This window comes from Dipodomys merriami, unplaced genomic scaffold (genome assembly GCF_024711535.1).
Source record: "Dipodomys merriami isolate MVZ:Mamm:240054 unplaced genomic scaffold, mDipMer1.0.p SCAF_106, whole genome shotgun sequence".
Lineage (NCBI taxonomy): Eukaryota > Metazoa > Chordata > Mammalia > Rodentia > Heteromyidae > Dipodomys > Dipodomys merriami.
The window spans coordinates 4,520,796-4,627,389 of NW_027202338.1; the positions used below are offsets into that span (position 1 = coordinate 4,520,796).

General features: G+C 44.9%; 5 protein-coding genes and 1 long non-coding RNA gene across 6 annotated transcripts; 1 reads left to right on the forward strand and 5 right to left on the reverse strand.

Moving 5' to 3' along the window:
* Positions 1-2,641: 2,641 nt before the first annotated feature.
* Positions 2,642-10,992, reverse strand: LOC138814583 (sulfotransferase 2A1-like). The gene is made up of 6 exons (XM_070003599.1): positions 10,810-10,992; positions 8,677-8,888; positions 7,120-7,246; positions 6,533-6,627; positions 5,280-5,457; positions 2,642-3,431 (listed from the first exon to the last, which is right to left on the reverse strand). The coding sequence occupies exons 1-6, from the start codon at positions 10,940-10,942 to the stop codon at positions 3,319-3,321; spliced, it is 858 nt and encodes a 285-aa protein (XP_069859700.1). The 5' UTR covers positions 10,943-10,992; the 3' UTR covers positions 2,642-3,318.
* An 8,485-nt stretch (positions 10,993-19,477) lies between these two features.
* LOC138814589 (sulfotransferase 2A1-like) lies at positions 19,478-27,585 on the reverse strand. Its single transcript, XM_070003613.1, has 6 exons — positions 27,400-27,585; positions 25,365-25,576; positions 23,799-23,925; positions 23,210-23,304; positions 21,959-22,136; positions 19,478-20,272 (listed from the first exon to the last, which is right to left on the reverse strand). Exons 1-6 carry the CDS (start codon positions 27,530-27,532, stop codon positions 20,160-20,162), a joined length of 858 nt encoding a protein of 285 aa, XP_069859714.1. The 5' UTR covers positions 27,533-27,585; the 3' UTR covers positions 19,478-20,159.
* Positions 27,586-39,254: 11,669 nt separating this feature from the next.
* On the reverse strand, positions 39,255-46,287 carry LOC138812119 (uncharacterized). Its single transcript, XR_011367552.1, has 4 exons — positions 46,214-46,287; positions 45,271-45,379; positions 40,950-41,086; positions 39,255-39,679 (listed from the first exon to the last, which is right to left on the reverse strand). It is a non-coding gene; the product is annotated as an uncharacterized lncRNA (long non-coding RNA).
* Positions 46,288-46,804: 517 nt separating this feature from the next.
* LOC138814594 (sulfotransferase 2A1-like) lies at positions 46,805-55,371 on the forward strand. The gene is made up of 6 exons (XM_070003627.1): positions 46,805-46,994; positions 48,849-49,060; positions 50,497-50,623; positions 51,131-51,225; positions 52,308-52,485; positions 54,585-55,371. Exons 1-6 carry the CDS (start codon positions 46,859-46,861, stop codon positions 54,695-54,697), a joined length of 861 nt encoding a protein of 286 aa, XP_069859728.1. The 5' UTR covers positions 46,805-46,858; the 3' UTR covers positions 54,698-55,371.
* Positions 55,372-60,678: 5,307 nt separating this feature from the next.
* LOC138814604 (3-beta-hydroxysteroid sulfotransferase-like) lies at positions 60,679-65,004 on the reverse strand. The gene is made up of 4 exons (XM_070003653.1): positions 64,264-65,004; positions 63,382-63,559; positions 61,689-61,802; positions 60,679-61,052 (listed from the first exon to the last, which is right to left on the reverse strand). Exons 1-3 carry the CDS (start codon positions 64,318-64,320, stop codon positions 61,690-61,692), a joined length of 348 nt encoding a protein of 115 aa, XP_069859754.1. The 5' UTR covers positions 64,321-65,004; the 3' UTR covers positions 60,679-61,052; position 61,689.
* Positions 65,005-78,806: 13,802 nt separating this feature from the next.
* Positions 78,807-97,304, reverse strand: LOC138814619 (sulfotransferase 2A1-like). The gene is made up of 8 exons (XM_070003686.1): positions 97,198-97,304; positions 96,935-97,040; positions 96,428-96,641; positions 95,821-96,032; positions 90,161-90,284; positions 89,581-89,675; positions 80,823-81,000; positions 78,807-79,424 (listed from the first exon to the last, which is right to left on the reverse strand). The coding sequence occupies exons 2-8, from the start codon at positions 97,028-97,030 to the stop codon at positions 79,312-79,314; spliced, it is 1,032 nt and encodes a 343-aa protein (XP_069859787.1). The 5' UTR covers positions 97,031-97,040; positions 97,198-97,304; the 3' UTR covers positions 78,807-79,311.
* Between the last annotated feature and the right edge of the window lie 9,290 nt (positions 97,305-106,594).

Sequence of the window (106,594 nt, forward strand, 5' to 3'; positions counted from 1 at the left end):
ATCAGGCCTTAAGAAAACTCAGATGTCCCCTGTTCTATGGAGTCTCCCATTGTCTGGTAACAAGTATCGCCGAGGCCATTTGCCAGTGGCTTCAAGGAACCCAGCTACCACCATTGGCACTGGGATCTCGTTGGGAACTCCAAATATTATACAGGAATATGATCACGAAATAACAGAAAAACCACATTTTGAGAGGTCAGATTAGGAGTCTATTATACAGCCAGCCATTGTGAGCAGACACATGTTCCCCCAAAACTTGCAGGCTCAAAACAGAGTTAAGAAACTCAGTTAGGAAACTGAGACCTGAGGGTAGTAAAAAGAGAGCAGAAAATCTATCTTAACAAGCCAGATCATATCTAATGGAGAGCTGAAGAAGAACGCCATGGTGAACTGAAGAGAGTCAAGAGACATGAGACATTGTACAAAATGGCAGCTGAACTGATTTGGGCAGAACAGGGTGATGGTTAACATCACTGGGAGCTCAAGAGTTCAAGAGTCTTGCAAGTTCATGGCTCTCTGGTGGACAAAAAGACTCCTGAGAGCAGATTCTCCCATTAGGGATGTAGACATACCACTTCCGTAGAGAAATCTATTACTTTATTCATTGTGCAAGTTCTGGGGCTTGGAATCAGGGCCTGGGGGCTGATCCTGAGCTTCTATTGCTCAAGATTAGTGCCCTATGGGGCTGGAGAGGTGGCTCCGTGATAGAGTGCTTGCCTTACATGCATGAGGCCCTGGGTTCGATTCCTCAGCACCACCTAAGCAAAAAGAAAAAAGCCAGAAGTGGCGCTGTGGCTCAAGTGGTAGAGTATTGGCCTTGAGCTGAAGATCTGAGGCACAGCGCCCAGTCCCAAAGTTCAGGCCCCATGACCGGAACCACCCCCCCCCCAAAAAAAAAGTCTAGTGCCCTAAACCCTTGAGTCACAGCCCCATTTCCAGAATCTACTTCTTTTGTCTTTACCCAAGCTGGAAGTGAACAGCTAGCCTGTCCTTGGCTGACCTCTGGTCAGCAGCCAGGCATGGGAACACCAGATTTCCCTTCCCTCGCCTCCAGCACTTCCTTCCCCAGAGCCCTTCCTTGCATGTCTTTCCTGGTGATTTTGACAGTGGCAGGAACAAGCTCCTCAGGCATGTGGCTGAGATTGGACTTCTTGTTCTCCTTCATCATCTGGAAGGAACTGCTCTCAAGGACCAAGCCCAGCTCTCTGGCTCCAGCACCTTCCCCAGGAACCCACAGATCTTCTATCATGCTCTTCGGGTCCTAATGAGAGGCAAACAGGGGCCAGCGGTATGAGAGGGGACAACACGGAGCAGGTCTGAGGAGGAAAAAGCAGAAGAAGAGAGAAACAGCAGAAGGCACTGGCAGGAGAAAGGGTGACTGGAATGCAGGGTTGGAGGTGTTGCTCAGTGGGTAAAGCGCCAGCCAGAGAACAAAGCATCAGGTACTGAGTTCAAGACTCCATCTCAGAACAAAAATAAAGAAAAGGAGGCTGAGAGGAATGCAGGAAGGAATAACACACAACAGCATGTAGAAAGTTGACATAGAAGGTGGGATGGAGACTGGGAGCAGGGAGATATTGGGGAAGAAGATACTGGAGAAACAGGGGAGATGGGAGAAGAGGTGAAGAGGGCTGTGGTGGGGTGGGGAGCAGGTAAAATCAATCGTTACCTTTTTCATCTGCTCATAACTGAGGATCAGCACGTTCTCCTTTTCCCTCATGGACATCCAACCCCAGATATGATCAAACCATGACCCACATGGCACTGCAGAGGGGACAGTGGGGCAGTGTGAAAAGTCTCCACCATTCCCGATCTGCATGGTGGTCTCAGCACCGATTGCTCTGGTCCCTGTGACCTTCACCAGGGTGCAACTGAGAAATAAGTCCTGTCTCTTTATAGCCTCAAAGAGAGAGCACTGTGGAGCCAGGACATGGCTTTCCAAATAATTTTCTTGTCTGGTGGAGCTACCTTTGCCCATGTGAGGCAGGTCACCAAGGGCATCACCAATGCCTCTGACCAGACAAAGAGCTCCACAGACCCTCACAGAACCCAAGCTGATGGGGAAACAGCGAGGAAGCAACAATGCTTGATAACAAATGTACTTGTGATCTTGACCATGTAATTGTAACCCCTCTGTACAGTATTCTCACAATTAAAAAAAAAAAACCAAGCTGAGTGCCTTCTACACCAAGTTGGCTCAAATCCATCATTTGCACAACAGAGCAGAAGTCCAAGCACAAGGTCTGAGGTGTGACACACACACACACACACACACACACACACACACACACACACACACACACACATACACACGAGGTGCCTTCCATCCCTGCCCACGGCTCCCAAGCAGGTCAGTCTGCTGAGACTCCATGGCAGAGCCCTGCGTGCCTGGATCTGTTCCCAGGCCACTGCCATTGTGGAGGGAATGGCAGAGTTGGGTTGTCAAACTGGGTGGTGACCAATCATTAACTTGTTCCATTTGGTTATGAAATGCGTGTAATGATTAAGAAAAGCGCAATGTGCTTTATATTGGGCCACTGTGACCTGATTCAAGGGCAATCTGTGCTCATCTGATCTTCAGTTCATGGCAGGGAACCTGAACTGCACGAGGAAATAGAAGGAAGCAGGCTTGGGAGCAGCATTTTTAAAATGGTTTTAATTTTACAATTTTTTGATGTTAAGAATTGGCATGGACATCACGATTGCAAAGGGGGAGACTGGACTTCTGACTCAAGGCCCTAAGACCAATCTGCTAATATCACCCAGAACTCATTGCCCAGAGCACGCAATGCGTTTTTCTTCCAATTTCCTCCGTTGACCCCAGGATCTCTCTCCACTCTAGGATCTCATCTATGACACTGGTATCATGGATCTCCATAGCTGCTCAGGCTCCTGGGAGCAGAGAGAGTTTCTCACACTTCCTTTCTTTGTCCTCGCCTGGCCAAGTTTGTGAAGCAACAAACACTTAAAGTAACATCAGTGGAATGATGTGTGTGTGTATACGAGCGTGTGTGCGTGCATGCTAATTCATTGAAGATAACAGGCTCACAGACTTTCCTCATTGGTTGGCTTTGACCCTGGGTCCTCATTTCTCAGACTTCTGAGAAACGTAGGTAACCATTGGTGTCTGGCTTTGAAAGATTTCTGAATAGCTGCGGTGCTATAAAGGCAAGGGTGACACCATGGAGGTTTGTATCGAGCAAAGAATCAAATGTACAGCGTGAACATTCTAACCATCAGAATCAAGTGACAGCTCTATGCCCTGACCCCAAGGAGACACAAATCTTCGTCTCCACAGACACAGGCAGCAGTCTGGACTTAGTCCCATAGGAACAGCTCCACAGGAAGTCCTGCCATCTTCTCTTGGAATATTTTCTCAAAGGCTTCAGCCTGGGCTACGGTGAAGTGGTTCTTCCAGTCCCCTGTTATGCCTGGAAGCCAGGGAGAAATGCTGCAATCAGAGGGGGCCAGCACAGAGAGGGCCCAGCCTACAGCTCCCTCCCTGTCCCATCCCTGCTGAGCAACTGTGGAGGACCCTGGAGCTCAGAGGGGAGAATTGTAAAGACCTGTATGGTGTGTGTGTGTGTGTGTGTGTGTGTGTGTGTGTGTGTGTGTGTGTGTGTGTGTGTACATTCATGCATGTGTGCCTGTGCCTGCATGAGTGCACATGTGTACACATCTGGGTGTGTAAGGGTGTGTGCCTACCCATGTGTGGCGTGCACATGAGTGTCAGTGTGTGGCATTGGTGTGGTGTTCCCTTACATTTGTGTGTGTGTGTGTGTGTGTGTGTATGTGTACACTCATGCATGTGTGCCTGTGCCTGCATGAGTGCACATGTGTGTACACATGTGGGTGTGTAAGGGTGTGTGCCTACCCATGTGTGGCGTGCACATGAGTGTCAGTGTGGCGTAGGTGTGGTGTTCCCTTACATTTGTGTGTGTGCATGCATGTGCACATGCCCATGTGTGTAGGTGCAGGAGGGTGTGCCATTACTGGGCCTGGGGGCTATCTCTGAGCTGTTTTCCTCAAGGCTGGTACTCTGCCATTTGTGACACAGCTCCACTTCTGGCTTTTTGCTGGTGAATTGCAGATAAGAGTCTCATAGAATTTTCCTGCCTGTGGGGCTTTGGACCATGATCCTCAGATTCCAACTCCCTGAGTAGCTGGGATTACAGACATGAGCCATCGGCAGCAGGCCAAGCAAGAACTTCACCAGAATATCAGTGAATTCAATGATGGATTTGGTGTTGTCCAGCCCTAAAAACAATGAGGAAAATGCCTCCATAGAGAGAACCAAGCAAGACAGAACACGGAGGGGGAGGGCTGGGGACACGCTGGGAATGTGACTTAGTGGTAGAATGCTTGCCAAGCATGCATAAAGCCCAGGGTTTGATTCCTCAGTACCACATACATGGAAAAAGCCAGAAGTGGTTGTGGGTCAAGTGGCAGAGTGCTAGGCTTGAGCAAAAAAAAAAAAAACGTGGAGAAAAAGAAGCTGAGGGACAGTGGTCAGTCCCTGAATTCAAGCCCCAGGACTGGCAAAAAAGAAAAAAGAAAGAAAGAAAGAAAAAAATCAAGAAAGCAAGCAAGCAAGCAAGAAGAAAAGAAAGAAAGAAAGAAAGAAAGAAAGAAAGAAAGAAAGGAAGGAAGGAAGAAAGAAAGAAAGAAAGAAAGAAAGAAAGAAAGAAAGAAAGAAAGAAAGAAAGAAAGAAAAAGAAAAGAACAGCGGGATTCCGAGATCAGGGAGATGCATTAGAACAGGCAAGGATGAAACAGGAAAACAGAAGCGCAAATCGAGCCCAATAAAGCTAAACAAAAAAAAGGCAACAGTGAAGACACCAAAGTTAAGAAACACAGGCCTAGCAGAAACAGAGGATTTCAATGTAGTAATGAAATAAAAAAAAGCTATTCTGATATGAAGAAAGAAAAATGACTAATAAATACATAGAACCCACTGGGTCCTGGTGGCTTACACCTGTTATCCTGGCTTGTCAAAAGGTTGAGATTGGAGGGTCAGGTTTGAAGGGAAGAATGTGAGACTCTATCTCCAAGGAACCATGCAAAAGCCAGAAATGGAGTATGGCTCAAGTCTGGAGCACCAACCTTCAAAATTAAAAAAAAAAAATTAAACACTACCCAAGCCCTGAGTTCAAGCCCTAGGACTAACAAACCTTAAAAAAAAAAAAACAAAGATAAAGCCATACTCATGAAACAATAATCTGTCAAGAATTCCCTTCCTGGTCTCTGAGGTGTATAAACCACAGTGAGTGATTCCACACCTTTCCTGGTTATTAAGAATTCAGGAGAAAAGTAATCCCCTCTCAGCAGGCTGAAATTGGACATTGTGTTTTTCTTCATGGCCTGGAAGGAGCTGTTCTCCAAGACCAACTCCAGTTCTTCGGGGTTCAACTTCTTCCCCAGGAACTGACAGATCTTCTCCACAGTGCTCCTCGTGTCCTGCAAGAAGGAAAAGCAGGACAAGGAGAACACAGAACGACTCTCAGGAGAAGGGAGCTTTGGAGGGAGGACAAGAAGAGACAGACAGCCAAGCTCCAAGACAGACTCATGTGTCAGAGGCTGAGCTGGGAGCAGGGATGTAGGGAGCCGATGGTACAGCTCAACAGTAAAGGTCATCTGAACCCTTGTGCTTGCTCTAAGGCACAGACAAAGAACTGGCTTACTTAAAAAACACTAGATGCCCGGGATTGTTTTACGATGTCTGTAGATTCTGTTTTATATTTAACCAGTTGGCCTTGTCATGTTTTTATTGCACTCTGTTTTTACTAAGCCTAAGATTCCTTGTTTTTCTGGACTATACTAACCTTATGCAACTACTTGACTTCTTCTAACAGTATATATAGGAGGAAACTAAAAATCAACGGTGCTGCAGTCTTGAGCTGCAAACCTCCCCACCCCATCCTTTGTCTTCTGTCTTTTTTTTCTCATCCTTGTCCCCTAAATCAGGATTCCCTTTCGATGCCGGCAGGCTCTGGCACAGGGAGGGAGGAAGAGAGAAAACAGGATAGGAAGGAGGACTGGAAGGATTTGATCCAAGCACAACCAGAGAACAGAGGCTGGAGATGTCCCAGACCTAGAGCAAGGCATTTGGTCAATGATCAAGTGATAATTTGACAGTTAACCACAGGAAGATCAATGCACCAGGTACTACAGTGAACCACAGCTGGTTTCTGAACAACACAGATTTTGTTAATGGCTGTGTGTGAGAGAGAGTTGTGTGTGTCTGTTGTATGGATGAACTCAGTGTGTGCATACTATCTTGAGCCTTTGTGCTCAAGGCTAGCTCTACCACTTGAGCCACAGCTCCACTCTGGCACTTTGATGGTTCATTGGAAATAAGAGTCACATGGACTTTCTTGCCCAGGCTGGCTTTGAACTGTAATCCACAGATGCCATCTTCCTGAGTAGCTGGTATTGTGTAGTCTGACCAGTGGAATGGGGTCTATGAAGAAGGAGAGATGTGTGTCAGTGTGAGGGGGCAGTGGGGTGGGGTGCAGGGAAAATGGATCGTTACCTTCTTCAGCTCCTCGTAACTGAGCACCAGCACGTTCTCCCTCTCCCTCATGGACATCCAGCCCTGGACATGTGCAAACCATGACCCGAACTGCACTGCAGGGTGGGAAATGAGGGATACATAATCAACTCCTGGACGTCCAGATGTGGTCTATATTCTCCACACGTTTCCCCTGGTCTCTGTCCACTTCTCACAGGTATAATTGGCAAAAATCTTGTGCATATTTACCAATTAAAATAGATTTAGCTGGGCACTGGTAGCTTACACCTGTCATCCTAGCTACTCAGGAGGCTGAGATCTGAAGCTTTCTTTGAAGGCAGTCAAGGAAAGCAAGTCCTTGAGAAGCTTATACCCAATTAACCACTAAAAAGATGGAAGTGGAGCTGAGGGTCATCAGAAATAGAGCCCTAGCCTTGAGTGAAAAAACAAGCGAAAATGCCTGGGGCCAGAGTTCATGACCCAGGACCAGCACGCAGGTGCGGGTACACACACACACACACACACACACACACACACACACACACACACACACACACACACACACACACACACACTGTTTAGATCCCTTCACTTCACAAGCCACTCACCGCTGCCTTCAATGAACCAGTCATAATACTGCTGCAGAGACTGTGGATTCTTCATGTACGTTGCTCCAGCCAAGTAATAATAGCCAGACACAAGGACATCCTTTGGATTTCTGATGACGTAGATCACCTTATAGTGAGAAAGGCAAAAACTAAAAAATCGTTACCATCTTTCTGACATTCAAGGCCTTGATCTCTCCATATCCATGTTCTATATGATAGGATCCATATCAAAGGATAAGCCATCTATCTGCTCATTGTCCTAATTAGAACTCTAATAGCTTTTGTTGTTCATGCCAGTCCTGAGGCTTGAACTCATGGACTGGTAACTGTCTCTGGGCTTGTTCTCTCAAAGCTGGCACTCTACTACTTGGAATCATAGCTCCATTGCCAAGTTGGTGGTGGTTCCTTGGAGATAACAGTTTTTTGGACTTTTCTGCCCAGGTTGGATTTGAACTCTAATCCTCAGACATCCTCCTCCTGAGTAACTAGGGTGACCGCTATTAGCCATTGGTGTCTGCCTCATTTATTCACATTTTCCTTTTTTCTTGGTTGATCATGGGGATTTAACTCTGGTCCTGGGCGCTGTCCCTGAGCTTCTTTTGCTCACTCTACCACAGCCCCACTTCTGGTTTTCTTGTGGTTAATTGGAGTCTCATAGAATATCACACCTGAGCTGACTTCGAACTACAACCCTCAGATCTCAGCCTCCTGAGCAGCTAGCCAGCATTATAGATGTGAGCCGTGGTACACAGGTAATGTATTTGCTTTATTTTTTCTGGTTGTGGGGTTTGAACTCTGGGCCTGGGTGTTGTCCTTCAGCTCTTCATCTCAAGGCTAGTGCTCTAAGACATGAGCCATAGTGCCATTTCTGGATTTCTGGTGGTTTATTGGAGATAAGAGTTTTATGGACTTTCCTGCCCAGGCTGGCTTTGAACCCTGATCCTCAGATCTCAGCCTCCTGAGTAGCTAGGATGACAGGCATGAGCCATTGGTGCCTAGCATGTATTCACTTTTCATGAAATGAAGCTGAAAGAACAGATAGGCAAGCATTGTTTATAAAGGAGAATTGTGAGTTCTAGTTGAGCTTAAATGGTGGTTTTGAAGATTCTGGCACCCAGGTCATCTGTGAGGGCCCATCTGCACTGGTCCGTATCTTGGGTCTGACGTATCTCAGCAGATGAGCACAACTTCAGGGCCATGGAAAACTGCTAAAGGCCAACACAGCTTGGCCTCATCTCCAGGTCTATGTGTTTGAGAATTCAAGACTCAAAAGCATCAGTTGAGCCTGGAAACGTGGCTCATACCTGACATGCTAGCTACTCAGGAGGCCGAGATCTGAGTATTTCAGTTCAAAGCTAAGCCAAGCAGGAGATTCTGCGAGACAGTTAGTCTCCAAATAACCAACAAAAACCAAGGAGCTGAGCTCAAGTGGCAGAGCTCTAACATTGAGAAGAAAAGCTCAGGAACAGGGCCCAGGTCCTGAGTTCAAGCCCCAGCACAGGCACACACACAAAAAAAGGAGCATTGATGTAGTAGTTATTGAGCACTGAGCCTGACCTTGGCCTTGGAAGTGAAGAAAGACTTGGGGAAGAGTTGGATGGGGAGGTGGGAGGAGATGAGGGGGGGAGCCTCCTTCCTGTCTTTTATGGTTTGGAATCCCACTTCAGTCTCGATCCATGGGGAGCGATCCCAGATAGGCACAGAGCGGATCCACTCAGGATCCCCCTTGCTGTGAATGAGACACAGGATCTCAATCACCCAGTTGGTTCCTGGAGACAGAAGGAAAATACAGGTCACTCATTTCTATCTGAATTGTATAAATTCCGTGACGGTAAAATATACATAACACAAACCTTACCGAAATAATCTTTGTCTGTCATACGATCTTTGATCATGTAATGTCCATATTCGTGTATGTGTATGTGTGTGTGTGTGTGTGTGCACATGTACATGCATATGTGCCACTCCTAGGGCTTGAACTCCTGCCCTGGCACTGCTCCTGGCTCCTGATTCTCAGCCCATTTTCCTTGCACTGAGTGCTCTGAGCTGGCTGTGCCCCATCCTAGTACTTGGTGTTCCTCCCCTGGAAACCTCCTCCCCCATTACAACCTGTTCTGCCAGTTCCCAACTACTGCCCACAATGAATATTCTTTTTATTGAACTCAGGGCCTGGATACGTGCTCAAAAGCCAAATGTACTCTGTACCTGACCTATGAAACGGAAACGTTCTGTACAACACCTTTTTAGTAACAATGAACATAAAAGAACAAGAAGAGGTGCTGGAGATATGGCTCAAGTAGTAGAGTGCCAGCTGAATGAGCAAGGTGAGCAAGTACAAGGCCCTGAGGTCAAATCCCAGTACTGCATCCACCACAAACATAAAAAATTGAAAAGTGTTTGGCATATACTAAATGAAAAATGTTGCTATATATCTAAAAGATGTCCATGAGATTGTGGCTCAAGTTTTAGAGTTTTAGCCTTGAGCAAAAGAAGTTTAGGGACAATGTTCAGGCCCTGAGCTCAAGCCCCAGAACTGGGGAGGCGGAGGGGAAAGATGTCAACGAGTGCTTGATGTAGATTTTTTTTAAATATTGAAAAAACAAAAAACAAAAGCTTTTCCCCGTATGCATGGACTGAGAAAGCCAACATATCTCATATGTCAGCCTCCAATTTAGCTCAATTATTAAATACCACCCCAATTAACAACACCTGGGCTGTAGTTGGCACGTGCACACATGCTGATAGTGTGAAACACTTGTCCCAAAATGTATGTGGAGGAGATGGTATTGATCAAGACACCTCATCTTGCTAAATATGCAGCATGGCACTGAAATCCGTTGGTACACCTGCTGAAACGTCTTTTAGGCTTTTTTTTTGTTTCTTTGTCCATCATGGGGCTTGAACTTGGGGCCTGAGCACTGTCCCTGAGCTCTTTGCTCAAGGCTAGTGCTCTACCACTTTGAACCACAGCTCCATTTGTTAATTGGAGAGAAGAGTCTCAGGGCCTTTCTTGCCCAAGATGGCTTTGAACCAAGATCCTCAGTCTTCTGAGTAGGATTACAGACAGGAATCACCATCAGACTGTTTGAAAAGTAATTTTTATAAACCTAAATAAATTAATTACATTAAAACAAAGGATAAGGGGCTGGGAAGGTGGCTCTGTGGTAGAGCGCTTGCCTTGCATGCATGAGGCCCTGGGTTCAATTCCTCAGCACCACATAAGCAAAAAGAAAAAAAGCCAGAAGTGGCACTGTGGCTCAAGTGGTAGAGCGCTAGGCTTGAGATAAAGAACTCAGGGACAGCGCCCAGGCCCAGAGTTCAGGCCCCACGACCGGACCCAAAATAAATAAATAAATAAATAAAAATAAAACAAAGGATAATATTTAAAAGGGAAAAAACTGGATATGATTCTTCTATGAGCTCTGCAGAGTTCACCCTCCATCATTCACCCCTGGCCCCACAGACAGTCACAAATGCCTGATTCTGCCATAGGCTCAACTCTACCACATTGCTCCAATACTTTCACCAGCCCACCTTGCACATGGCAATCCCTGTGAAATGGGCTGGCGAGATACTCGTCCATGAAGGGAAAGAAACAAATGAGCTACCACACCGTCCCCATGCAGGAGGCTGGAAGGAGGGAGGCCCAGGCCTGGCCTTTCCCACAGAGCCGCAGCCCCATCTGCTCACCTGATTTGGGGTAGGTCACTGTGATGATGTCCTCATCCTTCAGCACCAGCTCCTGGGCTGCTTTTATGGATTCAGGGGTGTACACCTTGGAAGGAAAAGGAATGCCCTGGTACCACATGTAGTCCTGAGCCATGGTGGAGCCCTGTGTGCCTCGTTATAGATCACAAACCACTTGTACTTGGACAGGTGGTGGCAGCCTCTGGGTTGTCATTCTGGGTGATAAAATTAATCATTAACTTGTTGTTTCATTGCAAAACTAAGTTGTTGGTAAAGGCAAACACAGTGTGATGGTCACCAGGGGATTTTGAACTCTAAAATCATTCAGGGGGGAGATTTTCAGTTCACGGCAGGGAACCTGAACTAGATGAGGAAGAAGAAGGAAGCAAGCTTGGGGGAAAATTATTGTTTTTGTCTTAAATTGACAAATCTTTTCTTTTGGGAATAAGTATAGATATCACAACAATTGCACAGAGGGAGGCTGGACTTCTGGCCCAACATCCTAAGTCCAATTCACTAACATCACCCAAAACTCATTGCTAAGAACACTAAGTGCATTTTTCTTGTGACTTTCTGTTTCCCCCAGGATCTCTCTCGGCTGTGGGATCTCAACCACGATCTCTGGTGTCATGGATCTCTGTGACTCCTCAGGCTCCTGAGAACAGAGAGAGTTTCTCAGACTTCCTTTCTTTGTGCTGACCTTGCAGGTTTGAGCAACACCAAATACTTCTGTAACATCACTGGGATGGTGTGTGCTGTGTGCATGTACCAAAATGCACAGGTGAGTTTGTACATGCATATGTGTGTGTGTGTGTGTGTGTGTGTGTGTGTGTGTGTGTGTGTGTTCATACCACAGGAGTCCATTCCTGTGAGGTTCAGAAGCCAACAAATCTAGGTAGCATTACCCCCAGGCAACTGTGTGCATTGTGCCTGGTGTGGGCAGGCAGGGCAGTAGGGACTTCTGTCTGGAGGACAAAAGCTCCTGGTCTGACTGAGCCATGTGCACCAGGTGTTTATTCACTGCACAGCATTCAGTCAGTTCACAGACACCAGGTCATATGACTCTGAAGCCACACAATCTCATTCTTGTGTATATATATATTTCCCCCCTGTTTTGGAGCTTGAACTCAGGACTATGTCTTTGCACTCAAGGCTGGTGCTCTACTACTTTAGCCACTCTACTGCTTTAGCTCCACTTCTGACAGTTGTCTTGGTTCATTTGAGATACCAGTCTTCTGGCTTTTATTCCCTGGGTTGTCTTCAAACCTTGATTCCCCAGACCTCCAGCCTCCTGAGTAGCTAGGGTTACAGACATGAGCCACTGGTGCCTGGCTCCAAATACAGTTCTTAGTCTTAAACTCTAAAAACAAAAACAAAAAACCAAAAAGAGCCCTCAAGGCTATTTCCTTGTATTTCCTCTGGTAGTTGAGATTCCCTACCATGAACTAAAGTCAGAAGATCACAGATCTTCTTGAATAATTTCACAGTTGCCTTTTGTGTTTTTTTTTAATCAGAAAATCACTTTCATAACAAAATGAAACAAGTTAATGATTGGCTTCAGTCAGTGGTGTCACCACCTCCCCAGTGCCAGTGGCCTGGGCCCAAGAGCCAGGCACACAGGGCTCATTCATGGCTCAGGACTACGTGTGGTACCAGGGCATTCCTTTCCCTGCCCTGGGTTTCAACTCTCAAGTTATAAAAGCAGCCCATGAGGAGCTGATGCTGAAGGACAAGGACATCATCATGGTGACCTACCCCAAATCAGGTGAGCAGATGGGACTGAGGCTACATGAGAAAGACCAGGCCTGTGCCCCCTCCAGCCTCTTGCCTGGGGACACTGTAGTAGTTCATTATTGAAGACCCAGTGGTAGAGCTGGGTCAGTGCTAGAGCTCCAGCCTTCAGTGGAAAAGCTCAAGAGAGCACACAGTACTGGCGCACGGGCGCGCCCGCACACACACACACACACACACAATGGTTTTTTTGTGGAGCTCTATGGTATCTTAAAATGAAAGGATGACTTTGGTGTTACATGGAGGCATGATTTCAAGGAGAAGAATGGTCATGGAACATGGCTGGGAACCAAAAACCTTCTGGTGAATAGAAGGAACTGGCAGACCAGGGGGTCATGTGTCAAGGAGAACACTGGGAATGCAGAGCATGCATGTGTGCGTGTGTGTGTGTGCACGGGCATGTGCTCATACGTGCAGCTAAGAAGCACCTCCACCTTCCACAGGCATCAAGCCCTGCATCTTCCCCTTCGGGCACTGGCATGTGATCTACCAGGAGTTCACTGAGGGCGACCAGGTGTTCAGGAGGAAGTGGGGCCTCCTGACCCCTGGTTGCAGCCAGGACCTGGTGTAGAAGTATTGCTGAGTGGCAAGGTGGGGCAGGGGCCACTCAGAGTGAATGAATGAATGCTTGCATACATGCATGCATGCTTGCATGAATGTCTACATGCATCACCTCTGGTCCTTTCTTTGTTCTTTCCTGGCAGGGTAGAGGGGACCACAACTGCCACCACCAAGGATCAGTGCTGGCTGCAGGGGTTGGGTGTGTACCCACCTGCCAGCTGGAAAATGTGCATGGGGACATGGGGTCACAGCGGCTGCCACCTCAGAACTATCACTCCCCAGGGACTGTAATCCAGGGACAGTCATGCCAGCGTTGTGTCCCTGCTTCTCCTTGCTGGTTGCCATCTCCCAGCACTCTCTAGGCTGAGTAGCCCCTCAGGAGACTGAGGGGAAGGGAGGCTTGTACAGCTGATCTCTCAAAGGCATGTGAAGCCGGGCAATGAGCTCACACCTGTCATCCCAACTACCCGGGAGGCTGAGATCTGAGCATTGAGGTTGGAAGCCAGCCCAGGCAGGAAAGTCTGTGGGCCTCTGATCTCCAAGGAACCACCAAAAAGCCACTGTGGTTCAAAATGGTAGAGTGTTAACCTTGAGCAAAAGAGCTTAGCACAGTGCCCAGGACCTAAGACCAAGCCCCAGCCCTGGCACACACACACACACACACACACACACACACACACACACACCATCCCATTGATGTTACACAAGTATTTGATAGTCCTCAAAAATGCATGGTCAGAACAAAGAAAAGAAGGCTGAGAAACTCTCCATGTGCCTGAGCCTGAGGGAAGCAGATGTTCGCCTTGACCCCAGCTACCTTCCATATGCGTGGAGTTCTTTGCTGAAGCCCCGCTTCCTCTGCCAGAATTAACTCTCAGCTCCTCACAGGCACCAGGCAAGGAAGCCAGCCAGCTTGGTGGCTGGTTACTGGTGGCCAGGAATCCAGCCATGGTGAGCAAGCGGGTTACTTTCACAGAGAGATAAAGACAGTTAATGACCACTTTCAGCACCCGGATGAAACCCAGACTCTGCAACCCCCTCCTGGGTGGTTGTGGCTGTGGCCTGGGACTAAGAGCCAGGCAGGCAGGGTCAACTTTTTTGTTGTTGTTGTTGTTGTTGTTGTTGTTAGTCATGGGGCTTGAACTCTGGGCCTGGGCGCTGTCCCTCAGCTCTTCATCTCAAGACAAGTGCTCTATCAGTTGATCCCCAGTGCCACTTCTGGTTTTCTGAGTGGTTTATTGGAGATAAAGACTCTCATGGACTTTCCTGCCCAGGCTGGCTTTGAGCCATGATCCTTACATCTCAGCCTCTGAGTAGTGAGGATGACAGGCGTGAGCCACCAGTGCCTGGCTTTTCTCACTATTTTTAAAGTTCCCTATAGAGAACTTGTGGACACCTTTCAAATTCTAACACTTTTTATTTAGTCCAGGCTAAACACTTAAGGATGTAACTTTTTTATTCTTTTGTTTCTTTTTTATTCGTTTGTTTCAAATTCTTTATTGTGATTGAGTGGTTACATAATTCCCCAAATTTCACAGTATTGTGGGATAGTGATGCTTAAAGTCACAATCACATTCTGACTTTCATGGGGCAAATTGTCTATTGTACTCTATAATATTTATGACTTCTATGAGCTTTGCGATACAGTTATTTCTTCCACATTGGGTGATATGTACATTTCTTTTGTTTTGCATAGCATCAACTATTCCCTCTTTCCTGCTTGCTCCCTCCCTCCCATCACTGCCATTGTGTTGCTTAGTTTGTTTTGGTCAATGACCAGTGCAGCTGATGGGTCCCACTGCTGTATGTTTTTCCCTGATTTCTTCTAGTTCTATGATGTCCTCCTGGTTTCCCTCCAGTGTGCACATATATACCATATATGTGATCAGCAGCATGGGGTTATTTAGTAGTGATTCGATCAGATGAGTGGAAGTCCTTTGTTTCTTAAGTCTTATTAATTTTGTCATATCGCCTAACATTTTGGATTTAACATCCACTTATCAGGGAGACCATGTACCGTTTGTCTCTTCACTCTTGGCTTACCTCATTCAACATGATTTCTTCTAGCTCCATCCATTTCCTTGTAAATGCCATTATTTTGTCATTTCTAATGGCTGCATAATATTCCATTGTGCATAGATATCACAATTTGCGTCCATTCATCTGTGGTGGGACATCTGGGTTGTTTCCATATCCTATCTATTATAAACAGTGCTGCAATAAACATGGAGGGACATATGTCCTCATATACTGGTCATGTTTTTCAGGATAGATGCCTAGAAGTGGTATGACTGGGTCATAAGGGAGGTCAAAGCTTTCTGAGGACCCTCCAGACTGCTTTCCAAAGTGGTTGTATAAGTGTACATTCCTACCAGCAGTGTAATAGGGTCCCTCTATATCCGTATACCCCCCAGTATTTGTTGTTGGCTGACTTGAGGATGTGGGAAATTCTGACTGGGGGAAGGTAGTATCTCAAGTTTGTCTGTATTTGTATTTCCTTCACAACCAGGGATGGTGAACATTTCCTCATGTGTTTCTTTGCCATTTTTATTTCTTCACCTGAGAATTCTCTCTTTAGTTCCCTTGCCCATTTAGTAATTGGTTTGTTAGGTTTGGAGGGATTAGTTTCTTGAGTTCCTTGTTTATCCTGGATATTAACCCCTTGTCTGATATATTGCTGGTAAATATTTTTTCACAGGCAAGTCAGTCAGACCTTGGCTTAGCTGGAATTTCCCTCACCCCAGGTGGAGCATTCCATTGTCAGTCTGGTCAAGGAGGGAGAAGTGGGGACTCCCTTGGCCCCTAAGAGACCATAGCCTGTTTTTTTAATATTATTATTTTCTGCTTCTTTGTTAAGATCCATATAAGCCCAACCCCAAATCCACCCTCTCACACAACCTCCAGTTCCATGGGCAGGTGGGCACAAAAAGCTTAAAGTACACTTACATTTTAAAATGAATATCAGCTATCAGTGTCTTGTAATTACAGTGGTGACAGATACTTCTGCCATAGCATTCTAGAATCATGTGATCAGCATTTCTCAAAACTTAAACATAAAAATGAATACTTTTGCTAAAAAAACAATCACTTAGAGATAACTAAGACCTAGACCTTTAGACCAACTTTGATAGCAAAGCACATTAACATACAAATGGACCTTCCAATATTTCTTAGATGGACCTCAGTCTCCAGTGCCTGCTGAAGAGACAACTTTTGCTAGCAAGGCACATTAGCATATGAATGATCTTTGAATACTTTCTAGATGACTGGAAGAGGAGTAAGCTTGGTGGAAGGGTGGGGATTACATGAACCTAAACTCTTAACCTACCATATGGCCTTACTTTGTCACCCATTTTAAGACTAGAGCACTTTACATCCCAAATTCCAAACTACCAGGGCTAACCTGGGGTCAAAGGAGACTTGGTTTAGCCAGCCAACTCCAAATATGAGCCAATCTACTGTACAAATTTGTTTTTAGTTTAGATTTAGAGAGTTTACCCCATAGTCGTCTGAAAATCCCAATTTAAAATTATCCAATATACACTGGAGGGAGATACAAGTGGAACTTTGGCTTCTACCCCCAAATAGATGTCTAAAGAACAAAGACATTGACACAGAAAACAAGGACCCATATTACAAACTGGAACCAATTCTTAAGAAAACAGAATGAGACAAGACAAAGACAGAAACAAAGAAAAACACAAAATCCTCTACTGTCATCACAGCCTTTAAGGGCCCATCGGTGGGGCCTAGTCCCATCTGACCTCCTCCCACTTTACATTCAAATGGATAGATCTTTGCCAGAAACACAGACAAACAGAAAACAAGAACAGAGAAAAACAGAAACTTACTCACCTCCAGATGATTCCTTAGTGACTCCAAAAAGCTGGACCCCCAAAAAGATTTAGTGGAATGTCAGACATCCATGGCACTTGGAGTAGTAGAAGAGCCATCAGGCACTAAGAAAACTCAGATGTCCCCTGTTCTATGGGGTCGCCCATCCTCTGGCAACCAGTATCACCGAGGCCATATGCCAGCGGCTTCAAGGAACCCAGCTACCACCATTGGTGCTGGGATCTCGCTGGGAACTCCAAATGATATACAGGAATATGATCACCAGGTAACAGAAAAGCCACATTTTGAGAGGTCAGATTAGGAGTCTATTATACAGCCAGCCCTTGTGAGCAGACACATGTTCCCCCAAAACTTGCAGGCTCAAAACTGAGTTAAGAAACTTTGTTAGGAAACTGAGACCTGAGGGTAGTAAAAAGAGAGCAGAAAAGCTATCTCAACAAACCAGATCATATCTAATGGAGAGCTGAAGAAGAACGCCATGGTGAACTGAAGAGAGTCAAGAGACATGAGACATGGTACAAAATGGCAGCTTTGGGCAGAACAGGGTGATGGTTAACATCACTGGGAGCTCAAGAGTTCAAGAGTCTTGCAAGTTCATGGCCCTCTTGTGGACAAAAGACTCCTGACAGCAGATTCTCCCTTTAGGGATGTAGACATACTACTTCCATAGAGAAATATATTTCTTTATTCATTGTGAAAGTTCTGGGGCTTGGAATCTGGGCCTGGGGGCTGATCCTTCTCTTGCTCAAGACTAGGGTTCTAAGGCTTAAGTCACAGACTCATTTCCGGAATCTACTTCTTTTATTTTTACCCAAGCTGCAAGTGAACAGCTAGCCTGTCCTTGCCTGACCTCTGGTCAGCAGCCAGGCATGGGAACACCAGATTTCCCTTCCCTCGCCTCCAGCACTTCCTTCCCCAGAGCCCTTCCTTGCATGCCTTCCTTGGTGATTTTGACAGTGGCCGGAACAAGCTCCTCAGACATGTGGCTGAGATTGGACATCTTGTTCTCCTTCAATGTCCGGAAGAAACTGTTCTCCAGGAGCAAGTCCAGCTCTCTGGCTCCAGCACCTTCCCTAGGAACCCGCAGATCTTCTTTCATGCTCCTCGGGTTCTAAGGAGAGGCAAACAGGGACCACGGGTCTGAGAGGGGACAACACGGAGCAGGTCTGAGGAGGAAAAAGCAGAAGAAGAGAGAAACAGCAGAAGGCACTGGCAGGAGAAAGGGTGACTGGAATGCAGGGTTGGAGGTGTTGCTCAGTGGGTAAAGCGCCAGCCAGAGAACAAAGAATCAGGTACTGAGTTCAAGACTCCATCTCAGAACAAAAATAAAGAAAAGGAGGCTGAGAGGAATGCAGGAAGGAATAACACACAAGATGTAGAAAGTTGACACAGAAGGTGGGATGGAGACTGGGGGGAGGACACTGGGAAGAAGATACTGGAGAAACAGGGGAGATGGGAGAAGGGGTGAAGAGGGCCGTGGTGGGGTGCATGTAAAATCAATTATTACTTTTTTCATCTGCTCATAACAGGATCAGCACGTTCTCCTTTTCCCTTGTGGACATCCAGCCCTGGCTGTGATCAAACCATGACCCACATGGCACTGCAGGGATAGTGGGGCAGCGTGAAAAGTCACCACCATTCCCGATCTGCATGATGGTCTCAGCACCGATTGCTCTGGTCCCTGTCACCTTCACCAGGGTGCAACTGAGAAATAAGTCCTGTCTCTTTATAGCCTCAAAGAGAGAGCACTGTGGAGCCAGGACATGGCTTTCCAAATAATTTTCTTTTCTGGTGGAGCTACCATTGCCCATGTGAGGCAGGTCACCAAGGGCAGCACCAATGCCTAGGACTGGAACAAATAGCTCCGTGGTCCTCACAGAACCCACGCTGATGGGGAAACAGAGAGGAGGCAACAATGTTTAATAAGAAATCTACTCGTTATCTTGCCCGTGTAATTGTAACCCCTCTGCACAGTATTCTCACAATAAAAAAAAAAATGCTGAGTGCCTTCCACGCCAATTTGGCCCAAATCCATCATTTGCACAACAGGGCAGAAGTCCAAACGCAAGGTCTGAGCCGAGACACACACACACACACACACACACACACACACACACACACACACACACACACACACACACATGAGGTGCCTTCCATCCCTGCCCACGGCTCCCAAGCAGGTCAGTCTGCTGAGACTCCATGGCAGAGCCCTGCGTGCCTGGCTCTGTTCCCAGGCCACTGCCATTGTGAAGGGAATGGCAGAGTTGGGTTGTCAAACTGGGTGGTGACCAATCATTGACTTGTTCCATTTGGTTATGAAACGCAAATAATGATAAAGAAAAGCACAATGTGGTATATATTCGGCCACTGTGAACTGATTCAAGGGCAATCAGTGCTCCTGATTTTCAGTTTGTGGCCGGAAACCTGAACTGCGCGAGGGAATAGAAGGTAGCAGGCTTGGGAGCAGCATTTTAAAAATGGTTTTAATTTTACAATTTTTTTTATTTTGAGAATTGGCGTGGACATCACAATTGCAAAGGGGGAGACTGGACTTCTGACTCAAGGCCCTAAGACCAATCTGCTAATATCACCCAGGACTCATTGCCCAGAGCACGCAATGCATTTTTCTTCCAATTTCCTCTGTTGACCCCAGGATCTCTCTCCACTCTAGGATCTCATCTATGACCCTGGTATCATGGATCTCCATAGCTGCTCAGGCTCCTGAGGGCAGGGAGAGTTTCTCAGACTTCCTATCTTTGTCCTAGCCTGGCCAAGTTTGTAAAGCAACAAACACTTAAAGTAACATCAGTGGAATGATGTGTGTGTGTGTATGAGCACGTGTGCATGCACGCTGAATCATTCAATATAACAGTCTCATAGACTTTCCTGACTGGTTGGCTTTGACCCTGGGTCCTAATTTTCAGCCTTCTGAGAAACGTAGATAATCATTGGTGCCTGGCTTTGAAAGATTTCTGAATAGCTGTGGTGCTATAAATGCAAGGGTGACAGCAAGGAGGTTTGTATCGAGCAAGGAATCAAATGTACAGCGTGAACATTCTAACCATCAGAATCAAGTGACAGCTCTATGCCCTGACCCCAAGGAGACACAAATCTTCGTCTCCACAGACACAGGGAGAAGTCTGGACTTAGTCCCATAGGAACAGCTCTGCAGGAAGTCCCACCATCTTCTCCTGGAATATTTTCTCAAAGGCTTCAGCCTGGGCTACGGTGAAGTGGTTCTTCCAGTCCCCTGTTATGCCTGGAAGCCAGGGAGAAATGCTGCAATCAGAGGGGGCCAGCACAGAGAGGGCCCAGCCTATAGCTCCCTCCCTGTCCCATCCCTGCTGAGCAACTGTGGAGGACCCTGGAGCTCAGAGGGGAGAATTGTCAAGAACTCTGTGTGTGTGTGTGTGTGTTTGTGTGTGTACACTCATGCATGTGTGCCTGTGCCTGCATGAGTGCACATGTGTGTACACATGAGGGTGTGTAAGGGTGTGTGCCTACCCATGTGTGGCGTGCACATGAGTGTCAGTGTGTGGCTTTGGTGTGGTGTTCCCTTACATTTGTGTGTGTGTGTGTGTGTGTGTGTGTGTGTGTGTGTGTGTGCATGCATGCGCGCATGCCCATATGTGCAGATGCAGGTAGGTGTGCCATTACTGGGCCTGGGGGCTATCTCTGAGCTGTTTTCCTCAAGGCTGGTACTCTGCCATTTGTGACACAGCTCCACTTCTTGCTTTTTGCTGGTGAATTGCAGATAAGAGTCTCATAGAATTTTCCTGCCTGTGGGGCTTTGGACCATGATCCTCAGATTCCAACTCCCTGAGTAGCTGGGATTACAGACATGAGCCATCGGCACCAGGCCAAGCAAGAACTTCTCCAGAATATCAGTGAATTCAATGATGGATTTGGTGTTGTCCAGCCCTAAAAACAATGAGGAAAATGCTCCCATACACAGAACCAAACAAGACAGAACACGGAGTGGGGGGGGCCCGGGGACACGCTGGGAATGTGACTTAGTGGTAGAATGCTTGCCTAGCATGCATAAAGCCCAGGGTTTGATTCCTCAGTACCACCTACATGGAAAAAGCCGGAAGTGGCTGTGGGTCAAGTGGCAGAGTGCTAGGCTTGAGCAAAAAAAAAAAAAAAAACATGGAGAAAAAGAAGCTGAGGGACAGTGGTCAGTCCCTGAATTCAAGCCCCAGGACTGGCAAAAAAGAAAAAAGAAAGAAAGAAAACAAGAATTAAAGAAAGCAAGAACGGAAGCAAGCAAGCAAGCAAGCAAGAAGAAAAGAAAGAAAGAAAGAAAGAAAGAAAGAAAGAAAGAAAGAAAGAAAGAAAGAAAGAAAGAAAGAAGGAAAGAAAGAAGGAAAGAAAAGAAAGAAAAAGAAAAGAACATCGGGATTCCGAGATCAGGGAGATACATTAGAACAGGCAATGACCAAACAGGAAAACAGAAGTGCAAATGGAGCCCAATAAAGCTGAACAAAAAAAAAGGCAACAGTGAAGACACCAAAGTTAAGAAACACAGGCCTAGCAGAAACAGAGGATTTCAATGTAGTAATGGAGTAAAAAAAGTTATTCTGATATGAAGAAAGAAAAATGACTAATAAATACATAAAACCCACTGTGTCCCGGTGGCTTACACCTGTTATCCTGGCTTGTCAAAAGGTTGAGATGGGAGGGTCAGGTTTGAAGGGAAGACTGTGAGACTCTATCTCCAAGGAACCATGCAAAAGCCAGAAGTGGAGTATGGCTCAAGTCTGGAGCACCAGCCTTCAAAATTAAAAAAAAAAAAATTAAACACTACCCAAGCCCTGAGATCAAGCCCTAGGACTAACAAACCTTAAAAAAAAACTATAAAGCCATACTCATGAAACAATAATCTGTCACGAATTCCCTTCCTGATCTCTGACAGATGTTTAAACCACAGTGAGTGACTCCACACCTTTCCTGGTAATTAAGAATTCAGGAGAAAAGTAATCCCCTCTCAGCAGGCTGAAATTGGACATTGTGTTTTTCTTCATGGCCTGGAAGGAGCTGTTCTCCAAGACCAACTCCAGCTCTTCGGGGTTCAACTTCTTCCCCAGGAACTGACAGATCTTCTCCACAGTGCTTTTCGTGTCCTGCAAGAAGGAAAAGCAGGACAAGAACACAGAGCGACTCTCAGGAGGAGGGTGCTTTGGAGGGAGGACAAGAAGAGACAGACAGCCAAGCTCCAAGACAGACTTATGTGTCAGAGGCTGAGCTGGGAGCAGGGATGTAGGGAGCCCATGGTACAGCTCAACAGTAAAGGTCATCTGAACCCTTGTGCTTGCTCTAAGGCACAGACAAAGAACTGGCTTACTTAAAAAACACTAGGTGCCCGGGATTGTTTTACGATGTCTGTAGATTCTGTTTTATATTTAACCAGTTGGCCTTGTCATGTTTTTATTGCACTCTGTTTTTAAAAAGCCTAAAGATTCCTTGTTTTTCTGGACTATACTAACCTTATGCAACTTCTTGACTTCTTCTAACAGTATATATAGGAGGAAACTAAAAATCAACGGTGCTGCAGTCTTGAGCTGCAAACCTCCCCACCCCATCCTTTGTCTTCTGTCTTTTTTTTCTCATCCTTGTCCCCTAAATCAGGATTCCCTTTCGATGCTGGCAGGCTCTGGCACAGGGAAGAGGGAGGGATGAAAGCAGGATAGGAAGGAGGACTGGAAGGATTTGATCCAAGCACAACCAGAGAACAGAGGCTGGAGATGTCCCAGACCTAGAGCAAGGCATTTGGACAATGATCAAGTGATAATTTGACAGTTATCCACAGGAAGATCAATGCACCAGGTACTATAGTGAACCACAGCTGGTTTCTGAACAACACAGATTTTGTTAATGGCTGTGTGTGAGAGAGAGTTGTGTGTGTCTGTTGTATGGTTGAACTCAGTGTGTGCATACTATCTTGAGCCTTTGTGCTCAAGGCTAGCTCTACCACTTGAGCCACAGCTCCACTCTGGCTCTTTGGTGGTTCATTGGAAATAAGAGTCTCATGGACTTTCCTGCCCAGGCTGGCTTTGAACTGTAATCCACAGATGCCATCTTCCTGAGTAGCTGGTATTGTGTAGTCTGACCAGTGGAATGGGGTCTATGAAGAAGGAGAGATGTGTGTCAGTGTGAGGGGGCAGTGGGGTGGGGTGCAGGGAAAATGGATCGTTACCTTCTTCAGCTCCTCGTAACTGAGCACCAGCACGTTCTCCCTCTCCCTCATGGACATCCAGCCCTGGACATGTGCAAACCATGACCCAAACTGCACTGCAGGGTGGGAAATGAGGGATACATAATCAACTCCTAGAAGTCCAGATGTGGTCTATATTCTCCACACGTTTCCCCTTGTCTCTGTCCACTTCTCACAGGTATAATTGGCAAAAATCTTGTGCATATTTACCAATTAAAATAGATTTAGCTGGGCACTGGTAGCTTACACCTGTCATCCTAGCTACTCAGGAGGCTGAGATCTGAAGCTTTCTTTGAAGGCAGTCAAGGAAAGCAAGTCCTTGAGAAGCTTATACCCAATTAATCACTAAAAAGATTGAAGTGGAGCTGAGGGTCATCAGAAATAGAGCCCTAGCCTTGAGTGAAAAAACAAGCGAAAATGCCTGGGGCCAGAGTTCATGACCCAGGACCAGCACGCAGGTGCGGGTACACACACACACACACACACACACACACACACACACACACACACACACACACACACACACACACACACACACTGTTTAGATCCCTTCACTTCACAAGCCACTCACCGCTGCCTTCAATGAACCACTCATAGTACTGCTGCAGAGACTGCGGTTTCTTCAGGAAGGTTGCTCGAGCAGAGAAATAATAGCCAGACACAAGGACATCCTTCGGATTTCTGATGACGTAGATCACCTTAAAGGGAGAAAGGCAAAAACTAAAAAATCGTTACCATCTTTCTGACATTCAAAGCCTTGATCTCTCCATATCCAAGTTCTATATGATAGGATCCATATCAAAGGATAAGCCATCTATCTGCTCATTGTCTTACTTAGAACTCCAACTGATTTTGTTGTTCATGCCAGTCCTGAGGCTTGAACTCATGGACTGGGCACTCTCTCTGGGCTTGTTCTCTCAAAGCTGGCACTCTACCACTTGGAATCATAGCTCCATTGCCAAGTTGGTGGTGGTTCCTTGGAGATAACAGTTTTTTGGACTTTTCTGCCCAGGTTGGATTTGAACTCCAATCCTCAGACATCCTCCTCCTGAGTAACTAGGGTGGCTGCTATTAGCCATTGGTGTCTGGCTTATTTATTCACATTTTCTTTTTTTCTTGGTTGATCATGGGGATTTAACTCTGGTCCTGGGCGCTGTCCCTGAGCTTCTTTTGCTCACTCTACCACTTGGAGCCACAGCACCATTTCTGGTATTCTTGTCGTTAATTGGAATCTCATACATTCCATACCTGAGCTGACTTCGAACTACAACCCTCAGATCTCAGCCTCCTGAGCAGCTAGCCAGCATTATAGATGTGAGCCGTGGTACACAGGTAATGTATTTGCTTTATTTTTTCTGGTTGTGGGGTTTGAACTCTGGGCCTGGGTGTTGTCCTTCAGCTCTTCATCTCAAGGCTAGTGCTCTAAGACATGAGCCATAGTGCCATTTCTGGATTTCTGGTGGTTTATTGGAGATAAGAGTTTTATGGACTTTCCTGCCCAGGCTGGTTTAGAACCATGATCCTCGGATCTCAGCCTCTTGAGTAGCTAGGGTGACAGGCATGATCCACTGGTGCCTAGCACATATTCACTTTTCATGAAATGAAGCTGAAAGAACAGATAGGCAAGCATTGTTTATAAAGGAGAATTGTGAGTTCTAGTTGAGCTTAAATGGTGGTTTTGAAGATTCTGGCACCCAGGTCATCTGTGAGGGCCCATCTGCACTGGTCCGTATCTTGGGTCTGACGTATCTCAGCAGATGAGCACAACTTCAGGGCCATGGAAAACTGCTAAAGGCCAACACAGCTTGGCCTCATCTCCAGGTCTATGTGTTTGAGAATTCAAGACTCAAAAGCATCAGTTGAGCCTGGAAACGTGGCTCATACCTGACATGCTAGCTACTCAGGAGGCTGAGATCTGAGTATTTCAGTTCAAAGCTAAGCCAAGCAGGAGATTCTGCGAGACAGTTAGTCTCCAAATAACCAACAAAAACCAAGAAGCTGAGCTCAAGTAACAGAGCTCTAACATTGAGGAGAAAAGCTCAGGAACAGGGCCCAGGTCCTGAGTTCAAGCCCCAGCACAGGCACACACACAAAAAAAGGAGCATTGATGTAGCAGTTATTGAGCACTGAGCCTGACCTTGGCCTTGGAAGTGAAGAAAGACTTGGGGAAGAGTTGGATGGGGAGGTGGGAGGAGATGAGTGGGGGAGCCTCCTTCCTGTCTTTTATGGTTTGGAATCCACCTTCAGTCTCGATCCATGGGGAGCGAGTCCAGATAGGCACAGAGCGGATCCACTCGGGATCCCCCTTTTTGTGAATGAGACACAGGATCTCAATCACCCAGTTGGTTCCTGGAAACAGAAGAAAAATGAAGGTCACTCATTTCTATCTGAGTTGCATAAAGACCGTGATAGTAACATATACATAACACAAACCTTACCAATATAGACTTGTCTGGCATACAATCTTTGACCATGTAATGTCCATATTCGTGTGTGTGTGTGTGTGTGTGTGTGTGTGTGTGTGTGTGTGTGTGTGTGTATGTATGTATGTGCGCGCGCGCACATGTACATGCATATGTTCCACTCCTAGGGCTTGAACTCCTGCCTTGGCACTGCTCCTGGCTCCTGATTCTCAGCCCATTTTCCTTGCACTGAGTGCTCCTTGCTGGCTCCTCCCTATCCCAGTGCCTGGTGCTCCTCCCCTTGAAACTCCCTCCCCCATTACAGCCTGTTCTGCCAGTTCTCAACTACTGCCCACAATAAATATTCTTCTTATTGAACTCAGGGCCTGGACTCGTGCTCAAAAACCAAATGTACTCTGTACCTGACCTATGAAATGGAAGCCTTCTGTACAACACCTTTTTAGTAACAATGAACATATAAGAACAAGAAGAGGTGCTGGAGATATCGCTCAAGTAGTAGAGTGCCAGCTGAATAAGCAAGCTGAGCAAGTACAAGGCCATGAGTTCAAATCCCAGTACTGCATCCACCACAAAAATAAAAAAAATGAAAACTGTTTGGTATATACTAAATGAAAAATGTTACAATTTATCTAAAAGATATCCATGACATTATGGTTCAAGTTTAGAGTGTTAGCCTTGAGCAAAAGAAACTTATGACAGTGTCCAGACCCTGCCTCCAATTTAGCTCCATTATTAAATACCACCCCAATTAAAAACACCTGGGCTGTAGTTGGCACGTGCACACATGCTGATAGTGTGAAACACTTGTCCCAAAATGTATGTGGAGGAGATGGTATTGATCAAGATGCCTCATCTTGCTAAATATGCAGCATGGCACTGAAATCCGTTGGTACACCTGCTGAAACGTCTTTTAGGCTTTTTTTTTGTGTGTGTGTCCATCATGGGGCTTGAACTTGGGGCCTGAGCACTGTCCCTGAGCTCTTTGCTCAAGGCTAGTGCTCTACCACTTTGAACCACAGCTCCACTTGGTAATTGGAGAGAAGAGTCTCATGGCCTGTCTTGCCCAAGATGGCTTTGAATCAAGATCCTCAGTCTTCTGAGTAGGATTACAGACAGGAACCACCATCAGACTGTGTGAAAAATCATTTTTATAAACCTAAATAAATTAATTACATTAAAACAAAGGATAAGGGGTTGGGAAGGTGGCTCTGTGGTAGAGTGCTTACCTTGTATGCATGAGGCCCTGGGTTCAATACCTCAGCACCACACAAGCAAAAAAAAAAAAAAAATGCCAGAAGTGGCGCTGTGGCTCAAGTGGTAGAACGCTAGCCTTGAGCTGAAGAGCTGCAGACAGCGCCCAGGCCCAGAGTTCAGGCCCCACGACCGGACCCAAAATAAATAAAAAATAAATAAATAAAAATAAAACAAAGGATAATATTTAAAAGGGGAAAAAAAAACTGGATGTGACTCTTCTATGAGCTCTGCAGAGTTCACCCTCCATCATTCACCCCTGGCCCCACAGACAGTCACAAATGCCTGATTCTGCCATAGGCTCAACTCTACCACATTGCTCCAATATATTCACCAGCCCACCATGCACATGGCAATCCCTGTGAAATGGGCTGGCGAGATCCTCGTCCATGAAGGGAAAGAAACAAATGAGCTACCACACCGTCCCCAAGCAGGAGGCTGGAAGGAGGGAGGCCCAGGCCTGGCCTTTCCCACAGAGCCGCAGCCCCATCTGCTCACCTGATTTGGGGTAGGTCACTGTGATGATGTCCTCATCCTTCAGCACCAGCTCCTGGGCTGCTTTTATGGATTCAGGGGTGTACAACTTGGAAGGAAAAGGAATGCCCTGGTACCACAAGTAGTCCTGAACCATGGTGGAGCCCTGTGTGCCTGGTTATAGATCACAGACCACTTCTACTTGGACAGGTGGTGGTAACCTCTGGGTTGTCATTCTGGGTGATAAAATTAATCATTAACTTGTTGTTTCATTGCAAAACTAAGTTGTTGGTAAAGACAAACACAGTGTGATTGTCACCAGGGGATTTTGTACTCTAAAATCATTCGGTGGCTTGATTTTCAGTTCACGGCAGGGAACCTGAACTAGATGAGGAAGAAGAAGGAAGCAAGCTTGGGGGCAAATTAGTGTTTATGTCTTAAATTGACAAATCTTTTCTTTTGTGAATAGGTATAGACATCACAACAATTGCACAGAGGGAGGTTAGACTTCTGGCCCAATGTCCTAAGTCCAATTCACTAACATCACCCAAAAGTCATTGGTAAGGACACTCGGTGCATTTTTCTTGTGACTTGCTGTTTCCCTCAGGATCTCTCTCGGCTGTGGGATCTCAATCATGATCTCTGGTGTCATGGATCTCCATGACTCCTCAGGCTCCTGAGGACAGAGAGAGTTTCTCAGACTTCCTTTCTTTGTGCTGACCTGGCAGGTTTGAGCAACACCAAATACTTCTGTAACATCACTGGGATGGTGTGTGCTGTGTGCATGTACCAAAATGCACGTGTGAGTTTGTACCTGCATATGTGTGTGTGTTCATACCACAGGAGTCCATTCCTGTGAGGTTCAGGAGCAAACAAATCTAGGTAGCATTACCCCCAGGCAATTGTGTGCATTGTGCCTGGTGTGGCCAGGCAGGGCAGTAGGGACCTCTGTCTGGAGGACAAAGGCTCCTGGTCTGACTGAGCCATGAGCACCAGGTGTTTATTCACTGCACAGCATTCAGTCAGGCCACAGACATCAGGTCACATGACTCTGAAGCCAAACAATCTCACTCTGCTCTATTTCCCCCCAGTTTTGGAGCTTGAACTCAGGACTATGTCTTTGCACTCAAGGCTGGTGCTCTACTACTTTAGCCACTCTACTACTTTAGCTCCATTTCTGACAGTTGTCTTGGTTCATTTGAGATACCAGTCTTCTGGCTTTTATTCCCTGGGTTGTCTTCAAACCTTGATTCCCCAGACCTCCAGCCTCCTGAGTAGCTAGGGTTACAGACATGAGCCACTGGTGCCTGGCTCCAAATACAGTTCTTAGTCTTAAACTCTAAAAACAAAAACAAAAAACCAAAAAGAGCCCTCAAGGCTATTTCCTTGTATTTCCTCTGGTAGTTGAGATTCCCCTACCATGAACTAAAGTCAGAAGATCACAGATCTCCTTGAGTAATTTCACAGTTGCCCTTTGTGTTTTTTTTTTTAATCATCAAATCACTTTCATAACAAAATGAAACAAGTTAATGATTGACTTCAGTCAGTGGTGTCACTACCTCTCCAGTGCCAGTGGCCTGGGCCCAAGAGCCAGGCACACAGGGCTCATTCATGGCTCAGGACTACGTGTTGTACCAGGGCATTCCTTTCCCTGCCAGGGGTTTCAACTCTGAAGTCATAAAAGAAGCCCATGAGGAGCTGATGCTGAAGGATGAGGACATCATCACGGTGACCTACCCCAAATCAGGGGAGCAGATGTGGCCATAGCTACATGAGAAAGACCAGGCATGTGCCCCCTCCAACCTCTTGTGTGGGAACCGTGTATTAGCTCATTATTGAAGACCCAGTGGTAGAGCTTGGTCAGTGGTAGAGCTCAACCTTGAGCGCAACAGCTAGGGACAGCACCCAAGACTGGCACACACACACACACACACACACACACACACATACACACACACTAGTTTTTTTGGGGAGCTCTATGGTATATTAAAATGAAAAGGATGACTTTGATGTTGCTTGGAGGCATGATTTCAAGGAGAAGAATTGTCATGGAACATGGCTGGGAATCGAAAAGCTTCTGGTGAATACAAGGAACTGGCAGACCAGGGGGTCATGTGTCAAGGAGAACACTGGGAATGCAGAGCATGCATGTGTGCTGCCGCGGACCGGGTTCTGTCGGGACGACGGAGGATACCTAGGGGAGGAACCTGGAATAGGTGGGGAGATGGCAAACAGACAACTCACATACAAGAGGAGTGGATGCTGAGTGTGATTTAATGCAGAGGATAGCAAACTTTTATAACAGAAGTCTTCATGAGAAAGGGCAAAAGGTTACACAACCTTGCTGCATGGCTTCATTCTTGGGTGGTCACCAGCTGGGCACCAGATAGGCATTTGTCTCCGGCTTATCTCTAAGGAATACAATGGGTTTGGGTTTCGATGTTTGTCACCAATTAACCATTACCAATTTTTATAGAGGCCTTAACTTTCCCATAAGATCTTTCCTGTCTCTTCTTTAATAGTAAACTTTAAGGAGACCTAGCAATTCTCTTAGTAAATATCAGGAAATTCTTTCTCCTAAATAATTATCTCAGCAATTGCCATACATTCTTTCTGTTTTAACTGAGCCTATAGCTTCTTGTAAATCCCTTACAAATAATTCCTTCTGCTGAAGTGACTTTGTGAAACCCCCAATACTTTTATATTTACTTATAACTTGTCTCCTAGCCTCCATAAGAGGGGTTTCAGGTTAGCACTTAACTCTGGTGAGTTAGTCATATTTTTAAGACACTCATCAGATATTGGAGTTGTCAACACTCTTAAGAAAGACCTTTGAATAAGGGAACGTTGACAATGAGCACGTACATAAAGCAGTAGAAGCAGTAAAAGATTAACAGGCACTCTTATGAGGGAAAGAAAGACAGAAACACATCTTTCCCAGGGGCTTGCCAGCCTTTTTCCAGGAGTAGGCCTCTTAGAAGCCCTATTCTCTGAGGTTCGGTGAAGTCCCAAAACTTGGAGATAGGTTTCTGTAAAACCTCATTCTCTTAGGTAGACTTCGGTGAAGTCCCAAAACTCAGAGATAGTTCTCTGAAGCCCCTATCATGGTCTGATAGATGTTTTCCCATGCTAAGGAGACTCTACTGGAGTCAGCATGGCAGTGTGCGTGTGTGTGTGCGCGGGCATGTGCTCGAATGTGCAGCTAAGATGCACCCCCACACTCCATGGGCATCAGGCCCTGCATCTTCCCCTTCCGGCACCGGCATGTGATCTGCCAGGAGTTCACTGAGGGCGACCAGGTGTTCAGGAGGAAGTGGTGCTTCCCAACCCCTGGCTACAGCCAGGACCTGGTGTAGAAGTACTGCTGAGTGACAAGGTAGGGCAGGGGCCACTCAGAGTGAATGAATGAATGCATGCATACATGCATGCATGCTTGCAAGAATGTGTGCATGCATCACCTCTGGTCCTTTCTTTGTTCTTTCCTGGCAGGGTAGAGGGGGACACAGCTGCCACCACCAGGGATCAGTGCTGGCTGCAGGGGTTGGGTGTGTACCCACCTGCCAGCTGGAAAATGTGCATGGGGACATGGGGTCACAGCGGCTGCCACCTCAGACTTGTCACTCCCCAGGGACAGTCACGCCAGCGTTGTGTCCCTGCTTCTCCTTGCTGGTTGTCATCTCCCAGCACTCTCTAGGCTGAGTAGCCCCTCAGGAGACTAGGGGAAAGAGGGACTTGTACAGCTGAGCTCTCAAAAGCATGTAAAGCCGGGCAATGAGCTCACACCTGTCAGCCCAACAACCCGGGAGGCTGAGATCTGAGCATTGAGGTTGGAAGCCAGCCCAGGCAGGAAAGTCTGTGGGCCTCTGATCTCCAAGGAACCACCAAAAAGCGACTGTGGTTCAAAATGGTAGAGTGTTAACCTTGAGCAAAAGAGCTTAGCACAGTGCTCAGGACCTGAGATCAAGCCCCAGCCCTGGCACACACACACACACACACACACACACACACACACACACACACACACACACACACACACACACACACACACACACCATCCCATTGATGTTACACAAGTATTTGATGGTCCTCAAATCTGCAAGGTCAGGACAAACAAAAGAAGGCTGAGAAACTCTCCATGCCCCTGAGCCTGAGGGAAGCAGATGTTGGCCTTGACCCCCGCTACCCTCCATATGCGTGGAGTTCTTTGCTGAAGCCCCGCTTCCTCTGCCAGAATTAACTCTCAGCTCCTCACAGGCACCTGGCAAGGAAGCCAGCCAGCTTGGTGGCTGGTTACTGGTGGCCAGGAAGCCAGCCACAGTGAGCAAGCGGATTACTTTCACTATGAGAAGAAGACAGTTAATGACCACCTTCAGCACCCGGATGAAACCCAGACTCTGCCACCCCCTCCCGGGTGGTTGTGGCTGTGGCCTGAGACTAAGAGCCAGACAGGCAGGGTCATCTTTTTTTTGTTTTTTGTTTTTGTTGTTGTTGTTGTTGTTATTCATGGGGCTTGAACTCTGGGCCTGGGCACTGTCCCTCAGCTCTTCAGTTCATTGCAAGTGCTCTATCACCTGAGCCACAGCACCACTTCTGGTTTTCTGAGTGGTTTATTGGAGATAAAGACTCTCATGAACTTTCCTGCCTGGGCTGGCTTTGAGCCACGATCCTCAGATCTCAGCCTCCTGAGTAGTGAGGATGACAGGCATGAGCCACCAGTGCCTGGCTTTTCTCACTATTTTTAAAGTTCCCTATGGAGCACTTGTGGACACCTTTCAAATTCTAACACTTTATTTAGTCCAGGCTAAACACTTAAGGATGTAACTTTTTTATTCTTTTGTTTCCTTTTTGTTTGTTTGTTTCAAATTCTTTATTGTAATTAAGTGGTTACATAATTTCCCAAATTTCACAGTATGGTGGGTTAGTGATGCTTAGTTAAAGTCACAAACACATTCTGACTTTCATGGGGCAAATTGTCTACCGTACTCTATAACATTTATGAGTTCTATGAGCTTTGCGATACAGTTATTTCTTCCACATTGGATGGTATGTACATTTCTTTTGTTTTGCATAGCATCAGCTATTTCCTCTTTCCTGCTTGTTCCCTCCCTCCCATCGCTGCCATTGTGTTGCTTAGTTTATTTTGGTCAATGACCAGTGCAGCTGATGGGTCCCACTGCTGTATGTTTTTCCCTGAATCCTTCTAGTTCTATGTTGTCCTCCTGGTTTCCTTCCAGTGTGCACATATATACCATATATGTGATCAGCAGCATTGGATTATTTAGTAGTGATTCGATCAGATGAGTGGAAGTCCTTTGTTTCTTAATTCTTATTAATTATGTTATATCACCTTACATTTTGGATTTAACATCCACTTATCAGGGAGACCATGTGCCCTTTGTCTCTTTGCTCTTGGCTTACCTCACTCAACATGATTTCTTCTAGCTCCATCCATTTCCTTGTAAATGCCATTATTTTGTTCTTTCTAATGGCTGCATAATATTCCATTGTGTATAGATACCACGATTTTTGGGTCCATTCATCTATGGTGAGACATCTGGGTTGTTTCCATATCCTGGCTATTGTGAACAGTGCTTCAACAAACATGGAGGTACATATGTCCTTGTATACTGGTTCCTGTTTTTCAGGATAGATGCCTAGAAGTGGTATGACTGGGTCATAAGGGCGGTCAATATTTAGCTTTCTGAGGACCCTCCAGATTGCTTTCCAAAGTGTTTGTATAAGTGTACATTCCCACCAGCAGTGTAATAGGGTCCCTCTTTCTCCACATCTCCTCCAGTATTTGTCGTTGGCTGACTTGAGGATGTGGGACATTCTGACTGGGGTAAGGTAGTATCTCAGGGTTGTCTGTATGTGCATTTCCTTCACAACCAGGGATGGTGAACATTTCCTCATGTGTTTCTTTGCCATTTTTATTTCTTCATCTGAGAAGTCTCTCTTTAGTTCCATTGCCCATTTAGTAATTGGTTTGTTAGGTTTGGGAGAGATTAGTTTCTTGAGTTCCTTGTGTATACTGGATATTAAACCCTTGTCTGATATATTGCTGGTAAATATTTTTCCCAGTTACTTAGTTGTCTTTCTAGCTTGGTTGCTATAGCTGTAGCTGTGCAAAACCTTTTTATTTTAAGGCCGTCCCACTTGTCCAATCTCTCTCCAATTTGTTGTGACCCTGGGACTCTGTTCAGGAATTTCCTGGGTGTGCCTATAAGTTCAAGTGAGGATGTAACTTTTCAATTATTAATTTGGTAGGGTGCAGTACTGGGACTTGAACTCAGGACGTTGTACTTGCTTGGCTTGAGTATCCAGCTGGCACACGACCACTTGAACCATATCTCCACTGTTGTATGGGGAAGGGGTGGAGGGTGTTAACATTTCCTAACTATGGAATACATTTGTTTTTGGTTCTTTTTTTTAAATTAAAGTCCCCAGGCCCTGAGTTCAAGCCCCAGGACTGACACAAAAAGAAAGAAAATGTGGGCAGTCATTGGCAACTGGAAAACTTACAATAAACACTAGAACCTGGCAGAACAGGCCATAATCCAGGGGATTGTGTGTGACTCAGGCCTGGGATAGGAGCAGGCGGTGAGCACCCAGCACACACACCGAGCACTGAGTAAAGGAAATGTGCTGAAAATCAAGAGACAGGAGGATGAACTGAAGGGATTTCAGGAACAGCCAAGAGGCAGAGTAACCCCCAAAATCCACAGAGAAACAGCTGCATAGTCAGAATATGTTGTAGGGAATAAATGGGATATTATGCTGATTACAACTGAGGAAAACACAAAATTGGTACACACACACACACACACACACACACACACACACACACACACACACACACACACACACACACACACACACACACACACATACACACACACTAAAGTTGAGTGACCAAAGATTGCATGCCAGCCACAGAGTCTATTGGTTAGGTTTATGTTGTGTATATTTTACCATCATGGTTTTTACATAATTCAGATATAAATGAGTGACCTTCACTTTCCGTCTGTCTCCAGGAACCAACTGGATGAGTGAGATCCTGTGTCTCATTCACAGCAAGGGGGAGCCAGAGTGGATCCGGTCTGTGCCCATCTGGAATCGAACCCTGTGGATCGAGACTAATCATGGATCTAAAATAATATAAGACATGAAGGTGGGGCCCAGCCTCCTCTCCTCCCACCTCACCATCCAACTCTTCCCCAAGTCTTTCTTCACTTCCAAGGCCAAGATCAGTGCTCAGTGCCCAGTAACTGTTCAGACAATGCTGACGTTTTGAAGCTTGAACTCAGGGCCTGGGCACTGTGCCTGAGCTTTTTGTTCAAGGCTGAATCTCTACCACTTAAGCCACAGCTCACCTTCCAGCTTCTTGGTGGTTAATTGGAGATAAAAGGCTCACAGAATCCCTGCTCAGACTGGCTTTCAACCCCAATCCTCAGATCCCAGCCTCCTGAATAGCTAGTATGACAAGTGAGAGACCTGTTGCTAGGCTCAATCAATGATTTTTATCTGTAATTCTCGAAATTGTAGTCCTCAAGCTGAGGCCACGCTGCAATTGCCTTCAGCAATTCAACTTGGCCTGAGGTTTGTGTTCGATAGGTAAGAGTCTTCAGACCCAAGATGTGGACCCGTACAGATGGGCCCTCAAAGAGGAACTGGATGCCAGAGTTTCAAAAACCACCGTTAAACTCATCTAGAACGTACAAACGTGCTTTACACAGAACAACTTGTCCACCCGTTCTTTGAACTTTAGTCCATCCAAAGTAAATAAATGAGCCAGGCTCCCATCTGTCATCCTAGCTACTCAGGAGGCTGAGATCTAAGATTGTGGTTCAAAGCCAGCTGAGCTGGGCAAGTCCCCCTGATGTTTATCTCCAATAAACCAACAGAAAAAATATAAGTGGAACTGTGGCTCAAGTGGTAGCGTTACCAGCCTGGATCCAAACAACATAGGGATGAACAATGCCCAGCTATACCACCAGCACCAAGAAAAATGAATGAATGAATAAATGAATAAAAGGAAAGAGAAGTTCCCAAGTAATGCCCCAAAACACAGAATCAGACTCTGGCGTCTGCGAAATCATCTTGCTGTGACCACCAGCTCAAGGACAGTTCAAGGTCATTGCATCTCACATCTAGAGCGCTGGCTTGGAAGGCAGGTTTAGTGAATACACAGCTATGGGCTCCCCATGCCTGGCAAGGAGTGGATGAGTCCGGGAGTTTGTTCTCAGAAGAGAGGTCCTGTTTTGTGTCCAGCAATCACTTTCTGGGTGCAACTCCAGCTTGGATTCAATGCTTCTTGGCTCCAGAGGTGAGCACTTTTTCCTGAGCCATGGTCACTCAGGGCCAAGACCCTGCAGCTCCTCTACATTGTTTGCCACACATGTGGCTCTACCCAGATGTATTTTTCCAATCACCTGTTGATGCTTTCTACAGAAAGGCTTAGAAACCTCTCCGTGGTCCATAAATATTCCATAGACATCATGTGATGCATTTTCTTTCCTTTCCTTTATTTGAATTCAAGTGATTGTTTCATGGGAACTTTTGTTTTTTTAGGTAGGTTGTGGGGCTTGAACTCTGGGCCTGGGCACTGTCCCTCAGCTCTTCAGCTGAAGGCTAGTGGTCTACCACTTGAACTACAGCACCACTTCCGGTTTTCTGGTGGTTCCTTGAAGATAAGAATCTCACAAAATTTCCTGTCCGGGCTGGCTTTGAACCACAATCCTCAGATCTCAACCTCCTGAGAAGCTAGGATGAAAGTTGTGAGCCACCAGAGCCTGGCTATTTCATGGGAACTTTAAAATACACTTAAAAATAAGTGTCCTGCCCAGTGTTAAAGACTCACACCTGTCATCCCAGCTACTCCAGAGGAGATTTGAGGATCATGGTTTCAAGACTCCACCCTGAACTCAGGGCCTGGGTGGTGTCCCTAAACTCATATTTTACTTTTTCCTCAAGGCTGGTATTTTACCACTTGAGCCACAACTCCACATTGAGCCTTTTGTTGCTTTATTGGAGAGTAGAGTCTCATGGACTTTCCTGCCAAGAACTGACTTCAAACCTCCATCCTTCAATGTTATCCATTTAGTTAGCTTGGAGGGTAAGTACAAGACACCAGCACCCAGCTGTCTTTCTTTCTGTATTAGATATTTTTATTTTTTCATCTCAGAATGGCTTTTTGATTCCATTGACCATCGAATAATTGTCTGTACAACGTTAAGCTCTTAGTCCATTCTGGATGATTGCCTTGCATCCCCTGAACAGCTGCAGATATGATTAGAAAAGAGGTGATGGAGATATGGCTGAACAGGCAAGCCAAGAATGTAGAAGGCCCTGAGTTCAAATCCCAGCACTGCCTCCCACAGAAATAAATAATTAAACAGTTACTCCTTCAATGTTTAGCATGCACTAAATCAAAAAGTATTAGACTTTATCTGAAAGGTGTCCATGAGTGCTAGATATAGAACTTTAAAATTATTGAGAAAACTAAAATACCAGAATAAAATACTTTTCCACATATGTAGGGACAGAGAAACCAGCATGTCTTCATATGCCAGCTTCCAATGTAGCTACATGATTAAACACAGCCTCAATGAAAACCACCTCGACCAAGTTGGCATGTGCACACATGCCGATAGTATGAAACGTTTGTTCTAAAATGTATGTGAAGGGGTGACATCGACCAAGATGCCTCCTGGGAAATAGGCAGCTTGGCATTGAATCCTTTGGTACAGCTGCTGTGGGGTGTGAACTCAGGGTCAAGGTGCCATCCCTGAGCTCTTCTGCTCAAGGCTAGCTCTCTACCACTTTGAGCCCCAACACCGCCTCCAGTTTTTTGGGGGTTAATGGGAGATTGGAGTCCCACAGCCTTTCTTGCCTAGGCTGGTTTGGAACTGTGATCTTCAGATCTTAACCATTTGCCGCTGTGAGCCACCTCATCCAATATGAAAGATCATTTATTAAAAAAAAAAACTAAAAAAATTAATCACTTGGAAATCAAATTTTAAATTTAAAAGGGAAAAACTGACATGAAAATAAGTCATTTCTGCCCAATTAAGGATATAGTTACTAAACTAGAAAGACAGTCAACCAACTGGGAAAAGATCTTTTCCAGGAATACATCAGGCAATGGCCTAATAGCCAATAACATAGAAGGAGCTCAAGGCAATTAAGAAGAGACTACTCAGAAGAAGAGGTAAGAAGAGTAAAGAAGCACATGTGGAAATGCTCAGCATCCCTGTCCTACAAGGACATGCGAATCAAAACGATCCTGAGATGCCATCTCACGCCAGTTAGATTGGCCAACATTTTGAATTCTAACAACAACTAATGTTGGCAGGGATATGGGGGAAAGAAACACTCCGGCACCACCAGTGGGAATATAAACTAGTACAACCACTCTGGAGAGCAGTCCGGAGATTCCTCAAAAACTAAACATAGATCTTCCTTATGACCCAGCCATACCACACCCAGGCAGGTACCCTGAGCATCATAAGCCAGGATATGACAAGGACACCTGCACATCCATGGTCATCACCGCACTATTCACAATAGCCAAGAGAGGGAAACAGCCCAGATGCCCCACATAGATGTGTAGCTATGTGCAATGCAATTTTACATAGCCGTTAGAAAGAATAAAATTATGTAACTTGCAGGGAAATGGATGGGACCACAACAAATCATGTTGAGTGAGGGAAGCCAAGATCAGAAAGACAAACAACACATGATCTCCTTGGTATGCAGAAGTTAGATCGAAAACACTCTGGAATATGTCAGTTTGCACAACATTCTAGATACTCCTGTACAGTGAGATCAGAAGAGCTGTAGGAGAGAATCACAAAGCCCCTCTTCATACTTGATGGCTCTGTATTCTTTACCTTATGTATTCACACCCACATCTATTGGATGGTAGGGAAAGGGTAGAGAGAACCAGAGCACAAATGATGAAAAAGTACAGTGGTGGAGTGCACTGGACACTATGAAAGTGAGCTGTGCAACTCACGGGTGGACAGGGGAGGGAGGGAATGGGAGAGAACGAGGGAACAGAAGATGCTGTGTGAAAGGAAATGTACTTATTACCAGATGTAGGTAAGTGTAACCCGGCTGTATATCACCTCTCTAACAATAAAGTAAATTAGAAAAAAAATAAAGGGGAAAAACTGGATGTGATTCTTCTAGGAGATCAGCAGCTTTCCTCCTCTGTCACTCACCCCCCAGCCCCAGACAGTCACAGATACCTAATTCTGCCATAGGCCCAACTCTACTGCATTTCTCCAACACCTTCACTGACCCACCACGCACACAGGAATCCCTGTGAAGTGGGCTGGTGAGAGATCCTCTTCTCAGAAGGGAAAGAAACAAATGAGCTACTATACCGTCCCCACACTGGAGGCTGGGGGGAGTAGGGCATGTAGCTGCGGCCCTGTCTGCTCACCTGATTTGGGGTAGCTCACCGTGATGATGTCCTCGTCCTTCAGCACCAGCTTCTCGTGGGCTGCTTTTATGATTTCAGGGTTGTAACTCAAGGCAGGGAAACGAATGCCCTGATACCACAAGTAGTTGTGAGCCATGGCAGAGCCCTGTGTGCCTGGCTCTTGGTCGCAGGTCACTGGCATTGCCAACAGGGAGGAGGTAGCAGAGTCTGGGTTTTTCATTCTGGGTGGTGAAGGCCATCATTAACGTTTTTCATTTCATTTTGAAACAAATTTGATGATAAAGAAAAATGCAATGCGAATGTCACACGGAATTTTTAGTGGGCAACTGTGAACTCATTCAAGGGCGATCTGTGTTCATCAGATTGTCAGTTCTTGGCAGGGAACCTGAACTACAAGAGGAAATAGAAGGAAGCAGGCTTGAGAGCAAGGTTATTTTTAATTTGGAAATTTACAAATACTGAATTTTGGAGATAGGTGTAGATATCACAAAAATGGTCAAGAGTGAGGTCTGGACTTCTGGCTTAAGGTCCTAGGATCATTCTACTCATATCACACAAAAGCTATTGGAAAGAACACTCAAGGCATTTTTCTTTTTTCTTTTTGTCGGTCATGGGGCCTGAACTCTGGGCCTAGACACTGTCTCTCAGCTCTTCATCTCAAGGCTCACCTCTACCACTTGAGCCACAGCGCCACTTCCGGTTTTCTGGTGGTTTATTGGAGAAAAGAGTCTGGACTTAGCTCCATGGGAACATCTCCGGAGGAATTCCTGCCACCTTCTCCCAGGGTATTTGCTCCAAGGCTTTGTTCTGGGCTGCGGTGAAGTGGTTCTTCCATTTCCTGGCGATGCCTGGTGGCTGGAGAGAAATGCTGAGATCAGATGAGGCCAGCACACTCAAAGGACTCAGCCCTACCTGACTTGCCATCTTGGTGCTTCAACAGCCACTGGGTCTCAGAGGGAAGAATTGCTGAGAAATGTGTGTGTGTGTGTGTGTGTGTGTATGTGTGGGTGCGCGCGCATGCGTGCATGCACCAGTACTGAGCCTGAACATTGGGACTGAGCTTTTATGCTGAAGACTACCATTGAATTATAGTAAGAGGCTCACATATTTTCCTTCCTGTCCTGGCTTTGAAGTTGATCCTTTAGATCTCAGTTTCCTGAGTAGCTGGAATTACAGGGGTGAGTTCTTAGCCAGCCAAGAACTTTATCAGAATCTCAGTGAATTCAATGGTGGATTTGGTATTGTTCAGGCCTCAAATCACTGAGGACTATCCTTTGAGAGAGGAGACAAAACTGAAGACAGAACACCAAAGCTCTGGGATCAGGGAAATGCATTAGGACAGGCAATGAAGAAACAAGAAAATGCAAAGAAGTAAAAGTGGATCACACACACACACACACACACACACACACACACACACACACACACATACACACACACACACACACACACCCCACCTGGCCACTATGAAAATACCAAACCTAAGAAACACAGGCCTAGCAGAAAGAGGATTTCAGTGTATCCTTGAATCCTAAAATTTCATGAAGGGAAATCTCTGGATAATAGAGACATAGGTAATACTTTTCTGCCTTTGGCTATCAAGCCTCTGCCAATGAGAAATGGAACCAATGAATGAATGTGCCTGCATAAAATTGAAAAAAAGTTTCTGCCCTCCAAAAACCAAAAGCAAACAACAAGAAGAAAGCAAAACCAGTTTGAGGATGAGAGAGAATCTTCAGCTGTTCAGGAGATGCACATTTCTAGAATTACAGAGAAAAAGCATTGATTGAGCCTGGCAACAGGTCTCTCACCTGTCATACTAGCTATTCAGGAGGTTGCAATCCGAGGATTGGGGTTCAAAGCCAGTCTGAGCAGGGATTCTGTGAGACTCTTATCTCCAATTAACTACCAAGAAGCTGGAAGCTGAGCTGTGGCTCAAGTGGTAGAGATTCAGCTTTGAACAAAAAGCTCAGGCACAGTGCCCACGCCCTGAGTTCAAGCTTCAAAACATCAGCATTGCCTGAACAGTTATTGGGCACTGAGCACTGATCTTGGCCTTGGAAGTGAAGAAAGACTTGGGGAAGAGTTGGATGGTGAGGTGGGAGGAGAGGAGGCTGGGCCCCACCTTCATGTCTTGTATTATTTTAGATCTATGATTAGTCTCGATTCACAGGGTTCGATTCCAGATGGGCACAGACCGGATCCACTCTGGCTCCCCCTTGCTGTGAATGAGACACAGGATCTCACTCATCCAGTTGGTTCCTGGAGACAGACGGAAAGTGAAGGTCACTCATTTCTATCTGAATTATGTAAAAACCATGATGGTAAAATAAACACAACATAAACCTTACCCATAGACTGTCTGGCTGGCATGCAAGCTTTGGTCACTCAACTTTAGTGTGTGTGTGTGTGTGTGTGTGTGTGTGTATGTGTGTGTTTACCAATTTTGTGTTTTCTTCACTGGCAATCAGCATAATATCCTATTTATTTCCTACGCCTATTCTGACTATGCAGCTGTTTATCTGAATATATTGATTATTACTACTCCACCACTTGGCTGTTCCTGAAATCCCTTCAGTTCATCCTCCTGTCTCTTGATTTTCAGCACATTTCCTTTATTCGGTGCTCTGTGTGTGTGCTGGTTGCTCGCCTCCTGCTCCCATCCCAGGCCTGAGTCACACACAATCCCCTGGATTATGGCCTGTTCTGCCAGGTTCTAGTGTTTATTGTAAGCTTTCCAGTTGCCAATGACTGCCCACATTTTTTTTTTCTTTTTGGGCCAGTCCTGGGGCTTGAACTCAGGGCCTGGGGACTTTAATTAAAAAAAAAAAAGAACCAAAAACAAATGTATTCCATAGTTAGGAAATGTTAACACCCTCCACCCCTTCCCCATACAACAGTGGAGATATGGTTCAAGTGGTCATGTGCCAGCTGGATATTCAAGCTTAGCAATTACAAGGCCCTGAGTTCAAATCCCAGTAGTTCCCCTTACCAAATTAATAATTGAAAAGTTACATCCTCACTTGAATTTATAGGCACACGCAGGAAATTCCTGAACAGAGTCCCAGGGTCACAACAAATTGGAGAGAGATTGGACAAGTGGGACGGCCTTAAAATAAAAAGGTTTTGCACAGCTACAGCTATAGCAACCAAGCTAGAAAGACAACTAAGTAACTAGGAAAAATATTTACCAGCAATATATCAGAAAAGGGTTTAATATCCAGTATACAAAAGGAACTCAAGAAACTAATCTCTCCTAAACCTAACAAACCAATTACTAAATGGGCAAGGGAACTAAAGAGAGACTTCTCAGATAAAGAAATAAAAATGACAAAGAAACACATGAGGAAATGTTCACCATCCCTGGTTGTGAAGGAAATGCAAATAAAGACAACCCTGAGATACCACCTTACCCCAGTCAGAATGTCCCATATCCACAAGTCTGCCAACAACAAATGCTGGAGGGGATGAGGAGAAACAGCAACCCTATTATACTGCTGGTGGGAATGTACACTTATACAAACACTTTGGAAAGCAATCTGGAGGGTCCTCAGAAAGCTAAATATTGACCTCCTTTATGACCTAGTCATACCACTTCTAGGCATCTATCTTGAACAATAGGAACCAGTATACAAGAACATATGTACCTCCACATTTATTGCAGCACTGATCACAATAGCTAGGATATGGAAACAATGCAGATGTCTCACCACAGATGAATGGACCCAAAAATCGTGGTATCTATACACAATGGAATATTATGCATCCATTAGAAAGGACAAAATAATGGCATTTACAAGGAAATGGATGAAGCTAGAAGAAATCATGTTGAGTGAGGTAAGCCAATAGCAAAGAGACAAAGGGCACATGGTCTCCCTGATAAGTGGATGTTAAATACAAAGCGTAGGTGATATGACAATATTAATAAGATGTAAGAAAGAAAGGACTTCTACTCATCTGATAGAATCATTACTAAATAACCCCATGCTGCTGATCACATATATGGTATATATGTGCACACTGGAGGGAAACCAGGAGGACAACACAGAATTAGAAGAAATCAGGGAAAAACATACAACAGCCAGACCCATCAGCTACACTGGACATTGACCAAAATAAACTAAGCAACACAATGGCAGTGATGGGAGGGAGGGAACAAGCAGGAAAGAGGGAATAGCTGATGCTATGCAAAACAGAAGAAATATACATATAACCCAATGTGGTAGAAATAACTGTATCGCAAAGCTCATAGAACTCATAAATGTTATAGAGTACGGTAGACAATTTGCCCCATGAAAGTCAGAATGTGCTTGTGACTTTAACTAAGCACCACTATCCTACAATACTGTGAAATTTGGGAAATTATGTAGCCACTTAAACACAATAAAGAATTTGAAACAAACAAACAAAAAAGAAACAAAAGAATAAAAAAGAAAAGTTACATCCTTAAGCGTTTAGCCTGGACTCAATAAAAAGTGTTAGAATTTGAAAGGTGTCCACAAGTGCTCCATAGGGAAATTTAAAAATATTGAGAAAAGCCAGGCACTGGTGGCTCAAGCCTGTAATCCTAGCTACTCAAGAGGTTGAGATCTGAGGATCGTGGCTCAAAGCCAGCCCAGGCAGGAAAGTCCATGAGAGTCTTTATCTCAAATAAACCACTCAGAAAACCAGAAGTGGTGCTGTGGCTCAAGCGGTAGAGCAGAGGGACAGCGCTCAGATCCAGAGTTCAAGCCCAATGACTGACAAAAAAAAAGATGACCCTGCCTGCCTGGCTCTTAGTCCCAGGCCATAGCCACAACCACCCGGGAGGGGGTGGCAGAGTCTGGGTTTCATCCGGGTGCTGAAGGTGGTCATTAACTGTCTTCTTCTCATAGTGAAAGTAAACCGCTTGCTCACTGTGGTTGGATTGCTGGCCACCAGTAACCAGCCACCAAGCTGGCTGGCTTCCTTGCCAGGTGCCTGTGAGGAGCTGAAAGTTAATTCTGGCAGAGGAAGCTGGGGTTCAGCAAAGAACTCCACGCATATGGAGGTTAGCGGTGGTCAAGGCCAACATCTGCTTCCCTCAGGCTCCTGCACATGGAGAGTTTCTCAGCCTTCTTTTGTTTGTCCTGACCTTGCAGATTTGAGGACCATCAAATACTTGTGTAACATCAATGGGATGGTGTGTGTGTGTGTGTGTGTGTGTGTGTGTGTGTGTGTGTGTGTGTGTGTGTGTGTGTGTGTGCCTGGGCTGGGGCTTGGTCTTAGGTCCTGGGCACTGTGCTAAGCTCTTTTGCTCAAGGTTAACACTCTACCATTTTGAACCACAGTGGCTTTTTGGTGGTTCCTTGGAGATCAGAGGCCCACAGACTTTCCTGCCTGGGCTGGCTTCCAACCTCAATGCTCAGATCTCAGCCTCCCGGGTAGTTGGGATGACAGGTGTGAGCTCATTGCCTGGCTTCAAGTGCCTTTGAAAGCTGAGATCTACAAGGGCTCCCCACCTCCTCTGGTCTCCTGAGGGGCTACTCAGCTTAGAGAGTGCTGGGAGATGACAACCAGCAAGGAGAAGCAGTGACAAACCGCTGGCGTGACAGTCCCTGGGGAGTGACAGTTCTGAGGTGGCAGCCTCTGTGAACTATGTCCCCATTCACATTTTCCAGCTGGCAGGTGGGTACACACCCAATCCCTGCAGCTAGCACTGATCCTGGGGGTGGCATCTGTGTCCCCCTCTACCCTGCCAGGAAAGAACAAAGAAAGGACCAGAGGTGATGCATGCACACATTCATGCAAGCATGCAAGCATTCATTCATTCACTGTGAGTGGCCCCTGCCCCACCTTGCCACTCAGCAGTACTTCTACACCAGGTCCTGGCTGCAGCCAGGGGTTGGGAAGCACCACTTCCTCCTGAATACCTGGTCGCCCTCAGTGAACTCCTGTAGATCACATGCCGGTGCCAGAAGGGGAAGATGCAGGGCGTGATGCCCATGGAGGTTGGCAGTGCTTCTTAGCTGTGTGTATGAGCACATGCCCGTGCACACGTACACACGCACACATGCATGCTCTGCATTCCCAGTGTTCTCCTTGACACATGACCCCCTGGTCTGCCAGTTCCTTGTATTCACCAGAAGCTTTTTGGTTCCCAGCCATGTTCCATGACAATTCTTCTCCTTGAAATCATGCCTCCAAGTAATACCAAAGTCATCCTTTTCAATTTAATATACCATAGAGATCCTCAAAAAAACCATTCTTTCTGTGTGTGTGTGTGTGTGTGTGTGTGTGTGTGTGTGTGTGTGAGCCCACCAGTCCTGTGTGCTGTCCCTAGCTGTTGCGCTCAAGGTTGAGCTCTACCACGGACCCAGCTCTACCACTGGGTCTTCAATAATGAGCTGCTACACTGTTCCCACCCAAGAGGCTGGAGGGGCCACAGGCCTGGTCTTTCCCATGTAGCCGTGGCCCCATCTGCTTACCTGATTTGGGGTAGGTCACTGTGATGATGTCTTCGTCCTTCAGCATCAGCTCCTCATGGGCTGCTTGTATGACTTCAGAGTTGCAATCCACAGCAGGGAAAGGAATGCCCTGGTACAACACGGAGTCCTGAGCCATGGCGGAGCCCTGTGTGCCTGGCTCTAGGTCCCAGGCCACTGGCACTGGGGAGGTGGTGACACCACTGACTGAAGCCAATCATTAATTGTTTCATTTTGTTATGAAAGTGATTTGATGATTAAAAAAACAACACAGGGGGCAACTGTGAAATTATTCAAGGCCATCTGTGCTCTTCTGACTTTAGTTCATGGTAGGGAATCTCAACTACCAGAGGAAATACAAGGAAATAGGCTTGAGGGCTCTTTTCGTTTTTTGTTTTTGTTTTTAGAGTTTAAGATTAACAACTGTCTTCGGAGCCAGGCACCAGTGGCTCATGTCTGTAATCCTAGCTACTCAGGAGGCTGGAGGTCTGGGGAATCAAGGTTTGAAGCCAGCCCAGGGAATAAAAGCCAAAAGACTGGTATCTCAAATGAACCAAGACAACTGTCAGAAGTGGAGCTGTGGCTAAAGTGGTAGAGCACCAGCCTTGAGTGCAAAGACATAGTCCTGAGTTTAAGCTCCAGAAAGGGGAGAAAGATATATATATATACATCAGAGTGAGATTGTGTGGCTTCAGCGTCATGTGACCTGGTGTCTGTGGTCCGATTGAATGCTGTGCAGTGAATAAACACCTGGTGCTCATGGTTCAGTCAGACCAGGAGCCTTTGTCCTCCAGACAGAGGTCCCTACTGCCCTGCCTGCCCACACCAGACACAATGCACACAGTTGCCTGGGGGTAATGCTACCTAGATTTGTTTGCTCCTGAACCTCACAGGAATGGACTCCTATGGTGCGAATACACACACACACACACAGGTACAAACTCACCTGTGCATTTTGGTACATGCACAGAGCACACACCATCCCAGTGATGTTACAGAAGTATTTGGTGTTGCTTAAACCTGCATGGTCAGCACAAAGTAAGGAAGTCTGAGAAACTCTCTCTGTCCTCAGGAGCCTGAGGAGACATGGAGATCCATGACACCAGAGATCGTGGTTGAGATCCCACAGCCGAGAGAGATCCTGGGGGAAACAGAAAGTCACAAGAAAAATTTACTGAGTGTTCTTAGCAATGAGTTTTGGGTGATGTTAGTGAATTGGACTTAGGACGTTGGGCCAGAAGTCCAGCCTACCCCTGTGCAATTGTTGTGATATCTATACCTATTCCCAAAAGAAAGGATTTGTCCATTTAAGACAAAAACAATAATTTTCCCCCAAGCTTGCTTCCTTCTTCTTCCTCATCTAGTTCAGGTTCCCTGCTGTGAACTGAAAATCACAACCCTGAATGATTTTACAGTTCAAAATCCCCTGGTGATGATCACACTGTGTTTGCCTTTACCAAGAACTTAGTTTTGCAATGAAACAACAAGTTAATGATTAACTTTATCACCCAGAATGACAACCCAGAGGCTACCACCACCTGTCCAAGTGGAAGTGGTTTGTGATCTATAACCAGGCACACAGGACTTCACCATGGCTCAGGACTACATGTGGTACCAGGGCATTCCTTTCCCTTCCAAGTTGTACACCCCTGAATCCATAAAAGCAATCCACGAGCAGTTTGTGCTGAAGGATGAGGACATCATCACAGTGACCTACCCCAAATCAGGTGAGCAGTTGGGGCTGCAGCTCTGTGGGAAAGGCCAGGCCTGTGCCTCCCTCCCTCCAGCCTCCTCCATGGGGGGGGGGGGGTTTAGTGGCTCATTTGCTTCTTTCCCTGCCTGGACGAGGATCTCCCCAGCCCATTTCACAGGGATTGCCATGTGCAAGGTGGGCTGGTGAATGTACTGGAGCAATGTGGTAGAGTTGAGCCTATGGCAGAATCAGGCATTTGTGACTGTCTGTGGGGCCAGGGGTGAATGATGGACGGTGAACACTGCAGAGCTCATAGAAGAATCACATCCAGTTTTATTTCACTTTTAAATATTATCCTTTGTTTTATTTTTATTTATTCATTTATTTATTTATTTTGGGTTGGGTTGTGGGGCTTGAACTCTAGGCCTCGGCGCTGTCCCTCAGCTCTTAAGCTCAAGGCTAGCGCTTTACCACTGAGCCACCTTCCCAGCCCCTTACCCTTTGTTTTAATGTAATTAATTTATTTAGGGTTATAAAAATGATTTTTCCAACAGTCTGATGGTGACTCCTGTCTGTAATCTTACTCAGGAGACTGAGGATCTTGGTTCAAAGCCATCTTGGCAAGAAAGGCCGTGAGACTCTTCTCTCCAATTAACAAATGGAGCTGTGGTTCAAAGTGGTAGAGCACTAGCCTTGAGCAAAGAGCTCAGGGACAGTGCTCAGGCCCCAAGGTCAAGCCCCATGATGGACAAAAAAGAAAAAACAAACCTAAAAGTCGTTTCAGCAGGTGTACCAACAGATTTCAGGGCCACACTGCCCATTTCCCAAATGAGGCATCTTGATCAATACCAACGCCTCTGCATACATTTTCAGATGAGTGTTTCACACTATCAGCATGTGTGCATGTGCCAACTACAGCCCAGGTGTTGTTAATTGGGGTGGTATTTAACAATGGAGCTAAATTGGAGGCTGTCATATGAGATATACTGGCTTTCTCAATCCGTGCATACAGGGAAAAGCTTTTTATACTGGTATTTTGTTTTTTCAATATTAAAAAAATTCTACATCAAGAACTTGTTGACATCCTTCCCCTCCATCCCCCCCAGTTCTGGGGCTTGAGCTCAGGGCCTGGACACTGTCATAAGCTTCTTTTGCTCAAGGCTAACACTCTAAAACTTGAGCCACAATGTCATGGACATCTTTTAGATAAATGGTAAAATTTTTCATTTAGTATATGCCAAACACTTTTCATTTTTTAGAAATTCTTGTGGTGGGTACAGTACTGGGATTTAAACTCAGGGCCTTGTACTTGCTCAGCTTGCTTATTTAGCTGGCACTCTACTACTTGAGCCATATCTCCAGCACCTCTTCTTGCTCTTATATTTTCATCGTTATTAATAAGGTGTTGTTCAGAAGGCTTCCCATTTCATAGGTCAGGTACACAGTATATTTGGCTTTTGAGCACGTGTCCAGGCCCTGAGTTCAATAGGAAGAATATTCATTGTGGGCAGTAGTTGGGAACTGGCAGAACAGGTTGTAATGGGGGTAGGAGGCCTCCAGGGGAGGAGCACCAGGCACTGGGATGGGGAGGAGCCAGCATGGAGCACTCACTGCAAGGAAAATGTGCTGAGAATCAGGAGCCAGGAGCAGTGCCGGGGCAGCAGTTCAAGCCCTAGGAGTGGCACATATGCATGTATAGGTTAACACACACACACACACACACACACACACACACACACACACACACGGATATGAACATTACATGATCAAAGATTGTATGACAGACAAAGTCTATATAGGTAAGGTTTGTGTTATGTATATTTTACCGTCACGGAATTTATACAATTCAGATAGAAATGAGTGACCTGTATTTTCCTTCTGTCTCCAGGAACCAACTGGATGATTGAGATCCTGTGTCTCATTCACAGCAAGGGGGATCCCGAGTGGATCCGCTCTGTGCCTATCGGGACTCGCTCCCCATGGATCGAGACTGAAGTGGGATTCCAAACCATAAAAGACAGGAAGGAGGCTCCCCCCCTCATCACCTCCCACCTCCCCATCCAACTCTTCCCCAAGTCTTTCTTCACTTCCAAGGCCAAGGTCAGGCTCAGTGCTCAATAACTGCTACATCAATGCTCCTTTTCTTTTGTGCCTGTGCTGGGGCTTGAACTCAGGGCCTGGGCCCTGTTCCTGAGCTTTTCTTCTCAAGGTTAGAGCTCTGTTACTTGAGCTCAGCTTCTTGGTTTTTGTTGGTTATTTGGAGACTAAATTTCTTGCAGAATCTCCTGCTTGGCTTAGCTTTGAACTGAAATACTCAGATCTTGGCCTCCTGAGTAGCTAGCATGTCAGGTATGAGCCACGTTTCCAGGCTCAACTGATGCTTTTGAATCTTGAATTCTTAAAGATATAGACCTGGAGATGAGGCCAAGCTGTGTTGGCCTTTAGCAGTTTTCCATGGTCCTGAAGTTGTGCTCATCTGCTGAGAGACCTCAGACCCAAGATATGGACCAGTGCAGATGGGCCCTCACAGATGACTTGGGTGCCAGAATCTTCAAAACCACCATTTAAGCTCAACCAGAACTCACAAATCCCCTTTATACACGACTGCTTGCCTGTCTGTTCTTTGAGCTTTATTCCATCAAAAATGAATACGTGCCAGGCACCAGTGGCTCATGACAGTCATCCTAGCTACTCAGGAGGCTGAGATCTGAGGATCACGTTTCAAAGCCAGCCCAGGCAGGAAAGTCTCTGAAACTCTTGTCTCCAATAAACCACCAGAAATCCGGAAATGGCATTGTAGCTCATGTCGTAGAGTGTGAGCTGAAGAGCTGAAGAGCTGAAGGACAGCACCCAGGTCCAGAGTTCAAGCTCCATGAACGGAAAAAATAAAGCAAATATGTTACCTGTGTACCATGGCTCACACCTGCAATCCTGGCTAGCTGCTCAGGAGGCTGAGAACTGAGGGTTGTAGTTCGAAGTCAGCTCAGGTGTTATATTCTATGAGACTCCAATTAACCACAAGAAAACCAGAAGTGGGGCTGTGGCTCCAAGTGGTAGAGTGAGCAAAAGAAGCTCAGGGACAGCGTCCAGGACCAGAGTTAAATCCCCATGATCGACCAAGAAAAAAGGGAAATGTGAATAAATGAGCCAGACACCAATGGCTAATAGCGGTCACCCTAGTTACTCAGGAGGAGGATGTCTGAGGATTGGAGTTCAAATCCAACCTGGGCAGAAATGTTCGAAAACTCTTATCTCCAAGAACCACTGCCAACCTGTCAATGGAGCTATGGCTCCAAGTGGTAGAGTGCCAGTTTTGAGTGAACAAGCCCAGAGACTGTGCCCAGTCCATGAATTCAAGCCTCAGGACTGGCATGAACAACAAAATCAATTAGAGTTCTAATTAAGACAATGAACAGATAGATGGCTTATCCTTTGATATGGATCCTATCATATAGAACATGGATATGGAGAGATCAAGGCCTTGAATGTCAGAAAGATGGTAACGATTTTTTAGTTTTTGCCTTTCTCCCTTTAAGGTGATCTACGTCATCAGAAATCCGAAGGATGTCCTTGTGTCTGGCTATTATTTCTCTGCTCGAGCAACCTTCCTGAAGAAACCGCAGTCTCTGCAGCAGTACTATGAGTGGTTCATTGAAGGCAGCAGTGAGTGGCTTGTGAAGTGAAGGGATATAAACAGTGTATGTGTGTGTGTGTATGTGTGTGTGTGTGTGTGTGTATGTGTGTGTGTGTGTGTGTGTGTGTGTGTGTGTGTGTGTTCACATGCATGTGTGTGCTGGTTCTGGGGCATGAACTCTGGCCCTGGGCACTTTCCCTTTTTTTTCCACTCAAGGCTAGGGCTCTATTGCTGCTGACCCTCAGCTCCATTTCCATCTTTTTAGTGATTAATTGGGTATAAGGTTCTCAAGGACTTCCTTTCCTTGACTGCCTTAAAAGAGAGTTTCAGCTCTCAGCCTCCTGAGTAGCTCGGATGACAGGTGTAAGCTACCAGTGCCCAACTAAATATGATATTTTAATTGGTAAATATGCACAAGATTTTTGCCAGTTATACCTGGAAGAAGCTGACAGAGACAAGGGGAAACGTGTGGAGAATATAGACCATATCTGGACGGCCGGGAGTTGATTATTTGTCTCTCGTTTCCCACCCTGCAGTGCAGTTTGGGTCATGGTTTGCACATGTCCAGGGCTGGATGTCCATGAGGGAGAGGGAGAACGTGCTGGTGCTCAGTTACGAGGAGCTGAAGAAGGTAACGATCCATTTTCCCTGCACCCCACCCCACTGCCCCCTCACACTGACACACATCTCTCCTTCTTCATAGACCCCATTCCACTGGTCAGACTACACAATACCAGCTACTCAGGAAGATGGCATCTGTGGATTACAGTTCAAAGCCAGCCTGGGCAGGAAAGTCCATGAGACTCTTATTTCCAATGAACCATCAAAGTGCCAGAGTGGAGCTGTGGCTCAAGTGGTAGAGCTAGCCTTGAGCACAAAGGCTCAAGATAGTATGCACACACTGAGTTCAACCATACAACAGACACACACAACTCTCTCTCACACACAGCCATTAACAAAATCTGTGTTGTTCAGAAACCAGCTGTGGTTCACTGTAGTACCTGGTGCATTGATCTTCCTGTGGTTAACTGTCAAATTATCACTTGATCATTGTCCAAATTCCTTGCTCTAGGTCTGGGACATCTCCAGCCTCTGTTCTCTGGTTGTGCTTGGATCAAATCCTTCTAGTCCTCCTTCCTATCCTGCTTTCATCCCTTCCCCCTCCCTGTGCCAGAGCCTGCTGGCATCGAAAGGGAATCCTGATTTAGGGGGCAAGGATGACAAAAAAAAAAGACAGAAGACAAAGGATGGGGTGGGGAGGTTTTCAGCTCAAGACCTCAGCATCATTGATTTTTAGTTTCCTCCTATATATACTGTTAGAAGTCAAGAAGTAACATAAGGTTGCTATAGTCCAGCAAAACAAGGAATGTTTAGGCTTAGTAAAAACAGAGTGCAATAAGAACATGAAAAGGTAAACTGGTTAAATATAAAACAGACTCTACAGACATCCTAAAACAATCCTGGGCACCTAGTGTTTTTTAAGTAAGCCAGTTGTTTTTATGTGCCTTAGAGCAAGCACAAGGGTTCAGGGTTCAGATGACCTTTCCTGTTGAGATTTACCATCGGCTACCTACATCCCTGCTCCCAGCTCAGCCTCTGACACATGAGTCTGTCTTGGAGCTTGGCTGTCTGTCTCTTCTTGTCCTCTCTCCACACCTCCTTCCTCCTGAGAGTCGCTCTGTGTTCTCCTTGTCCTGTTTTTCCTTCTTGCAGGACACGAGGAGCACTGTGGAGAAGATCTGTCAGTTCCTGGGGAAGAAGTTGAACCCCGAAGAGCTGGAGTTGGTCTTGGAGAACAGCTCCTTCCAGGCCATGAAGAAAAACACGATGTCCAATTTCACCCTGCTGAGCGGGGATCTATTTTATCCTGGATTCTTAATTACCAGGAAAGGTGTGGAATCGCTCACTGTGGTTTAAACATCTGTCAGAGATCAGGAAGGGAATTCTTGACAGATTATTGTTTCATGAGCATGGCTTTATAGTTGTTATTTTATAAATGTTTGTTAGTTTTAGGGCTTGAACTCAGGGCTTGGGTAGTGTTTAATTTTTTTTTTAATTTTGAAGGCTGGTGCTCCAGACTTGAGCCATACTCCACTTCTGGCTTTTGCATGGTTCCTTGGAGACAGAGTCTCACAGTCTTCCCTTCAAACCTGACCCTCCAATCTCAACCTTTTGAGATGCCAGGATAACAGCTCTAAGCCACCAGGACCCAGTGGGTTTTATGTATTTATTAGTCATTTTTATTTCTTCATATCAGAATGGCTGTTTTTAATTCCATTACCCATCTCATCATTGAATGATTTGTTCTTGGTACCATTTAAGCTCTTTGTACATTCAGAACAATCGTCCTGCCTCCACTGAACACTGGGGAAAATTCTCTCCCATTCTGAAATTGACTTTGTTTTCTTGTTGTTATTGCTATTGTTTTGGTGTGTGGAATCTTTTTAATTACATGCGGTCAAATTTGTTCATTTGTTCTATTGCTTCTTGGCTGAGGCTTTAGAATCCTAGGCAGAAAATGATCACTATGTCTCTATTTTTGGGAGATTTCTCTTGATACCGGCATGAAATGGAAGGTTTGGGGACTACATTGAAATCCTCTGTTTCTGCTAGGCTTGTGTTTCTTAACTTTGGTGTCTTCACTGTGGCCTGTGTTTTTGTTTAGCTTTATTGTGCTCCATTTGCACTTCTGTTTTCTGTTTGTTCATTGTCTGTGCTAATGCATCTCCCCTATCTCAGATTCCTGGTGTTATTTTCTTTTTCTTTCTTTTCTTTTCTCTCTCTTTCTTTCCTTCCTTCTTTCTTTCTTTCTTTCCTTCTTTCTTTCTTTTTTTCTTTCCTACTTTCTTTCTGTCTTTCCTACTTTCTTTCCTTCTTCTTTCCTTCCTTTCTTTCTTTTTTTTTTTTCCGGTTCTGGGGCTAGAACTCATGGCCTGAGCACTGTCCTGCAGCTGCTGCTGCTGCTGCTTCTTCTTCTTCTTCTTCTTCTTCTTCTTCTTCTTCTTCTTCTTCTTCTTCTTCTTCTTCTTCTTCTTCTTCTTCTTCTTCTTCTTCCTCTTCTTCCTCTTCTTCCTCTTCTTCCTCTTCTTCCTCTTCTTCTTCTTCTTCTTCTTCTTCTTCTTCTTTCTTCTGTGCTCAAGGGTAGCAGCACTCTACCACTTGAGCCATAGCCACTTCCGGCTTTTTCGGTTTATGTGGTACTGAGGAATCAAACCCTGGGCTTTATGCATGCTAGGCAAGCATCTAGCACTAAGTCACATTCCCAGCGTGTCCCCGGCCCCCCTCCTCCGTGTTCTGTCTTGTTTGGTTCTCTCTATGGAGGCATTTTCCTCATTGTTTTTAGGGCTGGACAACACCAAATCCATCATTGAATTCACTAATATTCTGGAGAAGTTCTTGCTTGGCCTTGTGCCAATGGCTCACACCTGTCATCCCAGCTACTCAGGGAGTTGGAATCTGAGGATCATGGTCCAAAGTCCCCCAGGCAGGAAAATTCTATGAGACTGTTATCTGCAATTCACCAGCAAAAAGCCAGAAGTAGAGCTGTCACACAAATGGCAGAGTACCAGCCTTGAGGAAAACAGCTCAGAGATAGCCCCCAGGCCCAGTAATGGCACACCCTCCTGCACCTGCACACATGGGCATGTGCGCATGCATGCACACACACAAATGTAAGGGAACACCACACCTACGCCACACTGACACTCATGTGCACGCCACACATGGGTAGGCACACACCCTTACACACCCACATGTGTACACACATGTGCACTCATGCAGGCACAGGCACACATGCATGAGTGTACACACACACACACACACACACACACACACACACACACACACACCATACAAGTCTTGACAATTCTCCCCTCTGAGCTCCAGGGTCCTCCACAGTTGCTCAGCAGGGATGGGACAGGGAGGGAGCTGTAGGCTGGGCCCTCTCTGTGCTGGCCCCCTCTGATTGCAGCATTTCTCTCTGGCTTCCAGGCATAACAGGGGACTGGAAGAACCACTTCACCGTAGCCCAGGCTGAAGCCTTTGAGAAAATATTCCAAGAGAAGATGGCGGGACTTCCTGTGGAGCTGTTCTTATGGGACTAAGTCCAAACTGCTGCCTGTGTCTGTGGAGACAAAGATTTGTGTCTCCTCGGGGTCAGGGCATAGAGCTGTCACTTGATTCTGATGGTTAGAATGTTCACGCTGTACATTTGATTCCTTGCTCGATACATATCTCCATGCTATCACCCTTGCATTTATAGCACCACAGCTATTCGGAAATCTTTCAAAGCCAGGCACCAATGGTTATCTACATTTCTCAGAAGGCTGAGAAATGAGGACCCAGAGTCAAAGCCAACCAGTCAGGAAAGTCTGTGAGCCTGTTATCGTCAATGATTCAGCGTGCATGTGCACGCACTCGAACGCACACACACATCATTCCACTGATGTTACTTTAAGTGTTTGTTGCTTCACAAACTTGGCCAGGCGAGGACAAAGAAAGGAAGTCTGAGAAACTCTGCCTGCCCCCAGGAGCCTGAGAAGCTATGGAAATCCATGATACCAGGGTCATAGCTGAGAATGGAGAGAGATCCTGGGATCAACAGAGGAAATTGGAAGAAAAACGCATTGCGTGCTCTGGGCAATGAGTTCTGGGTGATAATAGCAGATTGGTCTTAGGGCCTTGAGTCAGAAGTCCAGTCTCCCCCCTATGCAATCATGATGTCCACGCCAATTCTCAAAAATAAAAGAATTGTAAAATTAAAACCATTTTAAAAATGCTCTTCCCAAGCCTGCTTCCTTCTATTTCCTCTTGTAGTTCAGGTTCCCTGCCACGAACTGAAAATCAGACGAGCACAGATTGCCCTTGAATCAGTTCACAGTGGCCCAAAATAAACCACATTGTGTTTTTCTTTATCATTACACGTGCTTCATAACCACACGAAACAAGTCAATGATTGGTCACCACCCAGTTTGACAACCCAACTCTGCCATTCCCTCCACAATGACAGTGGCCTGGGAACAGATCCAGGCACGCAGGGCTCTGCCATGGAGTCTCAGCAGACTGACCTGCTTGGGAGCCTGGGCAGGGATGGAAGGCACCTCGTGTGTGTGTGTGTGTGTGTGTTTGTGTGTGTGTGTGTGTGTCACGGCTCAGATCTTGCGCTTGGACTTCTGCTCTGTTGTGCAAATGATGAATTTGGGCCAACGTGGTGTGGAAGGCACTCAGCTTGGGTTTTTTTTTTATTGTGAGAATACTGTGCAGAGGGGTTACAATTACACGTGCAAGATAATGAGTACATTTCTTATCAAGCATTGTTGCCTCCTCGTTGTTTCCCCATCAGCTTGGGTTCTGTGAGGGCCCGCGGAACTCCTTGTCCTGGTCAGAGTTGTTGGTGCGGCCCTTGGTGACCTGCCTCACATGGGCAAAGGTAGCTCCACCAGAAAAGAAAATTATTTGAAAAGCCATGTCCTGGCTCCACAGTGCTCTCTCTTTGAGGCTATAAAGAGACAGGACTTATTTCTCAGTTACACCCTGGTGAAGGTGACAGGGACCAGAGGGAACAGTGCTGAGATCACCATGCAGATGGGGAATGGTGGAGACTATTCACACTGCCCACACTGTTCCCCCTGCAGTGCCTTAGGGGTCATGGTTTGATCACGTCCGGGGCTGGATGTCCATGAGGGAAAAGGAGAACGTGCTGGTCCTCAGTTATGAGCAGATGAAAAAGGTAATGATTGATTTTACATGCACCCCACCACGGCCCTCTTCAATCCTTCTGCCATCTCCCCTGATTCTCCAGTATCTTCTTACCACTACTCCCCCCCCCCCGCCAGTCTCCATACCACCTTCTATGTCAACTTTCTACATCCTGTTGTGTGTTATTCCTTCCTGCATTCCTCTCAGCCTCCTTTTCTTTTTTTTTTTTTTTTTTAATTGTATTTTATTTTATTTGAGAACATACTGTACAGGGGGGCTACAATTACATGGGCAGGATAATGCATACATTTCGTACCAAGCATTGCAGCCTCCTCCTTTGTTTACCCTTCACTTACCTTCCCCGCCTCCCCCCTCCCCCTACCCAATTTTACCCCCCTCCCCCCACCCAATTATACTCCCCTCCCCCCCCCCACACCGATATTGTAAAGCTGGTTTTGACATGACATTTTGTACTTCTCATTGTTGCAACAGGTCCACCTGAATCCTTAAACGACTTGTTTGTCCCCATCTCCTCCACATGTTATACTGACATCAAATATAGTGAAAGCGGGGGTTACACTGTGGGGGAGGGACATACAAAGCAACAAAGAAATAATCTTATAAATGCGTTAGAAACACATGCATGAAAGAAACGAAAACATTAAAATACATATTTAAGGGTTCATTTTCCTAACATCACATTATCTGACCTTTTCCGCTTGACTCATACCTATACTAGATATTGCAAATAAGGGAAACCATGGGACCTATGCTTCTTTGGGCCTGGCTTACTTCACTTAATATAATTTTTTCCAAACCTTTCCATTTCCTAACAAATGGGGAAATGTCATTCTTTCTGATGGAGGCATAGAATTCCATTGTGTATATATATCACATTTTCTTGATCCATTCATCTACTGAGGGGCATCTGGGTTGGTTCCATATCTTAGCTATGGTAAATAATTCAGCCTCCTTTTCTTTATTTTTGTTCTGAGATGGAGTCTTGAACTCAGTACCTGATGCTTTGCTTTCTGGCTGGTGCTTTACCCACTGACCAACACCTCCAACCCTGCATTCCAGTCACCCTTTCTCCTGCCAGTGCCTTCTGCTGTTTCTCTCTTCTTCTGCTTTTTCCTCCTCAGACCTGCTCCGTGTTGTCCCCTCTCATACCCGTGGCCCCTGTTTTCCTCTCCTTAGTACCCGAGGAGCATGATAGAAAATCTGGGGGTTCCTGGGGAAGGTGCTGAAGCCAGAGAGCTGGACTTGGTCCTGGAGAGCAGTTCCTTCCAGACGATGAAGGAGAACTAGATGTCCAATCTCAGCCACATGTCTGAGGAGCTTGTTCCTGCCACTGTCAAAATCACCAGGGAAGGCATGCAAGGAAGGGCTCTGGGGGAGGAAGTGCTGGAGGCGAGGGAAGGGAAATCTGGTGTTCCCATGCCTGGCTGCTGACCAGAGGTCAGCCAAGGACAGGCTAGCTGTTCACTTCCAGCTTGGGTAAAAATAAAAGAAGTAGATTCCGGAAATGGGGCTGTGACTCAAGTGTTAGAGCACTAGTCTTGAGGAAGAGAAGCTCAGGATCAGCCCACAGGCCCTGATTCCAAGCCCCAGAACTTGCACAATGAATAAAGTAATAGATTTCTCTATGGAAGTGGTATGTCTACATCCCTAATGGGAGAATCTGCTGTCAGGAGTCTTTTTGTCCACCAGAGGGCCATGAACTTCAAGACTCTTCCAACTCTTGATCTCCCAGTGATGCTAACCATCACCCTGTTCTGCCCAGATCAGTTCAGCTGCCATTTTGTACCATGTCTCATGTCTCTTGACTCTCTTCAGTTCACCATGGCGTTCTTCTTCAGCTCTCCATTAGATATGATCTGGTTTGTTGAGATAGCTTTTCTGCTCTCTTTTTACTACCCTCAGGTCTCAGTTTCCTAACAGAGTTTCTTAACTCAGTTTTGAGCCTGCAAGTTTTGGGGGAACATGTGTCTGCTCACAATGGCTGGCTGTATAATAGACTCCCAATTTGACCTCTCAAAATGTGGTTTTTCTGAACTAGGAAGGTGGCTTAGTGGTAGAGTGCTTTCCTTACATGCCTGAGGCCCTGGGTTCGATTGCTCAGCACCACATATGCAATAAGGAAAAAGCCAGAATTGGCACTGTGGGTCAAGTGGTAGAGCACTATCCTTGAGCTGAAGAGCTGAGGGACAGTGCCCAGGCCCAGAGTTCAGGCCCCACAACCGGACCCGCACCCCCCAAAAAATGTTGCTCTTCTGTTATCTCGTGATCATATTCCTTTATAACATTTGGAGTTCCCACCTAGATCTCAGTGCCAATGGGGGCAGCTGGGTTCCTTGAAGCCACTGGCAAATGGCCTCAGCGATACTGGTTGCCGGACGATGGGAGACTCCATAGAACAGGGAACATCTGAAAGGTTTCTTAGTGCCTGATGGCTCTTCTGCTACTCTGAGTGCCAGGATCATGGATGTCTGACATTCCACTAAATCTTTTTGGGGGTCCAGTTTTTTGGAGTCACTCAGGAATCATCTGGAGGTGAGTGAGTTTCTGTTTTTCTCTGTTCTTGTTTTCTGTTTGTCTATGTTTCTGCTGAAGATCTATCCATTTGCATGTAAAGTGGGAGGAGGTCAGATGGGACCAGGCCTCACAGATGGGCCTTTTCAGGCTGTGATGACAGTAGAGGATTTTGTGTTTTTCTGTTTCTCTCTTTGTCTTGTCTCATTCTATTTTCTTAAGAATTGGCACCAGTTTGTAATATGGATCCTTGTTGTCTGTGGAATTGGCTTAATGCTTTATATATCTAATTGGGGGTAGGAGCCAAAGTTCCACTTGTATCCCTCCAGTGTATATTGGATAATTTTAAATTGGGATTTTCAGAGGACTATGGGGTAAACTTTCTAAATCTAAACTAAAAACAAATTTGTACAGTAGAGTGGCTCACATTTGGGGTTGGCTGGCTAAACCAAGTCTCTTTTGACCCCAAGTTAGCCCTGGTAGTTTGGAATTTGGGATGTAAAGTGCTCTAGTCTTAAAATGGGTGACAAAGTAAGGCCATATGGTAGGTTAAGAGTTTAGCTTCATGTAATCTCCACCCTTCCACCAAGCTTTCTCCTCCTCCAGCCATCTAGAAAGTATTCAAAGATCATTCATATGCTAATGTGCCTTGCTAGCAAAAGTTGTCTCTTCAGCAGGTACTGGAGACTGAGTTCCATCTAAGAAATATTGGACAGTCCATTCGTATGCTAATGTGCTTTGCTATCAAAGTTGGTCTAATTGTCTATGTCTTGGTTATCTCTAAGAGATTGTTTGTTAGCAAAAGTATTCAGTTTTAAGATTAAGTTTTGATAAATGCTGATCACATGATTCTATAGTGCTATGGGCAGAAGTATCTGTCACCACTGTAATTCCAGGACACTTTTTGTGCCCACCTGCCCATGGAATTGGAGGTTGTGTGAGAGGGGGATTTGGGGTTGGGCTTATATGGGTCTTACAAGGAAGCAGAAAATAATAATTAAAAAAACCAGGCTATGATCTCTTAGGGGCCAAGGGAGTCCCCTGTTCTCCCTCTTTGACCAGACTTACAATGGAATGCTCCACCTGGGGTGAGGGAACTTCCAGCTAAGCCAAGGTTTGACTGACTTGCCTGTGGTCAAGTGAATGATCCTTCATACAGGATCTCTGGCCTGCCAGTTCCTTGTATTTACCAGAAGCTATGCAGTTCCAAACTATGGACCAAGATGATTCTTTTAGGTGAAATCATCCCTCAAAGTAACCTCAAAGTCATATTTTTCATTTTAATATACAATGGAGGTTCCTTAAAACTTTTGTGTATGTGAGTGTGTGTGTATGTGTGTGTGGGTGTACGTGAGCATACCAATCCAGAGGCTTGACCTTGGGCCTTGGCTGCTGTCCTTGAGCTTTTGTGCTCAAACCTGACACTCTACCACCTGGGCCACAGGTCTTCAATAATGAGCTACTAGTACATAGTTCACATGGGGAAAACAGGAGGGAAAGGGGCCAAGGCCTGGCCTTTCTCACAAAGCCGCGACCTTATCGGCTCACCTAATTTGGGATAGGTCACCATAATGATGCTTTATCCTTCAGCATGAACTTCTCATGGGCTGCTTCTATGGCTTTAGGTTTGAAACCCCCAAATGAGAAAAAATGCCCTCATATCACACATAGTCCTGTGCCATGGTGCAGGTCCTGTGTGCCTAGCCCTTGGTATCAGACCACTGCCACTGTGCAGATGGTGGCAGAGTCTTCGTTGTCATCCTGTGTGGTTCAGGAAATCAGTAACTTTTTTCATTTTGCTGCAAAAAATAATTTGATAATTAACAAAAACAACAACAACAACAACAACACAGTGTGATTGTCACCAGGGATTTTTATTCGGCAAATGTGAAATCATTCAAAGTGTGATCTGTCCTCATCTAGTTTTTACTTCACAGCAAGAAACCAGAACTACAAGAAAAAATAGGCTTGAATGCAGGTTTCATTAATTAAAAAAATTACAGATACTTATTTTGAGAAGCAGTGTAGATATCACAAAAATTGCAGAGAGAGGTTGGACTTCTGGCTCAAGGGCCTATGTTTAATTCACTAATATCAACCAAAAATCATTGCAAAGAATCCTCATTGCATTTTTCTTCTGATTTCCTCTGCTTCTCCCAGGATCTCTCTCTACTCCAGGATGGCAGCCATGATCCCCCAGGTCATGGATCTCCATTGCTCCTCAAATTCCTGGGACAGGGAGAGTTTTTCAGACTTCCTTTCCTTGTCCTGACTGATATAGGTTTGAGCAACACAAATATTTCCTGTAACATCACTGCGATGGTGTGTGTGTGTGTGTGTGTGTGTGTGTGTGTGTGTATGTATGTGTTTGTGTGTGTGCATGTGTGTTTGAGAGACAGAGACAGACAGAGAGAGAGAGAGAGAGAGAGAGAGAGAGAGAGAGAGAGAGAGAGAGAGAGAGAGAGAGAATGTCCTGGGATTTGAACTCAGGAGCTAGGTACTGTACTTAAGCTTTTTTTGCTCAAAGCCAGCAGTCTGCCACTTGAGCCACAGTTCTACTCCCAGACTTTTGTTGATTCTTTGGAGATAAGAGGCCCACTAACTTTCCTGTCTTTATTGGCTTTGAACCTGGATCCTCAGATCTCAGCCCCCTGAGTAGCTACAATGTCAAAGCAGAAGCCACTGTCTCCTGGCTTTATAAGTTTTGATAATAACTGTGATGCTATAAATGAAAAGTTGTACCATAATGATTTTTAATAGGCTAGGGATCAATTGTACCACCATCAGAATCAGGTGACAGATCTCTGCCCTGACCTCACAGAGGCACAAATGTTTGTGTCCACAGACACTGGGGTAAGTCTGTACCTTAGTCCCATGGGAACAGCGCTGGAGGAAATCCTGCCATCTTCTCCCACAGTATTTTGTCAAAGTCTTCAGCCTGGGTTACAGTGAAGTGGTTCTTCCAGTCTCCCACAATGCCTGGAAGCCATGAAGAAATGCTGAGATCAGCTGGGGCAGGAATGGCCCAGCCCACCAGCTCCCCATCTGGGCCCAGCCATGCACCTGCTGTGACACTAGAACTCAGAAGGAAGAATCATCTAGAACTGTATGTGCATGTGTGTGTGCATGCGTGTGTGCGTCTGTGTCTCTGTGTGCCAATAGTGGGTCTAAGCACTATCTTTGAGCCTTTTTGCTCAATGCTGGTACTCTGCCACTTGAGTCACAGCTCCTCTTCTGGCTTTTTGCTGGTGAATTGGAGATAAAAGTCTCACAGACTTTTCCTGACTGGGCTGGCTTTGAGCCTTGATCTCCAGATCTCAAAGTCCTAAGTGACAGGGATTTCAGGTATGATCCACCAGAGGCTGATAAGCCAAGTAGTTTACCAGGATCTCACTGAATTTAACAATGGTGTTGGCTTTCCCCAGGCATAAAACCTCTGAAGAAAATCCTTCCATAGAGGAGATCAAACTGAAGACAGAACACCAGGGTTCAGGGGTCAGGGAGGTGCATTCAAACAGGCAATGAAGAAACAGGAAGGTAGAAAGAAGTAAGAATGGAACACGAGTAAGCAAGACACCAGACCTAAGAAACACAGGACTAGCAGAACCAGAGGATTTCATTGTGGTCCCCAAGCCTTCCTTTTCACAGGGAAATGTCTCGATAGTAGAGATGTACGGGATTCTAAAGCCTAAGCCAATAAAAAATACAACAAATGGATGAATATGACTGGAAAAAATCATAAAAGTTCTTAGTCACAAAAACAAGAACAAGAAAACAAATGCAATTTTCAGACTGGGAGAGAATCTTCAGCAGGTGTTCATTGGATGCAGGGTAATTATCCAGAATGGACACAGAGCTTAAAGGTATATGGACAAAGAAAAAAAATCTTTCAATTATTAGATGGGCAATGGAATTGAAAAGCTATTCTGAGATGAAGAAATAAAAATGTCTAGTAGATACATAAAGCCAGTTCAGCTCTGTTGGTTCACACCTTTCATCCTGGTGACTCAAAAGGCTGAGATTGAGGATAGAGGCTTGCAGTCAGCTCTGGGCAGAAAAGTCGGAGAGATTGTTCTCTTCAGTGAACCACTAAAAATCCGGAAGTGGAGTTGTGGCTGTAGTGGTAGAGGGCCAGCTTTGAGCAAAAATTTCTAAAGAAAAAAACGACAAAACCTCAGGGACAGTGCCTAGGCCCTGAGTTCAAGCCCTTGTTACACATTTTCAAAACCCAGCCAAGCACTGGTGGGCTGTCATCTGTCATCCTAGCTACTCAGGCTACTGAGAACTGAGGATGGTGGTTCAAAGCCAGCCCAGCCAGGAAAGTCCATGAGATTCTTTTCTCCAGTGAACCACCAGAAAACCCGAAGTGGCGCTGTGGCTCAAAGTGGCACAGTGTGAGCCTTGAGTAAAAAAGCTCGGGGACAGCGCCCTGGCTCCGATCTCAGGCTCTACAACTGACAAAAAAGAAAAGTCATAAAGCCAAATTCAGAAAGCAGCAATCTGTCAAGAATTCCCTTTTGGGTCTCTGACAGATGTTTAAACCACAGCGGTTCCACACCTTTCCTGGTCATTAGGACGCCAGCAGGAAAGTTATTCCTGTTTGCCATGCTGTAATTAGACATCGTGTTTTCCTTCATGGCCTGGTAGGAGCTGTTCTCCAGGACCAACTCCAGCTCTTCGGGGTCCAGCTTCTTCCCCAGGAACTGACAGATCTTCTCCACAGTGCTCCTTGTGTCCTGCAAGAAGGAAAAGCAGGACACCACACAGAGCGGCTCCCAGGAGTAGGGAGCTGTGGAGGGAGGAGAAGAAGGGACAGACAGCCAAGCACCATGACAGACTCCTATGACAGAGGCTGAGCTGGGAGCAGGGAGGGAGGAAGGAATGAGAGAGGAATAGAAAGGAGGACCAGAAGGATTTGATCCAAGCACCCAGCACCGGGAAGTCATTTTATGGTTTGTGGCAGCACAACCAGAGCACAGAGGCTGGAGATGTCCCAGACCTAGAGCAAGGCATTTGGACAGTGATCAAGTGATAATTTGACAGTTAACCACAGGAAGATCAATGCACCAGGTACTACAGTGAACCACAGCTGGTTTCTGAACAACACAGATTTTGTTAATGGCTGTGTGTGAGAGAGAGTTGTGTGTGTCTGTTGTATGGTTGAACTCAGTGTGTGCATACTATCTTGAGCCTTTGTGCTCAAGGCTAGCTCTACCACTTGAGCCACAGCTCCACTCTGGCTCTTTGGTGGTTCATCGGAAATAAGAGTCTCATGGACTTTCCTGGCCAGGCTGGCTTTGAACTGTAATCCACAGATGCCATCTTCCTGAGTAGCTGGTATTGTGTAGTCTGACCAGTGGAATGGGGTCTATGAAGAAGGAGAGATGTGTGTCAGTGTGAGGGGGCAGTGGGGTGGGGTGCAGGGAAAATGGATCGTTACCTTCTTCAGCTCCTCGTAACTGAGCACCAGCATGTTCTCCCTCTCCCTCATGGACATCCAGCTCTGGACATGTGCAAACCATGACCCAAACTGCACTGCAGGGTGGGTAATGAGGGATACATAATCAATTCCTGGATGTCCAGATGTGGTCTATGATTTCCACATGTTTCCTCTTGTCCCCAAAACTTCCTCCTGGTATAATTGACAAAAATCTTGTGCATATTTATTTTTTTGGTTGGTCATGGGGCTTAAACTCTGGGCCTGGGCGCTGCCCCTCAGCTCTTCAGCTCAGGGCTAGTGCTCTACCACTTGAACCACAGCAACATTTCTGGCTCTTTCTATTTATGTGATACTGAGGAATCGAACCTGGGGCCTCATGCATGCGAAGTAAGCACTCTACCACTGAACCACCTTCCCAGCCCTTCTTGTGCATATTTACAGGTTAAAATTTCCTATTTCAGCTAGGGGCCTAGCTACTCAGGAAGGTGAGATATGAGGATCTCCGTTCAAAGCAGCCTGGGCCGGAAACTCTGTGAGACTCTTATCTCCAAGTGTTAGAGTGGTCACCTTGAGTTTATGGCCATACCAAACCCAACATGTTCAATCTCCTCTGATCTCAGAAGCTAAGCTGGGTGGGGCCTGGATGGGAGAGTGGTCAACCTTGAGCAAAAGAAGATTAGAGATAGTGCCCACGCCCAGTGTTTAACCTCCTCTACCAACAATACTCATACATACATACATACATACATATACATATATGTATATATGTGTATACATATTTTATATATATATATATATATATATATATATATATATATATATATATATATATATCTCATAGTTATCTGGGCGTCGGTGGCTCATGCCTGTCATCCAGGATACTCAAGAAACTGCCACCTGAGGCTCTTGATTCTAAACCACTGCAGGAAGGAAAGTCTATGAGATCCTTATCTTCAATTAATCACAAAAAGATGGAAGTGGCGGTGTCGCACAAGTGGTAAAGCCAAAGCCTTGAGTGAAAAAGTAAGAGAAAGTGCCCAGGCCAAGGACTTAAACCCCAGGACCAGCACACACACACACACACACACACACACACACACACACACACACACAACACACACACACAACACACACACACGCTTAGATCCTCTCATTTCACAACCCACTCACCACTGCCTTGGATGAACCATTCATAATACTGCTGCAGAGACTGTGGATTCTTCATGTACCTTGATCTACTCCAGAAATGATAGCCGGACACAAGATCATCCTTTGGATTTCTGATGATGTAGATCACCTTGAAGGGAGAAAGAAGAAAACCGAAAGATCTTGACCATCTTTCCACATACAAGGTCTTCACCCCTCCTCAGCCAAGTTCTACATGATGTGACCAGTATGGAAATATCAATGATCTGCTCTGTGTGTGTGTGTGTGTGTGTGTGTGTGTGTGTGTGTGTGTGTGTGTGTGTGTGAATCCGAGAGCTTGATCTCCAAGCCTGGGGCTATCCCTGAGTTTTTCTGCTCAAGGTTGGTGTTCTACCACTTGAGTCACAACTCTACCTCCTGCTTTTTGGTTGTTGATTGCCAAGTCTGTCTTCGAACTGCAATCCTCAGATCTCAGACTCCTGAGCATGAGCCACAGATTCTGGCTCACCACAGTACCTTAACATCTTATAAGCTTATGCCATCCACATGCGCATAGTTGGCCCTATCTCCTCTCCAGGCCCCCACAGTTCTCCTGTCTCTTCTAGGTTGTGGTGGCTGTGGGCTCTGCACATGGTACAAGTCAAACAACATCTGTCTTCTCAGGAAGGCCTGCCCTTGTGTGCTTCCATTTGCATTGGTAATCAGCGTCACTCTCCATTTATTCCCAGAGCCTATTGGGGTTAAGCAGCTAGTCTCTGTGGATAGTTGGGATGGATCCACCCTGTGGCTGTTCCTGAAATTCCTGCACTGCTCCTGGCTCCTGATTCTCAGCGCATTTCCCTTGCAGTGTGTGCTCTGTGCTGGCTCTGCCCCATCCTGGTGCTCCTCGCCTGGCCGCCCCCATTAGGGCCTGTTGTGCTACTGCCTTGTATTTGCTGGAAGTTTCCAGTTCCCAACTACTGCCTAAAGAGAATATTTGTTTTCTTTTTGTGCCAGTCCTGGGGCTTGGTTTGCACACTTTCCAAAAACAAATGTGCTTATTACTTGACTTCTGTAAAACACCTTAATAAGAACAAATAAAATTATATGAACAAAAAAGAGGTGCTGGAGATATGGCTCAAGTCATAGATTGCTAGCTGAATAGGCAAGCCAAGAAAGTAGAATGCCCTGAGTTCAAATGCCAGTACTGTCTCCCACAGAAATAAATAATTGAACATTTACTCCTTAAATGTTTATCATGTACTAAATAAAAAAGCATTACACTTTATTTGAAAGGTGTCCATGAGTGCTAGATATAAAATTTTAAAAATAATGAGAAAACAAAAATATCAGAATAAAAAAATTTTCCAGATATATATATCACCCTGCACCAGAATCAACTCCAAATGGATCAAAGACCTTGAAGTCAAAGCAGACACTCTGAAAACATTACAGGATGGAATAGGAGAAACCCTAGGTCTCCTTGGCTCAGGCCGAAATTTTTTGAATAGAGACCCGGAAACACAACAAATCAAAGAAAGGTTGGACAAATGGGATTGCATAAAGTTGCAGAGCTTCTGCAGGGCAAATGACATAGCTAGCAAGATCAATAGAAAGCCCACGGATTGGGAGAAGATCTTTACTAGCCATACAACGGACAAGGGTCTCATGCCACGCCGACCCCAGTAGAGTCTGCTTAGCATGGGAAACCATCTATCAGACCATGATAGGGGCTTCGAGACCTATCTCTGAGTTTTGGGACTTCACCGAAGTCTACCTCGGAGAATAGGGCTTCTAAGAGGCCTACTCCTGGGAAAAGGCTGGAAAAACCCCTGGGAAAAGATGTGTTTCTGTCTTTCTTCTCCTCATAAGAGTGCCTATCAATCTTTTACTGTTTCTGCTGTTCATTGTACTTACTCATTGTCAATGTTCCCTTATTCAAAGCTCTTTCTTAAGAGTGTTGACGACTCCAATATCTGATGAGTGTCTTAAAAATATGACTAACTCACCAGAGTTAAGTGCTACCCTGAAACCCCTCTTATGAAGGCTAGTAGACAAGTTATAAGTAAATATAAAAGTATTGGGGGTTTCACAAAGTCACTCCAGCAGAAGGAATTGTTAGAAATTTACAAGGAGCTGTAGGCGCGGCTAGAACAGAAGGAATGTATGGCAATTGCTGAGATAACTACTTAGGAGAAAGAACTTCCTGGTACTCTCATTTACTAAGAGACTTGCTAGATCTAGGCCTCCGCGACCTTACTATTAAAGAAGGAACAGGAAAAATCTTATGGGATAATTAAGGCCTCTATAGAAATAAGGTAATGGTGAGATGGTGACAAACGTCGAAACCCATTATATTTCTTAGAGATAAGCCGGAAACAAGTGTCTTTCAGGCGACCAGCTGGTGACCACTAAGAATGAAGCCTTGCAGCAAGATTGTGTAAACTTTTGCCCTTTCAGGCAACCAGCTGGTGACCATCCAAGAACGAAGCCTTGCAGCAAGATTGTGTAACCTTTGCCCTTTGCTTATGAAGACTTCTGTTATAAAAATTTGTTATCCTCTGCATTAAATCGCACTCAGCACTCATCATCCACTCTTAATGTGTGTGAGTTGTCTGTTTGCCATCTCCCCATCCTATTCCAGGTTCCTCCCCTAGGTATCCTCCGTCGTCCCGACAGAACCCGGTCCGCGGCAGTCTCATATCTAAAATATACTTGGAACTCAAAAAATTAAACCCCCCAACAACAAATCCTCAAAGAAACAACTGCCCAATAAATAAGTGGGCGAAAGACTTAAAGAGAAACTTCTCTGAAGAAGAAAGAAGGATGGCCAATAGACACATGAAGAAATGTTCAACATCCCTAGCCATAAAAGAAATGCAAATCAAAACAACATTGAGATATCACCTCACCCCAGTTAGAACGGCAAAAATCAAGAACTCTAACAACAACAGATGCTGGAGGGGATGTGGACAGAAAGGAACCTTACTTCATTGTTGGTGGGAGTGTAAACTTGTTCAACCACTTTGGAAAGCAGTATGGAGGTTCCTCAAAAGACTTCACATAGAACTCCCCTATGACCCAGCAATCCCACTTTTGGGCATTTACCCAAATGTTTACAAACAAGACCACACTAAAGCTACCAGCACAACTATGTTTATTGCAGCATTATTTACCATAGCTAAGATATGGAACCAACCCAGATGCCCCTCAGTAGATGAATGGATCAAGAAAATGTGGTATATATACACAATGGAATTCTATGCCTCCATCAGAAAGAATGACATTGCCCCATTTGTTAGGAAATGGAAAAACTTGGAAAAAATTATATTAAGTGAAGTAAGCCAGGCCCAAAGAAGCATAGGTCCCATGGTTTCCCTTATTTGCAATATCTAGTATATGTATGAGTCAAGCGGAAAAGGTCAGATAATGTGATGTCAGGAAAATGAACCCTTAGATATGTATTTTAATGTTTTTTTCTTTCATGCATGTGTTTCTAACGCATTTATAAGATTATCTCTTTGTTGCTTTGTATGTCCCTCCCCCACAGTATAACCCCTGCTTTCACTATATTTGATGTCAGTATAACTTGAGGAGGAGATGGGGAAAAACCAGTTGTTTAAGGATACAGGTGGACTTGTTGCAACAATAAGAAGTACAAGTTGTCATGTCCAAAATGAGCTTTACAACGTCGGTGTGGGGGGGGGGAAGGGGAGGAAGGAGAAGGATTGGGATTGGGGGGAAGGGGGGAGGCTGGGAAGGGATGTGAAGGGTAAACAAAAGGAGGAGGCTGCAATGCTTGGTAAGAAATGTACGCATTATCCTGCCCATGTAATTGTAACCCCTCTGTACAGTATGTTCACAAATAAAATAAGATAAAAAAATAAAAAATGGCAAAAAAATTTTTTCCAGGTATGTAGGGGCAGAGAAAGCCAGCATGTCTTCATATGCCAGCTTCCAATGTAGCTACACGATTAAAAACAGCCTCAGTGAAAACCACTTCGACTGAGTTGGCATGTGCACACGGGCCAATAGTCTGAAATGTTTGTTCTAAAATGTATGTGGAGGGATGACATCAATCAAGATGCCTCCTGGGAAATGGGCAGCTTGGCATTGAATCCTTTGGTACAGCTGCTGTGGGGTGTGAACTCAGGGTCAAGGTGCCATCCCTGAGCTCTTCTGCTCAAGGCTAGCTCTCTACCACTTTGAGCCCCAGCACCACCTCCAGTTTTCTGGGGGTTAATGGGAGATTGGAGTCCCACAGCCTTTCTTGCCTAGGCTGGTTTGGAACTGCAATCTTCAGATCTTAACCATTTGCAGCTGTGTGCCACCTCATCCAAATTGAAAGATCATTTATAAAAAAAATACCTAAATAAATTAATCACATGGAAACCAAATTTTAAATTTAAAAAGGAAAAACTGACATGAAAGTGAGTCATTTCTGCCCAACTAAGGATATAGTTACTAAACTAGAAAGACAGCCAAACAACTGGGAAAAGATCTTTTCCAGGAATACATCAGGCAATGGCCTAATAGCCAATAACATACAAGGAGCTCAAGGCAATTAAGGAGAGACTACTCAGAAGAAGAGGTAAGAAGAGTAAAGAAGCACATGCGGAAATGCTCAGCATCCCTGTCCTGAAAAAACATGCGAATCAAAAGGATCCTGAGATGCCATCTCATGCTAGTTAGATTGGCCAACATTTTGAATTCTAACAACAACTAATGTTGGCAGGGATATGGGGGAATGAAACCCTCCGGCACCACCAGTGGGAATGTAAACTAGTACAACCACTCTGGAGATCAGTCCAGAGATTCCTCAAAAACTAAACATAGATCTTCCTTATGACCCAGCCATACTACTCCCAGGCAGGTACCCTGAGCATCATAAGCCAGGATATGACAAGGACACCTGCACATCCATGGTCATCACCGCACTATTCACAATAGCCAAGAGAGGGAAACAGCCCAGATGCCCCACATAGATGTGTAGCTATGTGCAATGCAATTTTACACAGCCTTTAGAAAGAATAAAATTATGTAACTTGCAGGGAAATGGATGGGACCACAACAAATCATGTTGAATGAGGGAAGCCAAGATCAGAGAGACAAACGACACATGATCTCCTTGGCATGCAGAAGTTAGATCAAAAACACTCTGGAATATGTCAGTTTGCACAACATTCTAGATACTCCTGTACAGTGAGATCAAAAGAGCTGTAGGAGAGAATCACAAAGCCCCTCTTCATATGAATATACAATGATATGCATACTGAAATGAACCCTAAAGATATGGGAACAAATGACTTTTTTTTTTAAACGTGGCATTTCTTTTTGTGATGGATCTGTATTCTTTACCTTATGTATTCACACCCACATCTATTGGATGGTAGGGAAAGGGTAGAAAGACCTAGAGCACAAATGATGAAAAAGTACAGTGGTGGAGTGCTCTAGACACTATGAAAGTGAGCTGTGCAACTCTCTGGTGGACAGAGGAGGGAGGGAATGGGAGAGAACGAAGGAACAGAAGATGCTGTGTGAAAGGAAATGTACTTATTACCTGATGTAGGTAAGTGTAACCCAGCTGTATATCACCTCTCTAACAATAAAGTAAATTAGAAAAAAATAAAGGGGAAAAACTGGATGTGATTCTTCGAGGAGATCAGCAGCCTTCCTCCTCTGTCACTCACCCCCTAGCCCCAGACAGGCACAGATACCTAATTCTGCCATAGGCCCAACTCTACTGCATTTCTCCAACACCTTCACTGACATATCACACACACAGAAATCCCTGTGAGAGATCCTCTACTCAGAAGGGAAAGAAACAAATGAGCTACTATACCATCCCCAAATGGAAGGCTGGAGGGAGTAGGGCACACAGCTGTGGCACCATCTGCTCACCTGATTTGGGGTAGCTCACCGTGATGATGTCCTCATCCTTCAGCACCATCTTATCATGGGCTGCTTTTATGAATTCAGGGTTGCTACCCACGGCAGGGAAAGGAATGCCCTGGTACCATAAATAGTCCTGAGCCATGGCAGAGCCCTGCGTGCCTGGCTCTTGGTCACAGGCCACTGGCACTGCCACCAGGGAGGAGGTGGCAGAGTCTGGTTTTTCATTCTGGGTGGTGAAGGCAATCATTAACATTTTTCATTTCATTTTGAAACAAATCAGATGATAAAGAAAAATTCAATGCTAAGGTCACACGGAATTTTTAGTGGGCAACTGTGAACTCATTCAAGGGCGATCTGTGCTCATCAGATTGTCAGTTCTTGGCAGGGAACCTGAACTACAAGAGGAAATAGAAGGAAGCAGGCTTGAGAGCAAGGTTAAATTTAATTTGGAAACTTACAAATGCTGAATTTTGGAGATAGGTGTAGATATCACAAAAATGGTCAAGAGTGAGGTCTGGACTTCTGGCTTAAGGTCCTAGGTTCAATCTACTCATATCACACAAAAGCTATTGGAAAGAGCACTCAAGGCATTTTTCTTTTTCCTTTTTGTCGGTCATGGGGCTTGAACTCTGGGCCTAGACACTGTCCCTCAGCTCTTCATCTCAAGGCTTGCCTCTACCACTTGAGCCACAGCGCCACTTCCGGTTTTCTGGTGGTTTATTGGAGAGAAGAATCTGGACTTAGCTCCATGGGAACGTCTCCGGAGGAAGTCCTGCCACCTTCTCCCAGAGTATTTTCTCCAAGGCTTTGTTCTAGATGAGGTGAAGTGGTTCTTCCATTTCCTGGCGATGCCTGGTGGCTGGAGAGAAATTCTGAGATCATATGAAGCCAGCACACCCCAAGGAACCAGCCCCACCTGACTCGCCATCTTGGTGCTTCCACAGCCACTGGGTCTCAGAGGGAAGAATTGCTGAGAAATGTGTGTGTGTGTGTGTGTGTGTGTGTGTGTGTGTGTGTGTGTGTGTGCGTGTGCGTGTGTGTGCGCGCGCACGTGTGCGCGCATGCACATGCACCAGTACTGACACTGAACATTGGGACTGAGCTTTTATGCTGAAGGCGACCATTGAATTAGAGTAAGAGGCTCACATATTTTCCTGCCTGTCCTGGCTTTGAAGTTGATCCTTTAGATCTCAGTTTCCTGAGTAGCTGGGATTACAGGGGTGAGTTCTTAGCCAGCCAAGAACTTTATCAGAATCTCAGTGAATTCAATGGTGGATTTGGTATTGTTCAGGCCTCAAATCACTGAGGACTATCCTTTCATAGAGGAGACAAAACTGAAGATAGAACACCACAGCTCTGGGATCAGGGATATGCATTAGTATAGGCAATGAAGAAACAGGAAAATGCAAAGAAGTAAAAGTGGATCACACACACACACACACACACAAACACACACACACACACACACACACACACACACACACACACACACACACACACACACACACACACACACACCCCACCTGGCCACTATGAAAATACCAAACCTAAGAAACACAGGCCTAGCAGAAAGAGGATTTCAGTGTATCCTTGAATCCTAAAATTTCATGAAGGGAAATCTCTGGATAATAGAGACATAGGTAATACTTTTCTGCCTTTGGCTATCAAGCCTCTGCCTATGAGAAATGGAACCAATGAATGAATGTGCCTGCATAAAATTGAAAAAAAGTTTCTGCCCTCCAAAAACCAAAAGCAAACAACAAGAAGAAAGCAAAACCAGTTTGAGGATGAGAGAGAATCTTCAGCTGTTCAGGAGATGCACATTTCTAGAATTACAGAGAAAAAGCATTGATTGAGCCTGGCAACAGGTCTCTCACCTGTCATACTAGCTATTCAGGAGGTTGCAATCCAAGGATTGGGGTTCAAAGCCAGTCTGAGCAGGGATTCTGTGAGACTCTTATCTCCAATTAACTACCAAGAAGCTGGAAGCTGAGCTGTGGCTCAAGTGGTAGAGATTCAGCTTTGAACAGAAAGCTCAGGCACAGTGCCCACGCCCTGAGTTCAAGCTTCAAAACATCAGCATTGCCTGAACAGTTATTGGGCACTGAGCACTGATCTTGGCCTTGGAAGTGAAGAAAGACTTGGAGAAGAGTTGGATGGGGAGGTGGGAGGAGAGGAGGCTGGGCCCCACCTTCATGTCTAGTATTATTTTACATCTATGATTAGTCTCGATTCACAGGGTTCGATTCCAGATGGGCACAGACCGGATCCACTCTGGCTCCCCCTTGCTGTGAATGAGACACAGGATCTCACTCATCCAGTTGGTTCCTGGAGACAGACGGAAAGTGAAGGTCACTCATTTATATCTGAATTATGTAAAAACCATGATGGTAAAATATACACAACATAAACCTTACCCATAGACTGTCTGGCTGGCATACATCTTTGGTCACTCAACTTTAGTGTGTGTGTGTGTGTGTGTGTGTGTGTTTACCAATTTTGTGTTTTCTTCACTGGCAATCAGCATAATATCCTATTTATTTCCTACGCCTATTCTGACTATGCAGCTGTTTATCTGAGGATACTGGGGAATACTACTCCACCACTTGGCTGTTCCTGAAATCCCTTCAGTTCATCCTCCTGTCTCTTGATTTTCAGCACATTTCCTTTACTCAGTGCTCTGAGTGTGTGCTGGGTGCTCACCTCCTGCTCCCATCCCAGGCCTGAGTCACACACAATCCCCTGGATTATGGCCTGTTCTGCTAGGTTCTAGTGTTTATTGTAAGGTTTCCAGTTGCCAATGACTGCCCACATTTTCTTTCTTTTTGTGTCAGTCCTGGGGCTTGAACTCAGGGCCTGGGGACTTTAATTAAACAAAAAAGAACCAAAAACAAATGTATTCCATAGTTAGGAAATGTTAACACCTTCCACCCCTTCCCCATACAACAGTGGAGATATGGTTCAAGTGGTCGTGTGCCAGCTGGATACTCAAGCCAAGCAATTACAAGGCCCTGAGTTCAAATCCCAGTAGTTCCCCCTACCAAATTAATAATTGAAAAGTTACATCCTCACTTGAACTTATAGGCACACGCAGGAAATTCCTGAACAGAGTCCCAGGGCCACAACAAATTAGAGAGAGACTGGACAAATGGGAAGGCCTTAAAATAAAAAGGTTTTGCACAGCTACAGCTATAGCAACCAAGCTAGAAAGACAACCAACTAATTGGGGAAAAAATATTTACCAGCAATATATCAGACAAGGGGTTAATATCCAGTATACACAAGGAACTCAAGAAACTAATCTCTCCCAAACCTAACAAACCAATTACTAAATGGGCAAGGGAACTAAAGAGAGACTTCTCAAATAAAGAAATAAAAATGACAAAGAAACACATGAGGAAATGTTCACCATCCCTGGTTGTGAAGGAAATGCAAATAAAGACAACCCTGAGATACCACCTTACCCCAGTCAGAATGTTCCATATCCACAAGTCTGCCAACAACAAATGCTGGAGGGGATGAGGAGAAACAGCAACCCTATTATACTGCTGGTGGGAATGTACGCTTATACAAACACTTTGGCAAGCAATCTGGAGGGTCCTCAGTAAGCTAAATATTGACCTCCCTTATGACCCAGTCATACCACTTCTAGGCATCTATCTTGAACAATAGGAACCAGTATACAAGGACATATGTACTTCCACATTTATTGCAGCACTGATCACAATAGCTAGGATATGGAAACAATGCAGATGTCTCACCACAGATGAATGGACCCAAAAATTGTGGTATCTATACACAATGGAATATTATGCATCCATTAGATGGGACAAAATAATGGCATTTGCAGGGAAAAGGATGGAGCTAGAAGAAATCATGTTGAGTGAGGTAAGCCAAGAGCAAAGAGGCAAACGGCACATGGTCTCCCTGATAAGTGGATGTTAAATACAAAGCATAGGTGATATGACAATATTAATAAGACGTAAGAAGCAAAGGACTTCTACTCATCTGATAGAATCATTACTAAATAACCCCATGCTGCTGATCACATATATGGTATATATGTGCACACTGGAGGGAAACCAGGAGGACAACACAGAATTAGAAGGAATCAGGGAAAAACATACAACAGCCAGACCCATCAGCTGCACTGGACATTGACCAAAATAAACCAAGCAACACAATGGCAGTGATGGGAGGGAGGGAATAAGCAGGAAAGTGGGAACAGCTGACCGTATGCAAAACAGAAGAAATGTACATATTACCCAATGTGGAAGAAATAACTGTATCCCAAAGCTCATAGAACTCATAAATGTTATAGAGTACGATGGACAATTTGCCCCATGAAAGTCAGAATGTGTTTGTGACTTTAACTAAGCATCACTATCCTACAATACTGTGAAATTTGGGAAATTATGTAGCCACTTAATCACAATAAATAATTTGAAACAAACAAACAATAAAGAAACAAAAGAATAAAAAAGAAAAGTTACATCCTTAAGCGTTTAGCCTGGACTCAATAAAAAGTGTTAGAATTTGAAAGGTGTCCACAAGTGCTCCATAGGGAAATTTAAAAATACTGAGAAAAGCCAGGCACTGGTGGCTCAAGCCTGTAATCCTAGCTACTCAAGAGGTTGGGATCTGAGGATTGTGGCTCAAAGCCAGCCAGGGCAGGATAGTCCATGAGAGTCTTTATCTCCAATAAACCACTCAGAAAACCAGAAGTGGTGCTGTGGCTCAAGCGGTAGAGCCCAGAGTTCAAGCCCCATGACTGACAAAAAAAAAAAAAAAAGATGACCCTGCCTGCCTGGCTCTTAGTCCCAGGTCACAGCCACAACCACCCAGGAGGGGGTGGCAGAGTCTGGGTTTCATCCAGGTGCTGAAGGTGGTCATTTACTGTCTTCTTCTCATCGTGAAAGTAACCCGCTTGCTCACCATGGCTGGCTTCCTGGCCACCAGTAACCAGCCACCAAGCTGGCTGGCTTCCTTGCCAGGTGCCTGTGAGGAGCTGAGAGTTAATTCTGGCAGAGGAAGTGGGGCTTCAGCAAAGAACTCCACGCATATGGAGGGTAGCGGAGGTCAAGACGAACATCTGCTTCCCTCAGGCTCCAGCACATGGAGAGTTTCTCAGCCTTCTTTTCTTTGTCCTGACCTTGCAGATTTGAGGACCATCAAATACTTGTGTAACATCAATGGGATGGTGTGTGTGTGTGTGTGTGTGTGTGTGTGTGTGTGTGTGTGTGTGTGTGTGTGTGTGTGTGTGTGTGTGTGCCAGGGCTGGGGCTTGATCTCAGGTCCTGAGCACTGTGCTAAGCTCTTTTTTTTTTTTTTTTTTTTTGTCGGTCGTGGGGCTTGAACTCTGGGCCTGGGCGTTGTCCCTCAGCTCTTCAGCTCCAGGCAAGCGCTCTACCACTTGAGCTACAGCACCACTTCCGGTTTTCTGGTGGTTTATTGGAGATAAGAGTCTCACGGTCTGTCTTGCCCAGGCTGGCTTTGAACCGCGATCCTCAGATCTCAGCCTCCTGAGTAGCTAGGATTATAGGCGTGAGCCACCAGCGCCCGGCTGTGCTAAGCTCTTTTGCTCAAGGTTAAAACGCTACCATTTTGAACCACAGTGGCTTTTTGGTGGTTTCTTGGAGATCAGAGGCCCACAGACTTTCCTGCCTGGGCTGGCTTCCAACCTCAATCCTCAGATCTCAGCCTCCCGGGTTGTTGTATGACAGGCGTGAGCTCATTGCCTGGCTTCAGGCACCTTTGAGAGCTGAGCTGTATAAGATCCCCCCTTTCCCCCCCCCCATCTCCTGAGGGGCTACTCAGCCTAGAGAGTGCTGGGAGTTGACAACCAGCAAGGAGAAGCAGTGACACACCGCTGGCGTGACTGTCCCTGGGGAGTGACAAGTCTGAGGTGGCAGCCGCTGTGACCCCATGTCCCCATGCACATTTTCCAGCTGGCAGGTGGGTACACACCCAATCCCTGCAGCCAGCACTGATCCTGGGGGTGGCAGCTGTGTCCCCCTCTACCCTGCCAGGAAAGAACAAAGAAAGGACCAGAGGTGATGCATGCACACATTCATGCAAGCATGCAAGCATTCATTCATTCACTGTGAGTGGTCCCTGCCCCACCTTGCCACTCAGCAGTACTTCTACACCAGGTCCTGGCTGCAGCCAGGGGTTGGGAAGCACCACTTCCTCCTGAATACCTGGTCGCCCTCAGTGAACTCCTGTAGATCACATGCCGGTGCCAGAAGGGGAAGATGCAGGGCGTGATGCCCATGGAGGTTGGCAGTGCTTCTTAGCTGTGTGTATGAGCATATGCCTGTGCACACACACACACGCACACATGCATGCTCTGCATTCCCAGTGTTCTCCTTGACACATGATCCCCTGGTCTGCCAGTTCCTTGTATTCACCAGAAGCTTTTTGGTTCCCAGCCATGTTCCATGACAATTCTTCTCTTTGAAATCATGCCTCCAAGTAACATCAAATTCATCCTTTTCATTTTAATATACCATAGAGCTCCTCAAAAACCAGTGTGTGTGTGTGTGTGTGTGTGTGTGTGTGTGTGTGTGTGTGTGTGTGTGCCAGTCTTGGATACTGTCCCTAGCTGTTACGCTCAAGGCTGGAGCTCTACCACGGACCCAGCTCTACCACTGGGTCTTCAATAATGAGCTACTACACTGTTCCCATGCAAGAGGCTGGAGGGGGCACAGGCCTGGTCTTTCCCATGTAGCCGTGGCCCCGTCTGCTTACCTGATTTGGGGTAGGTCACCGTGATGATGTCCTCATCCTTCAGCACCAGCTCCTTATGGACTGCTTTTATGACTTCAGGGTAGAAATACGCAGCAGGAAAACGAATGCCCTGGTACCACACGTAGTCCTGAGCCATGGCAGAGCCCTGCGTGTCTGGTTATTGATCACGGTCCACTACCACCCGGGAGGGCTTGGCAGAGTCTGGATTTTCATCCCAGCTGGGTGGTGAAGGCAATCATTACAATTTTTCATTTACTGTGAAGCTAATGAGGATAAAGTAAACAAAACATACACGATTGTCACCTGGGGATTTTTATTGGGCAACTGTGAAATCATTCAAGGGCGATCTATGCTTGTAGATTTTCAGCTCACAGCAGGGAACAGAACTACAAGAGGAATTAGAAGGAAATATGCTTTAGCAAAGGTTTTTCTTAATTTTTTAGAAAACTTTTGACTCTTTTATGTTGAGAATAGGTGTATATATCACAAAAACTCAAAGGAGGAGGCTGGACTTCTGCCTCAAGGCCCTAAGTTCACTTCAGTAATGTCGCCACAAAATCCTAGCCCAAAGTACACAATGTATTTTCCTTCCATGTTTTCTGTTTCCCCCAGGATCTCCATGCCCCAGAATCTCAGCCATGATCCTTGTGTCATGATCCCCATAGCTCTTCAGGCTCCTGGAGGCCGGGAGAGTTTCTCAGACTTCCTTTCTTTGTCTTGACCTTGCAGATTTGAGCAAAACCAAATACTTCTCTAACACCACTGGGATGTGGTGTGTGTGTGTGTGTGTGTGTGTGTGTGTGTGTGTGTGTGTGTGTGTGTGTGTGTGTGAGTGATTATGTGTATGTGTATGCGTGTGAGGATATGTGTGTCTCTGCCAGTCCTGGGGTTTGATTTCAGGGCCTGGGTGTTTTCTCTGAACTTTTTTGCTCAAGGCTAACACTCTGCCACTTTGATCCATATCATTACTTCTGTGTTTCTGGAAATATGGGTCTCATGGACTTTCATGCCCAGGCTGACCTTGAATCTCAATCCTCAGATCTCAGCTTCCTGTGTAGCTAGTATGACAGACATGAGTCGCCAGCTTCCAGCTTTGTAAGATTTGTTAATAGCTGGGATGCTATACATGGAAGAGTAGCACCATGGAGATTTGTATCAGACAAGTGATCAAATTTACAATGTGAACATTCTAACCACCAGAATTAAGTGACAGATCTACACCCTGACCCCAAGGAGACACAAGTCTTCATCTCCACAGACACAGGGAGAAGTCTGGACTTAGTCCCACAGGAGTATCTCTGGAAGAAATCCTTCCATCTTCTTTTGGAATATTTGGTCGAAGGCTTCGGCCTGGGCTACGGTCAAGTGGTTCTTCCAGTCCCCTACGATGCCTGGAGGCCATGGAGAAATATTGACATCAGACAGAGAATTGGGTATGCAGGGCCCAGCCCACCACCTCCCTGTCCCGGCCCTGCTTTCCATCTGTCATGGACATGGAAGCATGCAATTATGTGTGTTTGCTTGTAGGTGTGCACATTTGCATACGCACATTTGTGTGTACATATGCGTGTGTGTGTGTGTGTGTGTGTGTGCAAACACTGGGCCTGGGGGCTGTTTCTGAGCATTTTTGTGCAACACTGGTGCTCTGCCACTTGAGTCACAGCTCCACTTCTGGCTTTTTGCTAGTGAATTGGAGCTAAGAGTTCCACAGACTTTCCTTGCCTGGCCTAGCTTTGAACCTTGATCTTCAGATATTAAGTAGCTGGGGTTATAGGCATGAGCCACTAGTACCTGACCAACAAAGAAGTTTACCAAGATCTCAGTGAATTCAATGATGGATTTGGTGTTGTCCAGCCCTAAAATCTCTGAGGAAAATCCTTCCATAGAGGAGAGCAAACAGAAGATAGAACATCATGGTTTAGGGGTCGGGGAGGTGCATTCAAACAGGCAATGAAGAAACAGGAAGGTAGAAAGAAGTAAAAATGGAACATGAGTAAGCAAAAACAAAACAATGGGCCATAATGAAGACACCAAACCTAAGAAACACAGGCCTAGCAGAAACAGAGGATTTCAATGTGGTCCCCAAGCCCTTCCATTTCTCAGGGAAATCTCTGGATAATAGAGACACAGGTGGTAATTTTCTGCCAAAAACTCTAAGGCTTCAACCAAGAAGAAATAGAATAGATAAATGAATATGGCTGCATAAAATTAAAACGTTTCTGCTCAAAAAACAAAGATGAAACAATACCAACAGGAAAACAAAAGCAATTTTCAGAATGGGAGAGAATCTTCACCAGCTGTTCAGTGGATGGAGGGCAAATATCTAGAATGGACAAAGAGATTAATGTTGTACAGACAATTATTAGATGGGCAATGAAATTGAAAAGCTATTTTGAGATGAAGAAATAAAAATGTCTAATAGATACATAAAGCCAGCTGGGCGCTGGTGGCTTACACCTGTCATCCTGGTGACTCAAAGGGTTGAGATTGGAGGATGGAGGTTTGAAGCCAGCTGTGGGAAGTTCATGAGACTCTGATCTCCAATGAACAACCAAAAATCCAGAAGTGGAGTTGTGGCTCAGGTGGTAGAGGGCCAGCCTTCAGTAAATATTTTAAAAAGGGGGACAACAGCCAGGCCCTGAGTTCAAGCACCAGGATTGACATACACCTTAAAAACAAACCAAAAAGGAAGAAAAAAAAGCCCATAAATCCGTATTTACAAAGCAAGGATATACTAAAAATTTCCTTTGTGGTCTCTGACAGATCTTTAAACCCCAGCGATTCAATACCTTTCCTGGTCATTAAGACTTCAGCAGAAGAGAAATTCTTGCTCAGCAGGCTGTGATTGGACATCTTGTTTTCCTTCATGGCCTGGAAGGAGCTGTTCTCCAAGACCAAGTCTAGCTCTTCAGGGTCCAACTTCTTCCCCAGGAACTGACAGATCTTCTCCACAGTGCTCCTCGTGTCCTGCAAGAAGGAAAAGCAGGACAAGGAGAACACAGAGCGACTCTCAGGAGGAAGGAGGTGTGGAGAGAGGACAAAAAGGGACAAACAGCCAAGTGCCATGACAGACTCGTGTGTCAGAGGCTGAGCTGGGAGCAAGAAGGGAGGGAGGGATTGAGAGCAAGAAAGGAAGGAGGACTGGAAGGATTTGATCCAAGCACTGAGCACCGGGATGTCATTTTATGGTTGGTGGCATGGAGCCAAGACCTGGTGTCTACCTCCTATAATCCTAGCTACTCAGGAGGCTGAGATCTGAGTATTACAGTTCAAAGCTATTGGGGGGCAGGAGGGTCTGAGAGACTCTTATCTCCAAAAAAACACTAGGAAACAGGAAGGGGCACCGTGGTTCACCATGGTAGAGCATTAGCCTTGAGCAAAAAAATCTAAGTGAACAGGCCCAGAGTTCAAGCCCTACTATGGACAAGAAAGAAAGAGAGGTGCTGTGACGGAAGATGGCGGAGGAGAAGCTGGAATCTGAACAAGCTCTCGCATAGAAAGGAGTTTTAGAGTTCCAGTGAACAGTCCTAAGCCAGAGAATCACACCAAGTGTGTCATCACAGGACAGAGAGTTAGACAAGAGAGGGGAAGCCAAGGAAACGCACCAGCTGCCGTTCCGGCGGCGGCGGGGCCGCGGCGGCGACCGCGGAGTCATACCTGAGACACAGAGAGTCGGGGACAAAGGAGCCAGACGCAGCGGACGAGCGGATTCTACTCAACACCAACAAGAACCGACAAGGAGCGAACATCTTCATCCTGCTGTTTGCAGACCAGAGACGACCCAGTATCCAAGACTCGGCGTGAGTACAAGCCCGACATCCTCACTCCTCAGGGAGCAGAGGAGGGAAGGCCACCCCTCCCCGCCCAGCACCAGTGATCTCCATCTTGGATACCGACAAAGCTCGGAGGAGCTGCTAGCTCCAGCTCAGGCCTTGGAATAAAATGAGTCATTTAGCAGGTCACAAGAACTTAACGGCGAAGTGACCTGCCAGACTCAGCTCCATCCAGGGAAAAGTCACCCAGCTCAGGCGCCAGCCATCGGAGTGCCTTCCCTCACTGGGTAACCAGAGCCAGAGCCAGAGGCTGCCCCTCCCTCCCACAATCAATTGAAAAACAGAAACCCGGAGGCTGGGCGCTGTGAGCTTTATCACAAAATAGCCCCAGGGAAAAGCTACTGTTTGTTGAAAGGCCTCAACTCTACCCAGAACCTAGCCTCATCACCACATCCCCCTCTTTTGTGACTCTCAAAGCAGACCACCCTCCCAGAAAACTAACCTGGGAGGGGGATATCAAAATCTTGGGTAAAGCAGAGCATTTTTCTGCCTCTTCCAACCAACCGACTTAAGAAACCAATCAAGCCACAGGACCTCAAGCTGACCAGAGACTCCAACAAGAGACTGGTTGCAGACAAAAGGGAGATACAGGATTCTTCCCACTCCTCCCCCCCCCCCAAAAAAAAATCAAAAGACTTTTTTTTTTCTTTTTTTTTTTCTTTTTTTCTTCTTCTTCTTCTTTTCTTTTTTTTGCTTGTTTTTTGTTTTTTGTTACCATATATATATATATATATATATATATATATATAAATTTTTTTCCCTTCTAAAACTTTTATTAATCTTTAATTTTTGCCTCTTCTGAAAAAATAATTGTTTTCCAGTAACTTTTTTTTCTCATCTTATAATTTTTATTTTAGGAATACGTGAATGAGAGTTTTCCTTTCTTTTCTTGTCTTCTTTCTCTTTTTCTTTCTTTCTTAATTATCTTTTTGTTTTTTATCTAGCTCTACTGAACTTCTGATCTTTTCTTCTCCCGTTCCCATCCTTAAAGCTTTTCACATCTCCTCTATGTCCCTCCCCTTCTCTGAACATATTCACATTCCTCTCTAAATAGACGGTCTTTTAACCTCTATAATAACATTAATTTTTATGTTTCTATTCTTTTTCTGGTCTCTCTTTATTCCCCTTTCCGTCTCTTCTTTTTCTCTCTCTCTCAACTTGCATCCTACCCAACTCATTTCCTGCATTGTGATTAGGACATAGTTAACTCTCCCTGTGCCTCCCCACACCAATCTATTCCTATTTTTTACCCACATCTCTCCCTAATCCTAATAATTTCTGGTTTTCCAAATTCTTTTCTGCGGTTCGAAGTCCTTTAACATATAGTCGTTTGATGTTGAATAGATGTATCTGTTGAACTAGATTGTATCTGTAGACTATTGACTGTACAAATGCAAACTTTGGTTGATGGTTGCCTTAAGATAGTGTTCTAGCACAAAACTGGTGCAATCTTTATCTCAAATGGGCCGAGTAAGCCGGAAAAACACAAGAAAAATGGCAAATTCGGGTATCTCAATTCCCAACCTTGATAATCAGGGATTAGAACAGATAAAGAATAATCCAGAGGAGAGTTCCCAAATAGCTCTACAAACACTAATAGCAAACATGATAAATGAGAAGTTTGACAATGTACAAAGGACTCTGTATGAGCGTGATAGGGAGAGAGAGGAGGCATCCCAGAAGTTTATACAGGAATATCATAAGCGTGAGGAAGCTTCTCAAAAACTGATACAGGATTTGCGTGAACAACTTGAGAATACCCAAAGAGAAAGGGAGGAATGGCGTGAGCAGGCAGAGAACACTCAAAGAGAACTGCAGGAATCCCACAGAAGGGAGGAAACTAATCAAAGAGTAATTCACGAATTAAGAGACCAGGTAGAGAATACACAAAGATCACTAAAGGCATTCATGGAATCCATTAACAAAGAGCTGAAGGAAGTCAGGGAGACCACAAAGGGAATGCTGAATGGAACCCAACAGAAGGAATGGGAGTCCAAAGAAACCATAACCAATCAACTAAGTGATTTGAGAACAAACACTGAACACCAAATTAAGGAAGTAAAGAAATTCATACAAGACCTAAAACAGAGCTTCAACAAAGAACTTGAAGCCATCAAAGCTGACCAATTAGAAGGAAAAGAGATAAAAAACAAAGTAGAGAGTCTTGACAGCAGGTTAGACCATGCAGAAGATCGAATCTCAGGGATTGAAGACAGCCTAGATATTATAGAGAAAGAACATACAACCATCCAAGACAAGTCCAAGAAATATGATAGGTCTATCCAACACCTGGAAGACACCATCAGAAGGCCCAATCTAAGGATAATGGGTGTAGAGGAGCACCTAGAAACAGAAGTTAATGGTCTAGGAAATTTGTTTAACAGGATCTTAGCAGAGAACTTCCCAAACATACAAAAAGATAGGCCTATTCAGATACAAGAAGCTTTTAGAACCCCAAATAGACCAGACCAGAATAGGACATCCCACCGTCACATTATAATCCACACAGGATCAACCCAGACCAAGGAAAAGATCCTTAAAGCTGTCAAGGAGAAAAGGTTAATCACCTATAAAGGGAAACCAATTAGAATTACCTCAGATTTCTCAGCAGAGACAATCAAAGCAAGAAGAGCCTGGAATGACGTATGCCATGCCCTAAAAACAAACAACTATCAACCAAGAATACTGTACCCAGCTAAACTCTCCTTCATAACTGAAGGCCAAATAAAAACCTTCCATAGCAAAGAAAAATTGAAACAATACATCTCCACCAAACCAGCCCTGCAAAAGATTCTTAAAGATGTCCTACACATAGAAAACCAACAAGAACGCAACAAAGGCCAAGAAACTGCACCCAAACTGAGAATCCAAGAGCCTTAGGAAGAACCCAGTTTTCACAGCCCCCAAGAAGGTGGATAACATGGCAGGAACTCCCAAATATCTCTCAGTCCTATCTCTTAACATTAACGGACTGAACTCTCCAATTAAGCGACATAGACTATCTAGTTGGATTAAAAAACAAGACCCTTCTATCTGCTGCCTGCAGGAGTCACATCTTGCCCGTAAAAACAAACATATTTTCAAGGTTAAAGGCTGGAACAAAATCTACCAAGCAAACGGCCCTCATAAACAGGCGGGAGTTGCAATCCTAATATCAGATAAAATAGACTTCAAACTAAAATTCGTGAGAAGAGATAAAGAAGGTCGCTACATACTAATTAAAGGATCTCTCCTTCAGGAGGATATTACAATTCTAAATATCTATTCGCCAAAAAATGGAGCACCCAAATTTATCAAAGAAACACTACTTTCCCTCAAATCCCATATAGATCCAAAGACATTAATTGTTGGGGATTTTAACACACCACTCTCCCCACTAGATAGATCAACCCGGCAAAAACTCAACAGAGAAACCGCAGATCTAAACAGCTGCATAGATCAACTAGACTTAACAGACATTTACCGAACATTTCACCCAGCAGCAACAGAATACACGTTCTCAGCAGCACATGGAACGTTTTCTAAAATAGACCACATTTTAGGCCACAAAGCAAACTTGTCTAAATTCAGAAACATTGAAGTTATACCTTGCATTCTCTCTGACCACAAGGGAATAAAATTAGATCTCAACACCAAAAGCCACCAAAGAAAGTCCAGTATCACATGGAGGCTGAACAACACACTGCTGAATCATGAGTGGGTCATGGAAGAGATTAGAAAGGAAATTCAAATGTTCATGCTATTCAACAAAAATGAACACACAAATTACCAGCTCCTCTGGGACACAGCAAAGGCAGTACTCAGAGGCAAGTTTATAGCTCTGAGCTCCTACATCAACAAATTGGAGAGATCGGAAACTAACAATTTAATGACACATCTAAACCTCCTTGAAAAAGAGCAGCAAGATAAACCCCAATCCAGTAGACAGAAAGAAATAATCAAAATTAAATCAGAATTAAATGAATTAGAATCCAAAAAAACTATAGAAAGAATCAACAAAACAAAGAGTTGGTTCTTCGAAAAAATTAACAAAATTGACAGACCCTTAGCAAACCTTATCAGAAAAAGGAGAGAACACACCCAAATTAATAAACTCAGAGATGAGAATGGAAACATCACCACGGAAACAACCAAGATTCAGAACATTATAAGGGAATACTTCTCAAAACTTTATGCTAATAAGTTTGAGAACTTGACAGAAATGGACCTTTTCCTAGCAAATATTGACATGCCAAAACTAAACCAAGATGAGTTAAACCAGCTTAACAGGCCCATATCAAGCACTGAAATAGAAACAGCAATAAGAGACCTCCCAGCTAAGAAAAGTCCAGGACCAGATGGTTTTACAGCAGAATTTTACAAGGCCTTCAAAGCAGAGCTCACACCAATACTCCTCCAACTCTTCAATGAAATTGAAAGAGAAAGCTCACTACCGAACACATTCTATGAAGCCATCATAACCCTCATCCCAAAACCAGGCAGGGACTCATCAAAGAAAGAGAACTACAGACCCATTTCTTTGATGAACATTGATGCAAAACTTCTCAACAAAATTTTGGCCAATCGACTTCAACAATTCATCCAAAAAATCATACACCATGATCAAACAGGATTCATTTCAGGGATGCAAAGCTGGTTCAATATACGCAAATCAATTAATATTATTCATCACATCAACAGGAGCAAGAATAAGAACCACATGGTTATCTCAATAGATGCAGAAAAAGCATTTGACAAGATCCAACACCCCTTTATGATGAAGGTTCTGGAAAAATTAGGAATCCATGGAACATTCCTCAATACAATAAAGGCTGTATATGACAAACCTACAGCCAGCATTATACTCAATGGTGAAAAACTAAAGCCATTTCCTCTTAACTCAGGAACAAGACAAGGATGCCCACTCTCTCCACTTCTCTTCAATCTAGTATTAGAATGCCTAGCTACAGCAATAAGACAAGATGCAGACATAAAGGGGATCCAAATAGGGAAAGAAGAAATAAAACTCTCCCTCTTTGCAGATGACATGATCTTGTATTTAAAGAATCCCATAGACTCCACTCCCAAATTACTCAAGCTGATTCAAAACTTTGGCAAAGTAGCAGGTTATAAAATTAATCCCCAAAAATCAATGGCTTTTCTATATGCCAACAATGAGAAAAGTGTGGCTGAAATTAGGAAAGCAACTCCATTTGTAATAGCCCCACAAAAAATAAAATACCTAGGAATTAACTTAACCAAAGAAGTGAAGGACCTCTATGATGAAAACTTTAAAATCTTGAAAAAGGAAATCAACACAGAACTTAAAAAATGGCAAAGCCTCCCATGCTCCTGGATTGGCAAGATTAACATCGTGAAAATGGCAATACTTCCCAAGGCTATCTACAAATTCAACGCGATACCTATCAAAATTCCACCCTCATTCTTCAAGGAAATAGAGGAGGCAATCCAAAAATTCATATGGAACAATAAAAGACCCCGAATAGCAAAAACGTTCCTCAACGGAAAGAACACTGCTGGAGGAATATCAATACCAAATTTCAAACTCTACTATAAAGCCATAGTAATCAAAACAGCTTGGTATTGGCATAAGAACAGACCTCAGGACCAATGGAATAGAATTGAAAACCCAGAAATGAACCTACAGACCTATAGCCATCTAATCTTCGATAAGGAAGCTAAAACAATAGAATGGAAGAAAGACAGCCTCTTCAGTAAATGGTGCTGGCAAAATTGGTTAACTACATGTAGAAAACTAAAGCTAGATCCTTATATATCACCCTGTACCAGAATCAACTCCAAATGGATCAAAGACCTTGGAGTCAAGGCAGACACTCTGAAAACATTACAGGATGGAATAGGAGAAACCCTAGGTCTCCTTGGCTCAGGTCGAAATTTTCTGAATAGAGACCCGGAAGCACAACAAATCAAAGAAAGGTTGGACAAATGGGATTGCATAAGATTGCAGAGCTTCTGCAGGGCAAATGACATAGCTGGCAAGATCAATAGAAAGCCCACCGATTGGGAGAAGATCTTTACTAGCCATACAACGGACAAGGGTCTCATATCTAAAATATACTTGGAACTCAAAAAATTAAACCACCCAACAACAAATCCTCAAAGAAACAACTGCCCAATAAATAAGTGGGCGAAAGACTTAAAGAGAAGCTTCTCTGAAGAAGAAAGAAGGATGGCCAATAGACACGTGAAGAAATGTTCAACATCCCTAGCCATAAAAGAAATGCAAATCAAAACAACATTGAGATATCACCTCACTCCAGTTAGAACGGCAAAAATCAAGAACTCTAACAACAACAGATGCTGGAGGGGATGTGGACAGAAAGGAACCTTACTTCATTGTTGGTGGGAATGTAAACTTGTTCAACCACTTTGGAAAGCAGTATGGAGGTTCCTCAAAAGACTTCACATAGATCTCCCCTATGATTCAGCAATCCCACTTTTGGGCATTTACCCAAATGTTTACAAACAAGACCACACTAAAGCTACCAGCACAACTATGTTTATTGCAGCATTATTTACCATAGCTAAGATATGGAACCAACCCAGATGCCCCTCAGTAGATGAATGGATCAAGAAAATGTGGTATATATACACAATGGAATTCTATGCCTCCATCAGAAAGAATGACATTGCCCCATTTGTTAGGAAATGGAAAGGTTTGGAAAAAATTATATTAAGTGAAGTAAGCCAGGCCCAAAGAAGCATAGGTCCCATGGTTTCCCTTATTTGCAATATCTAGTATAGGTATGAGTCAAGCGGAAAAGGTCAGATAATGTGATGTTAGGAAAATGAACCCTTAAATATGTATTTTAATGTTTTCGTTTCTTTCATGCATGTGTTTCTAACGCATTTACAAGATTATTTCTTTGTTGCTTTGTATGTCCCTCCCCCACAGTGTAACCCCCGCTTTCATTATATTTGATGTCAGTATAACATGTGGAGGAGATGGGGACAAACAAGTCGTTTAAGGATTCAGGTGGACCTGTTGCAACAATGAGAAGTACAAAATGTCATGTCAAAACCAGCTTTACAATGTCGGTGTGGGGGGGGGGGAGGGGGGTATAATTGGGTGGGGGGAGGGGGGTAAAATTGGGTGGGGGGAGGGGGGAGGCGGGGAAGGGAAGTGAAGGGTAAACAAAGGAGGAGGCTGCAATGCTTGGTAAGAAAAGTATGCATTATCCTGCCCATGTAATTGTAGCCCCTCTGTACAGTATGTTCCCAAATAAAATAAAATACAGTTAAAAAAAAAAAAAGAAAGAAAGAGAGAGGGGTGGGCACATTTGTACAATTATGAAGTGATAATTTGACAATTATAAAGATCAGGTATTATAGTGTCCCAAAGCTTATGTTTGAGCAACACAGATTTCTTTACTATCTCTCTGTGTGTGTGCGCGTGTGTGCATGTGTGTGTGTGTGAGTTGTTTGAATTCAGGGTTGGGTGCTATCCCTGAGCCTTTGTGGCTCAAGGTTAGCTAGCACTCTACCACTTGAGCCATAGCTTCATTTCATTGGAGGTAATTATTTTATGGATTTGCCTGCCCAGGTTGGCTTTGAACCTTCTTCCTCAGATCTCAGCCTCCTAATAGCTAGGATGGGGAAATTTGACTGGTGGAGCGGGGTCTATGAAGAAAGGGAGATGTGTGTCAGTGTTGAGAGGGCTGTGGGGTGAGGTGCATGGAAAATGGATCTTTACCTTCTTCAGAGCCTCATAACTGACCACCAGCACATTCTCTCTCTCCCTCATGGACATCCAGCCCTGGACATGTGCAAACCATGACCCATACCGCACTGCAGGGTGGGTAATGAGGGATACATAATCAACTCCTGGACGTCCAGATGTGGTCTATGATCTATACACGTTTCCTCTGTCGCTATCAACTTCCTGCAGGTATAATTGACAAAGAAAATTCTTGTGCATGTTTACAGATTAAAATATCATATTCAGCTGGACACCAGTGGCTCATGCTTGTCATCCTAGTTACTCAGGAGGCTGACATCTGAAGATCATGATTTGAAGCCAGACCATGAGGCTCTTATTTCCCATAAACCACTAAAAAGATGGAAGTGGAGCTGTGGCTCAAGTGGCAGATTGCTAGATTTGAGTAAAAAACCTGAAGGAAAGTGTCCAGGCCCAATTCAAGCCCCAGAACTGGTGTGTGCACATGTGCATGCGTGCAGGGGCGTGTGCGCATGTGCACACACACACACACACACACACACACACACACACACACACACAATGTTTAGATCGTCTCATGTCAAAACCCACTCACAGTTGCCTTCGATGAACCATTCCAAAAACTCCTGAAGTGACCGTGGATTTTTTATGTACTTTGATCCACTACCAGAATGATATCCGGACACAAGGACATCCTTTGGATTTCTGACATAGATCACCTTGGAAGGAGAAAGCAGAAAAAAAATTTCCATCTTTCCCACGCATGAGGTCTTAATCTCTCCTCAGACAAGGTCTACACGATGGCACGAATATCAAAGGATCAACAATCTTGCTCAGTGTCTCACTTAGAACATGAATTGTTTTTCTGTTTGTATGTGCCAGTCCTGGAGCTTGAACTCATGACCTGGGCACCATCCCTGAACTTTTTGCTCAAAGCTAGTGCTCTATCACTTGAGCTACAACTCTACTTCCAACTTTGGTGGTTCATTGGAAGTGAGAGTCTCATGGATTTTCTTGTTCAGGCTGGCTTTGGATTGGGATCCTCAGAACTTTGCCTCCTATCAGCACACTGCTGAGCAACACATGAGTCACAGAAGAAATTAAAGAAGAAATTAAAAAGTTCCTACAATTCAATGAAAATGAAGACACATCACAAAGAAACCGATGGGACACAGCTAAAGCATTCCTGATGGACAAGTTTATTGCTCTCAGTGCTCACATCAAGAAAACAGAGACAGACCAAATAAACAATCTCATGATGCAACTAAAACTGTTAGAGACACAAGAAAAAGTTGCTAGATGGAGCGAGCGAGATAACCAAAATCAGAGCTGAAATTAATGAAATAGAGACTAAGAAAACTATAAATAGGTTAATAAAACAAAAAGCTGATTTTTTTAAAAAAATCAATAAAATTGATGGACCACTGGCAAGATTAACTAAAAAAAAAAGAGAGGAGACTCAAATCAATAAGATCAGAGATGCCACAGGAAAAATTACAACAAACACCCAAGACATCCAAACAATTATAAAGAACTATTGCCAGACTCTATACTCACAAAAGAAGGAAAACCTAGCAGAAATGGATGAATTCCTAGAGAAATACCAATTGCCCAAACTGAATCATGAAGAAATAAATCAATTAAATATGCCAATAACCTACATTGAGATAGAGGAAGCAATCAGAAGCCTTCCAACAAGGAAAAGCCCAGGACCAAGTGGATTCACTATGGCATTCTATAAGACCTTTAAAGAGGAACTAATACCCATATTCCTCAAGCTCTTCAGAGAAATAGAAGCAGAGGGAGTAATTCCAAACTTATTCTATGATGCCAATATCACACTCATCCCCAAACCAGGCAAAGACCTAACAAAAAAAGAAAACTACAGACTAATCTCCTTGATGAACACAGATGCAAAGCTCCTCAATGAAATTCTAGCCAACAGAATACAGAAACATATAAAAAAAATCATATATTATGACCAAGTAGGCTTCATCCCGGAGATGCAGGGATGGTTTAACATACATAAGTCAATAAGTATAAGCCATCACATCAACAGATCCAAGGTCAAGAATCACATGATTATCCCCATTGATGCAGCAAAGGTTTCTGATGAAATACAACATTCATTCATGTTAAAAGCTCTGGAAAAAATTGGAATAGAAGGAACATTCCTTAAAACAATAAAAGCCTTATATGACAGACTAATAGCCAATATCATACTTAATGGGGAAAAACTATAATCAATTCCCCTAAAATCAGGAAGAAGGCAAGGATGCCCACTGTCTCCACTCCTCTTCAATATAGTTCTGGAACACTTAGCCAGAACAATAAGTCAGGAAAAAGACATTAAAGGGATCCGCATAGGGGAGGAAGAAGTTAAACTATCTCTTTTTGCAGATGACATGATTTTATACCTTAAGGATCCCAAAGGCTCCATCCCCAAACTCTTAGCACTTATAAACCACTTTGGCAAAGTAGCAGGATACAAAATTAACCCACAAAAATAAGTCGCCTTTCTGTACACCAACAACGTACAAGCAGAAAGGGAAATCAAGGAAAACCCCATTCATAATAACCTAAAAAAAGTATCTAGGAATTAACCTTACCAAAGATGTAAAGGATCTACTTCATGAAAACCATAAAAGCTAAAAAAGGAACTATAGAGAATACCAAGAAATGGAAAGATCTCCCATGTTCCTGGATAGGCAGAATTAACATAGTGAAAATGGCTATACTGTCAAAATCGATATACACATTCAATGCAATTCCCATTAAAATCCCAATGAAGTACTTTATTGAAATAGAGAAAACAGTCCAAAAGTTCATATAGAACAACAAAAGACCTAGAATAGCCAAAGCAATTCTAGGAGGAGGGATCACAATATTGAATTTCAAGCTCTATTATAGAGCCATAATAACAAAGACAGCTTGGTACTGGTACAAAAAGAGACCCGAAGACCAACGGAACAGATTAGAGGACCCAGAAATAAAACTGCATATGTACAGTCATTTGATATTTGACAAAGGAGCCAAAGACATACAGTGGAAGAACACAGCCTCTTCAACTACTGGTGCTGGGAAAACTGGGAGGCCACATGCAGAAAACTAAAAGTGGACCCCAGCCTATCACCATGCACCAACATCAACTCAAAATGGATTAAAGACTTTAACATCAAACCTGATACTCTGAAACTACTGCAGGACAGAGTAGGAGAGAGACTTGAACTTATAGGCACAAGCAGGAACTTCCTGAACAGAGTCCCGCATCACAACAAATTGGAGAGAGACTCAACAAATGGGACTACCTTAAAATAAAAAGTTTCTGCACAGACAAAGAAATAGCAACCAAACTAGAAAGACAGTCAACTAATGGGGAAATATTTACCAGCAAAATATCAGACAAGGGTCAAATATCCATTATACACAGGGAACTCAAGAAACTAACCCCTCACAAATCTAACAAACCAATCATGAAATGGGCAAGGGAACTAAAGAGAGACTTCTCAGAAGAAGAGATAAAAATGGCAAAGAAACACATGAGGAAATGTTCATCATCCCTGGCTGTAAAAGAAATGCAAGTAAAAACAACCCTGAGATACTACCTTACCCCAGTCAGAATGGCCCACTTCCTAAAGTCAGCCAACGACAAATGTTGGAGGGGATGTGGAGAAAGAGGAACCCTACTGCATTGCTGGTGGGAATGTATACTAATACAACCACTTTGGAAAACAGTCTGGAGATACCTCAGAAAGCTAAATATAGACCTTCCCTACGACCCAGTCATACCACTTCTAGGCATCTATCCTGAACAATAGGAACTAGTGTACAAGAACACATGCACCTCCATGTTTATTGCAGCACTGTTCACAATAGCCATGATTTGGAAACAACCCAGATGTCCCGCCACTGATGAGTGGATCCCAAAATTGTGGTACCTATATACAATAGAATATTATGCAGCCACTAAAAAGGACAAAATAATGGCATTTGCAGGGAGATGGATGGAACTAGAGCAGATTATTTTGAGTGAAGTAAGCCAAGAACAAAGAGACAAATGGCACATGGTCTCCCTGATATGTGGATGCTAAAGCTAAAATACAAGAAGATATGGCAAAGTAACAGGACTAAGAAACAAAGGACAGCCACCCATTTTGTCATATCATTGCTAAATGACTCCATGTTCGAGGTAGATATATGCACGCAACAGAGGGAATCCAGGAGGAGGAACAGAATAAGTGGGAACAGCCCACACTAAGCAAAAGGAAATAAATGTCAACATCATCTGATGTAGAAAAAATAACTTGTATTATCAAAGCTCATAGAATTCACAAACTGTACAGACCATGATAATGACAATTTGCCTTGTGAAAGTTAAAAATGTGTTTGTGACTCTAAGTATCAGTATTCCACAATACTGTGAAATATGTGAAATTTATGTAATCACCTCATCTCAATTAAAGACAAAAAGTAAGAGAAGGGATGGGTTAAGAGAGATGGGTGACAATGTTGTCAGACACTTTGTACTCATATACTGTTTTGTAGAATGGGAACTTCTTTGTGCACCTACTTAAAGATAATAAATAATAATAATAATGAGGAAATTAAAAAATCTTACTTTGTTACCTAAAGAAGGGTTTCATTTTTCTTTCTTTTTTTTCTGTGCCAGTCCTGGGGTTTGAACTCAAGGCCTAGGCTTGTCCCTGAGCTTGTGTGCCCTCTACCACTTGAGCCACAGCTCCACTTCCAAAAAAAGCATTTCTTTCTTTTTTTTTTTTTAGTATATATTAAAAAAATACCTTGCCCATGTCATTGTAACCCCTTTGTACGGTATTTTCACAATAATAATAATAAAAAGAAACAAGAACTCATCCTCCTGAGTGAGTAGCTGGGATTATAGGTGTGAGCCACCAGCACCGGGCAGGACACCGATTTTTAAACGCATTTCCAAGTTCCTATGAAGGAATCGCTTGGCTTAGGATAAAGCAATGGAAGGAGAATTGCCAGAGACTGTGGAATATTTATAGACTGGCGTGCGATTTCTGAGCCTTTCTGTAGAAAGCTCAAGAGGCAAATGGAAAAACATAGTCAGGTAGAGCCACACACATGGCTGACCCATAGAAAGCCACCAGGATGTGGCCCTGATAGACAGAGGCTCAGGACTAAGAGCCAGGAAGCAGTGAATCTGAGCTGGAGTTCAACCCAGGAAGTGTTTGCTGAGCCCAAACTGGGATCTCTCTCCAGAGAACAAACTCCTGGACTTATCCTCTCATTGTCAGCCCCGGTGAGTGCTTAGCTGTGTATGCACTAAAGCTGCCTTCCAAGCCAGAGCCGAGGTGCAGTGACCCTGAACTGCCCTTAAGCTGGTAGTCACAGATAGATGTCTTGGCCTTTGGACTCCAGAGTCCGATTTTGTGTTTTGGGGAATGATTCTAGAACTTATCTTTCCTTTTATTTGTTCATTATTCGTTCATTTGGGAGGACAGTGCTGGGACTGAGCATTGTTCTCCTTTAGTTCTTCCAAGCAAGGCTGGCAACTCTTAACACTTGAGCTGCAGCACCACTGGTTTTTCTTTTTGGCTGGTTCATTGGAGATAAGGGTCTCACAGACCTTTCTGCCTGGCCTAGCTATGAATTATGATCCTCAGCTCCCAGCCTTCTGAGCAGCTACTTGAGATGACAGGCATGAGCCATGGTGCCTGGGGAACTTACTTTTGATGGAGTAAAGTTCAAAGAACAGACAGGCAAGTAGTTCTGTATAAAGGAGATTTGTGATCTCTAGTTGAACTTAAAGTAGTTTTAAAGACTTTGGCCTACAGGTCATCTGTGAGGGCTCAACTGCACTGGTCCATATCTTGGGTCTGAGGTCTCTCAGCTGGCGAATGTGACCCCAGGACCATGGTGAACAGCTGAAGGCGAATGCAGCTTGCTATCATCTCCAGGTCTATATTATGAGGATTCAAGATTCAAAAGCATTGATTGAGCCAGTAGCTCACATCTGTCATCCTAGCTACTCAGGAGGCTGAGATCTGAGGATTGTGGTTCAAAGCCAGCCCAAGCAGGAGAGTCTGTGAGACTCTTATCTGTACAAGTAACCACCAAAAAGCTAGAAGGGGAGCAGTGGTAAAGCTTTAGACTTGAGCAATAAAGCTCAGGGATAGTGCCCAGGCCTTGAGTTCAATACCCAGAACTAGCACCCCATCCCCCCCCCCAAAAAAGCATTTAATGAACAGTTATTGAGCACTGATCACTGACCTTGGCCTTGGAAGTAAAGAAAGACTTGGGGAAGATTTGGATAGGGAGGTGGGAGGAGAGGAGGGGGGGACCCTCCTTCCTGTCCTTAATGATTTTGGATCCACGTATAGTCTCGATCCATGGGGAGCGATCCCAGATAGGCACAGAGCGGATCCACTCCGGATCCCCCTTGCTGTGAATGAGACACAGGATCTCAATCATCCAGTTGGTTCCTGGAGACAGAAGGAAAGTGAAGGTCACTCATTACTATCTGAATTGTATAAAGACCGTGATGGTAAAATATACATAACACAAGCCTTACCCATAGAAACTTTGTCTAGCATATAATCTTTGTTCACACAATGTTGGTAGTGTGTGTGTGTGTATGTGTGTGTGTGTGTGTGTGTGTGTGTGTGTGTGTATGTGTGTGTTTGTGCATGCACCAATCTTGGGATTGGAACTAAGAGCCTGTGTGCTGTCTCTGAAGTTTTCTGCTCAAGATTGGCACTCTACCACTTGAGCCACAGGTCTTCAATAATAAGCTACTACACCACCCCCATGCAGGAGGCTGGAGGGAGTGGGGCACAGGCCTGGCCTTTCCCATGCAGCCACGGTCCTGTCTGCTCACCTGATTTGGGGTAGGTCACTGTGATGATGGCCTCATCCTTCACCACAAACTTCTCATGGGCTGCTTTTATGATTTCAAGGTCGTGATGCAGGAAGGGGAAAGGAATGCCCTGGTACCTCATATAGTCCTGAGCCATGGTGGAGCCCTGTGTGCCTGGCTCTTGGTCCCAGGCCACTGGCAATGGGGAGGAGGTGGCAGAGTCTGGGTTTTTATCCTGGGTGATGAAGCAATCATTAACATTTTTGCTTTCACTGTGAAACTAATTTAGGGAAAACAGAACACTGTGTGATCATCACTGGAGGATTTTTATTGGACAACTGTGAACTCATTCAAGGTAAACTGCGCTCATCAATTTTCAGCTCATGGCAGGGAACAGAACCACAAGAAGAAATAGAAGGAAATAGGCTGCCGGGGGCTCAAGCCTGTAATCCTAGCTACCCCGGAGGCTGAGATCTGAGGATTGCAGTTCAAAGCCAGCCTGGTCAAGAAAATCCATGAGGCTCTTACCTCCAATAAACCACTAGAAAACTGGAAGTGGTGCTGTGGCTCAAGTAGGAGAGCACTTGCCTTGAGCTGGCTTCTGGCTTGGTAAGATTTGTTCATAGCTGAGATGCTATAAATGGAAGAGTGACACCATGGAGATTTGTATCAGGCAAGGGATCAAACATACAACATGAGCGTTCTAACCATCAGAATCAAGTGACAGATCTACACCTTGACCCCAAGGGGGCATAAGTGTTCATCTCCACAGACACAGACATAAGTCTCACCTTAGTCCCACGGGAACAGCTCTGGAGGAAGTCCTGCCATCCTCTCCTGGGATATTTTATGGAAGGCTTCAGCCTGGGCTACAGTGATGTGGTTCTTCTGGAGGCCATGGAGAAACGCTGAGATCAGACAGAGCAATGGGTAGGAAAGGCTCAGCCCACCAACTCTTGGTGCCAGCCCTGCCATGGCCTTTGGACCTCAGAGGGAAGAATTGTGGGGGAGACCTGTGTGTGCAGATGTATGTGCATTTATGTGCATGTGTGTATCTGTGTGTGTGTATGTGTGTGTGTGTGTGTGTGTATGTGTGTGTGCAGGTACTGGGCCTTGGCACTGTCTGAACTTTTTTCCTCAAGGCTGGAGCTCTGCCACTTGAGTCACAGCCCCACTTCTGGCTTTTTGCTGGTGAACTGGTACTAAGAGCTTCATAGACTTTCCCTGCCTGGGCTGGTTTTCAGCCTTGATCTTCAGATCTCAGTTTCCTGAGTAACTGGTATTACACGTGTGATCCCCCAGAGTGGCCAGCCAAGAATTCCACCAGCCCTAAAACCTCTGAGGAAAATCCTTTGATAGAGAGTCAAACTGAAGGCAGATCATTAGGGCTCAGGGATCGGGGAGGTGCATTAGTACAGGCAACGAAGGGGCTGGGAAGATGGCTCAGTGGTAGAGTGCTTACCTTGCATGCATGAGGCCTTGGGCTCAATTCCTTAGCACCACATAAGCTGAAGAGCTGAGGGACAATGCCCAGGCCCAGAGTTCAAGCCCCACATCCAACAGAAAGAAAGAAAGAAAGAAAGAGAGAAAGAAAGAAAGAAAGAAAGAAAGAAAGAAAGAAAGAAAGAAAGAAAGAAAGAAAGAAAGAAAGAAAGAAAGAGAGAAAGAGAGAAAGAGAGAGAGAGAGAGAGAGAGAAAGAGAGAAAGAGAGAAAGAGAGAAAGAGAGAAAGAAAGAAAGAGAGAAAGAAAGAGAGAGAGAGAGAGAGAGAGAAAGAGAGAGAGAGAAAGAAAGAGAGAGAAAGAAAGAGAGAGAGAAAGAAAGAGAGAGAGGAAGGAAGGAAGGAAGGAAGGAAGGAAGGAAGGAAGGAAGAAAAAAGAAAGAAAGAAAAAAGAAAGAAAGACCCATGATATTTCCAGAGAGCCTGGGGTAAGGCAGCCAACAACAGCAGCTATGCCACTTGGGGGAACCTTGAGTTGACCAGACATAGCCTAGGTAGCAGGTGCCCAAAAGAAAAAAGATACGAGACCAGCCTAATAACAATTAAAGTATTAACAAGGGAATGAGCATCAGCCTGGAGTCATCTGCCATGTAGCTAGCTGCAGAGTTTGCAACTTAAGTAACAGCTGCCCAGTGCTACCTGAAGTAACTGACTGGGTTTTGGTCTTCTCCCGGTTTTAGTGTTATGCAGTGTATATACACCCTTATTTGAATAAAATAAAATTTGTTTTCAGAAACAACAACAATACCATAAAGCCATGTTCACAAAGCAATGATCTGTTAAGAATTCCCTTCCTGGTCTCTGACAGATGTTTAAACCACAGCCGTTCCACACCTCTCCGGACATTACGACGCCAGCAGGAGAGTTATTCCTGTTCGCCATGCTGTAATTGGACATCTTGTTTTCTTTCATGGCCTGGAAGGAGCAGATCTTTGGGGTCCAGCTTCTTCTCCAGAAACTGACAGATCTTCTCCACAGTGCTCCTTGTGTCCTGCAAAAAGGAAAAGCAAAAGAGGTGATGTGGAAAGGAAAGACCACACACAATAGATGTGAAGGAGGAAATTGTAAGAAAAAGCAGAAGGAAGGGAAGATCCAGCCCAGTGCCTCAGGCCTGTAAACCTAGCTATTTTGGAGAATGAGATCTGAAGATTGTAGTTTGAAGCCAGTTCAGGCAGGGAAGTTTGTGAGACTCTTATCTCCAATGAACCAGCAAAAAGCCAGAAGTGGATCTGTGGCTCAAGTAGTAGAGCACCAGCCTTCAACACCAAAATCTCAGGGACAGCATCCAGGCCCTGAGTCCAAGTCCCATACTGACATAAAAAAATAAAAGAATCAAGGATATTAGAGAAGTGAGAGGGGGGTGGCAGTGGGGGTGGGGTGCATGGAAAATGGATCATTACCTTCTTCAGCACCTCATAACTGAGCACCAACACATTCTCCCTCTCCCCCATGGACATTGAACCCTGGACATGGTCTATGATCGCCACATGTTTCCTTTGTTGCTATCAACTTCCTCCAGGTATAAATGGCAAAGAAAAATGTTGTGCATATTTACAGGTTAAAAGATTATATTTAGCTGGGCACCAGTGACTCACGCCTGTCATCCTAGCTACTCAAGAGGCTGACTTCTGAGGATCATGGTTCAAAGCCAGTCTGACAGACTCTAATTTCCAATAAACCACTGAAAAGATGGAATTGGAGCTGTAGTTCCAGTGGCAGATTGCTAGATTTGAGTACAAAACCTAAAGGAATGTGCCCAGGCCCAGAGTTCAAGGCCAGGACCAACACAGACACAGACATACACACACACACACACACACACACACACACACACACACACGCACACACGCGTGCGTGCACACACACACACACACACACACACAGAGGATGTTTAGATCCCTTCACTTTATAAGCCACTCACAAATACTGCTGCAGTGATTGTGGATTCTTTATGAACTTTGATCCACTCAAGAAATAATAGCTGGACACAAGGACATCCTTCCGATGTAGAGTACCTTGAAGGAAGAAAGGAAAAAAATAAAAAATAATTACCATCTTTCCCACACGTGAGGTCTTAATCTCCCCTTGGCCAAGTTCTACACAATGGGATGAATATTGACGGATCCAGGGTCTGCTCAGTGTCTCGCTTAGAACACAAATTGTTTTTGTGTTTGTATGTGTCAGTTCAGGGGTTTAAACTCACAGCTTGGGCACCATTCCTGACCTATTTTTGTGAGAGGCTAATGCTCTGTCTCTTGAGCCACAAGTGTACTTCCAGCTTTGATGGTTCATTGGAAATAAAAGTCTCATGGACTTTCTTGCTTAAGCTGGCTTTGAACCACCATCCTCAGATCTCAACCTCCTGAGTGACTAGCTGAGATTCCAGTAGTGAGCCATATGACCCAGCTTATTTATTCATTTTTGATGGAGTAAAGTTCAAAGAATTCACAGGCAAGTAGATCTGTATAAAGGAGATTTATAAGTGCAGTTAAATGGTGTTTTTGAAGATTCTGGCACCCGGGTCATCTGTGAGGGCCCATCTGCACTGGTCCACATCTTAGGTATGAGGTCTCTCAGCTGGTGAATGTGACCCCAGGGCCACAGTGAACTGCTGAAGGTGAATGCAGCTTGGCCTTATTTCCAGGGCTATATTATGAGGATTCAAGATTCAAAAGCATTGATTGAGCCACCGGTGACATTGTTATTATTATAATTATTACTAATTTAGTATTAAATGGCTTGTTTTATGTTTGTTTCCCTGTATATACTTTAAAGACTTTCCTGCTAGTTGCTGCATCTTGAGGAGGCAGTGGGAGCTGTGTGGAACATTCAGGAAGGGCGTATTCTTGTCACTCTGGGGATCCTGTGTGCATAGCCCTGTGGAAAGGGCCAGAACATGGTCTTCTAGAAGGATCACAGAGGACATGAGAGAGAACGCTCTATTCCCGCATAGCCCGGCTCAGGAGTTGGGATAGTTCCTGGCATTTGGTCATCTAGTTTTCCTGGCCAGGGCTGGGATGGAGCCAATGCCTCAGCTGCTCACAAGGCCCTGATGCCCAGGAGCAGGGTGCCATGCAATGCCCTGCTATTGTTTTCTGAGTGTTTTATAGTGTGGAGATTGAATGGAAGGCCTGTGCATGCTGGGAAGGCATTCTGCCTCTTCAGCCACACCCCAGTCCTTTGCTATCTCTCTTTTTTATTGTTGCCAATCATGGTCTTGAACTCAGGACCTTTATGCTGTCCCTGAGCTCTTTTGCTCAAGGTTCTTGCCTCCAATTAACCACCAAAGACTAGGAGGGGAGCTGTGGCTCAAGTGTTAGAGCACTAGCCTTGAGCTAAAAAGCTCAAGGTGAGTTTCTATGCTGTGAGTTCAAGCCCCAGAACAAAAAGATAATGCCCTGACTGAACAGTTATTGGGCATTGAACACAGACCTTGGCCTTGGAAGGGAAGAAAGACTTGGGGAAGAGTTGGCTGGGGAGGTAGGAGGAGAGGAGGTGGGGGCTCTCCTTCATATCTTTTGTTATTTTGGATCCATTTTCACTCTTGATCTCATGGGAATCAATCCCAGATGGGCACAGACCGGATCCACTCCAGATCCCCCTTGCTGCAAATGACACACAAGATCTCAACCAGCCAGTTGGTTCCTGGATACAGAAGGAAATGTGAAGGTCACTCCTTTCTATCTGAACTATGTAAAAACAATGATGGTAAAATATGAATAACATAAACCTTACTGATATAAACTTAGTTTATCATACAATCTTTGGTCAAAAAAGTCAGTTTGTGTGTGAGAGAGAGACAGAAAGACAAAGAGAGGGAGAGGGAGAGGGAGAGGGAGGGAGGGAGAGCGAGAGCAAGAGAGAGAGAGAGAGAGAGAGAGAGAGAGAGAGCCAATCCTGGGGCTTGAACTCAGGGCCTGTGTGCTTTTCAAAAAATACAAACAAACACCACCAAAACAAAAACATGATGCCACAATTGTACTTATTACCTGAGTTATGAAATTGTAACCTCTCTGTACAACATGAGAGATTTAGCTCAAGTGTAGTCTGTCAGTGGAATAAGCTAGCCAAGCAAGTGCCAGGCCTTGAGGTCAAATTGCAGTACCCACAAAAAAGTACATAATTGAAAAGTAATGTCATTAAGTATTTAGCATGTACTAAATAAATAAAACATTAGAATTTATCAAAAAGATATCCACAAGTGCTAGGAATAGAACTTTAAAACTATTAAGAGAAATAAAAAGCTAGAATAAAGAACTTTAAAGAACGTAAAATAAAGAACGTAAAAATATATAGACAGCACCTAACAGCCATTTTTGCTTCTGTACTAGTGTTATACTTTGTGCTAGTGTTATACCGAAATTCGGGGACCCCCAGAAGACCACCAGAGACCACGATCAATGTAAGCAACAAAGAGCCGGTTTATTGCAAGCTCGAGCTTGGTCCTCTGCGCACATGGTAACCAGTGACGCTAAGAGGCCCTGAGCATAGAATCAGCACAGTTTTTATAATATTGAACTAACAACTTTAAGGAAATTTTACATAAGAAATTACATGATTGGTTAACATTTACATTTAAAGCAAGCTAAACTGGGCAAATAATGATTGGTTGACCTTTACAGAAAAAATGTCCTGTCATGTCAAAGCAAGCTTTACAATGTCGGTGTGGGGGGGGGGAGGGGGGTATGATTGGGTGCGGGGGAGGGGGGAGGCTGGGAAGGGAGGTGAAGGGTAAACAAAGGAGGAGGCTGCAATGCTTGGTAAGAAATGTATGCATTATCCTGCCAATGTAATTGTAACCCCTCTGTACAGTATGTTCTCAAATAAAATAAAATAAAAAAAAAAAAGAAAAAAAAGAAAAAATGTCCTTGGCCCATAGCTTGACCGAAAAAGGTTACGAGTCACACCCGGACCATGGCATGTCTCGCCCCGGGCTCTGAAGAATGGGTTGGTTAACAACTCTTAGTCCTAGGTGGGTGGGGGGCAACACCACTTGGGGGCTAACACCTGCCTTAAGCAAATGCCATCTATGGCTCCAAGAATTGTGCATGGCTTTCTGTCATAAATTCCTAGCATTGGGGCTAAAGTGGATCACGAGTCAAGTCGCAGAACTGAGATGGAGTGTTAAACAAAAATGGAGTTGTTTAGGTTTCTTAAAACATTATATTTCTTCCCTAGGGCCTTACTGCCTTGGCCTCTGGGAGGGGCGTTACAGCTTTGGGGGATGATTCTGAGGACTTTGCCCCCTTGGTCAGAGCTGTAAACCCTTTGAAGTCTTTTACTAAGCAACTCTAGGCTCCCAGGCTGACATTCCACTACTAAGTAACTAAAACCAGTCACAGTTAAAATCATACAAAAACCATACAATCATCTAGTACAAAGCAATTCATACAGAAGCAAAAATGGCTGTTAGGTGCTGTCATTATATATATATATATATATATATTATATATATATATATATATTATATATAATATATATATTATATATATATATATATGATTTTTTTTGCGTTCTTCACTAGATGATTTTATGGGTTTTCCTCAGAATCATCCCCCCACAGCTGCAACGCCATTCCCGGAAGGCCGGGGCAGTAAGGCCCTAGGGAAGAAATATAATGTTTTAAGAAACCTAAACAACTCCATTTTTGTTTAACACTCCATCTCAGTTCTGCGACTTGACTCGTGATCCACTTTAGCCCCAATGCTAGGAATTTATGACAGAAAGCCATGCACAATTCTTGGAGCCATAGATGGAGTTTGCTTAAGGCAGGTGTTAGCCCCCAAGTGGTGTTGCCCCCCACCCACCTAGGACTAAGAGTTGTTAACCAACCCATTCTTCAGAGCCCGGGGCGAGACATGCCATGCATTCTGTTGGTCCGGGTGTGACTCGTAACCGTTTTCGGTCAAGCTATGGGCCAAGGACATTTTTCTGTAAAGGTCAACCAATCATGTAATTTCTTATGTAAAAGTTCCTTAAAGTTGTTTGTTCAATACTTTAAAAACTGTGCTGATTCTATGCTCGGGGCTCTCTGCTCCTGCGTGTTCAGTGAGTCCCATGCATGCTTGGTGAATAAATCCCCTTGCTTTTTGCATGAGAGAACGTCTCTTGGAGTCTTCCTTTTGTGTGGCAAGCTTCTCGACCCTTACAGACTCAGAAAGCCAACATATCTCATATACAAGCCTCTATTTTAACTCCATTATTAAACACAACCCCTGAAATCACCCATCCCAGAAGATCACTTGGACATAGTCACATACAACAAAGGAGTTTATTGTCAGCCGGTGTTGACAAGGCTACCTCCCTCAAGGGAGAGAGAGAAAGGGCACCTGTCTTTTTCCAGGGACATCCTTTTTTTTTTTTTTTGGATCTGGTCATGGGGCCTGAACTCGGCCTGGGCACTGTCCCTCAGCTCTTCAGCTCAAGGCTAGCGCTCTACCACTTGAGCCACAGCACCACTTCCGGCTTTTTTCTTTTTGCTTATGTGGTGCTGAGGAATCGAAGCCAGGGCCTCAGGCATGCAAGGCAAGCGCTCTACCACTGAGCCACCTTCCCAGCCCCTCCAGGGACATCCTTATACAGTCCCAGGACTAGAGGGGGAAGGTGCTCTGTGTACGCACCAGGTCACTGAAGATAGTGTGTAGGCAGGGCAGAGTTTAGATCTGGGCAGAGAGCAGGAATGTGGACTGATGGCTAAGAAACCTGCAGGGGTCCCAGGAAGAGTTCTCTTTTCTTTGGGATGGGCAGGATAGCGTTCAGGTCTGGTTGGAGCCCATTCCACTGATTCAGCTGGGGGCTAGAGATTCATGCTGAGGGCCTAGGATGGAGACAGTACAGCCCCACATGGAAGAGGACATACTAACATTCCCCCCTTTGTTGTTTAATAGGTATGGGTCCTGGGTGGAGAGTAAGGATGGAGGACATTTCTTCTGGAGCTACTTCCTGCTGAGAAGGAGCAAAGGAGTCAACAGGTTGTTTGTAAATGGTTGCTCAATCAGGTACCATCCAAGAAGTATTTGCTAGACACACTGGTAAAGGTCCTCGTCTTTTCTGTGAGAATATTCTGTAGTAAAAGACAAAAAAAATTGCTGCCAGCGGACCCAACAGAAGCATAGGCCAGGGAGTGACTGATCCCAAGAAGGAGCTGTCAACCACTTGAGATTCCCAATTGCTTCTTAGTTTAGCAGCTATCTTTTTATAGCTTTTATGCTTTGTTTTATTCTGCCAGTCTTGTTAATATAGTAGCAACACTCTTTTCCCAAGAAAAGGTGGGTTCTGAAAGACCCCAGACTTCTGGGATACTTTCGTCAATGGGGGGGGGTGCCCCAGAAAACTCAGACTCCAGGCCGGGAGATGCAATAAGCAAGAGGAGTTTATTTGGCGTTTGCGCAAACGGGCTCTCTGTCCAGGGCAGACAGGAAGCCCTGAGCAGCAGTTACAGGCATTTTTAAAGGCAGAAACCCCAAGATTTACACATAACACAAGGTGTCTGGTAATTAGAGGTCACTATACACCCTAGCAATCATTTTTTACTACACGGGGAAGTTTATAACACTCTTTGTAATAAAACAATTGGTATGGATGCTCAAATGGAGATAGTCACTCTGGGAGGTAAGGGTCAGGTAGTTTACATAATTACAGGCTTGTGATTGATTAACATTTGGCCTAGTTTGCTGGACTTGCCAGGTGGTCCTTATCTTGGGTCCCTATCTTGGGTCCCTATCTTGGGTTCCATTTGGCCACTTAGGGAATTTTCAAACAGGAACCAGAAAAACATACCTGTTTGTTCTTTATCTATGACCACAAACCTTGTCCCAGGGGCCGGCATCTGGGCCGGCATCTGGGCTCTGAGAGACTTTTTACTCCATTACTTATTTCCAGAAGGGAGGGGGGTTAGTGCTAGGGCGAGCAAGTTTACAAAAGCAAAACCAGCAGTTAGCAATTGTAAAATGTAACTCTAATTTTTAATTTTTCAGGTTCCTCTTTTTTCCTGCCATTAACAGATCTAGGGCCCTCTGGTTTTGGAGGGCCACATCTGCCCATGATTTTAGCTGAATCTGCAGCAGGTTGAGGACCACTGTGGTCTCCTGTCACCCCCAGCAGTGTGTCATCTTGGGGACTGTCACTCCAGCGGTGTGTGATCACCTGTGGCTGCTGGTTGGCACCTTGTAGGCTGACAAGGTGCCCATGGGCACGTACAGCCAGGTACTGAGCTCACACTTGTCATCTCAGCGATGCAGAGGCTGAAATCTGAGAATTGTGGTTTGAAGTAGGTGGCAGGGGCACAGATGCTGATAGATTGAAACACTTGTCTGGGTAGGAAAGTCTGTGAGAATCTTATCTGCCATGAACCACCAAAAATACTGGAAGTGGCACTGTGGCTCGAAATGGTAGAGTGCTATCCTTGAGCAAGAGAGCTCAGAGACAGTAGCCAGGACCTGAGTTCAAGCCCCAGCACTGGCACACATACCCACCCACATACCCACCACCACCACCACCACCACCATCATCATCATCATCATGAGTGATGTGACTGAAGTATTCGGGGTTTCTCAAACATATCTAGGTCAGGACAAGGAAAGGAAGTCTGAGAAACTCTCCCTGCCCCCAGGAGCCTGAGGAGCCATGGAGATCCAAGACGCTAGGGTCATGGCTGAGATCCTGGAAGAAGCAGAAGAAATGGGAAGA

What these genes read in the sequence shown, in the direction of transcription:
- LOC138814583 (XM_070003599.1), bottom strand. Translation starts at nt 10,942, where the DNA reads ATGGCTCAGGACTACATGTGGTACCAGGGCATTCCTTTTCCTTCCAAG. An exon ending in CTGGTTCATTGAAGGCAGCG is followed by an intron (nt 6,628 to 7,119) that starts GTGAGTGGCTTG and finishes CCCACCCTGCAG; the next exon opens with TGCAGTTCGGGTCATGGTTT. An exon ending in GTTACGAGGAGCTGAAGAAG is followed by an intron (nt 5,458 to 6,532) that starts GTAACGATCCAT and finishes TCCTTCTTGCAG; the next exon opens with GACACGAGGAGCACTGTGGA.
- LOC138814589 (XM_070003613.1), bottom strand. Translation starts at nt 27,532, where the DNA reads ATGGTTCAGGACTACTTGTGGTACCAGGGCATTCCTTTTCCTTCCAAG. An exon ending in TCTTCACTTCCAAGGCCAAG is followed by an intron (nt 23,926 to 25,364) that starts GTCAGGCTCAGT and finishes TCTCCCTTTAAG; the next exon opens with GTGATCTACGTCATCAGAAA. An exon ending in GTTACGAGGAGCTGAAGAAG is followed by an intron (nt 22,137 to 23,209) that starts GTAACGATCCAT and finishes TCCTTCTTGCAG; the next exon opens with GACACGAAAAGCACTGTGGA.
- LOC138814594 (XM_070003627.1), top strand. Translation starts at nt 46,859, where the DNA reads ATGGCTCAGGACTACATGTGGTACCAGGGCATTCCTTTCCCTTCCAAG. An exon ending in AGTGACCTACCCCAAATCAG is followed by an intron (nt 46,995 to 48,848) that starts GTGAGCAGTTGG and finishes TTCTGTCTCCAG; the next exon opens with GAACCAACTGGATGATTGAG. An exon ending in ATTCTTAATTACCAGGAAAG is followed by an intron (nt 52,486 to 54,584) that starts GTGTGGAATCGC and finishes TCTGGCTTCCAG; the next exon opens with GCATAACAGGGGACTGGAAG.
- LOC138814604 (XM_070003653.1), bottom strand. Translation starts at nt 64,320, where the DNA reads ATGTCCATGAGGGAGAGGGAGAACATGCTGGTGCTCAGTTACGAGGAG. An exon ending in GTTACGAGGAGCTGAAGAAG is followed by an intron (nt 63,560 to 64,263) that starts GTAACGATCCAT and finishes TCCTTCTTGCAG; the next exon opens with GACACAAGGAGCACTGTGGA. An exon ending in CGTCCTAATGACCAGGAAAG is followed by an intron (nt 61,803 to 63,381) that starts GTGTGGAACCGC and finishes CATGGCTTCCAG; the next exon opens with GCATTGTGGGAGACTGGAAG.
- LOC138814619 (XM_070003686.1), bottom strand. Translation starts at nt 97,030, where the DNA reads ATGAACAAATCTTACCAAGCCAGAAGCCAGCTCAAGGCAAGTGCTCTC. An exon ending in TTTCTAGTGGTTTATTGGAG is followed by an intron (nt 96,642 to 96,934) that starts GTAAGAGCCTCA and finishes TTCATCACCCAG; the next exon opens with GATAAAAACCCAGACTCTGC. An exon ending in GTTATGAGGCTCTGAAGAAG is followed by an intron (nt 81,001 to 89,580) that starts GTAAAGATCCAT and finishes TCCTTCTTGCAG; the next exon opens with GACACGAGGAGCACTGTGGA.